General features: G+C 37.3%; 3 protein-coding genes and 1 pseudogene across 12 annotated transcripts; 3 read left to right on the top strand and 1 right to left on the bottom strand.

Annotated features, from left to right (window-relative positions):
• The first annotated feature begins 581 nt into the window (after positions 1 to 581).
• On the top strand, positions 582 to 5,232 carry RANBP6 (RAN binding protein 6). 3 transcript variants are annotated; one of them, XM_061425339.1, is made up of 2 exons: positions 582 to 774; positions 1,890 to 5,232. In XM_061425339.1, exons 1-2 carry the CDS (start codon positions 639 to 641, stop codon positions 1,958 to 1,960), a joined length of 207 nt encoding a protein of 68 aa, XP_061281323.1. In that variant the 5' UTR covers positions 582 to 638; the 3' UTR covers positions 1,961 to 5,232. The 3 variants fall into 3 exon arrangements, with proteins under 3 accessions (XP_061281323.1, XP_061281321.1, XP_061281322.1); XM_061425338.1 differs by having other exon boundaries at positions 585 to 833; XM_061425337.1 differs by having other exon boundaries at positions 584 to 5,232.
• A 1,567-nt stretch (positions 5,233 to 6,799) lies between these two features.
• Positions 6,800 to 116,329, top strand: BRD10 (bromodomain containing 10). Of its 5 annotated transcripts, none has more exons than XM_061425331.1 (8): positions 6,800 to 9,216; positions 40,950 to 41,150; positions 64,162 to 65,579; positions 75,475 to 75,554; positions 83,795 to 83,884; positions 103,688 to 103,803; positions 110,750 to 110,940; positions 112,061 to 116,329. In XM_061425331.1, the coding sequence occupies exons 1-8, from the start codon at positions 8,633 to 8,635 to the stop codon at positions 115,687 to 115,689; spliced, it is 6,309 nt and encodes a 2,102-aa protein (XP_061281315.1). In that variant the 5' UTR covers positions 6,800 to 8,632; the 3' UTR covers positions 115,690 to 116,329. The 5 variants fall into 5 exon arrangements, with proteins under 5 accessions (XP_061281315.1, XP_061281316.1, XP_061281317.1 ...); XM_061425334.1 differs by lacking the exon at positions 6,800 to 9,216 and adding an exon at positions 9,245 to 9,460; XM_061425335.1 differs by lacking the exon at positions 6,800 to 9,216 and adding an exon at positions 39,260 to 40,185.
• On the top strand, positions 41,157 to 57,916 carry LOC133252613 (heterogeneous nuclear ribonucleoprotein A1-like; annotated as a pseudogene).
• A 10,901-nt stretch (positions 116,330 to 127,230) lies between the features above and the next one.
• Positions 127,231 to 139,975, bottom strand: MLANA (melan-A). Of its 4 annotated transcripts, XM_061425343.1 has the most exons (6): positions 139,854 to 139,913; positions 139,574 to 139,695; positions 138,507 to 138,608; positions 135,076 to 135,172; positions 128,881 to 128,994; positions 127,231 to 127,564 (listed from the first exon to the last, which is right to left on the bottom strand). In XM_061425343.1, exons 3-6 carry the CDS (start codon positions 138,581 to 138,583, stop codon positions 127,496 to 127,498), a joined length of 357 nt encoding a protein of 118 aa, XP_061281327.1. In that variant the 5' UTR covers positions 138,584 to 138,608; positions 139,574 to 139,695; positions 139,854 to 139,913; the 3' UTR covers positions 127,231 to 127,495. The 4 variants fall into 4 exon arrangements, with proteins under 4 accessions (XP_061281327.1, XP_061281328.1, XP_061281326.1 ...); XM_061425344.1 differs by lacking the exon at positions 139,574 to 139,695 and having other exon boundaries at positions 135,076 to 135,118; positions 139,854 to 139,960; XM_061425342.1 differs by lacking the exon at positions 139,574 to 139,695 and having other exon boundaries at positions 139,854 to 139,960.
• Between the last annotated feature and the right edge of the window lie 4,204 nt (positions 139,976 to 144,179).

Raw genomic sequence — 144,179 nt, forward strand, 5'->3', positions numbered from 1 at the left:
CATGCAATACAATTCACCAATCTAAATTGTACAATTCAGTGGTTTGAGTATAATCACAGAGTTGTGCACCTATCTTCACTTATCAATTTTACATTTTCATCACCCAGAAAGAACTTCCCTGACAGCAGTTATTCTCTATTCTCCCTTCCCCTCAGCCATTGCCAAACACTAATCTACTTTCTGTATGGATTTTCCATTTAAGACCTTTCATATAAAGGGAATTATATAACATATAGCCTTTCGTGATTGTCTTCTTTCACTTAGCAGATTTTCAAGGCGTATGCTCTGTTTTAAAATTATCAGTTTAACAACCATAGATATAGTTTAGAAATAAAAGACGAAAAAACCCATAATCCCATTCTAATAGTCATTATCACACTTTTATTTTTTCCCCTCTGCAGGTGAATTTTCATTTTATTGGAAATCAGACGGAGAGCGATCCTCGCTCCCACCACGACCCCACGAGTCCCGCGCCACCAGACTTCCCGCCTCCCAAAGCCCGGACCAAGAGGAGCCATGGCAGGGGAGGAAGAAGCGGCCCCGCCCCGCCCCTCCGCGCCGGCGCCTCGCTGATGTCACTGCTCCGGGACGCAGACCCCCGCCTTTCTTCCCCGTCGCGGTTGCTTTGACAGAACGCGATGGCGGCGTCCGGGTCTGCTGGAGTACCGGCGACCGTGTCGGGAAAGCAAGAGTTTTACCAGCTTCTGAAGAACCTGATCAATCCAAGCTGTATGGTGCGGCGGCAGGCAGAGGAAATCTATGAAAATATCCCAGGTCTGGGTAAGACTACATTCCTCTTAGATGCCGTCAGAAATAGAAGAGCAGGTTATGAGGTGAGACAAATGGCTGCCGCCCTGCTACGACGGCTTTTGTCCTCTGGGTTTGAGGAAGTCTATCCAAATTTGCCTTCTGATGTTCAGAGGGACGTCAAGATTGAACTGATACTGGCTGTTAAGTTAGAAACACATGCTAGTATGAGGAAAAAACTTTGTGACATTTTTGCAGTCCTGGCCAGGAATTTGATAGATGAGGATGGCACTAACCACTGGCCTGAAGGTCTGAAGTTCCTTGTTGATTCAATCTACTCTAAAAATGTGGTTCTATGGGAAGTTGCACTTCACGTTTTCTGGCACTTTCCGGGGATTTTTGGGAACCAGGAGCGGCACGATTTGGATATCATCAAACGGTTGTTGGACCAGTGTATTCAAGATCAAGAACATCCAGCAATCAGGACATTATCTGCTAGAGCTGCAGCTGCATTTGTACTTGCTAATGAGAATAATATTGGTCTTTTCAAAGACTTTGCAGACTTGCTTCCTGGAATCTTACAGGCTGTGAATGATTCATGCTACCAGGATGATGATTCAGTGCTAGAATCCCTTGTCGAGATTGCAGATACTGTACCTAAATATTTGGGTCCTTATTTAGAAGACACTCTGCAACTGAGTCTAAAGTTATGTGGAGACTCTAGACTTAGTAATCTGCAACGCCAGCTGGCACTTGAAGTAATAGTGACCTTGTCTGAAACTGCCACCCCAATGTTGAAAAAACATACAAATATTATTGCACAGGCAGTTCCTCATATATTAGCAATGATGGTTGATCTACAAGATGACGAGGACTGGGTAAATGCTGATGAAATGGAAGAAGATGATTTTGACAGCAATGCAGTTGCTGCTGAGAGTGCATTAGACAGACTGGCTTGTGGGCTTGGTGGAAAACTTGTTTTACCAATGACTAAGGAGCATATCATGCAGATGCTGCAGAGCCCTGACTGGAAATACCGACATGCTGGATTAATGGCCTTATCTGCTATTGGAGAAGGATGCCATCAGCAAATGGAATCAATTTTAGATGAAACAGTTAACTCTGTTTTGCTTTTTCTTCAGGATCCTCATCCAAGGGTGAGGGCTGCAGCCTGTACTACACTTGGACAGATGGCTACAGATTTTGCACCTAACTTCCAAAAGAAATTCCATGAAACTGTGATTGCAGCTCTCTTGCGTACTATGGAAAATCAAGGTAATCAGCGTGTACAGTCACATGCAGCTTCTGCGCTTATTATTTTTATTGAAGACTGCCCCAAATCATTGCTGGTTCTATATTTGGATAGTATGTTAAGAAATCTACATTCCATCTTGGTGATTAAACTTCAAGAGTTGATTCGCAATGGAACTAAGTTGGCCTTAGAACAGCTTGTGACAACCATTGCCTCAGTTGCAGATACAATAGAAGAAAAATTTGTACCATACTATGATATATTTATGCCCTCACTAAAGCATACTGTTGAGCTTGCTGTTCAAAAGGAACTCAAACTTCTGAAAGGAAAGACTATTGAATGCATTAGCCATGTTGGTCTTGCTGTTGGTAAGGAAAAATTTATGCAAGATGCATCAAATGTGATGCAGTTATTGTTGAAGACGCAATCAGACTTAAATAATATGGAAGATGATGACCCTCAGACCTCTTACATGGTTTCAGCATGGGCTAGAATGTGTAAAATTCTTGGAAGTGATTTTCAACAGTACCTTCCACTGGTTATTGAGCCTCTTATTAAGACTGCTTCAGCTAAACCTGACGTTGCTCTCTTAGACACACAAGATGTGGAGAATATGAGTGATGATGATGGATGGCAATTTGTAAATCTTGGAGACCAGCAAAGTTTTGGAATTAAAACTTCAGGACTTGAAGCAAAAGCAACTGCTTGCCAGATGTTGGTTTATTATGCTAAGGAGTTAAGAGAAGGATTTATGGACTATACAGAACAAGTTGTAAAACTGATGGTTCCTTTACTGAAATTTTATTTCCATGACAATGTTCGAGTGGCAGCTGCAGAGTCCTTGCCTTTTCTCCTGGAATGTGCAAGAATTCGGGGGCCAGAGTATCTTGCACAGATGTGGCAATTCATATGTGATCCCTTAATCAAGGCTATTGGGACCGAACCCGATACAGATGTACTCTCAGAAATAATGAATTCTTTTGCAAAATCCATTGAAGTAATGGGAGATGGGTGCCTTAATGATGAACACTTGGAAGAACTGGGAGAAATACTGAAAGCAAAACTTGAAGGGCACTTTAAAAACCAAGAACTAAGACAGGTTAAAAGACAGGAAGAAAACTATGATCAACAGGTTGAAATGTCTCTGCAAGATGAGGATGAATGTGATGTTTATATTCTGACCAAAGTATCAGATATTTTGCACTCATTATTTAGTACTTACAAGGAAAAGATTTTACCGTGGTTTGAACAGCTACTTCCATTAATTGTAAATCTAATTTGTTCTAATAGGCCATGGCCAGACAGACAGTGGGGATTGTGCATATTTGATGATATCATAGAGCACTGCAGTCCAACCTCATTTAAATATGTTGAATATTTTCGGTGGCCAATGCTACTAAATATGCGAGACAACAACCCTGAAGTCAGGCAAGCTGCTGCTTATGGCCTGGGTGTTATGGCACAGTTTGGTGGAGATGATTATCGTTCTTTATGTTCAGAAGCTGTTCCGCTGCTGGTGAAAGTTATTAAGTGTGCAAATTCCAAAACCAAAAAAAATGTCATTGCTACAGAGAACTGTATCTCAGCAGTAGGGAAGATTTTGAGGTTTAAGCCTAACTGTGTAAACGTAGATGAAGTTCTTCCACACTGGTTGTCATGGCTTCCACTGCATGAGGATAAAGAGGAAGCTATTCAGACTTTGAGTTTTCTCTGTGACTTAATTGAAAGTAACCACCCAGTTGTACTTGGTCCAAATAATTCCAATCTCCCAAAAATAATTAGTATAATTGCAGAAGGAAAAATTAATGAGACTATTAACTATGAAGATCCTTGTGCCAAACGCCTAGCTAATGTTGTACGTCAGGTACAGACTTCTGAAGAATTATGGTTGGAATGCATTTCCCATCTTGATGATGAGCAGCAGGAAGCCTTACAGGAATTGCTAAATTTTGCTTGAAGCACTTTAATATTACTTGAATATCATCCCCCATAAAAGTAACTCCAAATAAGTGTTGTGAGTGGATTCCATTATGATTGAGAGAGCTGTTCTCTCCCTGCTAAGCAGTTTATATTCCTTCCCAGTGTTTCTCCATGATTAGTCAGTGTTATAGCCTCTGTTTACCTTGCATGTTTTATCAAACACAGACCTTGGTGATAACCTGTGCTTCTGTTGTCTTAAAATGTTTGTCACCTTTCTTCTATTTGATGTGAAGTATGTATATTGTTGCTATTTGTCTAAATTCCTGATGCTGGGCAAGCAGTGTGCTTGGTGTCAGGGTGTCCTGCTGCCTAACACAAGATGTTAAAGAGTGCACAAAGATGGGATAGAAGAACTTCCAGGACAAACTCTTTGGAATTGTGAGTGAAGAATATAGTGGCAGGCTTATTTCTCCTTTATGATACTCCTAGTTTTCATAGTAATGGGAGGATGCTGGTATTGGAAAAGAGTTTTGAGATACTGCAGTGGATGTGGGGAGTTTTCTCCATAATACATAATAACTTTTTAATAATGTCCTCCTGAGGCTGAGACATATCCATATTCTAGTTCCCAAGGTGTCCAGCTGATAGTTAAGAGAACTTTAAAATCTTAGCCAGATCAGTCTGTCTTTTTTAACTTATCCAGGACTCTTAAGGACCACAGTTATTGTAAAGGGTATCCTGGTACATCTAACATTGGTAGCATATAACATACTGTAATACAGTATTTGACAAAGAGTAAATGATTATTTGTGGGAGTCAATCACTGTTACGTGTTTGAGCAGAATATTGCATTGTGTATGTATGCCATTTTTCCCTGCAAAGCAGTTCAATAAGAGAAGCCCTGATTGAAAATGGGGCTTAAATAGATGTGTTTTGAAGAAACTCTTAGTTGTTTAGTAGCATTAAAGAGAATTCAATTGTGATCGTGAAAGGGAAGCAAAATTAGTCTTTAAACATGAAAAAGAAAACAGCTTTGAGATGACCAGTCATTTAGCAGTAAGTGTGGATTCTAAGAAAGCAGTTCTGTAAGTTTGGGGTTACTTATATTAATTACAATGTTGGTCTTTAATCTCAGGCTTTTTGTAGGGTAGAAAAAGAAGCTTTCTACTCAGCAAATTATTGATCCAAAATTTAAGAACAAATACATCTGTAATGGATTTCCTGGGGCTGTTATGAGTACTGTGTATGTAAAGCATTTAATGAGTATTTAAGACCTAGCAAGTGCTTAATAAATGGTAGCTGTTACTGCTGTTGGTGTTTGTACCTCTTCTGTGTTCTTTTTTATGGTCTGGAATTCCTTTTATATTAAAATCTCCCTGTTTCCCCTCCTACCAGTTGACCAGGCCATCTAGGCCACTGTGGACAGAAATACGAAATTGAGATTTTAAATATGCAATTCCTATACATTCCCTGTAGTTACTTATTGTTAATGAAGCGAAAAAAAGAAAAGGACATTGGTTGGGGTATGGTCATAATTTTAATAAGATTAAATTTAAAAGTATAGATGAATAAATAGAAAAAACCCACCACAAAGTATTAATAGAGGTTTTCTATGGATGGTGGGATTGAAAGGCAGTTTTTCTTCTCATTTATCTGTATTTTTTAAAAGTTCAAGGACCTGATTCTACTTTCATAATAGTTACGATCAAAGTTAATTGGCCTCTCAGTGACACGTGGCTAAGTTTCCTGCTACTCATCCAGGTGTCTTTATTAATATTCCTTATATAAGAAGCTTTTGGTAAACATTTCTACCAATTCCATATATTCTTGTGCATGAAAAATTGGAAAACTCGATGGACGTGAGTCTGAGTGAACTCTGGGAGTTGGTGATGGACAGGGAGGCCTGGCGTGCTGTGATTCATGGGGTCGCAAAGAGTCGGGCACGACTGAGACTGAACTGAACTGACCATATGACTTGGAATTAGGCACCTGGACAATTTTGAAGACAAACCTAGATTTGAATTTTGGCAAGCTGCTTTTTTAACCTGAACAGTTTTCCATCAGTGAAATAAGCATGCTGCTGCTGCTAAGTCGCTTCAGTTGTGTCCGACTCTGTAAGACCCCATAGACGGCAGCCCACTAGGCTCCCCCATCCCTGGGATTCTCCAGGCAAGAATACTGGAGTGGGTTGCCATTTCCTTCTCCAGTGCATGAAAGTAAAAAGTGAAAGTGAAGTAGCTCAGTCGTGTCCAACTCTTCACATAAGGCCTAGCTAATTGTGAGAATTAAAGAAGGTTATGAATATAAAGTGATCAGTGGCACAGGGTTCAATAAATGTAAGCTAATATTATCTGAGAGTCATGAAATATGGTTGGTGGCTAAAGAAAAGGAGTTGATATCTGATGGGATGGGTCCAGATTCTTGGGCTTTCTCAAAGGAAATGAAAGATGTCCAGTTAGACACTTTGATTGCCAGTCCCTGAAGTAAGACTGGTCTGCCTTTGTTCCTGATTTAAGGTACATCTGTAGACCTGAGTTCGATTCCTTGGTTGGGAAGAAGGGAAAGGCTACCCACTCCAGTATTCTGGCCTGGAGAATTCCATGGACTGTATAGTCCATGGGGTCCCAAAGAGTCCACACGGCTAAGCAACTTTCACTCATGGGCTCTAAGGAGAGAGAATGCTGTAAATAACTAATAAATGACAAATGTCTGATGAGGTAAGAGGAGATCTAGATAAACTAGATGATGGGTGTGTGTTTGTGTGTGGGGGGGGGTTGTCAATACCCTAAAACCTTAAAAGTGTCCCCATTTAACTCTTACCTAAGACTATCTAACATACTAGACGGTCCCCCCCCCACCCCGCAAAAAACAAAAAGAAAAAGCTTTTTAGTTTCGAATTTTATCAGTGCTTTAAAAGTCCACATTGATTGGAAGTAAAACAGTCTTAAGAGTCAATATATCCCAATCACTTTGTTACACATCTTTACTTTTAAAATGCTTACTTTCTGAAATTTTGATTTTGTATTCAAGTAATTTGATGTTTCAAGCAAGAGCGTCCTGTGTAAGCAGAAAAAGGAATATGTGCATCTTTGAAAAAGAACGTGAGAAAATAGTAATATCTGCATTAAGGAACCGTTAGTTACTTTCTACTCATTTTTTAAGCAATATGTCAACTAATGGAATGATAAGCTCACTTCTTAACACATTCCCTAAACAGTAATTTTAAAATGTGGTGAGATTGAAAGGTCATGCTAACGACTGTTTAATGCCGAAGTTTAGATTTGAAATATTTGAAGACTTAAGTCCCAAGGACTTTAAAATGAGGTTCCATTCCCTTCCATTACTCTTCTTAGCAGATGTCAAAAATTGAGAAGGTGGGGATGTCTTTTCACTTTAACGGAAAACATGGGATTAACTTCCAAAATAGGAACTGATGTTAAGACGGGGACAGGAGTTTTAGAAATTCGAGTTCTATACATCATCTCTTTTTCTTTTGCATGTGAACATATGTTCCAATTGGTCGAGTCCTTGAACCTTTCTAAACTTTACAAATTCCAATTCTACGTTGAAAAACCAGCAGTCACGGGGATGGAGGGTGTTGAGTGTGCAAAGGAAAATTTTTTACAATAGGATAGGATTTACATTCTATGTCTACTTCACTTATGTCTACTTTCACTTTCCATCAACGAAAGTTGTCTAGCAAGCGCCTGCAGGATTAATTTTAGCTTTTATCGCTAAGAGGGGTCTAGCGGAACAAATATCTTCTTAGCACAGCCCACTTCTAAAACCCTTTCAGCCTCCCACTCAGGAGGTGGCGAGCAAAGCCCAGCTGCTGCTTTGCGTCTCTCTTCACTCCGCCCCTTCCAGTTGGCTACAAGCTGATGACATCATTGCTCCGCGCAACCTACCAGGCCTCAGGGCCTGAAGCTGAGACGAAGTCCCGGCTTTCACGTAGCGGTACGTGAAGTGGGGGTGGTAGTGTTCTACTACGCATGCTCACCGTCGACGGCGACGGTGCCCCTTTCTTTGCTACTTTCCACAGCTCGCCCCAACCTGGAGAGCCGGGGCGGGGGGGGGGGGGGGGGACGCTAAGTGCCCTCCCCCTTTTCTCCCGGCCCCTCCTCTTCCCCCCGCCCAGTAGGGCTTCTAACTGACAGTTGTCGCCAGGCCCCGTCCGCGCGCCGCCTCCTCCTGCCTGGGTCCCCCGCAGGTAGAGAGGGGCGGGAGGGAGTGTGAGGGAGAGGAGGAGGAGCCCGACCCGCGGCGGCCCAGCGTTTCGGCGCCCTCCGGGGAGGCTAGAGAAGAAGCCCACTTTTCTCCTCGCCCCCTCCCTGCCTTCAAGCCGGCCCGGGAGGGGGTGGGGCGCGGAGGCCAAACCAGGCCTGGCGGGTTAAGAGCGGCCGGGCGGGGCGCGGAGGGGTGAGGCAGGCTAGGGCCGTGCGCGCGCGCCGCCGCCGGGGGGAGGGGAGAGGAGGGCACCTAGGCTCTCCTCTTCTCTCCCCCCTCCCCCGCGCCCCATGTAATCCCGCCCCGCGGGCGGCAAGCTCGAGACCCCCGCGCGCACCGAGCCGAGCCAGCGGCTGAGAAGAGCGAGGCCCGATGCGGCTGAGGCTGCGCGGCGCCCCTGAGCCCTGAGGAAGCGGTCCGCGTTCACGCGTGCCCCGGCGCCTCGAGCGGCCGCTGCACACCGCCCAAGCTGGGCCTGCCGGAGGCATGAGCGTGCCCGGGAAGCCGGGGGAGATGAAGCCGGCCGGAGAAGAGGAGCGGCCGCCACCGGCGGCCGAGGAAGAGGACGACGACGAGTTGGTGGCAGCGGCGCCGGCCTTACGGCCGGCCCGAAGGAGTGCCTCCTTGAGGGAGGACGCGGACGACGACGAAGAGGAGGAGGAGATGGTGGTCGGGGGCGGTGGCTGCAAGGAGCAGGAGCTGACCTACGAGCTGCAGCAGGGCTACCGCATCCTGGGCGAGTTCCTGCAGGAGAAGCACCGAGGCCTCACCGCCCCATTCCTCCAGCCCTTGGGGGGCGTTGCCACCAGGGAAGAGGAGGCGGCCGAGGGGCCGCGCGGCGGAGGCCGGGGCAGTCGCGCCCTCCCGCAGCAGCCCGGTCAGGGCATGTGTCTGCTGAAGATGGAGGAGAAGTTCGCCAGCGGCCAGTACGGGGGCATCACCGAGTTCGTGGCGGACTTCAGGTTGATGCTGGAGACGTGCTACCGCCAGCATGGAGTGGATCACTGGATCTCCAAACAGGGCCAGAAGCTGGAGATGATGCTGGAGCAGAAGTTGGCGCTTCTTTCTCGGTGAGTGAGCCCAGTTCCCGGCGGGACTGACGGACTGACACAAACACACCCTCGCACGTGTCCGAGGATGGGTTGGGCCAGGGGCCGGGGGGCGTCGCTGATAGGTGCTGAGTCAGAACCCCGGGAGGAGGAGCAGTGCTGGGCGGGGGCCCGCAGGGGTGTGGAGGGTGTCGGCCGAAAGAACCCCACGCCCAGACGGAAAAGAACCCGAGGAGAGAGCCGAGAACCGAGCGCTGAAGAGCAGGTAAAGTTTGTGGAAGTAAAGTGAAAAGGTGCCCGTAGGAAGAATTATAGGAGTAGGGAGAGGAAAAGTTTTAGTGGGATGGAAGATGGCCTTGCAACTTTCATTAGACAGTTTTGGCAAGAAACTTTTAAACGTTTTTGGAATGAAATATCATTAGAAATTTATGTTGGCTCGTGTAAAAGGTGGTTTCAAACTTAAGGTTATATCGTTTTACTACTCAGCTCGGTCATCGGAGTGTATAGTGTTATTAAATGGTTAACAGTTACTGTGGCATATTCTTGATATTTTCTCTCAGCTTCATCTGAGAGGACTGAATTTTTGTATCAGCACAAATATTTTAATAAGCTTAGGATGTTGGTGTTTATTCTCCCAGAAGTCATAGGGAGGTCAGGTGGCTCGACGCTCTCGGTGCACTCTAGGTGGGAGGGTGAGTGGGTTGTGTGTATGCTCTCGGTACACTCTAGGTGGGTGGGTGTGCTCAGTCGTGTCCGACTCTTTTCGACCCCATTGACTGTACCGCGCCGGGTCCTCTGTCCATGGGCATTCTCCAGGCAAGAATACTAGAGTGGGTTGCCATGCCCTCCTCACAATTATTTTTCCATTGTAAGAAGTGATAATGTAACACAGGAGGCTACCAAAATAAACATATTAATTTATAATTCTGTGATTGATAGGAGCCAATTGAATTTCTCTAGCGGAAATTCGTCAGGAATAAAAAAGTAATTGAAAGTTGTTGGAAATTGTGGTTGAAGTGATCCAGTTGTTTGACCCTTTACTAGTGAAAGTGAACTTGCAAGTCACTCTACCTTTTTGGCCTCAGTTTCCTCATCTATAAAATGAGGATAATGACAGTACCTAATTAATGGGGTTGCTGTTTCTTAAATGCATTAATAAATGTAAAGTCGAATGTGCCAGTCCCATATAGTTAGCTCAAGATAAGTTTTAACCATTATAATGCTAGTAGTGGTAGTTGAATAAAATGAATGTTCTCATATCTGAAACTGGGACGTGTGCGAGTGCTTTTATCCAAAAGCTCCTGAAAAGTTGTGTTAACTTTTCTGTCCTTGATTTATAATTGTAATTTTAAAATAATCTAATCTGTCTCTGGCTTCCAATTATACTGTTTTCGAGGCTACCAGTGACTTCTTTCACTGAAAACAATGGTTAACTTAGTGCTTGACTCATTAGGGCGGCTCTGTTTAAACTAAGGAACCTCTTCTTGAATCTTTTCTTAACACTGAATTATTTGGTAATAGAATAATTCACAAATTTGTATATTACTTTTTATACTTTATTTAGTGGCATTTTATTTGTGTGATGTGTTTGTTACCCTTGTCTTCACAGTGTTTTATAGTTATGACTCACATGAGAAACAGTCCATTCACATTATTTTTAAGTAGTAAAATATATTCCAAGTTGATGTCACAAGATTTTAGATATTGAGGAAGCCATAGAGCTTATCTAGTTCAAGCATCTAGTTTTACAGATTAGAAACAGGGATTTAGAATGAGGCTGGATAATGACTGCATGAAAAGTGCTTAGAAGTTGCAAATAGGTTTGAATACAGGTGTTTTCAGAACCATTGTGCATGTAAGTCCTGCAAAATAGCAGGGAGACCATTTCTCTTTCACATAAAGGTTAATTTCTGAATGTTTTGAATCATTCCTAATGACTAAAGTTCAAAATACTGTATTACCATATAATCTAATAGCATCCATACAGAAAACACTCTTTTGTTTATAAACATAGTAATGTATTTCTGACATTCTTAGTCCAGGAGAGAGAAAATTCTTGCAGTTTAGTAGTAAATAGTAATATGATGATCTCAAAGAGATAATTAAGGCTTTTTGAGTCGCTCACTTTTTTTGTATTTGATATGTACAAACATTTTGTAAATAATAGGTTCGACAAACCACATTTGTAGATCTAGGAAATCATTTCTTTTTCTGTACTAGGCTAAAATCTAAGTCATTACTAAATAAATGCTTTGAGTGGGCACCACTTCAAGAAAAGCGTAGATTATAACTGTTAGGTATGCAGTTAGGATATATAGATGTTCCAGAACAATATAGACTGTCCACATGAGTCTGATTTTCAGCAAATAGATGATTCAGATACCTTATTTCTAAATAAGTGGTATATCATATTTTAATAATAAAAAACACTTAGATATTAAATTTGTTTTCTTTTGTCTTCTCATATGTATTTGTAAGATACTGAATTAACCCTTATTTTCGAATTTAAGTAGAATTTTACAGCTGCTTCATATATTACTGAACAAGAAATGAGGTACATCAGATAGAGAGGGTGTCACATTATTGCAGAGCAGTCCAGTGGCATGTACCTTGGGCAGATTGTATAACTTGAATCTCAGTGTTTTCATCTGTTCTTTGAAAGTATTGCTTGCACAAATGTGTATCTGTCAGAACTAGACATTCAGATATCAAAAGAGAGGTTTTCTACTCTTTTAAGTGGTATATAGTTGAGTAGGGGAAAAGACACTTAAAAAGATTGATGATTCTACAATATAATGGAGTTAAAAGGTATAGAGAAGTTTATACTTGAACTGTTTCTTAAAGAAGTTGAAGATTGCTTCTGGATTTTCTTAGAGGGAATGTTTAAGAGAGACATTCCAGAATATTGAACTACAGTGAATGCAAGGCATGGGATAGCAAGGTGTTTCTGGGAACTACAGGTACTTCCTATGGCTACAGTATGGTCTCCAGGGTAGTGTCCGCTTTTCAGCAGGTATGCAGGATGATCAACTGGGGAGAAGGAAGAAAATATTACAACTTTAGTATATTTTATTTTTATTTTATCCTGTTAACATTTCTAAGTTTTTTGGTTTGCGTCTTGTGTTTATGATAACACTACATCTGTATAATCTACAAATGACATTTTATCATATGTAATTTTATTAGTAATATATAACAATCTGTTTTATATATATAATATTTGTGATAGAACTGCGACTAAGACTAGCATATCTAGTCTCACAGTTACATATTTTAAAAAGGATCTCATTCATGTATTTGAGGCAACTGAGGGCTTCCCAGGTGGCGCTAGTGGTAAAGAACCCACCTGCCAGTGCAGGAGACGCCAGAGATATGGTTCAGTCCCTGGGCTGGGAAGATCCTCTGGAGTAGGAAATGGCAACCCACTCCAGTGTTCTTGCCTGAAAAATCCAATGGATAGAGGAGCCTGGTGGGCTATAGTCCATGTGGTCACAGAGAGTCAGACTTAACTGAACACGCCCACATACCCAGGAGGGAAATAGCAATTAGCATTAAGGAATAGGGAGAAAATCATCTAATAAGTGGAAAGGAATAGAAAATACTTAATAGAAGTTATGCCTAATAAGAATTTTTGCCTCTTCTGAATTTTAAATTATATTTTTGAATGCTTTTAAATTTAAAAATATTTTTGAAAGCTTTAAGAATATTGCTATGTAGTTTTAATAAGTTGTAATTACAGAATAGGCATCACCCGTGACCCCAACAGAGCTGAACTTGAAGTTTTAGTTTTTGCCGTTTAAAATAATATTTTGGTGAAAATAAGCTTGAACATGATTTATCTTTGTTGATTTCTGAGTTAAGTTGCTGTTAAAGAGAGGTACATATAATGGGTTATTTAAAAAAAAAAAGGCTTTCTTAACTATAGGTAAAGATTACTTAGTTTTGTAATTGCTTTTTAGTTGGACATGAAAATACAAAAGCATCATTATGAAGCCTCAGAAATTTAAAAACAGAGGTTTCCAAGTACAAGTAGTAATTGAACTACATATGGATTTTGTACCTTGATTTTAATCTCCTTCTTAGTTAAATTAGAAATTTGTTGGCTTGCTTATTCTCAACTAAGATCAAAACCTAGAAATTAACTGGGGATTTTAACAAGGTGTTTCTTATTCTCTAGTAGTTCAACTCCCAGTGGAATGTGTAATTCTGTCTTTTTTTTGTAAGTCTTTAAAAATTGAGTACCTTTGCTAATAGAAGCTGGATTTACTTCTTGTTCAGAATTATAGAATGTTAGTGCTTGATACACCATGTAATTCTATTTATTATAGTTGCCATTATTTAAAAAAAAGTGCTATTCAAGAAGATTCAGAAAATGTTTTAAGTGCAGTGATGAAAGGACGGAGGAAGGATTTCAACTAACAAAACATTTTTTGAGCTTCTGCTTTGTTCTGTGACTTAAGGGACGGTTCTTGGCCCAAGAGGTTTACATACACAGTTATGGTAAAGGGTTAAAATATGTTAAAACTGATTTTCAGACTTGATGCATTGTCAAAACACCTGGAAGTCATGGCACTGTTTACAGTGCATCCTGAGATATCAATATATTTAGTTGTATGATTTTTTGCTAGGGGATAAAAAAGGTTTAAAATAAATTATGGAAAGAAACCCTTAATGATGAGATTCTGCCTAGCTCCTCAGATTTTTCTCCCTACAAACTGGGAAAACAATCATTTTTGGATTTTTGGTGGTATATGTTGGTTTTGATGCAGTTGAAAATCTGCATCTAACTTGACCCTGAAACATAAAGAAAAAAAAAAAACTAACTTGACCCTGCATAGACCCTCCATATATTTTATTGTTGTTCTGTTGCTCAGTCATATCTGACTCTTTGGGACCCTATGGATTGCAGCATGCCAGGCTTCCCTGTCCTTCACCATCTTCCAAAGTTTGCTCAAACTGATGTTCATTGAGCCGATGATGCCACGCAACCATCTCTTCCTCTGTCATCCCCTTTTCCTCCTGCCCTCAATCTTTCTCAGCATCAGGGTCTTTTCCAATGAGTTGGCTCTTCTCATCAGGTGGCTATAGTATTGGAGCTTCAGCTTCAGCATCAGTCCTTCCAATGAGTATTCAGGGTTGATTTCCTTTAGGATTGATTGGTTTGATCTCCTTGCAGTCCAAGGGATTCTCAGGAGTCTTCTCCAACATCACATTTCAAATGCATGTACTTGGTTCCTCCCTATCCGGGGTTCTGAATCTGCAGATTCAACCAGCTGAATCCAACTGAGGACCGTGTAGTGCTGTAGTATTTACTGTTGAAAAAGATCTGTGTTTAAGTGGACTCAAGCAGTTAAAACATCTCTTGTTCAAGGATTAACTATATATTCTAAGGGTGCATTCTTTGAGGACTACTGTGATTAGCTTTATTACAGAGTTTTATGAAAGTACAGAGGAGGGATCAACTACTCGAAGGAGGTGGGAAAGCTGGGATTGAAAAAAAATACTTCATTAGATTTTGTTTTAGAGGTCATAATTTTGAAAGGTGAGTAGACTATTGATAGGTGAAGTTTAAGAGTTCATGAAACAATTATTTGACCTATCCTATGATGGGTAGTTTGTGAAGCTCTGTGATTACAATGATAAACATGACTTTATCCCTAACTTCAAGGTGGTAAGTAAACAAACAATTACATGTATGGAGGCAGGAGAGGGCATATTGCAGAGGAGTGGTTTATATCCAGTGGTTGGTTAGAATGATGAGATCCTGTAGTGGCAGATAAATCTAGAAAGATAAGCTGGGACTAATTATGGAGGATTAGTTCCAAAAGACCCTGATGCTGGGAAAGATTGATGGCAAAAGGAGAAGGGGATGACAGAGGGTGAGATGGTTAGATAGTATCACCGACTCAATGGGCAAGAATTTGAGCAAACTCAGGGAAATAGTGAAGGACAGGGAAGCCTGATGTGCTGCAGTCCATGGGGTCACAAAGAGTCAGACACCACTTAGCGACTGAACAACAGCAACAGTAATTACGGAGGACCTTGATTGCTTGCTAAGGAATTTATAATGTAGGCAGTGTGGATTCATCACAATTTTTAGCTAAGGGAGTGACATGATTGTACTACTATTTTGAGGTTTGAGGGCTAAAATGGAAGAAGAGAGAATGAAGGAAACCTATTAAAAGGCTCTTGAGTTAATACCATCAAAAAATAATAAGCAGTAGAAATAAATAGGCGGATAAAGCTATAAGAGAAGTAAATTCTGTAAGTAAAAGTAGCACAGTAGCAAGCTACTGGATGTGGGTATGATGGAGAGGATGATGTCCAAAATATGAATACATTTGAGCCCAAGTGATGGTGATGCTGAGGGAATGTGAAAGGAGGCATGCATTTGAAGATACGCAGCTGAGAATTATTAGAAGGCTGAATATGGAGCTCAGCAGAGTGACTGGTGCTAGATTAGAGGTGTTTAATTAGGAATTAACCTGCAAAAGGAGAATGGTTGAAGAAATGGGAGGGAAGGCCCAGGATAGAGTCTAGTAAAAATACAAGGGGATCCAAGACAGAACCTTGTGTAAGGATTTGTCTTCAATTTGGAAAGATGAGAAAAACATGATTAAAGTGTGTATAATGTATATTAAAAGTTGAAATGCTTAATTGAGAAAAGGCAGTTAATGAAGCTGAAAAGAGTTTATTCTGGAGTAAATAAGGGCTTCCCTGGTGTCTCAGTGGTAAAGAATCTGCCTGCCAATGCAAGGTAACACAAGTTTAGTCCCTGGTCCAGGAAGATCTCACATGCCATGAAGCAGCTAATAAGCCTGTGCACCAAAAAGAAAAAAAAAAATTGTGGAATAAATAAGAAGTATAGTTGGAATATAGTAAAGTTACAGCTTTAGTATTTTAGGAGATTTTGTTCCATTTGAAAATGATTTAGATCCAATACAGTAAAAAAAAAATGCCCTAATAGACTGTAAGGTGTTTTGCCTCAAAGTTTGTTTCTCATTGTATTTGTGCCCTTGTAATTATTTTTATTTCTAAGAAAAAAAATTAGAGCAAGGAAAAGAAATCATGTTTTTGGAGAGAAGATTATGTTCTTTTTGTTTTTGTGTTTTAGCTCTCAAATGATCTCTAGATTGTTTCCACAAGAGTAGAGAACAAATAATAGCTGTTTTCGTTTCCAGGGAGCTTCCACAATAATATGAATCTTTAAAATGTATTTTAAATTACTTGAAGAGGTTGTTCTTCTTTTTTAATGGGAAGCACTAATAAACCCCAGTGGTGGTATTATCTGATAACCAAGCCCTTTGTTACATCATCTTCCACTTGGGACCAGTGAATGTTCCACAATTAATTGTGCTTAAAATCAAGATATTAAATATATACACTTTGGAAAAAAAAGAATTATGAAAACCAATTAAGTGTTATTCATTTTACTTTTAAAATTTTCTATATGTCAGATTTTCTGTTTTACAGTTAATAAAAGATTATATTTAAAGTAAATTAGAATCTACAACTTTGAAAAAGAATTGGGTTAAAAATATGTATTATCAAAGTTGTAAGACAGTACAGTCATGTTAGATGCTGTAACTGGGTGGTGTAACTGTGGGTGATTAATTTTCCCGTCCACTTTGTACTTTTTTTTTTTTTTTTTACAATATATGCATGCATGCTAAGTTGCTTCAGTTCAGTTCAGTTCAGTTGCTCAGTCGTGTCGGACTCTGACCCCATGAATCGCAGCACGCCAGGCCTCCCTGTCCATCACCAACTCCCAGAGTTCACCCAAACCCATGTCCATCGAGCCGGTGTTGCCATCCAGCCATCTCATCCTCTGTTGTCCCCTTCTCCTCCTGCCCTCAGTCTTTCCCAGCATCAGGGTCTTTTCAAATGAGTCAGCTCTTCGCATCAGGTGGCCAAAGTATTGGAGTTTCAGCTTCAGCGTCAGTCCTTCCAATGAACACCCAGGACTGATCTTCTTTAGGATGGACTGGTTGGATCTCCTTGCAGTCCAAGGGGCTCTCAAGAGTCTTCTCCAACACCACAGTTCAAAAGCATCAATTCTTCGGCGCTCAGCTTTCTTTATAGTTCAACTCTCACATCCATACATAACCACTGGAAAAACCATAGCCTTGACTAGATGTCCCTTTGTTGGCAAAATAATGTCTCTGCTTTTTAGTATGCTGTCTAGGTTGGTCATAACTTTCCTTCCAAGGAGTAAGCGTCTTTTAATTTCATGGCTGCAAATGATGAATGTACCTTCAGACAAAAATAACTCTTCTGATAGCTTGTTTTATATCTCTGCAATGGTAGTATATCTGGAAATTCAGGCTTGTTCATTTCTCTCTAGGAATCCCTCTAAAAGAGAAAAAAAGATGAGAATACAGATTGAGATAAACTAGTTTAAGGTAAAACTATTTACCTCTTGTTCTACTTTGTACTACTTTACAAATATTGCTCGTTTGTGGAAATTTAAGCCTTCTAAGTTAGAATCAGTGAAAAAATCTTTGCCAAGATAAAATTGCAGAAAGTATTTGAACTGACTATTTAGCACATGAAGTGTTTTGGAGAGCTTCTCTTTCCAAAACACATCCCCCTTTTTCCTTCAGATATGTCTCATCTGCTAGACATAAGGTTTCTTTCAAATGGTAACATGCCGGTTTATAATTACTACAGTTTAAGTTTGCAAAAGCTTTAAAGGTAAATAGTTTTGTTTCAGTTCTACAAAAGGCTAGTTTATACTAGCCTAGTACATTGACTTTTATGGTAATGATGTATGTATATTTTCAGTTTTTTAAGGTTGAGATTAGAAAGGAAATCTCTCTTACAAAATGTGCATGCAGGTAGAATATTGGAATTACTTTCCCTGCAGCATTTCATGCTTTATGTTCTTAAACTTTTCAATTTCAGTGGTAGCTTACTTAACAAATGCAGTAAGGTACACCAAGATTCTGCTAAATATATAATTCCTAGTGAATTCAGGGTCTGTTTTTGTGTCTTCATAAAATAAGAACAAATCCACTTCATTTGGCACTGAGGAAAGAGATCATCTCAAAAACTTTAATATAAGTTTATAGGAGCGTTTCCCCATAGACATAAATGTGGACTGTTTCCATGTTTGCCCATGAGCCCAATTTTTAACATATGAGTTACTAAAATTGGAAGATAAAAATAAAATATAATCAGTAAACAAAATAGAACGTATAAAACATATTTCATATCTATCTTCAAATACTTGTGCTTGAGGAAAAGCAGTTTTAAATTTGACTCTTCCCACAGATAAGCTCATTTTCTGTCTCCCTCACTTTCTACTCTGTTGCTACCTTATATGCAAATTTTCCCTCTGTCTGGTCAGTCTCTATCCTTTCTTAACCTTCTGTCTTCTTTCATAGCATTTATTGCAACATAATATATAATATGATTTAATTATATATCTTTTTTCTCCTGTCTCACTAGAGTATAAACTCTATGCAGGCAGGGACTTTTTCTGCTTGGCTTGTTGCTATTGACTTCTATAAATGTTGGTTAAAAATTAAGTAGTAGGTAGCTATAAGTTGTACCGGTCATTTTAAAAGGTTTTGGGGCTGTGCCTCTCAGAGTGTTTCCTAAATAACCAGCATTTGAATTGTGTTAAAGGCAGAGACCTTGGCCCCAGAATAGCATACTTAAATATGTTAACCCAATATCTCAGGGTGGGGATAAGGAAGCTCCATTTTTAATAAACTCCTAAATGATTTTTATGCAAAATAAAGTTCCAGGACTGATACTTCAGGATATAGTAACAGTGTTTCATGATTGATTTCACCTCAGAATTTAAAATTTCTTTCATTGAGGTATTTTTTTTTAATTACTGTTTTTACACTTGTCAACCTTTAGGCAGAATGAAGGGAAGGTAGGAGAGAATTAAGAAGCAGATTTCATGTAGTCATGTGTTCCTGTGAAATACATACAGCTTGAAGAAATGGTAACAAATGAGGGATAGTGTTGGGGAAGGGGTGGGGACACATGATCCTAGGTGTTTGCATTTCTGTTCCTTTGAAAAAGAATGGAGAGACATTGAAAGTCACATGTTTATCATAGAATGTTACACAGAGCAGTCTCTAATTTAGAATTAAAATACTCTGAGTAATTCCTATTACATGGGGCTAATGTATTAAATAGTACCAGAATTTTTAAAAGCCTGAAATTAAAGATCCAAGATTCTATTCCTGTCACTTTTATGCATTTAAACCTATGTGTATGATCTTACATCATAAATCAGCTGTGGATAATGTATTCTTTATGTTTCTTACTTGATTTTGGGGAGCAGTGAAAAGAGATCTAGATTAGCTCTCATAGCTTTGCTCTGCACTATATCAGGCAAAGTAATGTAATAGTTGACCTCATAGTCTTTTGTTTTTTAATTTTGTATTTTTCTTCTATAGTTCAGTTTGAGTTCCAAGCCTTTATAATATTTAAAAATTAGAGTTCTAAACCATCCCTACCCCATATTGTATGCAAAAGTGTGTGTGGTAGTGTGGACTGGTGCCTACATTTTATCTAGGAAGAGGGTACAAAACTTTTTATTAGGTCAGCAGAGGAGCACAGACCCAAAATAAGTTAAAAACTGTAATTTTAAGACACAGAATTAACAAACATTCAATAAGTTATGATGATGTTTGGTTAAAGTAGAGAAAATTCCAATTAAATGAAGGAAGAATTAGGCTTTTAACAGAAATAACAGAATTTGAATAGTACCTGAAGTTAGTGTTACATTATGCCTGTGTTTATACTCTTTGGTGTTTAGAGAGACTTGTTTATTAAGTAGTAGTTTTGCTTTGCATTAAATTAAGAGGAAAAATGTTTTAGAAATAGCCCCCTTGGTATTCTAGAACTCTGAAAGAGTTAATATATGACTTACTGCACTGAAGATATCTTAACTTTGGGAGTAAACTGAGTTTAATTCTGGTTTTGCCACCGACACTTGTGTTGAACTAGACATTGACTTTTTCTGGAATTCAATTTCCAGTTGTTGCCATTAACTTCATCAAATTCAGAGCAATTTCAAAACATCAGGAGTGTCTTCTTTTCTACTTCTCTTTCTTCTATGTCTACTGAAAGCCTAATTATTATCTGAGGCTCAGCTCCGATTTTACCTCTTCTATGAAGTCTGATACATAATTGTTTTTTTCACTGCATTCCATGATTCTTCGCTTTGCATTTGGTTATAGCACTTAAAAATTCAATGGTAGTTATGGGTCTGTCTATATTGTGATATTAATTGTTTGGTAATTCTTCAGTTAATGAAATAAATGAGCTTATCAAAATCAAATAAATACTCAGTTATATCGAGTCAGAATTGCTGCTTTTTAAAAAATATTCAGCAAAATTGTTATCTCCTAAGGAGAATTGCACAATTTCTTCTGCCTTTGTTTCAGCTAGGTATATTCCTCTGTTCTTAACCCACTTTTTGTATTCATATGATTTGTATTGAAGTTTTTGAATATCATGATATTGAAGCTGTCTGTTTGCCCCCCGCCTCCAAGTTTAAGATTTTCTGATGCTTTTGTATTTCTAGAAACCAGTTCTTCAAGGGCAGAGAAACTCAGCATATATTAATTAAGTTGAATTCAGATACCATATCCTCTCTTAAAGGATGGATACAATAAATAAAAGCATAATAGAAGGTAGTGTATGGTTAATGTAGAAAGATGGGTAATGTTCCTTATAATCAAAATATATTTACAATGCTTATTATTTGATCGGCAGTGTAGAGGGGTTCAAGATGAAAATGGAAAGACAGAAGCTAATAAACTAAGTTGATGTGGAGGTCATTCCAGGCAACAAGAATAGCATTCTCAAAAGTTCAGAGGCAGCAAAGTCACTGTATGTAGTTAGGGAATGGTCAGTAGTTTAGTTTGGCTAGAGTGCTAGTTATATATAGAGAAGTAATGACAGCTGTGACTGGAAGGGCCAGATTATGGAGCCAGATCTTAAAGGGTCTAATATGCTGTGCTAATAGAGAGTTTGATATTCCTTGTTAGTGAGTTATTAAGTTAAAAGCTTTTAAGCTAGAGAATTACAAGAGACATATAGATGGGATGAATTAGAAGAGAAAACTAACATCAGTTTGATGTTTTCCCATCCCTTAATTTTAAGCTTAGTTAATAGATTTTAATTTTGCATTTGACTTTGCTTCTTTTAGCAGATTTGGTGAAGGATTAAATAGAAATGTATCCGTTTACATTACATAAAAGGATTTTTTATTAAGCAAAAATCTTAGAATAATGCTAGAAAGAAGAGACAATATTTTCTTTTGCTAAATAACTTGGATAATGTGCCATGTTTAAATATCTAAATACTTTAAGTTGGACTTAGTTTTGTTTCTATAAGTGGATAATTTCAATCTTCCAGTTCTCAGGGGAAAAAAACTATATTAAATACAGAATTTTGCCTATTTAAATTACTATATCTTCCAGGTTGTTTTCTACAACTTTGTTTACCAGTAACCAAAAAAAATAAATAGGACAAATATAATTATTACATTGCAAGTACAATATCAGCTGCTACTGCTACTGCTGCTAAGTCGCTTCAGTAGTGTCCAACTCTGTGCGACCCCATAGATGGCAGCCCACCAGGCTCCCCGTCCCTAGGATTCTCCAGGCAAGAGTACTGGAGTGGGGTGCCATCGCCTTCTCCGACAATATCAGCTAGTTATGCTTAATTTGTTAGCTTAATTTTTATAGACCCAAACCTATATTTGTAACTCATAGGTACTTATTAGAACATAATCTTAAACATTAAACAAGCTAAATAAAAGGTTTTTAGAAAAAAATTAATTATGTTAAATAAGACATTATTTCATGGTGAGCCAAAGAGCACTGAACAAGTATGAGAACCATTAATACCCTCCGGTTTATCTGAATCCCTGATAATGATACAACTGCCTGTACATTAGTAAGTTCCTCTACTTACTAATTCCATGGTAGGGAATTTGGTTGGTAGTGAAATTGAAATTAACTGTTATTTCTAAAGTTTTTTTTTGTTTTTTTTTTTTTTTTGTCACCAGGGTTTTATTTTATTAAGTTGCTGTTTACAACAGGTCCCCTGGTCACCCAGTGTCACCGGTGTGTTGCTATTTTATTTATTTATTTATTTTTTTTATTTCTTTTTTTCTTTTTTTTCCCCATCCTGAACCCTCCTCCCTCCTCCCTCCCCATACCATCCCTCTGGGTCGTCCTTGGCAAGTGTGTAAATGATAGGATAACTGAGATCTATTTTTAATTTTTTCAGTTCATTTCAATCACTCAGTCATATCCGACTCTTTGCAGTCCCATGGACTGCAGCATGCCAGGCCTACCTGTCTATGACCAAGTCCCGGAGTTTACTCAGACTCATGTCCATTGAGTCAGTGATGCTGTCCAACCATCTCATCCTCTGTTGTCCCCTTCTCCCACTTTCAATCTTTCCCAGCATCAGGGTCTTTTCCAATGAATCAGTTCTTGGCATTAGGTAGCCAAAGTATTGGAGTTTCAGCTTACCATCAGTCCTTCCAATAATATTCAGGACTGATTTCCTTTAGGATGGACTGGTTGGATGTCCTTGCACTCCAACGGACTCTCAAGTGAATCCAACACCACAATTCAAAAGCATGAATTCTTCGGCGTGCTTCTTTCTTTATAGTCCAACTCTCACATCCATACATGACTATTGGAAAAACCTTAGCTTTGAATAGATGGATCTTTGTTGGCAAAGTAATGTCTCTGCTTTTTAATATGCTATCTAAGTTGGTCATAACTTTTTTTTCAAGGAGCAAGTGTCTTTTGATTTCATGGCTGCAGTCACCATCTATAGTGATTTTGGAACCCCCCAAAATAAAGTTTGTCACTGTTTCCATTGTTTCCCCATCTGTTTGCCATGAAGTGATGGGACCAGATGCATGATCTTAGTTTTCTGAATGTTGAGTTTTAAGCCAACTTTTTCACTCTCTTCTTTCACTTTTATTAACAGGCTCTTAGTTCTTCTTCGCTTTCTGCCATAAGGGTGGTGTCATCTGCATATCTGAGGTTATTGATATTTCTCTCGGAAATCTTGATTCCAGCTTGTGCTTCATCCAGCCTGGCATTTCACATGATGTATTCCGCATGTAAGTTAAGTAAGCAGAGTGACAATATACAGCCTTGACATACTCCTTCCCTGATTTGGAACCAGTCTGTTGTTCCATGTCCAGTTCTAATTGTTGCTTCCTGACCTACATACAGATTTCTCAGCAGGCAGGTCAGGTGGTCTGGTATTCCCATCTCTTTCACAATTTTCCACAGTTAGTTGTGATCCACACAATCAAAGGCTTTGGTGTAGTCAAATAAAGCAGAAGTAGATGTTCTTCTGAAACTCTCTTGCTTTTCCACGATCCAGCAAATGTTGGCAGTTTGATCTCTGGTTCGTCTGCCTTTTCAAAATCCAGCTTGAACATCTGGAAGTTCACCGTTCACGTACCTTTGAAGCCTGGCTTGGAGAATTTTGAGCATTACTTTGTTAGCTTGTGAGATGAGTGTAATTGTGCGACAGTTCGAACGTTGTTTGGTATTGCCTTTCTTTGGGATTGGAATGGAAACTGACCTTTTCCAGTCCTATGGCTACTGCTGAGTTTTCCAAATTTGCCGGCATATTGAATGCAGCACTTTCACAGAATCATCTTTTAGGATTTGAAATAGCTCAACTGGAATTCCATCACCTCCACTGGCTTTGTTCGTAGTGATGCTTCCTAAGACCCACTTGACTTCGCATTCCAGGATATCTGGCTCTAGGTGAGTGATCACACTATCTTGATTATCTGGGTCATGAAGATCTTTTTTGTATAGTTCTGTGTTTTCTTGCCACCTCCTCTTAATATCTTCTGCTTCTGGTAGGTCCATATCATTTCTGTCCTTTATTGAGCCCATCTTTACATGAAATGTTCCCTTAGTATCTCTAATTTTCTTGAAGAGATCTCTAGTCTTTCCCATTCTATTGTTTTCCTCTATTTCTTTGAATTGATCACCGAGGAAGGCTTTCTTATCTCTTCTTGCTATTCTTTGAACTCTGCATTCAGATGGATATATGTTTTCTTTTCTCCTTTGCCTTTAGCTTCTCTTCTTTTCACAGCTATTTGTAAGGCCTCCTCAGACAACCATTTTGCCTTTTTGCACTTCTTTTTCTTGGGGATGGTCTTGATCCTTACCTCCTGTACAATGTCACAAACCTCCGTCCATAGTTCTTCAGGCACTCTATCAGATCTAAGCCCTTGAATCTATTTGTCACTTCCACTGTATAATTGTAAGGGATTTGATTTAGGTCATACCTGAATGGTCTAGTGGTTTTCCTTACTTTCTTCAATTTAAGTCTGAATGTGGCAATAAGGAGTTGATGATCTGATCTACAATCAGCTCATGGTCTTGTTTTTGTTGACCGTATAGAGCTCCTCCATCTTTGGCTGCAAAGAATATAATTAATCTGATTTTGATACTATCTGGTGATGTCCATGTATAGCGTCTTCTCTTGCATTGTTGGAAGAGGGTGTTTGCTATGACTAGTGCATTCTCTTGGCAAAACTCTGTTAGCCTTTGACCTGCTTCGTTTTGTACTCCAAGGCCAAATTTGCCTGTTACTCCAGGTATTTCTTGGCTTCCTACTTTTGCATTCCAGTCCCCTATAATGAAAAGGACATCTTTTTGGGGTGTTAGTTCTAAAAGGTCTTGTAGGTCTTCATAGAACCGTTCAACTTCAGCTTCAACATTACTGGTCGGGGCATAGACTCGGATTACTGTGATATTTGCCTTGGAAACAAACAGAGATCGTTCTGTCATTTTTGAGATTGCATCCAAGTCCTGCATTTTGGACTCTTTTGTTGACTGTGATGGCTACTCCATTTCTTCTCAGGGATTCTTGCCCACAGTAGTAGATACAATGGTCATCTGAGTTAAATTCACCCATTTCAGTTCATTTTAGTTCGCTGATTCCTAAAATGTTGATGTTCACTCTTGCCAGCTCCTGTTTGACCACTTCCAGTTTGCCTTAATCTATGGACCTAACATTTCAGGTTCCTATGCAATATTGCTCTTTACAGCATCAGACTTTACTTCCATCACCAGTCATATCCTCAACTGGATGGTGTTTTTGCTTTGGCTCTGTCTCTTCATTCTTTCTGGAGTTATTTCTCCACTCATCTCCAGTAGCATATTGGGCACCTACTGACCTGGGGAGTTCATCTTTCAGTGAACTCTCTTTTTGCCTTTTCATACTGTTCATGGGGTTCTCAAGGCAAGACTACTGAAATGGTTTGCCCTTCTCCAATGGACCACGTTTTGTCAGAACTCACCACCATGACCTGTCCGTCTTGGGTGGCCCTACACAATATGGCTCATAGTTTCATTGAGTTAGACAAAACTGTGGTCCATGTGATCAAATTGGTTAGTTTTCTGTGATTGTGATTTTTCAGTCTGCCTGCCCTCTGATGGAGAAGGATAAGAGGTTATGGAAGCTTCCTGATGGGAAAAACTGACTAAGGGGGAATCTGGTCTTGTTCTGATGGGCGGGGCCAGGCTCAGTAAATCTTTAATTCAATTTTCTGTGAATGGGTGGGGCTATTATTTACCTGGGGCCAAACTATGGTGTGGGCTTCTCTGGTGGCTCAGCCCCTTCCAAAGTGGCTCAGAAGGTAAAGCATCTGCCTGCAATGCAGGAGACCCGGGTTTGATACCTGGGTCAGGAAGATCCCCTGGAGAAAGAAATGGCAACCCACTCCAGTACTCTTGCGTGGAAAATTCCATGGATGGAGAAGCCTGGTCGGCTACAGTCCATGGATTGGCAAAAAGTTGGACTCGACTGAGCGACTTCACTTTACTTCAAACTATGGTAAAGGAAATAAAGATAATGGTGACCTCCTTCAAAAGGTCCCATGCACCCACTGCTACACTCAGTGCCTCCAACTCTGCAGCAGACCACCACCAAATTAGCATGTAAATCCTTTTTTACAAATAGTTAACATTTATCCATTCTTTCTATATGCTGATTATAATACTTTGCTAAGCACTCTGTATGCTCTTTGAAGAAGACTGGAAACACATGGAAAATTGTTAAAAAAATAAATACAAAATCACCTATCCCATCAGATATCACTTGTTAGTCTTCTTTATCTCATCTGTATATGTATCATTTACTCACACACAAAATGTTAGTACAAAATTTTAATTTACCATATGTAGTTTATGTATTTTGCCATATATTCTGCTTATCACTTACTAGATTTTATTTTGTTATTTGATTGTTATGTGTGTATATTGTTGCATGTCAGATTATAGGATAGCAACAGTAGGACCTTTTCATTTAGCAATGGTTTTGTTTTGCTTTGTTTTGTTTGACTCTGTAGTTTTTTCTTCTAAGGTTATTTTTTCATCATGTGGATTAGCCATCTTGTGCTTTGTCTGCTGAAGCTAAGTCGCTTCAGTCATGTCTGACTCTGTGCGACCCCATAGACGGCAGCCCACCAGGCTCCCCCGTCCCTGGGATTCTCCAGGCAAGAACACTGGAGTGGGTTGCCATTTCCTTCTCCAGTGCATGAAAGGGAAAAGTGAAAGTGAAGTTGCTCAGTCGTGTCCGACTCATAGCGACCCCATGGACTGCAGCCTACCAGGCTCCTCCGTCCATGGGATTTTCCAGGCAAGAGTACTGGAGTGGGGTGCCATCGCCTTCTCCGTATGCTTTGTTTGGCTACCAACAAAAAAAATGCAGACTGCTTTTCACTAAAAATTAGCATAACTTATTAAGAAATAGGCTGAAGCCATCAGTGATGGCATGATGAATTTGTGAAATTTATAATAAGAATATATATTAAAACTTTTTAAATGTTTTCAGTCACACAAGTTAGTTCCTAATGTTTTCATTACTGTATAGCTATACTTTTAAACAATATGTGTGATTAATTTGCCAGTTTACAACAAGGAGTAGAGCAAACTGCCTTGGCTGCATTATGCCAGTAATGCCACTCTGTTTGAAAGGCTTTATCTATATTAAATTATTAATCCCCACAACTCTTGAAGTAATTAATGATTTACATAATGTATTTTACAAATGAAGAAATGAGACACAGGAAAATTAGTTTACCCAAACTAATTAGTGGCAGAACCTGGATTTGAATCTCTTTAGCTCCAGAGCCCAGGTGCTTAATCACAATGCTTGCTGCTTAGGATCTAGAGCTGTAGAGATTGAGAGAAAGAAGCCTTTCTACCTGGAAGAGAAACTGAGAGAATAGGATCATAAGAGATTTCAGGGTGGAGGGAGCATTTAGATACTTGTGGTGAGATTGACAGTATGTGTTTGCAGTATAAATTATTAAAAACTATGCATATAAAGTGTAACTACTGTGATAATCTAAAGGAAATAGTATAACTGATGTACACTGACTTTGCTTAACAATTCAGTAGTGTTTGTTTTGTCAGTAGTTTATTAATTTAAAAAATAATATATACATCTTGGTGGCAAAAAATTAAATGGTAGGAGAAGTATTACAGTAAAAATATCTCCTCTTCATTTGCCTGGTCCCCTACTAAAATAGGTTAATACCATCACTAGTTTCTTGTATTCATTTGGATGTCTCAGGGTTTTTTTTTTCTGTTTGTATGAAGTTTTACCATTTTTTTCTTATTGAGGTATAAATTGATTTATAATATTAGTTTCAGGTGTACAACATACTGATTGAAAATTTTTATATGTTATATTCATTTAAAGCTATTATAAAATATAAGCTATATTTCCTATGTTGTACAGTATATCCTTGCAGCTTATTTATTTTATACCTAGTAGTTGGCATCTATTTAATCCCCTACCCCTGTGATTGCCTCTCCCTACTTCCCTGTCTCCACTGGTAAATATTAGTTTGTTTTCTATATCTGTGAGTCTGCTTTTGTTTGTTTTATTCATTTGTTTTATTTTTTAGATTCCACATATAAGTGATATCACACAGTATTTGTCTTTCTCTGTGTGACTTATTTCACTAAGCATAATACCCTTCAGGTCCATCTGTGTTGTTGCACATGGTGAAATTTATTCTTTTTTATGGCTCAGTAGTATTCTGTTGTATATATTTTATACACATACACACAAACCACATGTTTTTTAATCCACTCATCTGTTGATGTTCTCTTAGGTTGCTGTCATATTTTGGCAATTGTAAATAATGCTACTATGAACGTTGAGATGTATCTTTTTAAATTAGTGTTTTCATTTTCTTTGAATATATACCCAGGAGTGGAATTGCTGGATCATGTGGTTGTTCTATTTTTAGTCTTTTGAGGACTCTCCATACTTGTGCCAATTGACATTCCCACCAACAGTAGGTAAGGGTTCCCTTTTCTCAGTATCCTTGCCAGTATTTGTTATTTATGGTCTTTTTGATAATAGCCATTGTGACAGGTATAAGATGATATCTCATTGTGATTTTGATTTCCATTTCTGATTAGCAATGTTGAACATCTTTTCATGTGCCTGTTGGTCATCTGTATGTGTTATTTGAAAAAATGTCTTATCAGGGCTTCCACCCATTTTTAAATTAGTATTGGTATTTTAATACTGAGCTGTATGAGCTGTTTGTACATTTTGTCTTTTTTGTTTTGTTTTGTTTGTATATTTTGGAGAGTAATATCTTGCTATTTGCATTGTTTGCAAATATTTTTTCCCAGTGTAGGTTGTCTTTTCACTTTATTGGTGGTTGTCTTTGTTGTGCAAAAGCTTTTAGTTTAGTGAGACATCGTTTTTAAGTTTTTGTTTTTGTTTCCTTTGCTTTAGAAAAGGAAATATTGCTATAGGAAAGGAAATATTTAAAAAAACATTACTATGAATTATGTCAGAGAGTGCTCTTATGTTTTCTTGTGGTAGTTTTATGGTTTTCCATCTTACGTTTAGTTTTTTAGTCCACTTTGAGTTTACTTTTGTATATAGTATAAGAGAATAATCTAATTTCATTATTTTACTCCATTTGTTGAAGAGACTCCCTTTCTCCATTACATATTCTTGCCTCCTTTGTAACAGATTAATTACCATGGGGGGGCGGGTTGTATTCTATTCTATTGCATTTGTCTGTGTGTCTACTTTTATGCTAGTATTGTACTGTTTTCATTATTGTAGCTTTGTAGTAAAGTCAGGAAACCTGATACCTCCATCTGTCTTCTCTTCTCAAGATTGCTTTGTCTCTTCAGTGTCTTTTGTGTTTCCATACAAGTTTTCAAATTCTTTATTCTAGTTCTGTGAAAAATACTATTGGTATTTTGATAGGGATTGCATTGACTCTGTAGATTTTCTCAGGTAGAATAGTTATTTTAACAATATTAATTCTTCCATTCACTGAACATGGAGTATCTTTCCATCTGTTTATCATTTTTAGTTTCTTTCATTAGTCTTATAATGTACACTGTACCAAGTACAGATCTTTTATTTCCTTAGATTTATTCCTAGATATTTTTCCTAGATATTTTATTCTTTTTGCTTTGATGGTAAATGGGATTTTTAAAAAATTTCTCTTTCTGATAGTTAATTGTTCATGTATGGAAACTTAACAGATTCCTGTATATTAATTTTGTATTCTGCAGCTTTACTGAATTCATTGATAAGCTTTAGTAGTTTTTTGGTGGTATTTGTACAATTTTATACGTATAGTATCATGTCATATGCTAACAGTGACAGTTTTACTTCTTCCTTTCCAATTTTGATTTCTTTTCATTTTCTGGTTGCTGTGATAAGGATTTCCAATACTATGTTGAATAAAAGTTAGCCATTCCAAATTTTAGCATGTTCAAAACTGAACTTTAGGAACTTCTCTGGTGATCCAATAGCTAAGAATCTGTGCTCCCAGTGCAGGGGGTCTGGGTTCAATCCCTGGTCAGGGAACTAGATCCTGCATGCAGAAAGTAAAAAGGATCCTGAATGCCATAGTGAAGATCAAAGATCCTGAGTGCCACAGCTGAGACCGGGCACAGCCAAATAAATAAAGTATTGAAAAAAAAAAAAAAAACACTTAGCTTTAGGTTTGTTTTTTTCTTCTAAGCCTATTCTTGCCTTCTGAGCAAATGATTCCACTGTCTGTCTGTGAAGTTGCTCTGACCAAAAAACTAGCTCCTTTTATTGATTCTTCCTTTTCACTTATTTCTCATTTTAAGTATGTCAACAATTCCTGAGTTTTCTTCCTCTGAAGTATATTTTAAATCTTGCCCATTTCTCTTCACTGTCTCCCATTAAGTACAAACTATTATTTCTTGACTGGAATACTGCTATAGTTTGCTGATTTGTTTTTCCTGCTTCTGCTTTTTTCTCTTAGAGTTCATTTTCTACTCAGCAGCCAGGGTAGACCTAAAAAAAAAAAAAATGTGCATTGGGAAGTCAGTACCTTGCATCAGGTTCTTCATTGGCACTGAGGCTATAGTGAGGAGTTTGGCTTACTGTTCTTTGTATATCTGCCAAGCCATTTCTCACCTCACCTCACCTTTATAAAACTTGCTCTTTCTTTTACCTAGAACATTCTTATCCCCAAAGTTTTCTTCGGTTTTTTGGTTTGCTTTTTTTGTTTGTTTTAATCATGGCTGGCGGCTCCTGTCATTTCCTTGGAGAAATCATTCTTGACTGTCTTTCACAGAACTTATACTATCTTATAGTTAGGACTTATATGTATCTATTTGTTTACTCACTTTTTGTGTATCTTTTTACTAACATGTAAGCTCAGCAAGGAGGAATTTTGCCTGTAAGTGTTGATGCCAGCACCTAACTCAGTATCTGTGAGAACTTAGTATTGAAAAAAGAAATAAATAAATGAGTCTGATCAAGCATTGAGGTTGAAGTTGAGCTTTATTTTTTATCTCACATCCACTTATTTGTCACAGCATTATTTTTTTCCATTGCTTTGATATACCATTTTGTAATATTAATATATTTAAATATTTGGATCTACTTTTGAACTCTTTTCACTGTACTGTTGGTATGTTTTAACTCTTCATCTTTTGGCATTAAAATTCTTTATTACTGTGACTTTTAAAATCCATTTTAATATCTAATCAGATGAGTCCTCTGTCAAATGATTTTTTCTTAGTTCTCCAGAAATGAAATTTTTATATTCTTAATTTTACATAAGGTACTTTTTATATTTTTTTATAGTATTGTGGAATCAGCATTTGAACCACTCATTTTTTAGTCACTTGGCAGAAGAAATAAGTGAGAGATGGAGAGATTAGCTAAGATGACAGAATAGAAAGACCCCAAGCTCACCTCATCTCACAAGCACACCAAAATCATAACTATTTGCAGAATAGCCATCAATGAAAAAGACCGGAACCACAGTGAGATGGAGTTGAATGATTATTGTCAAAGATAGAGAAGTCTACAAGGAGGGAGAGATTTGGCTTGGGTTTTGAAGAAACAAGCTTACCAGATGTTGAGGGGAAGAAAGAACAGAGAAACTGGTGCAGAGGTGCAATACCAAGCAGCATATATGAATGGAAAAATCCAAGAGAGCAGTTAAGTACCTGTAAGACAAAGACCATTGTCTTCTGAATCCCCAGCTCCCAAAGCACAGCCTGGGACCCAGTAGTGTTCAATAAATGTTTATGGAGTAAATGAGAGACAGTACAGCTACAGAGTCCTGTAGCACATGCTAAACCTTGCAAAACCCAGAGGGCAGGGTAAAACAACTGAAGATTTTTTAAATCAGAAGAAAAATAAAATTCAGAAATGAAAGATTTAAATATTTGTCTTTAGTTATGTGACCCAGTGGAGGTGTTAGCTAACCCTCTGGTAATCGTTCTGCAAAATATATGTGTATCAAATCAATATATCATACACCTTAAACTTACAGAGTGGTTTATGTCAGTTATATCTCCATAAAGGAGGGGAAATAAAATGCTCATTTTTGCATTAAAAGTATATGAGAGAACAATAGGAATTACTAGTTTGTGGGGAGTAAGAATGATATTCTTCTCATTCTTGAAATGAACAATAGAGAAGTTGGTATCATTACTTATTTTCTATAAACACCATGATATCCACTTTCTACATCTTCCTAATTTAAGTCTTCAGCTCTTGTCAGGGTCCTACATCTCTTTTTTATGATCTGTTATTTCAGGTAGGTAGAGGCAAGACTCATCCTAGCTTTCCCAGCTTTCTTCTTTGTGTCTTTGTCTCATCTGAAAGTATTCTGAATGTACAGTATCCCACTTTAAATCCTCATCAATACTTGGCAGATATTTAGAGGAGTTAGCCAAGAATAGGAAGCCAAAGTATCTGTCTGCCCACTTTGCAGACTTGTCACAGATTTAGTGTTTTCTAGGGAAAATGACATAACCAGTCTCTGAAAGATAGTGACCTAGGGAGCCCTCTGTTCTACCTGTACTGAGAACTCCTGACCGCTTCTGTGTGATAAGGAATAGCTGTAAAGTTAGTAAAATGTTCAACAGGGCAGCCTTAACTTACGGAAAATGCATATCAGAGCTATCAAGGTTGGTAAGGCACTTCCCAGTATTTTTCATATGTAAATAAAAACTTGACATTTACCTTTGTGCCTTCCTAAAATTAGAAAGGCAAAATCAAGAAACGGAAATTTATTCTAAGCAAAATGATTGGTTTTCAGTAGTGGTCTTTGGGGGAGGGGTGTTATTGTCAATTTTTTTGATGCCCGCTTCAGGTATGAGCAAAAATTCTCAGATATTTTTTAACTTACAAAGTTATTTCTAATTATTCCCTTATTGAAGTTGCCCTCTTGAATTTTACTGATGAATGTCTTCTTGCTTAATCCTTGGCTTTTACTTAGTACTTTCTCCATCTACCTGGAGGATTAAGTAGTTTAGATCACTTGATATTAAAATTTTTCTCTTTGTTGGTTATTGTGCTATTTCTTGTCTTAAGAATAGCTTATCTTTTGAATCTGCCTCTTCTTTTGCTATGTTTTTCTTTATAATTATGGATGATCCCTAATGTTACGCTTCTAGATCATGTCTCCCTATATTTGTTCCTTTGTGGAGAGATTGTTTTTTATGACTTTATTGCTAAGACTTCCACATCTATATCTTCGGCCTTTCCTTTTGTTTTAGTTTCCCTATTTCTGTCCATAGAACTTTCACAGCTGGTTGTGTAACTGTTATGTGAAAATGTTAAAAACTAAATGTGTTTCTAACCAGGTCTTCCCAGATTTCCTGTTTTTCTTTTCAACTCTCACTTTTTTTCCCCCGTGGTGTCACCATTGTTTCAACCTGATTATATGCAAACTGTCAGCTTGTCCTTGCTGAATCCCTGTTGCTCAGTAAATATTTTGAATGAGTGAATTTGAATACTATGAATGAATATTTTTCTTGTTAATTAGTATTGCTTCTCCACTCTTGCCTATCTATCTAAAACTATTCTTTCTGCAAAGTGCAGGTTAAAGTCGACAGAAGAGTGTTGGATGGTATAGAGAAGTTGAGTGAATAACAAATGAAAAATTATCATTTGAATTACATAAGTAGGAGGTCATTTGGGAAGAGGAATTTCAGTGGAGTAGGTGTAGGCAAATGATAGTTTGAAATGTGAAAAGTGAAATGGACCAAGAGTTTAGATGTGGTACTTCTTGAGGGGAATGGTTTGTATTTAATAAAAACTTGCACATGTTTATATGCTAAAGGCAACTAGCATGGACAGGCTGAAAATGCAGGAAATAATTAACGAAATACAAATTCTGAAAACCTGCTGCTGGATTAGTTTTTCGTAAGCACTTTTTTCACTGCAACTTAAAATTCAGATAAATTTTGTTTGGATTCAGATAATTTTTATTTTTTGAGAAACAGAAAGTTAATGGAACTCTTTCTTTAAAACTACCATTTTCTCTGTGGAATAAGTAGTAAGCAAAGTCAGCTACTATGTGATAATGGATAGTGAGGTGAAGCTTTTGAATAATGGTGACATTTGAAGTTGCTGTAATGGAGAACCGAAGAGGGAGTTGACTTCCTTCAAAGAAGTCATCTTAGGTGAGTCCAGTTTAGGTTACAGTTAGACAGTGGACTACAAAGTGGTGATTTTTTTTTTTTTTTTTTTCCTACCATCCTTAGAAGGAGAAGGAAATGGCAACCCACTCCAGTTTGCTTGCCTGGAGAATCCCAGGGACAGAGGAGCCTAGTGGGCTGCCGTCTATGGGGTTACACAGAGTTGGACACCACTGAAGCGACTTAGCAGCAGCAGCAGCAGCAGTCCTTAGTAGTGAAGGTATAGGAGTGAAGGACCTTTCAGCTGAGATGCAAGAGAGAGATAGGGTGCCTGAGACAGAAAGATACATTGGTCAAGGGAGATGAGATAAAAGAAGAGGTGAATCATGGGACTTCCCTGGCAGTCCAGTAGTTAAGACTCTGCACTTCCACTGCAAGGAGTACAGGTTCTATCACTGGGGAGCTACGATCTCGCATGCTGCAGTGTGTGGCCAAAACAAAAACATGAAAAAGAGAGGTTTAGTCATATATGATGGATCAGTGGATCCCAACTAGTTATCTACATGAGGCTGAACTGTATTAGAGTAAATAGAGCAAATAAAGAACTCAAACAAGGAACTGGAAGGTTGGATAAAGAGGAGTTAAAAATGCACAGGGAATAAGAGTAACAACTGAGAATAGAAGAACAACGGAGAATAGAAAGTAAAGAAGATCAATTAGGAAACAGATTTAACAGTCTGTGAGAAATGTGTGTGTGTGTGGATGAAGATTTCTTTGTTCTGAAAACTGGGGTATCAGATATATACCTGCAATGAGAGAAGTGGTCTCCAAATTTTTATGGTCTGGGTCCTCAAGCAGAAAAAGTTTCCAAGTTTCCAATATATATCCCAATTGTATGCATATTTATTTATAAATTATATATGGATTCGACTGTACAGTTGTGCTGTATATATTGTAAAACATTATATATAACACATTAAACTAGATAATTGAAATAAGAGATTAAGCATATTTTATTTTTAAAAAAAATAACAATATGAAGTTATTTTGGGTAGGATGTTTTGATATTTCATTAGTTTTAAAAAATCTTGTTGTAATCCTTGACTCTAGAACTATTTGAAAGGTTTGTTTTAAGAGTATTGGATGGTATAGAGAAGTTGAGTGAATAAGAAATGAAAAATTATCATTTGAATTACATAAGTAGGAGGTCATTTGGGAAGAGGAATTTCAGTGGAGTAGGTGTAGGCAAATGATAGTTTGAAATGTGAAAAGTGAAATGGGGTTCTTTTTGTACTTGATTTCAAAGACTGTTGTAGTTTGGAGTGGGTAGCCTATCCCTTCTCCAGGGGATCTTCTAGACCCAGGAATCGAACCAGGGTCTCCCACATTACAGGCAGATTCTTTACCAACTGAGCTATCAAGGAAGCTCATTTCAGAGTTCATAAAGATACACAAATACAGATGGAAAAAGTGCATGACAGGCTGGGCTAACTGCATAATGATGCTTATCTATCAGACAGGCAAAAGGTTTTGTTCAAATCCACCAAAAAAAGTTCTGCCTTCCCTAATATCGGTCAGTTGCTCTTGAAAACCAGTACTAAACTGATGTGCTGGATAGTCTTCATTCAGTTCAGTTCAGTTCAGTTGCTCAGTCGTGTCCGACTCTTTGCAACCCCATGAACTGGAGCACACCAGGCCTCCCTGTCCATCACCAACTCGAGGAGTTTACCCAAACCCATGTCCATTGAGTCGGTGATGCCATCCAACCATCTCATCCTCTGTCGTCCCCTTCTCCTCCTGCCCTCAATCTTTCCCAGCATCAGGGTCTTTTCAAATGAGTCAGCTCTTCGCACCAGGTGGCCAAAGTATTGGAGTTTCAGCTTCAACGTCAGCCCTACCAATGAACACCCAGGACTGATCTCCTTGCAGTCCAAGGGACTCTCAAGAGTCTTTTCCAACACCACAATTCAAAAGCATCAATTCTTCGGCACTCAGCTTTCTTCATAGTCCAACTCTCACATCCATACATGACCACTGGAAAAACCATAGCCTTGACTAGACGGACCTTCGTTGGGAAAGTAATGTCTCTGCTTTTTAATATACCGTCTAGATTGGTCATAACTTTCCTTCCAAGGAGTAAGCTTCTTTTAATTTCCTGGCTGCAGTCACCATCTGCAGTGATTTTGGAGCCCAGAAAAATAAAGTCTGACACTGTTTCCACTGTTTCCCCATCTATTTGCCATGAAGTGATGGGACCAGATGCCATGATCTTCGTTTTCTGAATGTTGAGCTTTAAGCCAACTTTTTCACTCTCCTCTTTTCACTTTCTTCTTTAGTTCTTCTTCACTGTCTGCCATAAGGGTGGTGTTATCTGCATATCTGAGGTTATTGATATTTCTCCCAGCAATCTTGATTCCAGTTTGTGCTTCATCCAGCCCAGTGTTTCTCATAATGTACTCTGCATATAAGTTAAATAAGTAGAGTGACAGTATACAGCCTTGACGTACTCCTTTTCCTATTTGGAACCAGTCTGTTGTTCCATGTCCAGTTCTAACTGTTGCTTCCTGACCTGCATACATTAGCCCCCTTCAAATCTAGTCTCTACCCTTGTTCACTATGCTTTGTGTCCTGGGAGGCTGATCTCTAAGGACTCCTTCAATTTGTCTGCCTTGTTCTCTGGTTTCTGATTGGATTCAGTGAATTGGAGGCACTGACAGAGAGACAGAAATATTTATCTAACAGCTTCTTTTTTGCTGTGTTGCAGGTTGTCAGTAGCTGTACATCATCATGTGTAGCTCTCTCCTACAATGGCAGCTTCTTGGTTCCAGTAACTACTCTCTCCCCTCCCTATTGAGTCTAGAGTGATAAAATGCTCTATGGCTGGTCCACGAGTGCTTCTCCATCCCTTCCTAGTTTCCCTGAAGCTTAGTTGCACATTTGTAAATAGATTCTTCATTAAACATCACCTCCTTTTGAGTATTCTCTCTTCCTTGTCAGGACCCTGAGGGCTGTATTACATTTAAAATTTTTTAAGTAAATGGGTTTAAAAGAAGTTGAAACTCTTCATTGAGAATATTTTTAAGCAGATTAGATGATTCTGTTTCCAACTTTTAAGTATACAGATAAAAATTTTATAGGTGTCACTTTTACATTGTTTTAGTAACATAAAGTCGTGTAATAGTGGAAACCTTTCCAAATATCTGTATTTAGTAGAGGGTCAGTGTTAGTCCATATGTTAACATTAAGTAAAACTTAATGTCAGCCCGTTTCCATCTTAATATTTATTTTAGTAATTTTAAACAAAATTGCACCTCTGAATTCCGATATTTGGGATGTATCAACACCACAGAAAAGACCTTTCACGCTTTGTGAGTGGGCAAAAAAGGATAACTATAAAAGTCAATGAATCAACTATAATTGTTGCTTAGCTTTTATTTACAGTTAGCAGTCTTATTTTCAAACTACTGCCAGACTGATTTCATAGAATAATTTTCCTAGTAGGAAGGAAAAAGCTTCAATTTTAGAAAAGGGGAGTTATTTTTTGTGTAACTTGAAGGTTGATTAATTATCTGACAGTTCTTATTTGTAAGACTTATTTGTGAGACTTATTTTCATCTTATTTTATTGCCTTTTATTCTCTGATGAATGAAAATGAAAACTACTAGTTAGTAAGAGATGTTTGATCAAGATTCTTTTACTGTGAACAACAGAATAGATGACTGGAATTTTTCAACTCTATGTGTGTAAATTTAAAATAAAATATAGTTCGGCTTGTATCCTTTCAAATGCCATGTATATATAGTATTTGAGGCTCTGAAGGTAATGGCCATTAACAAAACAAAGTCCTTATCCTCCTGGAGCTTTCATTCTGGTAAGAAGATGAATAATTACCAAGTAAATAGATAATTATATCATGTAGTATATGATGAGTAGCATGAAGAAAAAAAAACTGGAGTAAGGGAATAGAGAATGACAGGGAATCTGTTGCTGGTTGTGGTGGTCAAGAAAGCCCTCTAAGATATGGTAACATTTTAATAGAGATTTGAATGAAGTGATAATGCCTAGCCATACAAATATCTAAGGGGAAAGTGCCTTACAGGAGAGAGATCCAGTGCATAGCAAATGTTGGTGTGACTGAGAATCATAAGGAGACATTTGTGACCAGAACACAAAAAGCTAAAGGCAGAGTCATAGAAGATAGTGTCTGCAGAGGTAAATGAGAACCATATCATACTAGCTCTCGTAGGTCATCGAAACTTAGTGTTGTATTTTAAGTATAACTGGAAGGCTTTAGAGGAGACAGAGCAGGGCATTGACTTAATCTAATTACCTTTTTAAAAGGATTACTTGGTTTGTTGCCTAAAGGATAGACTGTAGAGAAATCTGAGTAGAAGCCAGGAGATTGTCACAAAGAGACTGCAATAATCTATGTAAGAGTTTGAACACGTACACAAACACATACTACTAGATGCCATATGTATGTTTACATATGCATATACTTGTATATAATTCCTTTGGGTTAAAAAAATATGTTTTGTCCAGAAACTGCTTTTTTATATTCAGCAATGTAGTAAGGACATCTTTTATAGTGAGTACATACAGATTTACCTATTGCTGTTAATAGATGATGATATTGTGTGGTGTGATGTGCGTGCTCAGTCATTTCCGACTTTTTGTGACCCCATGGACTGTAGTCTACCAGGCTCCTCTGTCCATGAAATTTTCCAGGCAAGAATACTGGAGTGGGTTGCCATTTCCTTCTCCAGTGTGATGTACGTGACTTTATTTGATCTCTTACTGGAAGATGTTTGTTTCCACATTGTTCTTTTTGAATAACAAACAATATTTTGTGTGTGTATTATTGCTCACAGTAGTGGATATATGTCTGTAGGCCAAATTCCTAGAAGCATGATTGGTCAAAGGATATGTGCACATTAAATCTTAATAATTATTACCGAAGTGACGTCCGAGAAGGCTGTGACAGTTTTACATACCCACTCACGTTGGATAAGAATTTTTTCCTTAGACCCTTTTATCTTTACGTATTGATACAAGACAAACAGTTTTCTTTGTATTTGAATTATGAATGATAAATATAAAAGCTTATAAATTCTTATTTCTGATGAGTATAAAGGATATTAATTTCTCTTTGTTCTGAGAAAATAATGTTTAAAAAGTAATTTGAAACTTCATCGTCTCTACTTAAATGACTGAAGTTAAAGGGTAAAATTTAGTTTCTGACTTGTTTACATGACAGTTTAAGCATATGACTTAATGTTTCTCTTAACTCTTCTCCCCCATGCTCCATGCCCTGTGACTTCTGACGTGTCTTCATGTTTTAGTGTAATATTGTCCATGAATGTCCTTTTCCATTAGTATTGATAAGGAGATAAATAAAATTATAGAACTAGTCAGTCTATCAGTGTGAACACTCTACTAAAATGAACCCGGATATACCCATTCAGTATCTGTTATTACCAGTTTATTTTCCTTGGGCCCACATTCCTTACTCCCAGCCCAATTAACTATTATACAGATGTATGCTGTTGAGCTTAAAAGATCACAGCCTGAAATAGTATGGATAGATTAGCTCAAGTTCTTTAGCAACACTGGAAAACCAATTTAAAAGTTTATGCCCTGCCAAAAGCTGAATTAATTAAAATGTTATCTCCTGATAGTAAACAAAACATGTAACGGTGCCACAGTAGACCTTTGCAGACATGCTATTCAAGGGCCCTAAATGGCCTGAGAATAAGACAAAAGTTATTCTAACTTAGAGTAATAAACCACTGTGAATATAGTTCAAGATGTACAGGAGTTTATTTCATGACATAAAATCTTGTTTTGGTGATCCTTTAGCTTATTTTGTATTAAAGAAAGCTGTGCCTGTAGGATAGTAGGGAAATACAACTACAGAGTCAACTTCTATTCTAATTGATATACATTCCTTTCCAGCATAATGAATGCTTGGTTTTAAGATTGATTTGATTTTACCATTGTAGAAACAACCTGTACAAAGCTTTCAGAGGCTCTGGCATGTTTTGCAAAGGTACAACAGCAGTTATTTTCCCTAATGCTTTTCACAATTAACTCATAAATTCAGAAGTCAGTTTTTGGTCTAGGCTTAAAAATTCATAAGATTAATGTTTCTTTAGTGTAAATAGTTTTTATTCAATTATGGGTAATTAATCAAACTGCTGAGAAACTTTTTCATCATTATCTTTAAGCGTTAGGTTAGTATTGTATTACTAAATATAGGGTAAGGGAGATATTTATGGTGATGTTGAAGAAGAACTCTAGATTAAGTTCTTTATATAGTTTAGTCAGAAAGTTTCTAAATTTACAATTATATATCATAATGCTTACCACTTAATATTTATATATTATAATGCTTCATTTGTTTATAATTACTTCAACATGTTTATGTATCATAAATTTTCTCTCCCAAAACGTTTTTTATTATATACTTTCCCATACCAATGATAAGTAGTATGAAATCTATAAAGAGATGTAAACGTGTGCTACATTTAATTTTACAAATTTTTTTCATTAAAGAGATCTTTAATTCTTAATTTAGTGCTTCAGTTTTATATTTTTTAATGTAGGGAAGACACTATCACTTAGACTGATTTTATGACATGAGTAAGGAAAATTAGAAATTATGTAGCAAGGATAAAAATCTGAAACATAGCTAAGCACGGTTTAACTAAGTTTTATGTAGTTAGCAAAAAGGATTCTTCTTAAGATGCTGGTTGAGGGGGTTTATTGCTTACCCAGAAGATTTGACCTGTGAATGACTTATTCTTCTCCAAGGCACTTGAGAGAAAAGACAACGATAGCAGTTACATCTAGAGGCTATTATGGATTGGAGGATGAGAAGGGAACTGCATGTACTTCAACAAGGCGTCGGTCAACACCACGAAGTTTGGCAGGCTTGACAAGTGGAGTTTTTGAATCTGTAATGGTTCAAGTTTTGAGACAGGAAGAACAGCTGAGAGCAAAAGAAGAAAAAAGGTAAATGTTAAAAAAAAAAACACACAAAAACAGTTAAGTTTCATGTTGTTTAAATTTTTAAGAACTACATTTCAGAGAGTAGCTGTGTAACTTTTGTGTGCCCATATCAAATTTCTGGGCCCATTTTAGTAGTGTTTCCAAAATGCATTCTCACCTAAATATGAGTTAATACTGAAATATCAAAATGGAATTTGTTTCAAAGTACAATTTTAAACCCAATTATTTAAAAACTATACAAAAATAATTTTTATGAAAGATTTCAGGTTGCTTTCTATACTTCTGGAAGTAGTCTCAATTGAATTATAAATTTTAAATGAGAAGAATTTTGAATAGATTTGTAGAACTTTAGAAGCACAGACCTTTAACATTTAAAATTAGGAGAACCTCTGGAGATAATGTAGTTCAAAATGACATATAAGTTCACTTATGCCAGTTCCTTCACTGGTATTAATTTCCTGGATAACTATGCTTACTCTGGACTCATCAGGAAAGAATGTTGTGCTCAATTAGTATTAACTTTTAGGGTCAGGGAGTACAGAGATTGATGACCTATCTATAAGGTTTTTTTAAATAGCAAGAGAGTAGGGCCCAGAGAGGTAAGTGATTACTCAGAAAAGACTGATAATTTTTATATTAAATCATATCTCAAACTATATTAGCAATTGCTGATATAATAGAGAACTACTAATGCTAGTCAAAGTCAATTTATAATATATTGTTACTCCTCTTGTAATAATTTAGCTTGCTTTGTAGGATTAAAATACAACCTGAGGCTTTCTGTACCACCATACTTTTTAATAATAGTGGTTAGTTGAGAACCCACAGTGTCCTCAAAAAAAAAAAATAAATAAATAAAATAAATAAAACCCACTTCTTTTCCTTGTATAGAGCCTCATAAAACTACTCCTGCTATAGAAAAGGGGGTTGTATGGAAGGGGCTAAAGATTAATCTGACAGTAGTATGTAATAGATTAATGTAGAGAGAAATTGAAGAAAAGGAAGGCTTATAGGAAGAAGGCTGTAGGAGTCTAGTGCTCCACTACTGATGACCAGAAATAGGAAGAAGGTTAAATTGTTCTTGAAACAATCAGCAGGACTTAGTACCGTCCTTGATATAGGAGGAACATAGGAAGAGACAAAGAGGAGTCTGGAGATAGTTGTAATAGTAGCAATAAGAAAATAAAAAAGAATAGTTAACGTTTATTGTGCAGGGCTATTTGCCAGGTTCAGACTGAATTGACTTAGCAGCAGCAGCAGCTCTAAGTACCTCATATGTATTCAGTATTTGTCCTGAGGCAGATAGACGAGTAACTTGCCCAAAGTCAGGCAGTTTTTGAATGGTGAATTTAAGATTTGAACCAGAGCATTGTGGTTATAGTTTGTACTCCTGAGAAGTATGCTGTCCCTGTGACCTAAAAATGATGGAACCATCAAAGAAAATAAAAGAACTTGAGTCAGTGGTGTGGAGACAGATCTGTGAACTGTAGTCTTTAATAAGTTGTTTGAAGTGATGAGGGAAACATTTAAGCAAGTAAGTAGGAATGGCTAGTAAGAATCTGGAAATATGAGAATCCTTTTCTTTTCTCCAGTTTTATATATGTATGTGTGTGTCCTGTGCGTAACATCAAATAAACATGGGTGAATTAAGACATGGGGGGAAAACCCTCCTTTAAATGTGTAGTAACTATGATAATTTAATATGAATTAAGCTTGCTCTTTGGGTAAAGCATTAACCTTTTCTTTTTTAACTAGGGATATTTTAAGCATGGAACAAAGAATAAAATCAAAGGCCTTGGTACCCCCTACTCAGCAGTTTTTAAAACTGTTCTAAGTTTTGTTATTTATTATTCATAAGTTCGGAGAAGGCAATGGCACCCCACTCCAGTACTCTTGCTTGGAAAATCCCATGGACGGAGGAGCCTGTTAGGCTGCAATCCATGGGGTTGCTAAGAGTCAGACATGACTGAGCGACTTCACTTTCACTTTTCACTTTCATGCATTGGAGAAGGAAATGGCAGCCCACTCCAGTGTTCTTGCCTGGGGAATCCCAGGGACGGGGGAGCCTGGTGGGCTGCCGTCTCTGGGGTCGCACAGAGTCGGACACGACTGAAGTGACTTAGCATTCATAAGTTACTTTTGCATCTTTGCTAAAAATCAGATGAACATATATTTGTGAGTTTTTCTGGACTTTCTGTTCTTTACCATCTATAAGTCCATCTTTAAGTTATGTTGACTTGATGACTGTGGCTTTATAATAAGCTTTGAAATTTGGTAGTGTGAATATTCCAACTTTGTGTTTTGTTTTGTTTTTCCCCCTAAAATTTTTAGGCTATACTGGGATCTTCGCATTTCTGTGTAATTTTAGAATCATACTGGAAATCCTACCAAACAAAAAACACCTGAGGGAATTTTGATTGAGAGTGCATGGAAGTTTTGCTAATCTTTTTTAATGTAGTGTCTAATCCAGGGAACTTTTTTATTTCAGAGTTTGTATTTTTTCAGCTCCAGAAGTTAATTTGTTTTTTTAATATCTTCATTTCTTATTATGTTCCTTTTAATGTCCTTTTCTGCTAGCTCCATCATCTTTGTCTTTGCTAAGCCAATTGACCAATTTTCTCCTTGTTGTAAGTAACATTTTTCTGCTTCTTGACATGTCCAGTAATTTTTTATTAGAAATTGTATGTTGTGAATGTTACCTTGCTGAGTATTTAGATTTGTATTTACCTTCTTAAAAGAGGACTGAGCTTTGTTCTTCCAGGGAGTTAAGTTCCTTGTGGATCAGTTTGATAATCCTTTCAACTCCAGGTTTTAAGCTCTTATAAGATGGGTCTAGAATAACCTTCATTCCACTTCAGCCCTGCTGCTGCTGCTGCTACTGCTGCTGAGTCGATTCAGTCGTGTCCGACTCTGTGCTACCCCATAGATGGCAGCCCACCAGGCTCCCCCGTCCCTGGGATTCTCCAGGCAAAAACACTGGAGTGGGTTGCCATTTCCTTCTGCAATGCATGAAAGTGAAAAGTGAAAGTGAAGTCACTCAGTCACGTCTGACTCTTAACGACCACATGGACTGCAGCCTACCAGGCTCCTCTGTCCATGGGATTTTCCAGGCAAGAGTACTGGAGTGGGGTGCCATTGCCTTCTCCGAAGTTACATTGAAAGAAAGTGAAAGTGAAGTCACTCAGTCGTGTCTGACTCTCTGCGACCCCATGGACTGTAGCCTATCACGCTTCTCTGTGCATGGGATTTTCCAGGCAAGAGTGCTGGAGTGGATTGCCATTTCCTACTAAGATGTAATGAGCTTTCCTAGTGGCTCAGCAGTAAAGAATCCTCGTTCTGTTAAGGAGACCCTGGAGACAAAGGTTTGGTTCCTGAGTCTGAAGGATCCCATGGAGGAGGAAATGGCAATCCATTCCAGTATTATTTCTGTAAAAATCCCATGAACAGAGGAGCCTGGAAGGCTACAGTCCATAGGGTCGCAAAGAGTTCGACACGACTGAGCAACTAAGCACATGCTAAGACCTGACCTCTCTGGAGTCTCCACCAAATGCCCCCAAGTGATGACTGAGAACTCCACACTTCCTCTGGTCTCCCTATTGTGTCTATGAACTTGATCTTACAATTTTCTAGTCATTCTTGTCCTACTTTGTACCCTTGTATAGATTTCTGAAGCTCTTTTCTGCATAGCTTCCTTGTTTTTAGAATTATCTCACAATTTCTAGGTGCCTTACTCCCCTAATGCTGATTTTCATCTCAACTCAACTCCACTGGACCATTTGGGTTTCTGCTGTCTCTGCTCATGGTCTGGAAATTAATTGCTTTTAGTTAAGAGGTCAGTCAATTGTAGGGATCACCTCATTTATTTCATTTCTTGGGGATGACAGTCTTGTACTATTTGATATTCAATGTCTAAAAACATTTGTTTTGTGCATTTTATTCAATTTGTAATTGTTTACAGAGTGAGGGTAAGATTGATTCAGTTACTGCATCATGACCAGGAAAAGGAGGTCATTTCTGAGCATTTTTTATGTATATATTAATAGATAATATATAGCATTGTTTTGTATGTCTTTAACCTTTATAGAGAATCTCTATACAGTCAACAAAAACAAGACCAGGAGCCGACTGTGGCTCAGATCATGAACTCCTTATTGCCAAATTCAGACTTAAATTGAAGAAAGTAGGGAAAACCATTAGGCCATTCAGGTATGACCTAAATCAAATCCCTTATACAGTGGAAGTGAGAGATAGATTTAAGGGCCTAGATCTGATAGATAGAGTGCCTGATGAACTATGGAATGAGGTTTGTGACATTGTACAGGAGACAGGGATCAAGACCATCCACATGGAAAAGAAATGCAAAAAAGCAAAATGGCTGTCTGAGGAGGCCTTACAAATAGTTGTGAAAAGAAGAGAAGCAAGAAGCAAAGGAGAAAAGGAAAGTTATAAACATCTGAATACAGAGTTCCAAAGAATAGCAAGAAGAGATAAGAAAACCTTCCTCAGAGATCAGTGTAAAGAAATAGAGGAAACAACAGATGGGAAAGACTAGAGATCTCTTCAAGAAAATTAGAGATACCAAGGGAACATTTCATGCAAAGATGGGCTCGATAAAGGACAGAAATGGTATGGACCTAACAGAAGCAGAAGATATTAAGAAGAGGTGGTAAGAATACACAGAACTGTACAAAAAAGATCTTCACGGCCCAGATAATCATGATGGTGTGATCACTGACCTAGAGCCAGACATCCTGGAATGTGAAGTCAAGTGGGCCTTAGAAAGCATCACTATGAACAAAGCTAGTGGAGGTGTTGGAATTCTAGTTGAGCTATTCCAAATCCTGAAAGATGATGCTGTGAAAGTGCTGCACTCAATATGCCAGCAAATCTGGAAAACTCAGCAGTGGTCACAGGACTGGAAAAGGTCAGTTTTCATTCCAATCCCAAAGAAAGGCAATGCCAAAGAATGCTCAAACTACCGCACAATTGCACTCATCTCATATGCTAGTAAAGTAATGCTCAAAATTCTCCAAGCCAGGCTTCAGCAATATGTGAACTTCCAGATGTTCAAGCTGGTTTTAGAAAAGGCAGAGGAACCAGAGATCAAATTGCCAACATCCGCTGGATCATGGAAAAAGCAAGAGAGTTCCAGAAAAACATCTATTTCTGCTTTATTGACTATGCCAAAGCCTTTGACTGTGTGGATCACAATAAACTGGAAAATTCTGAAAGAGATGGGAATACCAGACCACCTGACCTGCCTGCTGAGAAATCTGTACGCAACCTGCAACAGTTAGAACTGGACGTGGAACAACAGACTGGTTCCAAATAGGAAAAGGAGTACGTCAAGGCTGTATATTGTCACCCTGTTTATTTAACTTATATGCAGAGTACATCATGAGAAACACTGGGCTGGAAGAAGCGCAAGCTGGAATCAAGATTGCCAGGAGAACTATCAATAACCTCAGATATGCAGATGACACCACCCTTATGGCAGAAAGTGAAGAGGAACTAAAAAGCCTCTTGAAAGTGAAAGAGGACAGGGAAAAGTTGGCTTAAAGCTCAACATTCAGAAAACGAAGATCATGGCATCTGGTCCCATCACTTCATGGGAAATAGATGGGGAAACAATGGAAACGGTGTCAGACTTTATTTTGGGGGGCTCCAAAATCACTGCAGATGGTGACTGCAGCCATGAAATTAAAGGACGCTTACTCCTTGGAAGGAAAGTTATGACCAACCTAGATAGCATATTGAAAAGCAGAGACATTACTTTGCCAACAAAGGTCCATCTAGTCAAGGCTATGGTTTCTCCTGTGGTCGTGTATGGATGTGAGAGTTGGACTGTGAAGAAAGCTGAGCGCCGAAGAATTGATGCTTTTGAAGTGTGGTGTTGGAGAAGGCTCTTAAGAGTCCCTTGGACTGCAAGGAGATCCAACCAGTCCATTCTGAAGGAGCTCAGCCCTGGGATTTCTTTGGAAGGAATGATGCTAAAGCTGAAACTCCAGTACTTTGGCCACCTCATGCAAAGAGCTGACTCATTGGAAAAGACTCTGATGCTGGGAGGGATTAGGGGCAGGAGGAGAAGGGGACGACAGAGGATGAGATGGCTGGATGGCATCACTGACTCAATGGACGTGAGTCTGGGTGAACTCTGGGAGTTGGTGATCGACAAGGAGGCCTGGCGTGCAGTGATTCATGGGGTCGCAAAGAGTTGGACACGACTGAGCGACTGAACTGACTGAACCTTTATATAAATGGCAGTCTTCTGTTTTCAGTCAACATTATGTGTCTTGAGATTTAGCTGTCTTGAATTATTTCATTGTATTTTATTTCCAGTGCTTGTGTATAATATTCCATTATTTGACTGTATTACAGTTTAGTCATTTACCTGATAAGATACACATTTTGAATTAGTTCTAGAGTTGCATTATTATAGAATGCTACAGTACACATTCATGTACTTGTCTTATTTAAGGATGAGGATATGGATAGATAGATCTGTGGGTGTGTATCCATTCTACTTTATTTTTAATTTTATTTTTCTTCTTTATGTTTGACTCACTCAACCTGTTTTCCTAACTCTCCCCATTCTCTTCTGGCAACCACCAATCTGTTCTCTCTCTTTTTTCTTTTTTTTTTTTTCAGACTCTACATACAAGAGAGATCATACAGTTTTATCATTCACTGTCTGACTTTTTTTTCACTTAGCGTAATGTCCTCAAAATCCATCCATGCTGTCAGAAGTGGTAATATTTCCTTCTGTTTTGCTAGCTATATAGTATTCCATTGTGTATGAATACCACAATTTCTTTATCCATTCATCCATTGATGGATATTTAGGTTGTTTTTATATCTCGTCTGTTGTGTATAATGCTGCAGTAAATATGGGGATGCATATATCTTTTCAAGTTAATGTTTTCATTTTCTTCAGATAAATGCTCAGAGGTGGAATTGCTGGATTATATTGTAGTTTTATTTTTAATTTTAGGGGGAACTTCCATACTGTTTTTCATAGTGGTTGCACCAGTTTATATTACCATCAACAGTGCTCAAAGGTTCCCTTGTATCCACATCCTAACCAATGATTTGTTATTTTCTGTGTTTTTGATAATGGTCATTCTGACAGGTATGAGATGATATCTCATTGTGGTTTTCATTTGCATTTCCCTGATGATTAATGATGTTGATCATTTTCTCATGTATCTGTAGACCCTCTGTGTCTTTGGAAAAATGTACATTCAGATCTGTCCATTTTTTAATCAAATTGTTTTCTACTATTGGATTGTATAAATTTTTTAATATATTTTGGATTTTAACCTCTTACCAGATACATGATTTGCAGATATTTTCTCCTATTAATAGCTTGCCTTTTCATTTTGTTGATGGCTTCCTTTGCTGTAGAGAGCTTTTTATAGTATGATGTAGTCAAACTTAGTTACTTTTTTCTTTTCTTGCTTTTGCTTTTGTTGTCAGATCCAAAAATCTTTACCAAGACCTACGTCAAGGAGCTTACTGACTCTTTTTCTTCCAGGAGTTCTGTAGTATAAGATCTTACATTCAAGTCTTTAATCCATTTGAATTCATTTTTGTGTATGTTGTAATATAGTGGTCAAATTTCATCCTTTTACATGTAGCTGTCCAGTTTCCCCAACACCATTTATTGAAAGGATTGTGATTTCCATACTGTATATTCTGTCTCCTTTGTCGTAAAGTAGTTGATATATATATATATGGGTTTATTTCTGGGCTGTCTGTTCTTATCCATTGATCTGTGAGTCTGTCTTTATGCCAGTAACTAACTTTCTTGATTACTATAGCTTTGTAACATCACTTGAAGTCAGGGAGCATGATGCGTCCAGCTTTGTTTGGTCTTTCACCTTCTAGGTACTTCATTCTTTTTCATTCAATTCTATATTCATTCTGCCTTTAATCTTATGGTCATGGCAAGTTGTTTAGTGCTTTAAAGAGTGTTGCTACACTAATAACTACAGTAATATGTTCTTAAAGTTGTTGTAAGGAAGTTATATTGATAAAGTAGTTACCATCATATTAGTTTTATATAAAGTAATTAATTATGACAATAAAGTATCTTATGTATATTTAAAGAATAAATTTAATATACCTATTTTCCTTCCCAAGAACACATGAATATTTAAACTTTTTAACTCTAGACACTCCCCCTCAGTCTTAAGTGCCATCATTGTTCAATATTGTAGTTCTTTCTGATTCTTAACTGCCCAACTGTTGCCACAGCTCTAGTTTTTAATCTAAGATTTTCTCCTTTCTCATGTTATACTTTCTTCATAAGTGATTTCATTCATTCCCATACCACCTATATATAGAAGACTTATAGATAGATGTCTCTCGCCCAAACTTCTCTTTTGAAGCCTAATTGCATACTTAATATATTCTCTGGATATAATATCTATCAGTGACGATATCAGTGTATCTCATCTTCAGGAAATAGGTGGCACATTCAAAATGGGATAATTCAAAGAGGGTTTATTTCCAAAGAAGTTGGAATATAGCTGAACATTAAGACGTGAAGCTGAGATACATTCGTTAGGTTACTCCTTTCTGCCCATCAGATCAGATCAGATCAGTCGCTCAGTCGTGTCCGACTCTTTGCGACCCCATGAATCGCAGCACCCCAGGCCTCCCTGTCCATCACCAACTCCCGGAGTTCACTCAGACTCATGTCCATGGAGTCAGTGATGCCATCCAGCCATCTCATCCTCTGTTGTCCCCTTCTCCTTTTGCCCCCAATCCCTCCCAGCATCAGAGTCTTTTCCAATGAGTCAACTCTTCGCATGAGGTTTCTGCCCATGGATGCTGTCAATAAGCGTCTTAGAAGGCTCCCCACTCCACTGCTGTCATGTCTAAGTCAGAGTCTCCCAAAGAGCCCAAACAGCTGTGGCAGCTCTTCATCAGAGCACTGAGCTTTGAAACAACCAATGAGAGTCTGAGAAGCCATTCTGAGTAATGGAAAACGCTCACAGACTGTGGTAATGACGGATCCAGACACCAAGCACTCCAGAGGCTTCAGGTTTGTCACCTATGCCTATGAAGGAGGTGGATGCAGCCATGAGTGTGAGGTCACACAGGGTGGTTGGAAGAATTGTGGAAGCAAAGAGGGCCATTTCAAGAGAAGATTCTCAAATACCCGGTGCCCTCTTAACTGTAAAAAAAGTTTTTATTGATGACCTTAATGACACTGAAGAACATCACCTGAGAGATTATTTTGAACAGTATGGGAAATTTGAAGTGATTGAAATCATGACTGACTGAAGCAGTGGCAAGAAGAGAGGCTTTGCTTTTGTAACCTTTGATGACCATAACTCCATAGACAAGATTGTCATTCAGAAATACCACACCGTGAATGGCCACAACTGTGAAGTAAGAAAAGCTCTAAGTAAGAGGTAGCTAGTGCTTCATCCACCAAAGAGGTTGAAGTAGTTCTGGAAACTTCGGTGGTGGTTGTGAAGGTGGTTTTGGTGGGAACAACTTTGGTCGTGGAAGAAGCTTTAGTGGTTGAAGTGGCTTTGGTGGCAGCCGTGGTGGTGGATATCGTGGCTGTGAGAATGGCTATAATGGATTTGGTAATGATGGAAGCGGTTTTGGAGATGGTGGAAGCTACAATGATTTTGGCAGTTGCGGCAATCAGTCTTCAAATTTTGGGCCCACAAAAGGTGGAAACTTTGGAGGCAGAAGTTCTGTCCCCTATGGCAGTAGAGGCCAGTACTTCACCAAACCATGAAACCAAGGTCACTTTGGTGGTTCCAGTAGTAGCAGTAGCTATGGCAGTGGTGGAATGTTTTAATTTCTGGCAGGAAACAAAACTTAGCAGGAGAGGAGAGCCAAAAAAGTGACAGGGAAACTACAGCTTACAACAGATCTGTGAACTCAGCCAAGCACAGTGGTGTCGGGAGCCGCGTTAGGCATTACTGACAAAATGGAGGCACGGTCCCAGCCCCCTCTCCTCATTCCGCAGGCACGGACCTGGGATGAAGGAGTTAGCTCTTGTGATTCTGACTTGTTTCTTCCTTTCTTCCGTTGAGTTGGCTGGAAAGAATGTTTTAAGGTGTTTATTGTTCTTGAGAGAAGCCTGAGAAAGCACAAAGCCTTCTACAGTTGTGCCCAGAAAATAATCTATAAAGTAACCATTGACATTTGTTCAAGGATTTTTGCAAAGAATGTCTCAGGACTTGCACATAGGCCACAGTTTGAGGCCATGGGAAAGATTGTTATCTGAGACCTGTTTGTGAGGGAAATGTTTATGGCAAAAGAAGTTTGCTGAGTTTAGGGTTTAGGAATAATTAAGAATAGTTAGAAACCTTTTTAAGGGATAGTGAGCTTAGGATACTAGGGGCAAGGATTTAGAAAGATAAGAAATAAACCGAGGAATGTGGTATTCAGCCCAGGGATAAGCATGAGTTACAATGTAATCACAAGTGAACATGATTGTGAGAGAATTGCTGAAGCAGGAACCCTGTTTGAAGGGCAACTGAGACAATAATCTGGGTGAGGGGGAACTGAAAATGTCAAACCTCTGACCTAATGCTTTTGAAAAAGTATAAAAGAGAACCTGATGCTTGAAATAAACATGTAGTCCCGTACCTCAAGTCAGAGGCTACATCATTTCCCACCGACACTGCTCATCCCTTCAGGGCCTAGCTACTACAAAGAAGACATGTTTTAGACAATGCAGCTTGAGGACTGTACTTGTGATTAATTGTAAAACAGGTAATTTTAATTTCTGTTCTGTGGAAAGTGTAAAGCATTCCAACAAAGTGTTTTAATGTAGTTTGTTGTTGTTGTTGTTTTGCACCCATGCTGTTGATTGCTAAAATGTAATAGTCTGATCATGACTCTGAATAAATGTCTTAAAAAAAAAAAAAAAAAGACATAAGGCTGTTAGTAAACAAGGGGGATTAGTTACTGGTACCCCAGAGAGGAGTATAAAGAAGAGACTACTGAGATGATACCTTCTGTTGAAGGACACAGCTCCCCCAACAAAACTTTTAAGTCCATTTATAAAAGTTTTATTCCACTTACATGAACTTAATATACATGTTCTTAACAGTTATGCTTATGTTGTTCATGAAAATTTAACAGGACATTAAACAGAGCTAGTCATCATCTCAAGTTATTTCCCTGTTATTGTTTGTATAGCACATGCGGATTAGGCAAATACCAAAAACTTCACAAAGAGGAGGCCAAGGGAATAAATACTCTACCCTACTTTCCTATCTTGCCAGGACTGTCTTGACTAAACCTAAGGAAAGCTAGCGGATGAGGTTGCCTACTGATACAGATAAAACTATACAGTAGAGAGTAGATCTGGAGGCAAACAAAAGATATTTGCCATAGATCTCTTCAAAATGATTACACCAAAAATTAATTATGAAAGCCTAGTGCTTACTCCTAGAACTTGATCTCACTGTAGTGCTCCCTATCTTTGTGAATGGCACCACCATCTGTTAGATTATTTAAATTAGAAATCTGAGATTCATATTTAAGTTAGAAATCTGAGATTCATACAGGACATCTTCCTTTCCCTTATACACAAATCAAAATTCAATCCCAAATATTGATGTTTTATTTCCTAAATCTCTCTTTAATCTGCTTCCCTCTATCTTCTCTGTCTCCATCCGGTTCCTTAATCTCTCACTTAGACAACTATAATCTTCTCTTAATTAGTGAAACTGTGTCCATGCTTACCCTCATTCTATTCTGTTTTTCACATTAAAGGTAGGATTTTGTTGTTCAGTAGGTAAGTTGTATCCAACTCTTTGCGACCCGATAGACTGCAGCATGCCTGGCTTCCCTGTCCTTTACTGTCTCCAGAATTTGCTCAGATTCATGTCTAAAAAGTAGAATGAACTTTTCCCAATGCAGATTTGATCACGCCTTCTTTCCTGTTCCCATTACTTTTTACCTCCTCAAAACAAAACAGGTACACACAAGAACTTTAATGGCTTAATATAGTTTATAAGACCCTGCTTTCAGCTTTTGGCCTCATCTTGTCTCTCTAACCCCATTGTACACCCTTTATCCCACATTCTTGCTATCCTTGCCACTCCAGCTTCCCTTTTCTCTCTTCTGTGCCAAGAGATTGTTAACTTTATGTGCATCCAAATTTAGAGTTTACATAAAAACTTGTGAAATCTATCAAGAATAGTTAGACCTTTTATTTTAACCTTTGTTTTCTAACATAAGCATGATTTTCTTTTATAGTTGAAAATGCAGTAAGTATTAAAATTCATAAAGTGCCACCTAACTAGTGGGATAAGCAGAGTCTTTTGTTTTTGTTATTTTTTTAACGTCTTTTGGACCTTTCCCAAGATTTTTTGGTGGGAAAAAAAGGAAGGAAAATATGATATATCTTCAGAAGGAAAATATGACATTTCATCAGCAACATATAATGTGATACATAGGAGTGCTAAGCAAAGCCTGCCTCCCTGTGTATAATTTTTCTGCCGGCTATCATGATTTTATCAATCTGTCAATTCTGTCAATCTAATTATCCTGTCGAGAGTTAGTCAGAGACTAGCTGAGAATATGGCTACTGAAAAATTTGGTCTGAAAGGGACTTTGGAAACATCATAAAGAAGGGTCAGATTGGAAGACAGGGAAGGTTGCAGAGATCATATGGCTACTGTAGTTGTGCTTAAAACCTGGGTGTAGCTTTCTCTTTTTTATTGTTTTTTGATTAAAACTTCTGGTATAAGAAGTGGGAAAATAATGTTCTCCTCCTGTTCATTAGCTTTAGACAACTTTTTATTCGATATATTGGAAATTCAAGTTGGCAGCAAGCTGAATAATTCTATTTCATATTATGGTAATATGGCGATACTTGAGTTAACTGACAGGTATCTAATAATTTTTAGGTGATCATCTGGGCAGACACAGACCTAAAAGTAAACTATTTTAAAAAATCTTTTAAGTCCAACAGTTAGGTCTCTGATTTGTGATCTATTTCAGTTAAAAGAAGGGAGTCCTTACTCTGTATTTTATTTTTATACAGTAGGTAGTTTCCCTTGCTTGTACAGTATAGGCTATAAATACCATGGTTTCTTATTCAGATTACAAAAATCCCGACATTCCTATACTATTATCTTTATTTACCTAGATGCATTGGAAACCAATACAAAGGGGATGGCAGATGATATGTATTTAACAGAGAGAAATAAACATTGAGTAAGGGTTGGTGATGGACAGGAAAGGCTGGTGTGCTGCAGTCCATGGGGTAGCAAAGAGTCGGACATGACTGAGCAACTGAACTGAACTGAGGGGTTGGTAGTCTGGCCTTCTCCAGGTAAATGCTAATAGGGTAGCAGCCAGTCTTGGAGCTGATTAATGTAGGGAGGCACTGTTAAGATTTAGAAGACAGGAGCACTATAAGTCAAAGAGGAAAATGGAATGAAAGGGCTGATTAATGTGTAGTTGCTGGAATAGTCTTTAAGATACTCATGACCACTGCATTTTGTTAATAATGATGACATTGAATCATTAAGGAAAGGTTAAACTATATTTTGTGTTCCTTGTTTATTAAGCCGGAATGTATGTAATACATTTTAGATAACTGTTTTTAAAAAATAAAATTGTTAAAATTGAAAGCTAGCTTTCCTCAAGTAAATTTCAGTTAATCCAAAATATGACAGTATTAGGTATCAGTTTTAATCAAATAATAGCCATGTTAAAAATATTGTACCACTGCACCATTCTTTTCTTTGCAAAATGATTTGGATTTCCAAAAGTAGTGTGCATGTAAGTTGTATAAACTTATTGGTATTTTATTGATCTGGAAATTGCTAAAGTTAAAAGTAAAAATGTTTTTTACATTTCTGTGATTTAGAAATTATGACTTACATTTGATTTATTTTCAAATTCTTAATAACCTAAAGTAACAATGACTTAATGAAGTAGACATTTGTCATTTGTGACCACCCACATTTTTGAATAGTTGCCCTACATTTTGGTAATTTCCCATGTTACAAGCCCTAACTTCACAAAGCAGTTCAGCTCAGTTCAGTCGCTCGGTTGTGTCCAACTCTGCGACCCTATGGACTATAGCACACCAGGCTTCCCTGTCTGTCACCAACTCCCAGAGCTTGCTTAAACTCATGTCCATCGAGTTGGTGATGTCATCCGGCCATCTCATCCTCTGTCATCCCCTTCTCCTCCTGCCTTCCTGACTTTGCAAAGCAGTTGCCAGGAAATCTGTATTCTCATACCCACTCACAACTAAGGTAAGGAGGTCCATGACCAGTCATACTCTTCTCACTTGAAATTGCTTGGGACCAACATGAGGTGGCAGTCTTAGGCAAGAAGTTTATCTTTTGACAAAGGTGGTGGTGGGAGCTTCTAGTTGTTCTAGGTTCCTAGTATGAGAAGTACCAAATAATAGTGGCAGTCTAATTTTTCCTGGAGAAGTTGTCAAAGTGCAGTTGCAGTTCATATCTGTTAAGTTTGGTTCGTAACAACAAACCCTTAACAGAGCTTAATTCCTTTTCTACTTAGCTGGAAGAGATTTTGTTTATAGTTAAGTAAAAAGCTTGACTAAACAATATCAATGATTGCTTTTCCTAAAATATAATATTTTATATTGAAAATGTAAATGAATGTCTTGCTTTCCTTTTTCATTCAACTAGCTTAAACATTGTGTTATAATGGTTTTTCAGTTAATGGATTATTTTGCATTACAGCTTCTGTATATGTTTCTTACTAGATTGTAAAGTGTGCGGCCCATACTTTCACCTCTCTGTATTCTTATACATGATAGGCATTAGATAAAATTTATAAAACTATTAAAGTTAGGATACTTTAAAACATATAATAACTTCTTTGTAAAGCTATTTACTCATGAATGATGTTCCTGCCAAGTTATTTATGACCAAAATAACCTAAGGCACAGCTTCTATTAGTATTTTACATAGTAACGGATTAATGTTCTCTAAGCCAGTAAAGAACAATCAAGAACTTGTCCAGGAAAAAAAAAATTTTGTTCATTTTGTAGTGTTTACTTTTACTTACAGTTTTACTGAGAAATGATTGATATATATCACTGTGTAAGTTTAAAATATACAGCATGATGGTTTGATTTACGTAAATGATTACCAAAGTAGATTTAATTATATTGATCATCTCATATGGATATAATGAAAAGATGAAAATTCTCCTTGTGATGAGAACTATTAGGATCTACTCTCTTTAACTTTCCTTTTTCCCATTAGTGAATGTGGTTTTTATAAGTATCCTCAGGCAGTCTTATAGCATCACCCAAATACTGAAGGCTTAATTTTTTGAGCTAACATTTTAGAAACATGTAGCGCTGTTATCTGATTTTAGTATAATACCTCAGAACAATTTTTTAAATTGAGAATAACTTTGAAAGCTGTTTTTTTTTTAATCTGTCCTTGTGAGCACACTGGTTTGCTTCAGCATTTTTTAATAGAGTGTTTTTTAAATGTGTTTAATTTTTTTTTCATTGGCAGATTATAGATATTGACTCTAGAGGTCTTTGGCAAGCTCCCATTCCATATGTACCACCCTGCTGAGGACAGGATGGAGACTCACAGTTCTAGTTCTAAAGGATTATTCCACATTTCGCTGGCCTGTACCAGACCAGACTTTCTCTTCCTCCTACCTCTTCAGTACTCATGGTTTGAATTTAGAATCCATCATTGTCTCCTGAAAGGTTTAGTTTGTAGGGAACGTAAGCATGAGTAGCAGCCCTTAAATAACTTCAGGCAATGTCCATATTTGGCTGCATCATAACACAACTATGTCACGGCCTTTCCAGTTACCTGATCCTGCAGAATGCATGAATTATTGCCTAAATTTTCTTCTTCCCAGAGTAAGCCAGTTGGTGCTAACTTTAACCTACCAATGGCAGACTATTTATATTGCTGGTTCTTGCACTAATACACTATGTAAGCCTAAGGAAATTATCTCATTGTCCTTCTATGTCCTTAATGTCCCCATCTGTAAGTTGAATAGTGTCTGAAATTGCCATATCTCTAGCCTTTATTGGCCAAAGGTTGCTAACACTGTTTTAGACAAAAACAAGTCCATAAAAGTGTTTTGGTCTGTTCCAACTCCTCGTTTCATTTTCTTCCCTGAGTACTAGTTATTACTTTTTCACCTGTACAAAAACAGAGCATAATTAATTGTGACATGGTTGACCAAAATCAGTTTCAGTGCCAAGTATGCTAAATGCACTTTTTGATGGTTGATATTCGAACAGATTCAATTTCCTATACCAAACCTTTAAACTCTTGAGTTACATTTCATGAGAAATAAATTGAAAACCTTTTTTTTAGTTAACAGAACATTGAATAAATGATTACTCTTCTCAGTATATATTAACTGTAGAGAAATTCAGTTTCATGTTAAGATACAAAATATACATAAATCTACCATGGTAAGATATACAGTATCTATAAATCTTTTTCATTTTGGCTCTTTTATAGCTCCTGGCTAATATTCTTTAGCTTTTAAAAAGTTGATTTATGAAATTTTTTTTTTTATTTCATTGGCTGTATAGTTTAAAAGTCACATAGTACTACTGAGGCTTTTAATGAAAGATAGCAACCCTTACTTCAGCTCATCTTCAAATTCATGACTCAGAAACATCTACCTTTAACTTTTGGGGTAATTTTTCTAGTAATTATTTCCATATTTCTTAATATATGCTTATGTTGGCTATTAATAGTTCTTGATTTTTTAGCTTGGCATTATCTGTTGACATCCATCTGTGGAAGTGAAGATTTATTTCACTTATAAGTATTTCTGTTTATTTGCAAGTTACATGCTCTTTTTCTGTTAATATGGATCTTTTCTGCCTCATCTGTCTTATGTATTATTGATTAATAATTCAGCTCTATCTCATTTTTTACCCCAAACTAGACATTGTTGTTACTGTTTTTTGTAATAATGTTTATTTACCCATATGGTTCACAGTTGATTTGTTCTTCAATCCTTCTTTCATCTTAGAACTTCTATGATCATCTTTTTCCTGAAGTATATACTATAGAAGTATTTTCTCTGTATCTTTAAATTTAGATAGTTTCTGTTACTGTCTTCAAGTTCACTAATCTTTTCTTCTGCTATGTCTAATTTGCCATTAGTCCCATTCAGTATATTTTCATCTCAGACATTGTAGTTTTCATCTCTAAAAGTTTAACTTGAATCTGTTTTATATCTTCCATGTCACTACTTAATTTTTCATGTCTCTACTTTTTGACTATATGGATTACAGTTTCAGTTACTACTTTAATGACCTTATTTGCTAATCCTACCATTTGTCTCATTTATGGGTCTATTTTGATTGATCATTTATCTCATTATGGATCATGTGTTTCTACTTTGTTTTATGCCTAGTACTTTTGGTTTGGATGCCAAACATTGTGAGTTTTATCTTGGAGGGTGCCAGATATGTTTATATTTCTATAGGTCTTCTAGAGCTTTTTTTCTGAAATGCGGGTAATTATTTTGAAACAATTTGGTCATTTTGGATCTTTTATGATTTGTTACTTGAGTCCAGAGCAATGCTCCGTCTAGGGCTAATTGTTCTCCTTTGAATTTTGAATTTTTCCAGTGTGGCTTGTGGGAATAAACACTTTATTTTCTAATCTTTTGGGTATTTTTCCCTCACCTAGTTTTGGGTTATTACCTTACATGCATACACTAGTTATTGCTCTGAAGTTGAGGAGGACTCTGTAAAAATTTATGCAGCTCTTTCTTCTTGAGTTTTATCTCTTGTAGACTCTGCTGCCTTGGTGTCTCTGGACTCTTGGCTTCTCATCTTGTGGAGTCTGCTAGACTCTTATCTGGATTTCCCTTCCTGCATCATGGCCTGAAAATTCTCTGAAACTGACAAACTGCAGTAGTTTTTGGTCTCACCTTCTGTTTCCCATCTCTCTGAGATCACTGTCCTTTGCTTGATACTTAAATTCTTACAAACCATTGTTTTGTGTATTTTGTCAGGATTTTTATGATTGGTTCAAGTAGGAAAGTAAATTTGACTCCTTGTTATCTCGTCAGGTGGAAACAAGACATTTTAGAAGTTTTTACTTTAGAATGAGTTCTGATTTTTATCTAAATGAAAATAACTTTAATTTATCCTTATCCATGAATGAGTTAGTTTTGCATTTATTTTGTTGCTATTGAGAAATCTCTCAAATCTTTTTATCATTTTTGTATATGTAATCTGTTTTTTCTTCTCTTCTGACTGCTTGCAAGATTTTTTTTTTCCTTTGATGTTTTATTGTTTTATTATGGTATGCCCAAGGGTGGTTCTCTTAATTTATTTTCTAGGGCCTTTTGAATTGGGGATTTATGTCCTTCATTATTTCTAGGAAATTCTTAGCCATTATCTCTTTGAATTTTGCTGTCATTACCACACTACTACCCCATTTCTGTATTCTTATTTTCTAGCACTCCAGTTGATGGTTAGACTTTTATTTTTGAGTTTTATTTTTGTGTTTGTATTTTCTTATTTTTAGAAGTTCCTTTTTAAAACAAATCTTTCTGAATCATTCTGATAAATTCTTATTACTCATTATTTTTAATTCCCACTTTTACTTCTTTAACATGCCCTTTTTATATTTTGTTTCATTAACCGAAATTTTTGAGTTGAATTCTTGTGAAGGCTTTAGGACCCCAATTTTTCTATGTAGAGAAGATTTTGAAGTGTGTAGTTTCTTCAATAAATACAGGTTTATTCAGATTTTTATTCTTGTGTCGGTTTTGTTAATTTGTGTTCTTCAAAAAACTTGCCTATTCATTAAAATTGTCTCTTGGCATAAAATTTCTTATAATAAACATTGTATTGTCTATATCTGTAGAATCTATAGGATTAAATTATAGAATCTATAAACTCATTTTCATCATTTTCATTTCTGGTATTGGTTTTTGTGTGTATGTTTTGTTTTCCTCATCAGTTTTATCAGGCATTTGTTAATTTTAATAACATTTTTGAAGAACAAACATTTGAATTTAATTATTTTTCTATTTGTTTTATATCTCATTAATTTCTGCTATTTCCTTTCAACTTTGGGACTTTGATTTGCTCTTCTTTTTCTAGTTTTTTTCTTTTCTTTTAATGAATATGAATATTTTATTTTCAACTTTCCTTCTTTTCTAGATATACATTCTTATTTATATATGCCCTTCCAAGTACTGCTTTAGTTAACATGCATACCACCAGTTTTCATTGCTATATGGTTTTCCTTCCATATTTCTGGTTCTACTAATTTGTATGTTTAAAGTTTGTTACTTTAGTCCCTACCTTCAACTTTCACATGCCTCCTTAACTTATTAAAGCCTAATCAGTATTTTTACCATCTTCCTGTTTAATACAAGGACCTTGAAACACTATTAAATTTAATCATCTCTCACACAGCTTATTTGCTATTGTTATAATAAATTTTAATTTTATCTTGTCTTCTTTTTAAACTCCACAAAGCGCTTTTATCATTATTTTATGCCCTATCTATATAGATTAACCTATATAGTTCCAATTTCTCACTCTTTTCTCATCTCTAATCATCAGTCTAGTATCACTGACCTTTCTTCCACTTGAGGTAAATCCTTTAGCATTTCCTTTGGCTGAGGTTCTGTTCATCACAAATATGACATTTTTGTTTGAAAATATCTTTGTTTTTGTCTTCATTTTTGAAAGATACTTTTGCTGTGAATGGAAATTTACATTGATAGTTATTTTTTAAGTACATTAAAGATATTCCATTGTCTTCTGGCTTCCATGATTTCTGTTGAATTAGCTGTAAACCTTTTAAGTTCTTAGTTTCCATATTTACTCATTTTCTTCAGTTCTTTTTAATACTACCTTGCCATTTTAAAATAATCTCCTCTTTACCCATGTTTTCAGTTTCTTTTCACCAGACCTATTTTCCACCTCCTAAAATTCCCGTATCTGTAGTTTTTTTAGAAGTCATACTTTTTTTCCTGAGCCTCACAATAGCTTCTTTCCTTTTATATTTTGGGGTTTTGTTTTGTTTTGTTTTGTTTTAACTCGTTCCTTGTCATTGTATCCGTGTGGGAGTTCCTTAAGATCCAGTTACAAAGTGCATTGCCTTAGAGATTTAATTTTTTTCTGTTCAAGTCATGAGACTACATTTTGACATGAAACTACGTTAAACTTTTCTGAGCACCCAGGAAATGTGAATGTCGGCAATAAATCCACATTAGTCAGCTTACAGTTATAAATTCTTAGAAGAGATTTTTTTTTTTTCCATCCACCACTCCTGTTGTGAAGACAGTTTTCCTTTCAGGCCTTTAGTTGGGGCCAGAAAAAGGGACTGTTATTGCTAGTACACCTTTCTGCTAATACTGTGGGCTTTTGGAATCTCACCTTTGTACTAGGGAGGCCAAATTCTACCATCCCACCACCACCCCCATTCAATGAAAAACTGAAACTCCTCAAAACCATAAGCACTTTTGAAAAAAAAATTTTTTTTGCTAAAATGTCTAACATTGTTTGGATATTTAGATGTAATTAAATACTTAAATGCCAAATCACACATTTTATATGTTTCTCTATTAACTTCTTTAATGAACCAGACTACTTGATAAGATAATTTATTCTATCAGTAATAGCAAGGTAGTTATGGTGTGACCTCTCAGCCAGAAATATAAAAGTAGGCTTTTTCGATAAAATTAGAAGTCCCAATACTGCTAAAATGGTGTTCTTACTGTGTTTTAACAGATTATAATATGATAGTACAGAGAAATAGCCAATGTCAGACATTATACCTCAGTGTTCATTTAGAGTTTATGAATTAGTCACATCTTTATATATCTATTCTAGAGGAAGAGTTCAGTCTTGAAAATTCAGAAATAAGAGAAGTTATTACATTTTCCCCCCTTTGTTGTCATATTCTAATGTCTCTCCTAAAACCTTATATGCTTCAATTTTTTAATACAGATTTAGTATATCATACACAATAGAATTTACAAATTTAAACATAAAATTCTTTTTTTTTTGTATATTCACAGAGTTGTACACCCATCACTGCAGTCAATTTTAGAACATTTCGTCACCTAAGACAGAAAGACTATTAAGATACTTTCCATTTCCCACACCTTTTCAATCCTAGGAAACCTCTGATCTTCTTTCTGTCTCCGTACATTTCGGGACATTTTATATACGTGGAATTATACAATATGTGATATTTTGTGGGTGACTTTTTTCACATAGCATTATGTTTCAGAGTTCATCCATATTGTAACATGTATCAGCACTGTATATTTTTTATTGCCAAATAATATTACATTGTATAGATATGCCACTTCTTAATAATCCGTTGGACAGTTGATGGACATTTCATGTTTCTACTCTTTGGCCATTTTCAGTATTTCTACTATGATCATTCATGTACAGGTTTTTGATATTTTCATTTCTCTTGGACATGTACCAAGGAGTAGGATTCCTGGGTCACATGTTTAACTTTCTGAGGAACTGTTAGACTGCCTTCCAAAGCATCTGTACCCTTTACAGTGTATGAAGTTTCCAGTTTCTCCACATTTCTCACCAATAATTGTTATTATCTCTTTTAAAATAATCATCTTAGTAGGCATGAATTGGTATCCTATTTTGGTTTTTGATTTACATTTCTTGAATGCATAATGATGTTGAGCATCTTTTTATTTGCTTATGTCTTCGTTGGAGAAATTATCCTTTGTCTATTTTTAGTTGGGCTATTTTATCCTTTTTTATTATTATATGTGTTCTTTCATTTTCTAGATACAGATCTCTTACTAGATACATGATTTTGAAAAAATTTTCTCCCATCTGTCGTTGTCTTTTCACTTGATGATGTCCTTTAAAAGCACAAAAAGCTTTAGTTTTGATGATGTCCACTTCATCATTTTTCCTTTTGTCACTGTGCTTTTGGTGCCATATCTAAAAACACATTGCCTAATGCAAAATCACAAGACTTCTTTCTTTTTATCTAGTTTAATTTTTTATTTAAGAAAATTTAAAGCAGTGCCCATAAAGAAACAATATTTTTGTTTTTACAGTTTCAACATGAGGAAATTTTTAAGGGGAAAAGAACACTCATCATCTCACTGACCTAGGAACCATCTATGTTTGGAATATTGTCATTTCCTTATTTAGTATGTGCATATATTATTGATACTGTTTGTTAAGTGCTGTGTTCTGATATTTTTTGTGTTTATAGATGTTATTCCTAATTTTAATTTAAAGGCTGTATAACATAGCCAGCTTATTTTCCAGCTATGTAATACAACTTCTTTATAGTTCTTTTTTCTTATATAGAACTCCAGTTAACACTTACAGACATGTAACTTTTTCTTCTATTGAATTATCTTCCTCATATAACTTTTTAGGCATAGAATTATGGGATTAAAGGATGTAAACCTCTTTATAGCTCTTATATGACATCATATTGCTTCTAGAAAACATTAAACTGTGCTTTTGTTTGCTGCTAAGTCACTTCAGTTGTGTCCGACTCTATGCGACCCCATAGATGGCAGCCCACCAGGGTCTGCCATCCCTGGGATTCTCCAGGCAAGAATGCTGGAGCAGGTTGCCATTTCCTTCTCCAATGCAGGAAAGTGAAAAGTAAAAGTGAAGTCTCTCAGTCGTGTCTGACTCTTAGTGACCCCATGGACTGCAGCCTACCAGGCTCCTCCGTCCATGGGATTTTCCAGATAAGAGTACTGGAGTACTGGAGTGTTTTGTTTAGTAAACATTTAAAACTTTTTTCCATTTATTTTTAAGTTGATGGACTTGTGATTTGAATTTTACTTTTGAGCGGCAATGTCAGTGATAATCCTCCATCCATAAAACTTAGTATCAAGTTGTATATTTATTTCATCTGATAAAAAAAAGAAAAAATAGCAGTACATCTAAACTGGAGAGCCTTGTTGTCTGAAGATAAATATGACATACTTAAAATTCAGTATTTTATGGTATTCTCTATTTAAAATAGTAATAATATAATTTGTTAAATTTTTTTAGGCTTCGGGAGCAGGAAAGAAAAGAAGCAGAAGAAGCTAGTCAAAAGGAAATAGAAGAATGGGAAAGAAAACTTCTAGCTCAAGCAGCTCCAACTTGTATGGAGACCATGTGGGAAATTCCAGCTATTGGGCATTTCCTTTGTTTGGCCCAGCAAATTTTAAATTTGCCAGAAATAGTCTTTTACGAATTGGAACGTTGTCTTCTGATGCCTCAATGTAATGCTTTTCTATCTAAAATAATGACTTCTCTATTAAGTCCTCCCCATCGCAGACCTACCTTACATCGAAGACCTACTTTGCCTTATAGGACCTGGGAAGCAGCACTGAGACAGAAAGTGCAGCAGTGGTACACGGCTGTAGGGCAGACAGAAAATCCTGACAACTGTGCTGAAAAACTTGGGTTGTGTCCTCAGTTTTTTAAAGTTCTTGGAGAAGTTAATCCATTGGAAGAAAAACCTTTTCATGAGCTACCTTTCTACCAAAAAGTATGGATACTTAAGGGTCTTTGTGACTTTGTGTATGAAACACAAAAGGAAGTTCAAGATGCTGTACTTGGTCAACCTATTCATGAATGCAGGGAAGTTATTCTTGGTTATGATTATTTGGAGAATGCTTATGTACATTTTCCACAGTTCTGTGGTGCAGATGTACGGATTTACAAACAAAGACCTTTTCAGGCCCCAGAATTTCCAATTCCACCCATTAAAATACAAAGAGTACCTCGGATTAAACTGGAGAAATTGAAGTGTGACTATGTTAGTGCAAGTAATGGAGAGCATAGGTGTAGTAGAGAAGGCCTGCCCTCTGCCTTCAGGAAAGAGCAGGAAATTAATTTTGATCCAACCTGCTGCCCTGCTAAAATGAACTTAGATAATCATGACATCTCTGTTGAAACGGAAGTGAACTCTAACTGTGAAATTAGAATTCGCAGGCCCTGTGAAATGAATATAACTGATTGTTGTAAAGAAAATTTAGAGAAACCAGGAAGTCCAGGGGAGGTTACTAGCTTTGGAGAGCCTCTCAGTCCAGGTGAAATAAGGTTTATAGAAAATCAGGAAAAATATGGTGAAGCTTCCAGAGTAAAGCCTGAACCCAGTCCGTTAAAAGAAAATGCTCTGAAATCTTGCCAGATACATGTAAATGGAAGCCACAGTGATCATCCAGACATTAACTGCCACAAAGTTGTAAGGGATATTCTATTAGAACAGTCACTGCAGAGCCACAAGAAACTCAAACTAACTAAAATGAGGGCAAAAAAGAAGAAAAAGAAAAAAAAGAAATTGAAAGATATTTTGAATGAAAACTTACAGAGAAAGCGCGAAAGTCTTCATTCCCTTGCATTCAAGTCTTATAAACCTGAGATCCAGAATAAGTTACTGATCATCAAAAAGAAAGCAAAACACAAGAAGCACAAATCTGGTAAGCTGACACAAATGGGCAACGATTACATTTTAGCATACTTCAAGTAGTTCTTTCAATTAGGCATCATGGAAGGCTCTGATTGACATAATGAAATATATTGTGTGTGTGTGTGTGTGTGTGTGTGTGAATGTCAAGTTTTATATTAGTCCCCATAATTAAAACCCAGAGCAGAAGAGGTTTTACATATTAGCAACAACAAAATACCAATGTAATACATTTGAATTTAATTCTCAGTTGAAAATCTTTGAACATTCTCTGGATCAGTTTCTCCATAAGTGATCCTTGCCATCCTTTTTAAGAAGTGTTTTTTCCCCAGCTTAAGGGCAGTTCTGTGCAATGGACAAAGCACTGATATCAGGAGCTATCATTCCTAGAACAAAAAGTTCATAGCAACTAGCTTCTTAAACCAAGGCAAGTTAGATTATCTTTCTGGGTCCTAGTTTTTTCCCATATTATATATATTTAGCACTCTGAAAAGTTCTCTTAGTATATATTTTCATATCCAGAAAAAAATGTCTATAAGGAAAAAATTACATCAACTTAGTAACTTACGATGAGCTTCCCTGGTGGCTCAGATGCTAAAGCATCTGCCTGCAATGCTGGAGATCCAGGTTCAATTTCTGGGTCAGGAAGAGTCCCTGGAGAAGGAAATGGCAGCCCACTCCAGTACTCTTGCCTGTGAAATTCCATGGACAGAGGAGCCTGGTAGGCTACAGTCCATGGGGTTGCAAAGAGTCAGACACGACTGAGCGACTACTTTACTTTAATAACTTATGAAGCTTATTTGTTTTAAGAATTTGTAAGTTTGTCTTACACCAAATTTAAGTACTCACTCTATTTGTCACAAGCCTGTTTGAATGTTAACAACAAGAAAATCTTATGAATAAAGTTTTCAGTGAGTGATTGCACTGCATTTTAAATTACTCAGGTGCTTTTGCTTTTCCTGTTGTTTGCCATTTAATCAATTTCTGTCTCAGTTACCAATAGGATAGATGAGATAAAAGCTTCATTTAATTAACCCTAAGAAAATGTTGCTGGGTTGGGAGAAGCTTGAATGTTTTACTGAAACAGGTTGTGGTTTATCATCATTTGTGGGTTTCAGTTTTTTACTCTTTCCCTCAGTAACAAAGATAATTAAGATTTGACAATAACTTAATGAGTTGGCAAATGAGGGAAGTGAACTTTATTTAGTTGATATAGTTGTTGTTATACCTTAGTTGTTTAAAATCTTTAAATATAATTAAATATTTTAAAATGTGTATGTAATATATAATTGATAAAGAAATAGTATAAAATTTACTATCAAGAACAGGCTTAATTTGTTGAACTAAAAATTGCAGAGTGATCCACAATGATCTATATGATAAAAAGGTACAGTTTTTTTTTTAAGGTAACTTTCAGTCATAAATCCATTAAATTTTATAAGCAATCCATTAGGCTATATAAATTTATTTTGACTGATTTGCCAAGTTCTCTTTGAAATGTTAGCCTCTAAAATAGTAAGTAATATTTTTAAATTTAAAAACTTTTTTCAGTTCTAAAGTATATAGTTTTATTAATACCATTGTTACCTAAAACCTTTTAAGTGTTCATTTATGACCTACGATTCAGGTGTTCAAATGTAATTATGACTTATTTATGATGGTTTATAGAATAGATATTGATGTAGCTCCTATACAGACTACCAGTTGCAGAAGAAAAACATTAGCTCCTAAGGATTGATTTAAAAGGAGTTTATATTGTAAACACACAAAGTGTTGCTACATTTTTTAAATGAAAGTTCAGAGTGTGTGTAGGTCAGATATAAAATTTGTGGGAGTTGCATGTCCCATTCTAGACAAGTATATGAAAAAAAACTCGAAACCAAATTCAGTGAGTACTTGTGCATGCTCTCAGAGCCTGTTGTTGGGAAGAAAAGGCTTGCAGCATGAAGTAGAAGAAAATAATGCACTTGCCTATACACTTTCTCTTTTTTTCTTCAGAGCAAATTTTAGAAAGTCAGTTTTCAATGACAAAAATACTAGGATCTGGCTAATACAGTTTTCCTCTTCCTTGTTAGTACTGAGTAAGCATAGACCAATTATTTTTCTTCATTGGACACTAAACTTCTTACTGTCATAACAGCATTACATAAAATGATATAACAACAAAACATTTGTTTTATATCATTCTGTATACTTGTCTTTCTGAGACTTTGCCCTGAGCTTTTTTTTTTTTTATTAAATATGTGACATTGGGGCCTTTTATAGTTGGTTTTGGGCATATCCTAATCCAGTGTTTTCTTTCTTACTCTTTTTAAAAGTGAGCCTCATGGTCATAGGTTTGGGAACTATTCCTCTTATAGATTCACATTTTGCATTAATACAGGTCCACAATGCAGCTTATAAAACTTTGTACCAGATATTTCAGAAATTTTCAGATTTTAGAAGGGTATACGGATGCATGTAATGTTTATTAAATAACATCCCCAGTGGACCTTAGGGCAACCCCTGTAATCAAATGTATAATTTCTACAGGAAAATGTATGGATAGTCTAAATGAGATGAAGACTATAAAGAACCTCATAACACTTTATCATGTTTTGATATAAGCTGTTTTTAAAATTTTAGTTTTCAGAAACTTTTGGACTTCAGAATTACACATATATGATTCTAAGCTGGTGTATTAAGGACTCCAGAAAATCTTGAAGAAAACTGTTTAGTTTTGTTTAACCTAGTATTTTTCAAGTTTACTTGAATACAGAACTTTTTTTCAAGTAATAATATTCTGTAGAACAGCAGTTTTTGGCACCAGGGAAGACACTTTTTCCATGGACAAGGGTGGGAGTAGCTGGGGAGGGTGATGGGTCACGTGGTAATGGGGAGGGGGGCGGGCAGTGGCAGAGGAAGCTTTGCTCACTTGCCACTCTCTGTACAGCCCAGTTCCTACCAAGCCGAGACCCAGTACCCGTCCCTGCATCGGTTCCAATCTGAGGCCCAGGGGTTGGGGACCCTTGGTGTAGAATATGTTTTGGGATAAGCTGTGTCATCCATGGCTGATTTATGAATCTCTACTTAGGGTGGGCTAAATGTGGTTGGTCTGGATTTATGTAGTCAACCTGGTCCATTTTCTGTTGATTACACATACCTGAAATTTTGGAATCTTCAGTTCAGTAAAACCTTCTTATTGTAATGGCAGATGATTTTTAGTAGAAGGCACAAAGACAAATTGGGTGAAAATGATTTGCTAATTTTAGTGCACTGAGGCAGTTTTGTGACCCATAAACATTTTAGTCTATTTTCAGAATTAAACTTTTCTTTCTGCTTTTTTAAAATATAATTTTGTTTTTAATTTGTTTATGTATGGCTGCGCTGGGTCTTTATTGTTGTGCAGGCTTTTCTCTAGTTGCAGCAAGCGGAGGCTACTCTATAGTGGCAGTGCACTGATTTCTCATTGCACTGGCTTCTCTAGTTACAGAGTACAGGCTCTAGGGCACATGGGCTCAATAGTTGGGGTGCACAGGCTTAGTTGCTCCGCAATATGTGGAATCTTCCCAGACCAGGGATTGAACCTGTGTCTCCTCCACTGGCAGGTGGATTGTTTACCAACTGAGCCATCAGGGAAGCCCTCTTTCTGCCTTGTAAATTTTGAATTTATTTTCAGTTATTTAAACCTGTTCCTTATTCTTAGAAACATTATAGAATATAAAAACATTGTCATTTTCCCAATTATGCATACTTACAGCACCAGATACTTCTCCTTCATAATACTTATTTATAAAATTTATTCTTAATAGTTGCATTTATTTCTAGGTTATTTTGATGCTTGTCTCCCCTCATTTCTATAACATCCTTGAGAATAGAAGGATTATTTTTGGTTTTGCTCCCTAATACTTAGCACAATAACTAACACATTGTGTAGGAATCTATTGAATGAATAAATTAACACACATAATATGATTCTCCAAGATATATTAGTAACTAAGATTTACCATTTAACATGTATTTTTTTATTCTTTCAAAGCATTTTTATTTTTGAGTAGGATTATACTATACATACCATTTTGCAGTCTGCTTTTTTGCCCACATGACAGTTTACCGAACATTTTTGTGCAATAAATAGATCTCTGTACCATCATTTTAAATGAGTGCCTAGGATTCTGTTATGTGTATTGTGTAGTTCATTTAATTAGCTTCCTTAATGGACATTTCAGTTGTTTTCAGTAACATACTGTTGTAGATTGTATAGAGCAAATATAGTTGACTGAAATGAGTTATAAATTTTAAAAATGAGAGGATTTTTTATAAAACCTGAAAAAATAAACAGAAATGATTCACAGTACACTGACTGTTACGAAAAAGCTTGTGGTATTTTTAAGTTATTTATTTCAACCCATTTGGTTTGGAAGGTTTTTTCCCTACTTACAGGGTCATTATTTTCAACCAAATCATTTTGTGTAGTTCATCTAAACCAATTAAAATAAACAGGACAAGTGTTATAAGTGAAGAAATTAAGATTCAAATTAGTAAATAGCCTCATTTAATAATTGTTAAGTATACAGTAAAGACCATACAATCAAAGGTCAGAGAGGATAAATCAATGTTTTCTATAGTATGATTTTATAGAGGATGAAGGACTTTGAAGAATAAGGGGGATTGGGTAGATGAAAGTGGTTAATAAGTGATCAAAACCATGGAGGTGTAAATAAGCAAAGTTTCACTGAGAAAAAGTAGAGTAATTAGAGAAGAACTTAAGGAAAAAGTTGAAAGTTGACGATTTAGAAGCCGTTTGAATGATGGAAATATGCTATTTGGGGATGATCTCTTTCTGGGTTTGTGGTGCTGTTTTAGATAATTGAACCAGGAATGCAGTCTGGGAAATGAGGTTGAAATAAAATGTATCAAATGTATAAAAAGTAATGAGCTGGTTATAGGGAATGACTGAGAAAGTAATGTAATCTACAATATTTGATTATATTGTATAATCAAATAAACCCAGGCCCGTATTTTTGAAACAGTTGTATAATTCTATGTTAATATTACTATAGATATGTGTCTTTATGGAGAAAATTCTTACAGAACCAATTCAAGATGCCAAGATACAGAAGTGAAAGAATTGATTATATTCCATGGCCTTTTATTTTAATGCCTTCTACTTCCCCCACCCCCAAAAACCCAATACTCTTACAATGATTACTGTGTACCAGGCACTATTCTAAGCCTTTTAAGTCTCATCTAAGTCTTACAATAAATAAATAAAAGTAAAATGCCAACTTAAAAAGAATATATTAGCCAACATATGGACATTTAGTAAATAAAAATCATATTTAGACTTTCTATGACTTTACAGTCTAACAGGCTCTTACCAGAATTGCTGATAATACAAATGCCCTTGGGTTTCCAGTTTTAACAGTGATCAGTGTCTTAGTAGTGATCAGTGTCTTAGTATTCATTCACATCAGGATCCCTAAAATGAAAGTACTGAGATAGAAGTATGTGTGTTGAATAGTTTTTAAACATGAGAATGCTGAATCTAGGAGCATTGAAGTGGAAGTCTTAGTAGTTCAAGGAGCCAAGGAGTGAATACAGGCAGGGATACCAGGTGAAGGTAAAAATGAAGAATGAGATGGAGGAAAGAGTTGGATTGGGAATGATAGTCACCTTAATTTTTCTGATGAAGTGTATCTCCTTATTCTTGATGACTACAATTCTATGCCTACGTTATAGTGTAAATCTGTATTTTTAATTCTATCTTTCCCTGTTAAGTTAGGCTTCCTTCTAGAGCTGATCTAAGCATAATTTTTAAAAACTTCATTAGGTTGTGCTTATATCATTAGTTAGGAAGCCATATTTAGGTTTCCTTTTCCATTTTGAGGTGCATGTTGATACTTTTTGCCATGTCTATGTTTTAGGCTCAGGAACTGTGTTGAAATTCTTTGTATGTTTTAAATTGACTTTTGACAGTTATATTTTATGAGACCAGGTGACTTAGGGCAATGGGTGTAAAACTCTGGGTATGATCAAGTAAGCCCCCTGGGGTGGGGGGAGTATGTAACTTGCCCTCTATATAGCTTGTTGTTTTTTAGTCGTTTCCAGCTCTGTGACCCTATGGACTGTGTAGCCTGCCAGCTTCTCTGTCCATTGGTTTCCCAGGCAGGAATACTGGAGTAGGTTGCCCTGGAGCAAAAACAGATTACCAAATAAAGGCTGTGTGGTTTTATAGTATTCCATTCTCCATTTTAAAAGCAATAGTTAATGAACAGTAACAGTTAATTTTTATTGATGAATACAGGAAACTTTGTTTTATTTTATTTTTTTATTATTATTTTTTTTTACTTTACAATATTGTATTGGTTTTGCCATACATCAATATGCATCCACCACAGGTGTACACGTGTTCCCCATCCTGAACCCCCTTCCCACCTCCCTCCCCATACCATCCCTCTGGGTCATCCCAATGCACCAGCCCCAAGCTTCCTGTATCCTGCATCAAGCCTGGACTGGCGATTCATTTCTTATATGATATTATACCTGTTTTAATGCCATTGTTCCACTGAGGACAAAGATATTAAGTAATAGTGAATATGCAAATCTTATAACCCTAATTAAAGGAATGTTCTGAAACCAGTCAAATACAAATTACTTCCCTGCAGAAAGTCTGAAAAAATGCAGTATTTTACCATAAAAAGAGCACAGCTTTGAAGTGAGACATATCTAGTACAAATAGGTGCTTCAGTGCATATTAGTTATAAGTTCTCTGTTAATTTATTTACCTGATTATAGCCTGTTTATTTCTCTGTGAAAAATGAGCTAATACTTATCTGGCTGTAGTTTCACAAAAATTAATGGAATAGCAAATGCGTGGTACCTAGCATGGTGCCTGGCACATGGTAGGAATCAATAAATGGTAACTATGATTTTTAAGAGGTTAGAATTACATAATGGAAAGAGCATGAACTTTGGAGTTAAGAGTCCCTGGCTGTGGGGATTACTTATTATAGTGTAACACTTAAGTAAGTTAAGAACCTTTTGATCTTCATTTATCCCACATTAAAATGGAGGTTTTGCCTACCTTGGAAGGTTTCTTTGAGAATTAACTGAGATAATTTATGTATCACCTTACTAAGTGTCTGACACATAGTAAGCACTCAATAAATGTTAGTTTCCTTACTACCATTCCTAGGTCATGTTGTGACACTCTTTGGTAAATTGTGTAAATTATTTAAATTCTTTGTCTGTGTTTTCCTCATTATAAAATGGACTCAGAATTGTAAACAGTTACCTGCCTTCCTTTTCCTACCCCCAGACTGAACATTCCTGATGAAGAGTAGGATTCTTATATTTAAGGATCTTAACTTGTATACAAAATGAATAATGGGATTTTTGTTGTCAGTAATTCCCAATCTAGTAAGGAAGAGAAACATGTAAACAGATAATTGTAACACTGTATAGTGTTACATTAATTGATAAATGTACAAAGTTGAAGAATTAAAATGAAGGAGTAAGTTAATAAAATAAATTGAAGGTTAAAAAAAATTAACATTTTGTTTAAACTCTTACCACAACGTATCTAAGGCAGATGAGAACCACTAATGATGTGTTGATGGTTTACCCTGTGCCTAATAGTAGTCTAAGCTCTTAGCATACTTTAACTTGTATAATTCTCACAGAGTTGGTAATATTATTATCCCTGTTTTGTGAAGCTGCACAAGGAAATAAAATAATTTGCTCAAGGTCTTGCAGCTTGTAAGTGGTTAGAGCTGAAATTCCAATCCAGGTAGGTAGTTCCAAAACTCCCAATACTACTTCCAGTTTCTTAATAACATTTAAGTTATCTAAATGACATGATGAAAGGAGGTACCCAGTAACCACCTCAGCTGCTTAATTTATTCAAATAGAGTGGTTGTTAGAGTTAATTGAGAATTTATTACCTAAGTTTAGTGTCTCTGTGGCAATAATATCAGATTGATTGGAAATATCAAAAACGTCCTCTGTTGTGCTTACAAATTAGTAAACACAAAATCAAATTATTTTTAAAAAGCTAGTTAGAGGCGTTCTGAGGGGTGGGGAATAGGAATGAGGAAGGATTTCATTTCCTTCAAACTGTCCTAAGTCAGCAAGCAATTAAATCTTTTCCTGTAAACTTTCAGTAACAGTAAAGGTAGCATGTCTCAGAGGAGAGATATTTTGGTGTTCAGATTCATCAGTCCACTTGAGAGTTACCTATTGCACCCAGTTTAGAAGTCAGTTATTAGCTGTGTTATATAGTATGATAGTGCTCAGTCATATCCAGCTCTTTGTGGTCCCCATGGACCTGCCAGGCTCCTCTGTCCATAGGATTTTCAAGGCAAGAATACTGGAGTGGATTACCATTTCCCCCTCCACGGGATCTTCTGGACCCAGGGATTGGACCCAGGGATTGAACCCATGTCCCTTCCATCTCCTGCACTGGCAGGTGGATTCTTTAGTAGTAGCACCACCTGGGAATCACTTCTCGGATATTGCTAAAGCAGCCCACCCATATACCTATTTTTGTATAAATTTAGTTCTAATATTTGTACTGTGTGAGCACATAAGCAAATAAGAATAATGAGAAAATAAAATATATGTTAGGTTCTTAAATTTAATTAAAAGCAAAAGTCAGTAGCAGGTTGTTACCTATTAGAACAAAACACTAAAACCCTTGTGAATCTCAGCAGTTGAAAATTTGCAGTAGTTCAAGTGTGGTATACTTGGGTTCTATTGAGTCAGTTAGAAATGATTCAAATTATAGTTCTGTGATCTGATTTTACAAATACAAAAGAAAATACAACTATATTGTAAACTAGAATGTACTTATGACTTGAATAAAATGCTGCGATCAGATTGATTGTTTTCATGCAAAATCATCATACCTATTAAAATATTTAGAAAAGAACAATAGAGATTATTGTATAGCAGTTTTCTCTTTTGAAAAAATAGTAGTTTTTAAACTGATTTTAGCATACAAATGATTGTGAGCTAAAATTAACTTTAATTTTTTATTCCCTTACATTGTAAACTTTTGGAGGGCAGGGTTTCCATTTTATAATTCTTTGTTGTCCCCATAAATTGTACTGTATCTGGTGTTTGTTAAGTAAATAATTTATTAATTGATTTTGCCAATTATAAATGGGGAAAAACATTTACTTTAATATGTTCCTTACTAAAATAAGATAAAGGCTGTATGTATGCATGTATTTCTTTAGTCTGTGTAAATACATATTATAGATTATATGTACTTTATGCTATAAACTGAAATTCTTTAAGAATATGGATTTATTTTTCCCTGTGGTTTCTGATTGCGCAAATGATGAGGTGCACTTTAAAGGGAAATGTTTACCTTGTTTTAAAACTGGTTATTGAATACTGCCAACAGCAGCCCATTAGGGGAGTGCAGAGCTAAAGAGATAGAAGGAAAATCTTGTTTCCTAAGCTACTGAGAGGATTTTCACATTAGGTTGAATAAAGACCATAGTCTTCAGAGTATAGTTCTGTACAAGTTCCTGACTACAGAAGTCGTTGTTAAAGGTAAGGTTTTTTTTTCCCCTTATGTAACCTCATTTTAAGTTGTGAGTTATATTTTAACTAAGCAGTAGTAATATGACTTTTTATTTTCCAAATCTTATTGTAATAAATTCTGGTACCGTGCAACACATTAGAGATTATAATAGTTTGGCTGTTAAGAAAACACCATTTGTTAATATGTCTGTTATGGGTAGTTATAGTTTGATGTTTGCTTTTGCTGGGGCTTGTTTTGATTCATCATTTTTATTTGACTCACTAGAAGCCATCTGTTAGTTATAATTTAACTTTCAAGGTTCTATGTAATTTGCTTTTTGTTAATGAAATGCTATAAACAGCATTATGAAGCTTTTCTCTTTTAATCTTGAAAGGAAAAAAATCCATATCTAAAAAAGCAATCACAAAGAAGAGGAAAACTGTCACAAAGTCACCTACTGTACCAGAATTTCAGGTAAATGTTTGAATTTTGTCTCAAAGTTTTTCAGTTTAATTTTTTATATCTGTGTTTATGTTGTTCCTCAAGAGACTGGCCAAATTCTGCCATAACACACAATACTTCAATGAAATATTTCCAACTATGACTTTTTCCCTGCAAGTGCAGACATAGCAATGATTTAATCTGCTAGTATTTCAGAAATTTTTACCTCTCTTTTTGTCTTGATATTAAAAAAATCTGTGGTTTTTTTATGCTATGCTATCTTATAGAAGTGGTTTAATAGAAATATGTTAAACTGTTAAGTACAGTATAGCGTACAGTGTATGTGTGTGTATATACATATATACACACACACACACACATAAATATAAATGTGTAAATGAAAGTCTTCCAAGAACAAACTCTAGTTTGTACATGCTAATATTGCCTAGATAATCTATTTTAATTTATTTGGGCACTGTAGAAATGATAGATTTATTAACTTAAAAAACAGGGTTTTTTTTTTTAACACAGCTATATATGAACTTCAGAGAGAATATTAACTGAATGTTTTTTAAACATTTCTGCAAAAAGAAAAAAAGTACTTTTATGTTTTGCTGTGTGATTATGTCAAGAGTTTTCTGTTTGAAGCTGATACTGGAATAAGCAGAGAAGTTTACCTTAATTAAATAATATTTTTATTTTCTACTTTATAAAAGATGAGTTTTCTACAACAAATGACTCTCTAAAAATTTTCTTGTAGTAGTGTGTCCTATCTATTTCTGGTTGGTTTAGATTATAAAACTAACAATTCCAAAAAATATAAGTGATGTTAAAATGAATTTCTGTGAGTGTAACAAAGAAGAAAATGAAAGAGTAATAACCGTGAAAATACTGATAATATGTAATATGAGTTTAACAATTACGTATATCCAAAAATGTAGACACATCCTTTTTTTTTTTAAGTAAAATTTCTATTTTAGAAGTGTTTTTTTTAGTGGAAGTTAATAACTGGTCAAATTTAATACTTTTAAATGAACAATAAAGAAAATAGATATGTTTTTCTCTTAGTATTTTAGAATATTTTTAATGACATCCTTAGGATGAATAATTTCTACAGAATCCTTTTATATAAAGTAACCCTGGTTCCAGCATATTCAGTAAAAAGAAAAAAAAAGTATTTACTGTTTATTTAGAGACCTTTCTACCGTTGCTTGTGCGCCTTATTTAATGCTACAATAGTATATGGTTATTCATTCTTCCACTGATTTCGTGCTTCTCCCACTTATTTTTTTTCCTTAATACCTCAAAGTATTTATCCTGGGAATATGAATCTCAAGACAAATCTGGTCCATTGTTGATATTTGCCTTCATCCCTATATTAAATGGATGATTTTTACATGTAGTAAGTAACACTGCATAAAATATTTTTTTTAATTGAAGGTGATACTCATTAGTGAGGCATGAAAATTAATTTAGTATATTACATGGCCAGAATTTCTTTTTTAAGCTAACACAGTTAAAATAGAAATTTTAAGAGTGTGTCAAATATAGTAAAGGTAATGTTATTTCATAAAACTTTGGTTTCCATTGTGTGTGTTTACTGACATGCAGTGTAAAATGTATTTTTGACCATGAGTTCTGGGCAAAAAAGTATGAAAAACACTGTCTTAAGTGATGCTTTTAGTTAGTTACTGACCATTTGCTTACCACTCAGAAACTGAAGGTCAAAAGTACATGTTTTGCTGAATTGAACTGTTTAAAATAAACAACATCCTCTTCCTGGCTCTTAAGGTTTTCTGGAAAGAGGGCAGGGCTGTGTGTTGGTGGTGGGTGGGGCTGGGGATGGGGAATAGACTTATGAGAACAGGTGTTCTTATTCCTAATTTATAATTTAAATACCATGGTAGTATTGAGAAAGAAAATTGACAGCCATCTTCCAAGAAATAGGTCATTTGCTTCAAATAAGCAAAGAATAGGAGATAATATTAGTCACTAGTAAACTTTGTTGTTACATGCAGAACTTATAGTTTTGCCTTTCAGAATAATTCTGTGATAGTTTCTTTAACTATTTGATTTAATTATTTAATTATTCTTCCCACATGTAAGAAAACTGATTATTATAAAACAAAGAAGTGAATTTATTTCTTTCTCAAAAAGCTCTAACAATATGACATTTAGTACTTCAGAAACATGTCCAGGGATTAAATTGCATAAAGTTTTGTTTTTTTTTTTTTAAGGTTCTGGTGAATTGAAAAAGTAAATCCTGTCTTTGACCTCAACTACTTTTTAATTTGATAGTTGTTGATTTTTTTTTAGCTAGATGAAATGTGTAAGCCTGTTTGCTTCAGGAAGAATCCATGTTTATTCATATAAACAAGTGATACCTATACCTCAGGACAAGACATAATCATCCCACTCCTATTTAAAGTATACACTGTAAACAGTCAAAGGCCTGTTGTATTTATATTTGTGTGTATATTATAATGAGACTGACCATATCTGTACCAGTTTTTCCTAGGTGTTATATCAGTGGTTCTCAAATGTTCAATGGCATAAAAAGAAACTTATACTTTTACTAAAAATGAAAAATCCTGGATTTCATCCTGTAATGGTCCATCCTTGGTTCAGAGGATCTAGATAGATATTAGTAATCTGGATAGTACTTAAGCATATGGATTCTGGAACCAGGCTACTTGGGTTAGAATGCCATCTTAGCACTAACTCTGTAACTTACTTAACTGCTCAAAGCTTCTAATTCCTTATATGTACAATGGAGTAATAATAATAATAGTTCCCACCTCATAAGGTTGTTGTCAGGATTAAGTGATAGAACTTAATGTTTTATTATCTTATTTTTTAAATAAGCATGTCAGATGCTTCAGACAGTACTGTATGAGTAGGAAAATCAATTAATTATTGGTTAAAGAGCATCTATTACTGACCTTTACCACTTTACCCAGCAACTTAAGAGCTTGGATTAAGTCTCAGATTTGGTCACATTTCATCATTAAGCCTACAAGTATTTGAAAAGTAAAAAACCAAGTAGTAGTATTTGCATCATTATATTAGAGGGAAAACCTGTGCTTAGCCCTCCTTACTATAGTGCTATCAGGAGTTATACATTTGGCATATAGGGGAAGTTGCCATGTTTTTACTTAGCAATAGTTTCAAAAAGTCAGGAAATATTTTTAGTCATCAGCACTTGTTGGTGATTTAAGCTTTTGTGTCAGATTTAACAATTTTACTGATTACTTTGTTAAATTGACTGGACTATTTTTTTGTTTTTCTATATCAGTTTTGTAGTACAAGGAAGACTGTTAGATTGAAAAGTGAATATTTATTTTCTTAATAAAGTTAACTTTTACCAAGAATATTAATATGTTTAATATTTGAAAGAGAAGCCTAATATTATGTGAATTTTCTTTTTGTGCACAGTTATAACAGAGTCATAGAAAGTATTCCTAAAACATAGTTTGTCAAGTCTCAATAAAATACAGTTTTAAAATTAAGAGACTTAGGTACCATGACTCTGCTTTTTATTGGTAACCTACATATTCCATGTCATGTGTGCTTGCTCCTATTCCATGTGTGTGATTTATTCTAAAGGCTTCTTTGCAGAGAAAATCCAGAATCCAGGTGTTGACTAAGATTTATATAGAAGTTTTTTTAGCATAACCATAAACTCAATGATCCTTAACATACCTCTGAAAAAAACACTGTTGCTCCATTTAAGCAATGGAGAAACTAAGGGATATGAAATAAAGTACTATCCTCAATGTGACAATTTGGGATCAAAATTAAAATTAGAATTTAACTGCCTCACAGAGTTAAGGACCTTTTGATTATATTGTTATTTTGAATTGCTGCCTCTTAAAATGAGTATTTTCAGCTTCAGCTTTTTATTTCACTTTTAACATCATGGACTTTTACTTCCCCCTGAAATTTTTTTCTGTTTTTATATATTGTACCTTGAGAGAAACACCAGTTTTTACTCATATAGTGGTATAAAAATGTTTTGATTTATTAATCAGACTTGTCATGTTGCTCATGATATCTTTATTTGCAGGTTTTGAAGTAGTCATTATTTCTGAATGATCATAAGAAGTGAAAGGAATGTTCTGTCCTAATAATTTTAACAGATGTCAATATAATTTTAGTTTAAATATAATATAGATTTTGAATTTACACCATGCATTTAGTCTTTTGCTTATAACTTTATAATAAATTATTGGAATGTTTTATTAGAATGGTAGTGAACATGACCCATTTTATTTGGACCTATTCATTTTGACTTCTCTGCATTTCCCTTTGCTTTTTAATGTAATTTACCATATTGTTTTACTTTTGTATGCTATCTTACTTACGTTCTTTTTGGAACAAATAAAGTAAATATCTCTCAAACCTATTGAATTTATACCTGAAGGACATAATATGTAGCTTAAAATAGTGATTTACTTTGTAATTTTTCTGAGATGTGATTATGGAATTCTTTTGATCTCTACAGGACCTCCCCTTCTCCACCATATACACTTATTTCTATAGACTATATACACACATATCTGCTTCTTGAGTTGGAGAGAGGGCCTTTTAATACTTAAATTTAATAGATATGAAAGCTTAGATATAAATTAATTCCTAAAACTATAACATGGTGCTCAGTCATTCAGTCCTGTCTGACTCTTTGCGACCCCATGGACCGTAGCCCACCAGGCTCCTCTGTCCATGGGATTTTACCGACAGTGCTGAAGTGGGTTGCCATTCCCTTCTCCAGGGGATCTTCCCCACCCAGGAATAGTACCTGCATCTCTTACGGCTCCTGCACTGGCAGGCGAATTCTTTACCGCTGGCGCCACCTGTGAAGCTCAAAACTATAATACACGTTCAAATTATTGTTAGATTTTTTTTTTTTAATTTGTTTTATTTTGCTTAGAGAGAACCCTTAAAGAATATGATGTAAGAGGAAGAGGAGTCCTAGGTTCCATGGTATTCCTTTATGAATGTGTCATCTTTGGTCACTTAATGTCTGTTAAACTAGCTTGTGTGTGAATTGGAGATACCCCTCTTTAGCCTTGGCCAAGGTTTGGACCAAATTACTTTTTTTTTTTCTTTTGGTCCCTTTCAGCTGTAAAATTTATGATTTTGTGACTGTCACGAGTTGCACCAAGTGAAAGATTAATTTGAAGGAGAGTTTAACAACCTTGAAGAGGTTCTTCCTGGGAGAGAAAACTCTTCTTGTTAACCTTCTGCAGTATGACTGAAAACCTTCTCTTTGACTGTTGGCAGTGTGTCCTGACTATAATCCAAGCTGCTGTGGAGCTTTCTTTCACCTTTGCAGGCACTAAGCCCTAGATTTTTTTTTCCCCCCAAATTTAAGGTAATGAGAAGGAGGTCTTAATAAGGTGTTTTTGCTTTGTTCAAAAAAATTTATGTTCTCCTTATTAAAGTAAACTTTTTTTATTGGATTTATTTTATTTTTAAAAGCATCATTTGAAATTAAGCTGAGTTTAAAGCCCACACACGCACAAAAAAGGCCACACACACACAGACCTTACTTTGTAAAGAATGTATAAATGACAGAATTGACATAAATATTTTTCCCTTAAAATATAACCTCAAAATGATAATTATGACATAAATAATTATTTTTCCCTCAAAATATAACCTCAAAATGATAAGTAACAAATTTAGAATAATGTTCCCATACAAGAATTTTCTAATAACTTGACTCTATATTTGGAGTATATGTATTACATATTACATATATATGTAGAGGGAGGTATATATTAGTATTTAAAGAGTATAAATTGTGAGGTAGGTATTAAGTCACTTCAAGATAAGTTCAAAGTAAATATTGCTAAAAATATTTAACCCTCAAATTCAGTAAAATTTATGTTTGAATCATGGCATTTAAGGAATGTTTGTGCATTAACATTGAACATTGTGCTTTTAATTCAGTATCCCATCCCCTATTTGAAGATAAATCTTTTTAAATTTTGTACTCATTTAGCTCCATACTACCAAATGTTTCTGTGACCATGCAGATTTGTAATTCATAATCATTTAGTACATAATTGCCCAAAAATGTGAGATTTGCAGCCCATACCTTGGAACTTGTTACAAATGTAGAATCCTAGGTCCCACTTCAGACCTACTAAATCAAAAGCCTCATTTTAACAAGATTCCCAAGTGACTCTTATGTGCATTGAAGTTTGAGAAGCACTGATTTAATACAGCTTGCTAACTAGGAAAGTATTTTTTTAATATATAGCTCTTAAGGTATAGAAATAATTCCTAGTTTGACTTCAAAACTATGTTGTTTCCTTAAATGAAATATAAATATTTTCTGATCTCATGACTAATTGCTAATTAAAAGATATTAAATTTTTTAGGATGTGTTCAGGTATAGGGGTATATATTTTCATTGTTACTGTAAGTTTCTACAAAGTACAAAGAAAATGTACCTTTACTCCATGTATAATGAGACAGCTAAATGCAAGTGAAAATTGCTCTGAGCTTTGCCGTATGTACAAATGAGCATGTCATTAACCTAGTACACCAAGTTCAGTGAAAGGGGTGTAACCATTTGAAAGTTCCATGGCAAATTTGACATGGTAGTCATAATAGCAGTTTATACAAGTTTAGTTCCCATTGAGCACTTACTAGAAACCTGGTGTAGGGCTAACATGGTTCTGAGGCTTTATTGATATGATAGAAGTTGAAGACATTATCTAGTTCTAAAGGCACTTATGTAATTAGCCACTTTACATCAGCATTTCTTCCATAATTGTAGATTTAGCAAAGGCAAATGTGTATAATGTGTCAGCAGCAATATCCTACTATTTAGTTGTTTTACTGGTGTTTTCTACTCTGAAATTGTTAATTTGGGTTGCCTAAATACATGTTTTCCCTGCTTTGTCAGTTCTGTGAGTTTGAAATTATGTAGATGTTTCTAATCATTGTTAATACTAAGTATAATTTATATTACCTGTGATAATTCTTTCTTAGTCTATTCAGTTGAACCGTATTGTCTTTTTTGTAGATCAAAGGCATATCAGCGTTTCATATGGTTCAACTTAAAGTGTGGAGGCTCCTAGTCTCCCATTTTTGTCACATAGTTGTCACTAGGAATGATCTTGTTGTAGTCCTCTTTTGCTTTGTGTTTTTGTTCATTTTCTTTTAAAAGAAAATATGCCTTTTAGGAAAACAGTGCCCTTACCAGAAATTAATGAATTTTAAAAACATGAAACTAATAAAAAATTAATGATGAATTAATAGCTTTATAAGTATAGTATTTTTTCATTTATACAGTATTACACATTATAAGACTTTCATTAAATCTAAAACTTTTCCCCTGTATGTGATTGCAGTTCTGTTTTAGAAATCTTCTATTTCTTTTTCACGACAGATTTTTTAAAATATAAGCTTAAATTATTTTAGAAAACAAGTTGAATATTATCAAACTGATTGAAACATTCAGTATAATTTTACAAGATCTAAAATGTAGTTACTAATATTTTTGTTATGTTGCCAATGCTTCACTGTTTAAATATTTAGCAGTTAAGCCAAACTTGTTTGATTATTAATTAATAACTAAAGACCAATTGTTTTGACCATTTGCCAATATTACCAAAGCGAAATAAGGTGAACCACGCAGTTATGAAAGGCAATAGATGCTATCTTTGGATCTGGTTTTATTAAAGACTACTAAGATCATATAAAGAATGTATACTTAATTTCATTAACTTCTTTCAATATATTCATATAGTTGGAGCCCCTCTTTATTAGCAGTCCCAACAGCAATGATACAATTTGTTATATAGTTAGCAACCAAAGCAAAAGTAAAACAATAGTTCTCCAGGGGTGCATTTATTCACCTGCTCAGAGACTGCTTGATGAAACATTTCATAAAGGTGATCCAGTAACTTGTGAAATCTAGGGTGAGTTTCCAGATCTTTGTCATTCTGGGATGAAAGTTAAGAATGTTTAAAAAAAAAAAAAAAAAAAAACCTGGATTATAAAACAAACTGAAAGATGGGGATGTGGGATGAAACCACCAGTGTTGAAATTTCAGCTAATTTTATACTAAGCCTGAAGTTCATACATCATAACAAGTAAATATCTTTTAAAATATCAACTGTGGAGCTTTCTTTGCATTTTACTGTTACAAAGACAAATAATTGTGAATTCAATGTGTGTTAAAACAACTTCTGTTACCACATTTTGGGTGTTTTATATTATGTGTTATCAAGCTGTGTTTTTGTGTTTTATTTTAGCTTATTTGCACTAATCTTGATGAACTCAGGGAATTAATCACAAAAATCGAGAATGAACTCAAAGATCTGGAAAACAATAGAAAAAAATCGGTAGGTGTTGATCCAAAAGTTCTATCTATTATTGTCAGCATTAAAATTTATTCCTGCTTTTTCTAAAGCCTTTTTAAATCTTGTTGTCCTGAATTACATATAAATTTGCTTGAAAAATAGAAAGATGTTTCTTTTATTTTTCCTATGTGGTCTAGTTTTCACTTTTAGTAGACAAACATGGTGCTGGGGCAAGTAAATTAATTTTGTTTGCCTGGTTTCTATCAGGTTTAGTTTTATGTATTTCCCAATATACTGGTTGGTTGTTTTCTGACTGGTAGTTTTGGGGTAGTGCTTGCCTTACAGATATTCTTAATTAATAATTATATGCATTTAATGGATTAGCTCTGACGTAAATAACATGTAAATTATTTAATCTTGCCCCAGATGTTTTTGATCCATGCTTAACAGTATATCTTAAGAACCTTTAGCATCTAAAGGTCTTCTTTTAACTTTCACTATATTAAATTCACAATTAACCTTTACCTTCGCTTTTAACTGTTTTTGAGAGAATAGAGTATAAAGGGCTTTATTTTTATTCACCCAGCACTTGGTAAAACACTCAATTATGTTATTTGTTAAATCAGTAATACCCATTTAACTGACACTTATAGTTCTATTATATCATAGATTTGAAACACAAACACCAATAAATAAATGGAGAAGGCTTTAAGCATTGAAAAAAAAAATCAGTCACTATTTTTAAAAATCTCTTTATTTTATGCCTCAGGAATGTCATGAAACCACATTTAGGAATTTGTTCAGAACCTGTTAATCTAGAATTGTGTATGATAATAAGGTTAGAGGTACAGCAAGCTTCATTCATATCAGCAGATTTGTAATACTCATTTTATATGTTGTTCAGAAAGGACATATTGGTAGCACTCTGAAGGAAGGAAATTAAAGTACTCTGAGATCATTTAATACAGAGGTAAAACAGCCTTAAGCATTTCAGAAGTATCCCACATGATACCCCTGAGACTATTGGCTATAATCTAAGAGATAAGATAAGGACAGCTATCAAATGCATTAAGAAAGCATCATGTTCAATACATTTTTGTGTACAATATATAATCTGAGAATGCAGAAAACTTATTTTAGGATTATTTCCATTAAAAATGGTTTAGATCATTATAAGACTGTGAGAGGTTATCTGTTTTGTTTTGCTTTGTTTTGTTTTGAATACGTCAGCAGTCTCTTGGTGTGGAATGAACCCTACATGTTTTAAAACAACCTCTGTGATATATTTCTCAAACTATATTAAAATATTTTTTCCTCAACCAGTATTTTTTAATGTATTTTGTGTGTATGTTTTTAAAGGAGTGATTCTATTATTTAATAGGAAAAAAAAATTTTGATCAGGATATTTAAAGTTTTTTTTTTGCAGAAGCCATTTATTTTTAGTGACTTGTCCATACTTCATGACTCTAAACAGAATTCTGTTAAGTAAATTTGTTATTTTTTATTAGCTTCAGTTAAACAATAACATTCATCTTAATTTGTTCTCATATTATAAATTAGGATTTTGTTTTTAATGGATAGTTTAAAGCATAATAGGCTTATGTGCTTACTTATGTAGTGTAAGACAAAAAGACTTTTGCAAGCATCCTAGAGTTTTTTTATAAGCCATCCACCTCATTTCCATTGGTAGTATAAGGGATTAGCATATTGCCTTCCTTCACAGAAGTAATTATAAGAGTAAAAGAAAATATAAATTACAAATATTTGACTCTATAATACTTAGGGGTATGTTTATCAGAAAATTTTAGGTTATATATAGGTTTTAATTGTTTAGGTTTTGTGTCTCTAAATTTTTGACACGTCCATAACCCTTGGTATTTGCATATTAGTTTTAAAATATGTTTTCTGCTCTTTAAGAAATAGAAATTGTTTGAACTTTACTTTTTGGGAATAATTGAGATTATCTGTATACAGGCTACTTGCCCTAAAATAAACTGACTAAAAAATTGTTTTCATGAATACTTATCTTAATCAATAAAATGGGCAGAAATAAAGGAATAGTAAAAGTTTGCATCTCAGTGTCATTCCTTATTTTTTACAAAAGCTGATACTGAGTATGATAAGCTTTATTGAACTTTATGTTGGTATTGAATACTCGTTTGTCATCATTTGGGAGTAGGGTTTCCACTTAACTGAATTTTCTAGAAAACCTAAACATTCAGTACTAAAATCCTTACTTTAATCATTTAATGAAAAAGATTTCCCTGCCTCCTGGTACTATACTGAGCATAATTGAACCCTTTTCTTGATAACTCAGGGATTATTATGAATATCCATAATTGTACTGATCCCCTAAAAATCTATTGATGTCAGTAACTCTTATTAAACATTCACAGATAGGCCTTTAGGTTATATGTTTTGAAGGTTTTTGTTTGTTTGCTTGCTTTTGTTCTGTCTCTTCATTGTCAGTCTGTCATTTCTTGTGTGTGTCCATTTACTTGCCCTAATTGATGGTTGCAGAGCAAGTAGCCATATTGTCAAAATTGGGCTCATGGTAAGAACTGGAGAGATTTTATTAATAATGAAATGTATGAACTTGGTGGTAGTGATAACCATTTTGTTTATCCTTGCATAGTGAGCTTCCTTCACCATTGCCAGACAAATGAAGTTATTAGTATTGTTCTTCATAAGAGGATATCACTGTGAAAAATAATGTCAAAACAACTCTATTGTTCATCAACTTTCATATCCATAATAATGGCTTCAAAAACAAAGAAGATATATATTCCATATAAACTTTTGGTTGTCATAAATGTTGTTACTAAAGATAGAAATTACATATGTGGTAGAGGGTTTTAACATGGATTCATTTAAACACCTGGTTGTTTTGGGAAGCTTCTCTATAGGGCATTTCAAGATGTTTTTCTTACCAAAGCAACAAGGAAGAATTACCCCATTTCCTCATCCAGGTCAATGTTCCATTAAAAAAGCTTTATTAATCTCTTGGAGGTTTTGCCATTAAACTGCTCATTGTACTGGAAGAGTTAGTCTTTTAAAATCTGGATTGTTTACTCATTATTGCAGGACAGTTAATTCTACTTATGATTTATAGTGTGAAGAGAGAAATAAATGATTTAAGTTTCTTGAGTTTACTTTAGTTCACTTGATCCCATTACTTCATTTAAAGGCTTATTCAAAGAGGGATCAATGTCCTTTATATCTTCCAGTGCCATACAAATTACCTACCTGAGTTTTGTTTAAAGTGAGACATCTGACAGAGATAAATAGAATTATATAGTTTGACAAAATCCTTTAATTTTTGTCTGTCTCATTATTATTTAGATCATAGGGGGTTTTTTTAGTGCTCTAAAGACATCGTGATATTTTATTGTTTTTATCTTTGTGGGTTTCATCGAGATAAAAGTTGTACTTTGGAAATTTATTAGTTTTCCAGAAAGATAGTTTTACACCTAAGATATTGATAAATTTTCCTGATCCTATTATATTTGAAATTTGTTAAACATTTTTGCTGTATAAATAATCAAACTTGATAGATTTTCATAAGACTAATACAGAAATGGTTATTATATTTCTTAATTTTTCAAGTGACCCTAATCTCTCATATTTGCATAACTTCCTTATGTTTTATAGTATTGTTTAGATCTTAAAAGAGTTTTCAGTCTTTTTGATAATGAAAAGTCAGTGTAGAGATGGGATATATGGAAAAGTGAACATTTGGCAGAAAACAAAAAGATAAAAGAAACCTTGTCTGGACTATGACATGATAAATGATAGTTGTCAATATAGATAAACTAAAATTTAAAATATAATACCATATCTTTCTAATACACCTTTTAGCAGTTAATCACTTCAGCACTGAGCAGGTTTTAAGACTTCAGATATTTCCAGATTTCATATTCAGTATGTAATAAAAGCTATAAAACTGTCTGTACTCTTTGGTCCTGTAGTCGTAGTTAGTATTTAACTTTTATCCTCCCATATTTGCACACTACTCCCCTATCCCCCCAAAAGTAATTTACATGATATTATGTTCAGTATCTCTCTCATAGTAAAGAGAGCAATAATATTAACTGGTATGTCATAAGGCTGGTAAAATAAAATATTTGTAGATCATTGTTACTATATGGAAGTATTTGTGAAATTGTTAACTTTTAAAAACATCCAAAAATATATACACAATAATTACAGTATGTCAAAAAGCATAGTTTTTTTGTAAGACATGTTTTAAGAGAATTAGGAAGAAATTGCAAGTCATGAATAAAATTAATCTTTACCATGTTCTTGAAATAATTTAAATTCATAATAATAGGACTTCTCTTGCTTAACCAAAGGCTGTGCATTAACTAGATCAAACATTAGAGAAATCAGAAGCTTAGATCAAAGATGATTACACCCTAGTTTTTGTCAGAGTTTTGTAAAAGCCAGTGGTTATCAATGAGGAATGATTTTGCACCCCTACTATGAGACTTCGGCAATGTCTTAAGATATATTTGATTGACATAGTTGAAGAGGTGGTACTGACACTTAATGGATAGAGGCCAGTAGTGCTACTAAAAATATTCTACATTGTATAATCTTATAATGCACATGATAGCCCCCCACAACAAAGGATTATCTGGCCTCAAGTATCAGTCATGCAGAGATTGCAGTAATATCTAAATTACCCTTAAATAAGTTTTTGATGATTATATCATTATGTATCTTATTTTCTTATTCTAGATCTTTTGATAAAGGTTAACAAAACTGAAAAAACTCTCAGCTGTGGGGGGGAAGATGCTTTGCCGTTAAATAGTCACATTTAAAGCTTTCAAAAAATTAAAATAACCTTTTGGAAACCCTGTATAATAAATAAGTTCCTTTACCTGTCATATTCTAGTCTTATTCATTAGGCACATACTTCCTCAATAAGTACTTCCTCAATGAGTATGTGGTCTGTGTACTGTACATAACACCAAGGAACTTGGTAATGATATTCAGAGGCTGAAAGTCTTTATCCTCAAGTAATTCACTTTAGAGCTTAAGCTTTTTCTCCCCAATCCTGAGGATAAATCTTTAATCAGGATTGGTTGGGCTGACTCCTGTCCTTTTATAAAAGACTTGATCTTTGATTTTCAAGCTATTTAAATTCAGGAGTCACTACTTCTAGACACTTGCTTCACTCACTTAATGACATGTTTATATATTATTTGGGAGTAAGGGTGGAAAGGTAGATAACATATGGACTTTATGAAGAATCAAATATTAACTGACATACTCAAAATAATAGTAAGGAAAGAGAACTAGATGACGGGAAACATGAACCAGAACAATAGCTGGCTAGTAAGACAAAGCTTCAATTGACTGTAGTCACCAAATTATCTGAGAATGCATTATCTTCATTTGTCTATGGTAGGTCTCACTTTGGGGCTTTTTTTTTTTTTTTTTTTGACATTTAATAACTACTCTGCTCAACTGAGAACTGGATATTAACTCCTATAATAGTGCTCACTGTTTCCACTTACTGGAATTTGATGTAGTCTGTATCCCAGCAGGGAAACTTTCTTAAAAGTAATATTTGAACCTGTTTTCTCCCAATGAAAGTTCCAATTAAAAAGGGAAAGTGTTTTATATTTTTTACATCAGCCAGAGAAATAATACTGCATGTTCTCAGCATGGAGTGAACTTCAAGGAAGAATTGAACTAGGTGACAGATCCTTCTATAGGTAGAGCTTCATAGTGCAGCTTTTATAATTTGCTTTAAACTCTTTTGAATTACATATCATACACACGTACTCAAATATAAGTAAGTTTAAATGCCAAATATTTTTCAAAGCCCCAAGTAAATTTTTATTATTTTCTATTTATCTATTTCTATTTAACTCTACTGCCTTTCACTGACAAGAGTTCTGACAAATTGAATTTAAATCCATAAGGTGCTTGAGACCAAAAATGAACTTTGTATCATTCTGTTTATTTATATTACAGAAGAAATCAAAATCTTTGGAAAGCTCCCAAAATGTAAAGATATAATAGTTTAATACCTTTTGTGGATTAGGGAAGAATATCATCCAAACAATAGAGAAGATTCAGTTCAGTTCAGTCGCTCAGTCGTGTCCAACTCAATAAAACTTCCCTACCATTTTATTATACTCTATAGATACGAAGGTAAAAGTGATGCATTATGTATTAAAGGAAAATTAATCTAGATCTACCAAAGAATAAAAAAGAGTCTAAATAGAAGACAGAGTCCACATATGGATCTCTAGCACTTTAAAATAGGAAAAAAAAAATATATATATATATATATATCCTTGTATGGAACCAGTTTCTTTTAATGAAGATATGATGCTAACTAGTTGTAGCAAGTGCTTTTAATTAGGACAAAAGTATTTTAAGACAGATTTAGTTGCATGAAATACTGATAGACAATTTAAGAAACAAAAAAGACTTCAGGGTCCAAAACTAACAGTAATCAATAACCACTTAATATAGGAATATAGGTTATAGCCCTGTAAACCCTAGCATCACTGCTTTAAAATATGAAACAATGGCTTGTTCATAATGATGAACAAGTCAGTAAGAGTTAAATTATATTCATTGTGTGTTCAGAAAATCTGGAAGACATGTATTTTAGGAATGTTTATCAATTTTTAAAAATCTTTTCAGCTAAGTAGAAAATCTCAGCTTAGAAATTTACTTCTGTGGTTTGAGTACTTATTGTGGACCTGCTGTGTGCTGGGTATTGTAATGGAGCCTGAGAAAGTAAAAATAAGTAGAATACTGACCCTACTTTTAGTATATCCCCAGTCATAGTTTCATTTACATGGAACTTTTTATGCTCTGGTGTTACCAGTGTAGCATTACTTAGTGATTCAGATTGTGCTGTGAATTGCTTGAGAACCCACCTTTCTGATAACAGGTGTAGATTTGATAAAATGTTATTAACCTCTTTGCTACCACCAGTTTACTAAAAAGGGTCAGATTCAGATACTACTCAGTAGTTAATTTCTAGTCCAGGATTTTTTCTTCTTTATGAATGGAAGTGGTTACATACCATCAGTTATATCCATATTGTTAGATTTTCTTCCCCAGTAATAATGACTACTGGGAATGTGATCTGTTCACAGTCTCTACAAAGTCAAATGACACTGAAATTTCCAGTATTATCACTGATATAGTTGTTGATCATCATGCTTTCTAGTTAAATGCTCATTTAGAAATACAATGGAAACATTGTACGTGCTGTGCAGTGTTGGATATCTTTATGCTTTTGTTTCCTATTGAATTAGTATTAAGAGAAGGTGGGTAAGAGTACCTAAAGAGAAAACATTAGTATATGATAGAATAGTTCATATTAAGACCTCTGGTAGTGTTAAAATACTTTTTTTAACTTCTTCCATACTAATATTCAAACACTTCACTATATTGTCTAACTAGTACTTTTTCAAGAGACTGTATACCACCAAGATGAATGTGGTATTTTACCCCCAAAACTGTGAATATGCAGGAATATATTAATATAGTGGTAGTTTCTTTAGGTGAGGAATAAGAAAAAAAAGTAAATACGTGTTACTTTTTCATTTACTATTACTTAGATTAAGGAGAATGTGAAATAATTAAATTATTAAAATGCTTAATTCCAGTTAACTTGTGCTATGTTTTTATCCATTTCCATTAAATTATTCTAACTTTGGATACTCCTAATGTTTTTAAATAAGACATCTTTATATATAAATCCATTTGACTTTTCTAAAAGCTATTTGAATTTTCTTGGAAAAGCATGATGTATTATTATATAATCCCTTTCCACCATATGATTTATGTCTGTGACAAGAACCAAGCCTATAACAAAAAATGCTTTTGTTTTATGATCCCTGTTTCTGTGCTCCAGCAACATGTATAAATAGAAGCATGTAGAAAGAGAGCATTGATGCCTTTTTCATATACATTATGTTTTTGTACTCTTCTTTTTAATAAAAATTATATTTTTATCATCACAATAATACCATTTCAATTTAAAAATATTCTTTATGTATTTATATATGATAATCTTTTTCTGCATACAACAGTTGATACCAGTTTTGTTTAGAAATTGGTGTAAGAAAATCTAAAAGTAACAGAATGAATTGTATAAATCAGTTACTTTCACCTAATATTCAGAGTGTCTAAACTTATTAAATGTGCAAAAGATCCATAATGATGAGACATTTAATAAATCTAGAATTTATTTGTTTTCCTCTTTTCTTCCTTCTAGATGTTCAGTGTCCCCAGCATCAGTAGATTGCCAATTCCCTCTCCTCGCAACACCCCAGCCAGTATTATTGCTGGTCTGTCATACCCATCCCAGATTACTGCAGCAGAATGGAGTTTTTCTTTAGTTGTAAGGTAAGTTTCCCTCCCCACTCATTTCACACAAACAGACTTAGCTTTCCATTTTACAATATTGTGTAGTTTTGTAAGTTTTTTCAGAGTATCTTTCTCTTGTAGTTCCTTAGGTTATTAACATATCACATTATAAAGCTTATAAAACTGCATAATATAATAAAGCACTTATCTTGTGACCATAGACAAACTCCTTGTTGTAGTAATCCCTATCAGGTTATAAAAGCTTTAGTATTTGACAGTTGAGCCATCTCATGGAAAGGGAGCTGGCAATCTACAGCTGCTGTGGACATTGGATGAGAAAATATTGAAAGGTAAGCCTCAAATTTAGATCATACTGTGTACTTTTGGTTCCATGGTGTGAGCTTGAATTCATACTTCATGTTAAACTTTATAGTAAATTTATTTAAAAAAGATATATCACTCTTCTTTTTAAAGTGACCATCAGTAAATATTTGGATTATTAAGTTCATGTAACACATTGGGATTATTTTAGAAACATTTTTTATTCCTGAAAATAGAATTCTGATTATTAGAAATAGTTCATTTATCTCCATATTGACGTACCTGTTTATAAAGGTCAGGACTAAACTTATATATGTAAAGCTTATAAAATGTATTTTTTATTATAGAAACAGTTATAACACTGTTCCACAAATAACCATTTACTCCTTAATCTTTCTACCTACCATCTTTTTTTTTTTCTGTTCTTTTTTTTTTTTTTTTAGTTGGAGGCTAATTACTTTACGAATTGTGGTGGGTTTTGCGATACATTCATATGAATCAGCCATGGGTGTACATGTGTTCCCCATCCTGAACCTCCCTCCCACCTCCCTCCCCATCCCATCCCTCTGGGTCATCCCAGTGCACCAGCCCTGAGCACCCTGTCTCATGTATCTAACCTGGACTGGCGATCTGTTTCACATATGATAATATACATGTTTCAGTGCTATTCTCTCAAATCATCCCACCCTCGCCTTCTCCCACAGAGTCCAAAAATCTGTTCTTTACATCTGTGTCTCTTCGCTGTCTTGCATATAGGGTCATCGTTACCATCTTTCTAAATTCCATATATATGCGTTAATATACTGTATTGGTGTTTTTCTTTCTGACTGACTTCTCTCTGTATAATAGGCTCGAGTTTCATCCACCTCATTAGAACTGATTCAAATGCATTCTTTCTAATGGCTGAGTAACATTCCATTGTGTATATGTACCACAGCTTTCTTATCCATTCATCTGCTGATGGACATCTAGGTTGCTTCCATGTCCTGGCTATTATAAACAGTGTTGCGATGAACATTGAGGTACATGTGTCTCTTTCAATTCTGGTTTCCTCGGTGTGTATGCCCAGCAGTAGGATTGCTGGGTTGTATGGCAGTTCTATTTCCAGTTTTTTTTAAGGAATCTCCACACTGTTCTCCATAGTGGCTGTACTCGTTTGCATTCTCACCAAAGGTTTAAGAGGGTTTCTTTTTCTCTGTACCCTCTCCAGCGTTTATTGTTTGTAGACTTTTTGATAGCAGCCATTCTGACCTGAGTGAGATAGTACCTCATAGTGGTTTTGATTTGCATTTCTCTGATAATAAGTGATGTTGAGCATCTTTTCATGTGTTTGTTAGCCATCTGTATGTCTTCTTTGGAGAAATGTCTGTTTAGTTCTTTGGCCCATTTTTTGATTGGGTTGCTTAATTTTCTGGAATTGAGCTGCAAGAGTTGCTTGTGTATTTTTGAGATTAACTCTTTGTCAGTACTTCATTAGCTATTATTTTCTCCCATTCTGAGGCTGTCTTTTCACCTTGCTTATAGTTTCCTTCGTTGTGGAAAAGCTTGTAAGTTTAATTAGGTCCCATTTGTTTATTTTTGCTTTTATTTCCATTACTCTGAGAGGCGGGTCATAGAGGATCCTGCTATGATTTACATCAGAGAGTGTTTTGCCTGTTTTCCACTAGGAGTTTTAAATAGTTTCTGGTCTTACATTTAGATCTTTAATCCATTTTGAGTTTATTTTTGTGTATGCTGTTAGAAAGTGTTCTCAGTTCAGTTCAGGTCAGTTGCTCAGAAGTATTGGAGTTTCAGCTTCAACATCAGTCCTACCAATGTGTTAACACCCAGGACGGATTTCCTCCAGGATGGATTGGTTGGATCTCTTTGCAGTCCAAGGGACTCTCAAGAGTCTTCTCCAACACCACAAAAAATATCAAATCTTTGGCACTCAGCTTTCTTTATAGTCCAACTCTCACATCCATACATGACCACTGGAAAAACCATAGCCTAGACTAGACTGACCTTTGTTGACAGAGTAATGTCTCTGCTTTTTAATATGCTGTATAAGTTGGTCATAACTTTCCTTCCAGGAGTAAGCATCTTTTAATTTCCTGGCTGCAATCACCATCTGCAGTGATTTTGGCGCCCATAAAAATAAAGTCTGACACTGTTTCCACTGTTTCCCCATCTATTTGCCATGAAGTGATGGAACCGGATGCCATGATCTTCATTTTCCGAATGTTGAGCTTTAAGCCAACTTTTTCACTCTCCTCTTTTCACTTTCTTCTTTAGTTCTTCTTTGCTCTCTGCCATAAGGGTGGTGTTATCTGCATATCTGAGGTTATTGATATTTCTCCTGGCAATCTTGATTTCAGCTTGTGCTTCATCCAGCCCAGCGTTTCTCATGATGTACTCTGCGTATAAGTTAAATAAGCAGGGTGACAATATACAGCCTTGACATATTCCTTTTCCTATTTGAAACCAGTCTGTTGTTCCATGTCCAGTTCTAACTGTTGCTTCTTGACCTGCATACAAGTTTCTCAAGAGGCAGGTCAGGTGGTCTGGTATTCCCATCTCTTTCAGAATTTTCCACAGTTTATTGTGATCCACATAGTCAAAGGCTTTGGCATAGTCAAAAAAGCAGAAATAGATGTTTTTCTGGAACTGTCTTGCTTTTTCGATGATTCAACGGATGTGGGCAATTTAATCTCTGGTTCCTCTGCCTTTTCTAAAACCAGCTTGAACATCTGGAAGTTCACGGTTCATGTATTGCTGAAGCCTAGGTTGGAGAATTTTAAGCATTACTATACTAGCATATGAGATGAGTGCAGTTGTGCAGTAATTTGAGCATTCTTTGGCATTGCCTTTCTTTGGGGTTGGATTGAAAACTGACCTTTTCCAGTCCTGTGGCCACTGCTGAGTTTTCCAAATTTGCTGTCATATTGGGTGCGGAACTTTCACAGCATCATCTTTCAGGATTTGGAATAGCTCAACTGGAATTCCATCACCTCCACTAGCTTTGTTAATAGTGATGCTTTCTAAGGCCCACTTGACTGCACATTTCAGGATGTCTGGCTCTAGGTGAGTGATCACACCATTGTGATTATCTGGGCCACGAAGATCTTTTTTGTACAGTTCTTCTGTGTATTCTTGCCACCTCTTCTTAATATCTTCTGCGTCTGTTAGGTCCCTACCATTTCTGTCCTTTATCAAGCCCATCTTTGCCTGAAATGTTCTCTTAATATCTCTAATTTTCTTGAAGAAATCTCTAGTCTTTCCCTTTCTATTGTTTTCCTCTATTTCTTTGCATTGATCCCTGAGGAAGGCTTTCTTATCTCTCCTTGCTATTCTTTGGAACTCTGGATTCAGATGCTTATATCTTTCCTTTTCTCCTTTGCTTTTCGCTTCTCTTCTTTTCACAGCTATTTGTAAGGCCTCCCCAGACAGCCATTTTGCTTTTTTGCATTTCTTTTTCTTGGGGATGGTCTTGATTCCTGTCTCCTGTACAATGTCACGAACCTCATTCCATAATTCATCAGGCACTCTGTCTATCAGATCTAGTGTCTTAAATCTATTTCTCACTTCCACTGTATAATCATAAGGGATTTGATTTAGGTCATACCTGAATGGTCTAGTGGTTTTCTCCACTTTCTTCAATTTCAGTCTGAATCTGGCAATAAGGAGTTAATGATCTGAGCCACAGTCAGCTCCCAGTCTTGTTTTTGCTGACTGTATAGTGCTTCTCCATCTTTGGCTGCAAAGAATATAATCAGTCTGATTTCAGTACTGACCATCTGGTGATATCCATGTGTAGAGTCTTCTCTTGTGTTGTTGGAAGAGGGCGTTTGCTATGACCAGTGCATTCTCTTGGCAGAACTCTTATTAGCCTTTGCCCTGCTTTATTCCGTACTCCAAGGCCAAATTTGCCTGTTACTCCAGGTGTTTCTTGACTTCCTGCTTTTGCATTCCAGCCCCCTATAATGAAAAGGACATCTTTTTTGGATGTTAGTTCTAAAAAGTGTTCTAGTTTCATTCTTTTACAAGTGGTTGACCAGTTTTCCCAGCACCACTTGTTAAAAAGAGTGTCTTTTCTCCATTGTATATACTTGCCTCATTTGTCAAAGATAAGGTGTCTATAGGTGCGTGGATTTATCTCTGGGCTTTCTATTTTGTTCCATTGATCTATGTTTCTGTCTTTGTGCCAGTACCATACTGTCCTGATGACTGTAGCTTTGTAATATAGCCTGAAGTCAGGCAGGCTGATTGCTCCAGTTCCATTCTTCTTTCTCAAGATTGTTTTGACTATTTGACGTTTTTTGTATGTCCATACAAATTGTGAAATTATTTGTTCTAGTTCTCTGAAAAATACCGTTGGTAGCTTGATAGGGGTTACATTGGATCTATAGATTTCTTTGGGTAGTATACTCATTTTCACTATGTTGATTCTTCTGATCCATGAACATGGTATATTTATCTATTTGTGTCATCTTTGATTTCTTTCATCAGTGTTTTATAGTTTTCTATATGTAAGTCTTTTGTTTCTTTAGATAGTAGATTCATTCCTAAGTATTTTATTCTTTTAGATGTTGCTATGGTGAATGGAATTGTTTCTTTAATTTCTCTTTCTGTTTTCTCATTGTTAGTGTATAGGAATGCAAGGGATTTCTGTGTTAATTTTATATCCTGCAACTTTACTATATTCATTGATTAGCTCTAGTAATTTTCTGGTGGAGTCTTTAGGGTTTTCTATGTAGAGAATCATGTCATCTGCAAACAGTAGGAGTTTTACTTCTTCTTTTCCAATTTCGATTCATTTCTTTTTCTTCTCTGATTGCTATGGCTAAAACTTCCAAAACTATGTTGAATAGTAGTGGTGAAACTGGGCATCCTTGTCTTGTTCCTGACTTTAGGGGAAATGCTTTCAATTTTTCACCTTTGAGGATAATGTTTGCGATGAATTTATGATATGTAGCTTTTATTATGTCAGAGAAGGCAATGGCACCCCACTCCAGTACTCTTGCCTGGAAAATCCCATGGATGGAGGAGCCTGGAAGGCTGCAGTCCATGGGGTCGCTGAGGGTCGGACATGACTGAGCAACTTCCCTTTCACTTTTCACTTTCATGCATTGGAGAAGGAAATGGCAACCCACTCCAGTGTTCTTGCCTGGAGAATCCCAGGGACGGGGGAGCCTGGTGGGCTGCCGTCTACGGGGTCGCACAGAGTTGGACACGACTGAAGTGACTTAGCAGTAGCAGTGTGTTGAGGTATGTTCCTTCTATGCCTGCCTTCTGGAGGGTTTTTATCATAAATGGATGTTGAATTTTGTCAAAGGCTTTCTGTGTATCTATTGAGATAATCATATGGTTTTTATCTTTCAATTTGTTAATGTGATGTGTCACATTGATTGATTTGCGAATATTGACGAACCCTGCATCCCTGGGATAAAGCCCACTTGGTCATGATGTTGATCTTTTTAATATGTTGTTGGATTCTGTTTGCTAGAATTTTGTTAAGGATGTTTGCATCCATGTTCATCAGTGATCCTGACCTGAAGTTTTCTTTTTTCGTGGCATCTTTTTCAGGCTTTGGTATTAGGGTGATGGTGGCCTCATAGAATGAGTTTGGTAGTTTACCTTCCTCTGCAATTTTCTGGAAGAGTTTGAGTAGGATAGATGTTAGCTCATCTCTAAATTTTTGTCTACCTACCATCTTTATCTTTTATTCTCTATTGATCAGTGCAGATGAAGATTGTAAGAGCCTTTCTGATTTTCATTGTAGCCATATTGTCATGTATTTGGAGATGGGGAGCTTGCTGTTTTCCTTGTTTTTTAATTCACTTTTAAACTTTAGATCACCATAGTTTTAAGTATTATTTTAATTAATGTAAATTTTAGAGATTTTAATATTTGCATCACAGAAATATGTAAATATAGGAATTACACAATACAGTCTGTTCTTTAGGGACTGTCTGTATGTAAGCCATGAGAAGTGGCTTTGTGCAGTGGAAAGAAAATGGATTTTAGCATTCAGGAGATCTAAAGTTCTAAAGTCTCTCCCACCTACAAGTACTTCTCTGTTTACCTTAAACATTTTCCATCTGTAAAATTATGTCTGCCAAGTTCCCCTTTAGCTTTAAAAATTTCATCCTAGAATCATGATAGTTTTTCCTTTATCTGTGTATATAAAGTTGGTCAGTCATAAAAGCTATTGCTAACTTTCAGTTAATCTGATTGGAAGTTCAGGAAATACTTATTTAATTTTAAATGGATTTTTATTTTATATTAGATCTAAGTTAAGTCAGATTATTACCATTTGGCTAACTTTATTTAAAAATTCATAAGTTCTCTACATTAGTTTCATTGTATACTGTGATACTCTTGAGATCAGCACTGGGTAGAAAAGAACACACTATTTTAAATCCATTTGGGTTATATTGACCAAAGAAGATAATAAATGAAACAAGCAGTGTGAGTTTCTCTTTTACTGTCAAATGATTAAAGTACACTACTGCATCAAACACCAGTCCCAGAGTAGTGAGTCTGAATTTTTTTTTTAAACATGTCCCACCTTTTGATCGATAACACACATACCCCATGGCAGGTATAGGGATGCCCTTTTGTTGAGGTCATTATATCCTTTATGTGTATCTTCTCTAGTCAAACATTTTATCAGCCTTTACTTTCTGTAATTTGTGTTATGGAAATAATAAACTTTTTTTGAAATACAGAGTGATTAAATAGGCATTTTCAAATATAAATTAGGAGCCACACCATCACTACCCCAAGTTGCAAATATTTAGACTAAAGAAAGGGAAGAAGGCCAAAAAAACATATATAAAATTAAAAGACCTTAGACATTTACAAACAGGTCAGTGGGTGAAACAGAGTTATATGAAAGTTAGAAGTCTGTTCTCTGATGAATTTATATGACCCCTTCCCTGTGTGCTGTTAGTTCAGTCATATATTTTCTGGGCATTAGATTAATTAAAATTTAGTAACCAAAATAAAATCAAAAGGTGAAGTCTTCCTAATATGTTTCAAATTCTTTCCTATAAAAATTAATATTGTAATTTAGTCAAAACGGAAACAGAGCTGATAAATGTCTTGAAATAGTATCCAGTTACACAGTCTCCACTTCATGTGCCTCAACTACCTAGTCCTAAACGTCCTGCAATTCTGTTAGTTCTGTATTCCCTGCTCCACCACCACTATGCGAACTTATACAGCAACCATACTGCCTAGGTTAACTCAAATCTGTCATTCTTCTTCATATTAACTTCCAGTTAATAACTGGGGGAAGGCATGGCTGTCCACTCCAGTATTCTTGCCTAGAGAATCTCATGGACAAGAGGATCCTGGTGGGCTCTACAGTTCATAGGGTCGCAAAGAATCTGACACAACTGATGTGACTTAGCTTGCATGCACAATAAGGAATTCAGCATGCTGGCACCCCCTAGTCTTTTAACACTTTTCCATTTAATTATACCAGGAAGAGCATATTCTCCCCAGCTTCATTCCTTATATCTTTCCTCTTTCTGCTCTCCTTAGCTTCAGTTCAGTTTAGTTCAGTTGCTCAGTCGTGTCTGACTCTTTGTGACCCCATGGGCTTAAGGACGACAGGCCTCTGTGTCCATCACCACTTCGGGTAGCTTTCTCAAACTAATGTCCATCAAGTTGGTGATGCCATCCAACCATCTCCTCCTCTGCCATCCCCTTCTCCTCCTGCTTTCAATCTTTCCCAGCATCAGGGTCTTTTCCACTGAGTCAATTCTTCGAATCAGGTGGCCAAAGTATTGGAGTTTCAGCTTCAGTATCAGTCCTTCCAATGAATATTCAGGACTGATTTCCTTTAGAACTAACTGACTTGATCTCCTTGCAGTCCAAGCGACTCTCAAGAGTCCTCTCCAGCATGACAGTTCAAAAGCATAAATTCTTCGGCACTTAGCTTTCTTTATGGTCCAACTCTCACACCAACTCTCACATCCATACATGACTACTGGAAAAACCATAGCTTTGACTAGACAGACCTTTGTTAGCAAAGGAATGTCTCTGCTTTTTAAAATGCTGTCTAGGTTGGTCATAGCTTTTCTTCCAAGGAGCAAGCATCTTTTAATTTCACAGCTGCAGTCACCATCTGCAGTGATTTTGGAGCCCAAAAGAATAGTCTCTCACTGTTTCCACTGTTTCCCCCTCTGTTTGCCATGAAGTAATGGGACCAAATGCTATGATCTTAGTTTTCTGAATGTTGAGTTTTAAGCCAACTTTTTCATTCTCCTCTTTCATTTTCATCAAGAGGCTCTTTAGTTCCTCTTCGCTTTCTGCCATAAGGGTGAGTGTTTTCTGTGTATCTAAGGTTATTGATATTTCTCCCAGCAATCTTGATTCCAGCATGTGCTTCATCCAGCCTGGCATTTTGTATGATGTACTCTGCATTTAAGTTAAATAAGCAGGGTGAGATATACACCCTTGAGGTACTCCTTTCCCAATTTGGAACCAGTCTGTTGTTCCATGTCCTATTCTAACTCTTGCTTCTTGACCTGTATACAGATTTATCAGGAGTCAGGTTAGGTTGTCTGGTATTCCCATCTCTTGAAGAATTTTCCACCATTTGTTGTGATCCACACAGTCAAAGGCTTTGGCATAGTTAATAAAGCAGAAGTAGATGTTTTTCTGGAGCTCTCTTGCTTTTTCAATGATTCAGCGGATGTTGGCAATTTGATCTCTGGTTCCTCTGCCTTTTCTAAATCTAGGTTGAACATCTGGAAGTTCACAGTTCATGTAGTGTTGAAGCCTGGCTTGGAGAATTTTGAGCATTACTTTGCTAGCGTGTGAGATGAGTGCAATTGTGCAGTAGTTTGAACATTCTTTGGCATTGCCTTTCTTTGGGATTGGAATGAAAACTGACCTTTTCCAGTCCTGTGGCCACTGCTGAGTTTTCCAAATTTGCTGGCATATTGAGTGCAGCACTTTAACAGCATCATCTTCCTGGTGGCTCAGCTGGTTAAGAGTCTTCCTGCAGTGCAGGAGACCTGGGTTCAATCCCTGGGTTGGAAGATCCCCTGGAGAAGGGAACAGCTACCCTCTCCAGTATTCTGGCCTGTATAATTCCATGGACTGTATAGTCCATAGGGTAGCAAAGAGTTGGACATGACTGAGCGACTTTCCCTCTTTAGCTTAGGAAAAGTTTATTGCCACAGTCACCATTTCATTTTTGAACCAAATAAAAGTTGAGATGTAGAAAAAGGAATGTTGTTAATACGCCTTGTTAAAGGGAAAAGTCTTCTCCATCTACCTATTTTCTATTTTTTATTGAAACAAAATCTTACCTCATTCCAAAAAGGATTTAGGGTGACTATCATCTGCCTTTTCATCTTCTTCAGATAGCTTTCCATAGGTTAAAAGTATTTTTTTGCTAAGTTTTATTGTTCATAGTCTAGTTTTACTTTCATGGGTTACAATGAGTGCTTTCCTTTGAGAAAAATAACTTGAGGTATAACTTGTTGTTAGTTGGGTCCTTTTAGAAAGCTTTTGACAAGATGTCTGTTCAGGTTAGTATATGAAATAAAAATTAACTTTTCTTGAAATTTTTTCACATATAATAATTTGTTATGCTGCTAAGAAGACACAAATAAAGTTGGGAATTTTATGCACAGATTAGTATATCCTTTACTCTGCAGCTGCTAAGTCACTTCGGTTGTGTCCGACTCTGTGCGACCCCATAGACAGCAGCCCACCAGGCTTCCCCATCCCTGGGATTCTCCAAGCAAGAACACTGGAGTAGGTTGCCATTTCCTTCTCCAATACATGAAAGTAAAAAGTGAAAGTGAAGTCGTTCAGTCATGTCCAAATCCTAGCGACCCCATGGACTGCAGCCTACCAGGCTCCTCTGTCCATGGGATTTTCTAGGCAAGAGTACTGGAGTGGGGTGCCATTGCCTTCTCCTATGCTCTACTCTAGGGAGTGGTTATTTTTCTGCCTTAATATTCTGCCTGTATACAAATGTGACTCAGAGTTCCTGTGGGATGAAATCTAGTTTCATGCAGGTTGAATGCGATCTGTAACATTTACTTGTATGTTTTTGTTATAAACGAAGTAAAATGAGTGGACTGTGTGGTATGTAAATTATATTTCAAAGCTGTTTACCAAATAAAAATTACAACATGGTTATATAACAGTAAATGATAATAGTGATAGTGGTGGTGGTGATGTTGATAGATGTGGAGCAGTAGCTTACCTAAAGATATAACTTCTATAATCTTATTGTTCCTATGGTATGCAAATAATTTTATGGGTACGGTGAAATATATCTTTACTAGAGATTTTTATAACCTGTGTCAGACTGAATTTATGTGATACAGTTTTTAAGAGGTAGTAATATAGTTAGTTCTAGAACTTGGACTACACCAACAGGCAGATCTGGGTTTAAGTCAGAGAACCTTTAAACAAGTCATTTAATCTCGCTGACCCTTAGTTTCATCTTTTGTTAAGTAAGACTAAAAATGCACACACCTTAGAAGGTTTTTGTAACTGCTGTTTCGTGTACACACTCATGCTCACTCAATCTTTCTCTCCCTGTCTCTTTCTCTCCATGTATGAATGAAATACTTAGGATAATACTTAGCAAATGGCGGGGTTGGGGGGGCGGGTGTCAAGTTATTATCCCTTAGTATAGCATAAAAATAATCGAAATGGTGACCACTTGTTTGCTTTTCTGTGCTGAAAACATTTGTAAATAAAATAATTGTAAAATTTCCTAAGGAAGTTTGTTAAGAGGACTGCTTTTGGACATGATAACAATTTGGATTTTTCTCCGCCCCCCCCCCCCAGCCTTTTGGAAATATTACAGAAATGAGCCATATAATTTACATAATTATATGAATGTTTGTATCTTTATATGCATTTTTGTGATTTATTGAATATTTATAATTGACCCAATTAAAAGCTTTAGAAAACTTTTTATGTCCTGGTTTGATTCAATGGGTTTTAGATTTCTCCTGTATAGTTGAAAATCTTTAAAGTATATCAAAGAAGATTTATTATAGGATATTTTTCTCCTTTCTGCAACCTTCTGAAGAAGAGATATGTACTTATTTGATGGGTATCGGCATTTTGTTTTGTTTTTTACTCAGAAAATAAGTCTTGATGTTGACTTTTAGATTAAATCTAAAGGATTTACTTTTCAAATTGTGTTTTTAGGGCAAATGGTATCATCGGAGGCAAGCTGTAAAAGAATTGCATAGTACATTGATACGTCTTTTAAACGAATTGCTGCCATGGGAACCAAAGTTAATGAAAGCTTTTCAAAGAAACAGGTAAATCAAGCTTTATTATCTGTTTCACTTAGTTTAACACTCATACTTTATGATTATGGAAGATGTCCTGGAATTAGTAGTATCCCATTGATTTGTAGTTCAGATATCTTTGAGCCTGTGTGCAAGGCACTTCCTAAGTCCTGACAAGGTAATGTTAATTAAACAAAACCCCTACTGTGTGGTTTATATTTTTTTCCCCCCAGTTTTTTTCATTGTGGTAAAATGCACAAATAAAATTCACCGTCTTAACTAGTTTTAAGTGTATGGTTCAGTGGTATATTTAATACCAGTTTTTTTAACATTCATAATGTTGTGTTTCTCTTAGCCCATCCATCTCCAGAACTCTTCATCTTGTGAAACTGAAACTCTGTACCTTCCTTCCCCCATCCCCTAGCAACCACCATTGTACTTTCTGTGTCTTTAATTTTGACTACTCTAAGTTCAGTTCAGTCACTCAGTCGTGTCCGACTCTTTGCGACCCCATGAATTGCAGCACGCCAGGCTTCCCTGTCCATCACCAACTCCCAGAGTACACTCAAACTCACGTCCATCGAGTCGGTGATGCCATCCAATCACCTCATCTTTTGTCGTCCCCTTCTCTTCGTACCCCCAACCCCTCCCAGCATCAGAGTCTTTTCCAGTGAGTCAACTCTTCACATGAGGTGGCCAAAGTACTGGAGTTTCAGCTTTAGCATCATTCCTTCCAAAGAAATCCCAGGGCTGATCTCCTTCAGAATGGACTGGTTGGATGTCCTTGTAGTCCAAGGGACTCTCAAGAGTCTTCTCCAACACCACAGTTCAAAAGCATCAATTCTTCGGTGCTCAGCTTTCTTCACAGTCCAACTCTCACATCCATACATGACTACTGGAAAAACCATAGCCTTGACTAGATGGACCTTTGTTGGCAAAGTAATGTCTCTGCTTTTGAATATGCTATCTAGGTTGGTCATAACTTTCCTTCCAAGGAGTAAGCATCTTTTACTTTCATGGCTGTAATCACCATTTGCAGTGATTTTGGAGCCCAAAAAAATAAAGTCTGACACTGTTTCCACTGTTTCCCCATCTATTTGCCATGAAGTGATGGGACCAGATGCCATGATCTTCGTTTTCTGAATGTTGAGCTTTAAGTCAATTTAAACTTCACTCTCCTCTTTCACTCTCATCAAGAGGCTTTTTAATTCCTCTTCACTTTCTGCCATAAGGGTGGTGTCATCTGCAGGTATGACCTAAATCAAATCCCTTATGATTATACAGTGGAAGTGAGAAATAGATTTAAGGGACTAGATCTGATGAACTATGGACGGAGGTTCATGACATTGTACAGGAGACAGGGATCAAGACCATCCCTGTGGAAAAGAAATACAAAAAAGCAAAATGGCTGTCTGGGGAGGCCTTACAAATAGCTATGAAAAGAAGAGAAGTGAAAAGCAAAGGAGAAAAGGAAAGATATAAACATCTGAATGCAGAGTTCCAAAGAATAGCAAGAAGAGGCAAGAAAGCCTTCCTCAGCAATCAATGCAAAGAAATAGAGGAAAACAACAGAATGGGAAAGACTAGAGATCTCTTCAAGAAAATCAGAGATACCAAGGGAACATTTCATGCAAAGATGGGCTCGATAAAGGACAGAAATGGTATGGACCTAACAGAAGCAGAAGATATTAAGAAGAGATGGCAAGAATACACAGAAGAACTGTAGAAAAAAGATCTTCACAACCAAGATAATCACGGTGGTGTGATCACTGACCTAGAGCCAGACATCCTGGAATGTGAAGTCAAGTGGGCCTTAGAAAGCATCACTCTAAGTACATCATATAATATAAAATATTTGTCTTTTCGCGACTGTCTTTATTTCACTTAGCATAGTGTTTTCAAGGTTCATCTATGTTGTAGAGTTTACTTCCTTTTAAAGACTGAATTAAAAAAAAAAGACTCATTTGAAAAGACCCTGATGCTGGGAAAGATTGAAGGCGGGAGGAGAAGGGGACAAAAGAGGATGAGATGGTTGGATGGCATCACCGACTCAATGGACATGAGTTTGAGTAAACTCCAGGAGTTGGTAATGGACAGGGATGCCTGGCAAGCTGCAGTCCATGGGGTCGCAAATAGTTGGACACGACTGAACAACTGAACTAAATATTGCATTTTATGCATATACCACATTTTACTTATTCATTCATCTGTAATGGGCATTTGGGAGGCTTTTCATGTTTTAGTTATTATGAATAATGCTGCTGTGAACATGGGTGTACAAATATCTAAGACCATGCTTTCAAGTGTTGGGGATGTATACCTAGAAGTGGACTATGGTAATTCTACTTTTAATTTCTTTTTAAATGAAACAAAGATGAATATTTTAAATGATAGAAGGTGCATTTCACAAAGAAGATAGACCTCATAAACCTGATTTTTTGTGGAACTATCATATTGTTTTCTATACTGTCTGTACAATTCTACATTCCCATCATAAATGTACAAGAATTCCAGTTTCTCCACATCCTCACCAGCATTTGTTATTTTCTTTTTTTTTAATAGCCATCCTAATGAGTATAATGTGGTATATCACTGTAGTTTGGATTTCCACTTCCCTAATAATTAGTGAAATTAAGTACATTTGTTAAGTGCTTATTGGCAATTTATGTGTCTTTGGAGAAATGTCTAGAGATTTTGTTGTTGTTATTGATTGAATCTCCTTACTAGTTATGTCTATTCAGACAAACTCAAATGCCAGATACGATAAGTGCTGTGAAGAAAAATGAAGCTGGTTAAAGGGAATAAGATATACTTATTTTGCATATAAATTACAATATGTAAAATAGATAGGTAGTGGAAAGTTGCTGCATGACGTGGGGAACTCAAATCAGGTGCTCTGTGACAACTAGAGGGGTGGGATGAGGTGACAACTAGAGGGAGGGACGTTCACGAGGGAAGGAACTTACGTATACCTATGGCTGATTCATGTTAATGTAAGGCAGAGGCCAACACAATATTGTAAAGCAATTATCCTATAATTAAAATGTTTTACATGTATTTTATTCAAGTATAGTTGATTTACAATGTTGTGTTGATTTCTGCTACACAGCAAAGTGACTCATCTATATACTGTATTCTTTTTCATCTTTTTCATAATGGTTTATCACAGGATATTGAATATAGTTCACTGTGCTATATAGGAAAAAAAAAAAAAAGGACATGCTTGCTTTGGACTTCCCTGGTGGTCCAGTGGTTAAAAATCCGTCTGTCAATGTAGGGGACACAGGTTTGATCCCTGGTCCAGGAAGATTTCACTTGCTTTGGAGCAATGAAGCCCATGGGCCACAACTGTTGAAGCCACCACATTCTAGGGCCCATGTGTTGCAAGTACTGAAGCCTGCACACCCTAGAGCCCATGCTTCTCAATAAGAGAAGCCACTGCAATGAGAAGCCCGTGCATCACAAGTAGAGAGAAGCCCCCACTCACCGCAACTAGAGAAAGCCCAAGCGTGGCAACAAAATCCCAACACAGCCAAAAATAAATAAATACTTTTTAAAAAAGAAAGAAATGCTTGGTTTAGATGGGATAATGATTGCTTTTTTTACAGGATGTTGGGTAAAGTTTCCTTGATGAGTTGGTATTTGAAGAGACCTTAAGGAAATAGGGAAGAGAACCATGTGGATATCTAAGATGCAGAAACTCTAAGGTTGAAAGCATGTTTGACATTTGTAGGAAATGCAAAGGGGTGAGCATAAGGAGAGCTGAGTGAATGAGAAGGAAAGTGGTAAGAGTTGAGAGTCAGAGAAATACAGATAAAGGTAGCCAGATCATATCTTTTCCAGTGAGTCAGCTCTTCACATCAGGTGGCCAAAGTATTGCACCTTGAGCAAAAGCAGGGCATCAGAGGATGAGATGGTTAAATAGCATCACCAACTCAGTGGACATGAATTTGAGCAAACTCTGGGAGATAGTGGAGGACAGAGGAGCCTGGCATGCTACAGTCCATGGGTAGCAAAGAGTCGGAAATAATGACTGAACACCAACACAGCCAGACCATATAGGAATTTAAGGAGTTTGGCTTTTACTCTGAGACAAGAAGCCTTTGAAGGGTTTTAAACAGGAATTACATGATCTGACTTTTTTTAAAGTACTCCCTTCTGCCTACTTGGTTGAGATTAGAGTGGCACAAAGATACAGGCAGGAAATCAGTTACGCTTAGCAGTAGTCCAGGTGAAAAATGATAGTGGCTTGGACGACAGTAGTAGCAATGCAAACAGCAAAGAGTGGTTGAATTCTGGATATATCTTGAAAGTAAGATTGGTAGAATTTCCTTAAGACTTGCATATGGAGTGTCAGAAAAAAAAATGAGAAAAAGGTGGTGCCAATATTTTTATCTAAACAGCTAGAATAATGAAATTGCCAATAGTTGAGATAGAGGAAACAGAATTTTGGGGAGGGGATGGATTGAGGAGTTAGGATTTCAACATGTTAAGTTTGATATCCCTTTCAGCCATCTAATTGGAGATACTGAATAAGCAGTTTAGTATATGAGTTGCAATTCAAGGGAATAAGCAGAGTAAAGATATAAATTTGGGGGTTGTCAGGATATAGATTATACTTACGCTATGAGATAATAGAAATCACCTAGTATATGAGCACAGTTAAGAGACTGAACCCTGGGGCATTCCAGCATTTAGATGTGGTGGAGATGGTAGGACTCAGCAGAAGATACTGAGGAGGAATATTTAGCAAGATGGAGCATAACCAAGAGAAATAGTGATGTTTTAGAAACAGGTTAAAAAAAAAAGTCTCAAAAAGGAAACTGCTCATGATGAACTGAGGAAAATGAGGGTAAAAGTCTTAGTCTTTTGAAGAGAATGAGGGGTGAGGAATTGGAGTTTTTCTATAAAAGTAGAGCAGAGAAGTAGGGCAGTACCTGGAAGGACAAGTTGGAGTCAAGAGAGTGCTTTAGTTTTGTTTTTGTCCTTGTTTGTTTTTCTTCCTGGGAGAAATAACATGTTTGTATACTGGCGGAAATGATCAAATAGAGAGGCAGAAATGGATCAGACAATGGAAGGTACTTTGGAGATTCTTGACTAGTTGAGGGAGGATGCATAAGTTGGAGGGGTCAGCTTAGAGAATATGAGGGGGTTAGATGGAGAATATGAGTACAGATGAAGGTCTTAAGTTGCAGACAAGGTGTGAGCATATGAAAGTTCTTGTCTGATTGCTTCTTCCATTTTCTGTGAAATAAAGAGCAAAGTCTTTAGCCAAGGTGAGAAGAAGACTGAGAAGGGAGAAACTTTATACTACCCCCCTTTCAGTTCAGTTCAGTCGCATGAATCGCAGCACACCAGGCCTCCCTGTGCATCACCAACTCCCGGAGTTCACTCGGACTCACGTCCATTGAGTCAGTGATGCCATCCAGCCATCTCATCCTCTGTCGTCCCCTTCTCCTCCTGCCCCCAATCCCTCCCAGCAGCAGTCTTTTCCAATGAGTCAACTCTTCACATGAGGTGGCCAAAGTACTGGAGTTTCAGCTTCAGCATCATTCCCTCCAAAGAAATCCCAGGGCTGAGCTCCTTCAGAATGGACTGGTTGGATCTCCTTGCAGTCCAAGGGACTCTCAAGAGTCTTCTCCAACACCACAGTTCAAAAGCATCAATTCTTCGGCAATCAGCTTTCTTCACAGTCCAACTCTCACATCCATACATGACCACAGGAAAAACGATAGCCTTCACTAGACGGACCTTTGTTGGCAAAGTAATGTCTCTGCTTTTGAATATGCTGTCTAGGTTGGTTATAACTTTCCTTCCAAGGAGTAAGCGTCTTTTAATTTCATGGCTGCAGTCACCATCTGCAGTGATTTTGGAGCCCCAAAAAATAAAGTCTGACACTGTTTCCACTGTTTACCTATCTATTTCCCATGAAGTGATGGGACCAGATGCCAAAAGGAAATTAAATTTAGTTATCCTTTGATAATCCAGTCTATTATCTTATAGCTCTCATCTGCTCTGTAAAACCCTTAAGCAATCATTGAAACGTAAATACATTGAGAGTAATTATTAACTAACATTTGTTAAATATTTATGTGCCACACATAACTATGAGATAAGTATCTTTGTACACATTAGTAAACTGATGCTTAGAAAGTTTAAGGAACTTGTCTGAAGTCTTACAACTGCTTAGTGACAGAGGTGAGATTTAAACTCCGGTATGCACAGATAGGGATTTGTAGCAAAAGTAAATTGGAGAATGTATGTTCAGATTTTTTTAAACAAACAAAATAAACAAAGATTAAAATAGAATAGAGAAACTCAACTGAAAGCAAATGAATAATAAAGGATTTTTAAAATACCATGCAATCACTTGGAAATGTTTCTATCTCTTGTAGTTTCATAGAAACATAAGTACTGTTTTTATGTGAAAAGGATCACTTTCCAGCTTTGTTTTCCTATACTTAATTAAAAAAAAAAATTCTAGTGAGACCCAAGGTTTAGATAGGATTGCTTTCAGTATTAAATGAAGGATTATTTTTGTTTGTTACTCTTTGTAGGAGTCAAAAATAATAAATATTGTTTCTTAGAATTTTTTGATTAACGCTTTTAAGTGGCCTTTTAAACAGTATTATAATCAATTTTAAGACTATCTCAAGTCTATTTCTGTCAGTGTAGCTAGAGAAAAAAGTTAATCTTTTTCACATTTTCACATTTAATAGGTCTCCCAGTAGGCTTTAAAATGACAGTGGGTGGTATGTGCAAATACTTTACAGATACAATCTTTAAGTTTCCTATGCCTACATCTTGTGTTGTGTCTTCTTGAACAATCATCATTGGCATCTTACACACACTTGATTAAAATATAGGTTTAGTGACTTAATTGAAAATACTGAAATAAATCGTTTGAAATATTGAGTTACTTTAGCTTCCAAGAGATTAACACATACGTATTTTTATGCTGAATATTTTATTTCAGGAGTCGCCTAAAGAAAGACTACGATGATTTTAGAAGACAGCCTGATCATGATAAATTTGCTAGAGAACTGTGGACTAGTGAAGAAGGTGAAGGAGATCCTGGAAGAGAAACCCCTAAAGTAGAAATCAGTAGCAAGTCTGTAGACACCACAGAACCTCTAGATATCCTGGAGAAGGATCATTTTGATTTAGGTGGGCATTCAAACTTTCTTTACATCAACACTACAAGCACAAAGAGAAATTTTAGTATCTTTTGTGGAGATAGAAGATAGTCTGGTTAATGAGGTTTATTGACTGGGGAAATCTATTATGTTTGAAGCTGTGCTAATGTCTTATTAAAGGTTCTTTGGAGTCATTATTACTGTTCTAGGAGTTTCTAGAACCAGTACCTGACTCCAAACTATAGGCAAGTTATTGCTCAGTACAGACCACACATCATTAATATACAATCCCTTTGAAATAGGTGTATCCTCTTCTTTTTATTGTTGTTATTTTTGAAACACTATATGTGATGTTGCTTAAATGGAACTTGGCAAGTCCCTAATAATTGTGAAGTGTTTTTTGTTTTTATTTTTTATGTTGATGACCTAATGTGACTAGAGTGGACACCTCATTCTTATAAGGAGGCTGGATAAGATTATCTTTAATTCCTTTCAATTTGTCAGATTATATTATTCTGTAAATCCAGTTAAATAACTTTCCTTAGTTATCTGATAGGTATGAAAATTTGTGCTTAGAAATGTATTAACCTATTACATTTCATGTCTTTGGTGAATTGAAAAGGTGTAACTTCTCATCAGCCCAATTTGACCAGATATGAACATAAATTTTTTACTGTAGGAATAATTGAGCAGCAGAAAAAAACTGAATGTTTTTTATTCTTCACAGTCTCTCTCTAAAAAAAAGAAAATAGGGAGAAGCGTCTCTCTTTGATATGAAGATTTCTCTGTCTAGAAGGAGAAAAGTAGACTAGTAGAGTACTAGTCTACTGTAAATTCTGAGCCCTAATTGCTGGCTTGAGTATCTCAAGTTGTAAAGTCCTTTTACACTTGTATTGGCAGCAGAATCTGACCAAACATAATTTTCTCATTAATAATATGTTGTTCTTGGGAATGGTTACAGTATGAGGATAACCATGTCAATGGTCTCCTTACCTTAATTTCCATCAGTGGTACTGAGACTTGAATCGCACTACAGTTTTTTTAATAAATCGCTGGATCAAAGATTGACTTTCTTTGTTTATAATTGATCTTATCATTGCTATTCAGTTGTTGTTTTATATAAACAAAATGCTTGTTTTTATCATTTTCAGATGATATGAAATTGTCAGAAATAGATTTTCCTATGGCCAGAAGTAAGTTGTTGAAAAAGGAATTGCCTTCTAAAGATGTACTGAAGACACTGCCTAAAACACTTAAACGACAGTCCAAGCAAATTAGTTACCTGGATGATAGCACAAAAGAGCTTTCCCCAAGGAAGAAAGCAAAGTTAAGCACAAATGAGACAGTGGTTGAGAATGCAGAAGGTGATGTGCAGATGGACTGTTTGAATGAATCAAAGCATACAGAGCCACTGTGTCCAGAGTCATTTGCCTCATTGGATTCAACACCAGTGTCTACTCTCCAGAAAGGGACCAAACCTATTCAGGCCTTGCTTGCAAAGAATATTGGGAACAAAGTGACCTTAACAAATCAACTGCCCCCTTCCACAGGTAGAAGTGCCCCTGCTGTGGAAAAGCCAGTTATATCTCCTCCAGAAGCAAGCCCCATAAAGCCAGCATTGACCTGCCACACCAGTACAAAAGGTCCTTTACAGATGGTATACAAAATGCCCTGTGGTCAGTGGTTGCCCTTAGATCTTCATAACAGCTCTGTAAAGATTCAGATGCAACCTATGCTAGATCCTAAATCAGGAGAAAAAATTATGCAACAGGTTCTCATTCTGCCTAAGAATTTTGTGATTCAGCACAAGGAAGGGAAAGCAGTTGCAAAAGAAATACCACCACTTCAACAAAAAGGTACAGAACAACATGGTTCATCTTTCCCACAGACAGCAAATGTAAACTCTTCTTTACCATCAGTTCTTGTCAACCCAACAGGAACTGTTTCTACCCAACTACCTAATACAGCTTTCAACAAGACAGTTACCCCTTTGTCAAATGTGAGTAGTGCTAGACCACAGTCTTTGACATCTGTAACCTCCATAAGTAATTTGTTAGCACCACCAGTTAAGACTAGCCAGAGTGAGGCAGGAAAAGTCAAGAACACAGTTTCAGCCGCCGCGTTCCCACAGCCCATTGCTTCACCCACCATTTCCTCAACAGTTCAGCCTCAGTTATCAGCAACAACACTAAATGGATCTACAAATTCCAGTAGTTCCCTCAACTGTTTTGCACAACAGACTGCTGATTCTTCTGAAGCAAAGCAAGAACTGAAAACTGTGTGTATAAGAGATTCACAGTCAATTCTTGTTAGGACACGAGGTGGAAACACTGGAGTTGTAAAAGTACAGACCAATCCAGATCAGAATTCACCCAACAGTTTATCTTCAAGTTCAGTTTTCACTATTGCTCCTCAGCTTCAGGCATTTCTGGTACCAAAATCAACAGCTTCATCATCATCTGCTTTTTCGTCAGTAGCTGGAACAACTGCTACATCTAGTCTCCCATCTTTTGGCCAAGCACTTACTTCTGTTTCCATTCCAGCTGGCTTTAATCCATCCACAGGCAAAAATCTTAAATTTACATTAAGCCAACCTTCCTGCAGTGGTAATTTGGGCCATATGATAGATAAAACTTCACCCATGCCCTCCTCTCCCTTAAAGTCCTCTGTTTCTTCTAGCCCTCTATTATCAACAGCAAATAGTTCGGTAAGTGTAATTAACGTATCAACAGGAAATTGTGGACAAACCAGTTCAAATGTTATTCGTACACCAGCTAAACATCAACAAGTAGATTATGTCACAAAAAGTTACCCTGTTACAAGATCAGAAGCAACAGCAAATGGAGATACTATCAGTGGGACTCCAGTGCAGAAACTTATGCTGGTGTCAGCTCCATCTGTTCTTTCTTCTGGCAGTGGAACTTCAATTAATGTGGCACCTGCACCAACATCTCCAGGTGTTTCTGCCCAGAAATTAGTTTTTATAAATGCTGCAATTCCCAGTGGCACTTCAACCCCAACTATTGTAGCAGAACCATTAAAACAAGCTCTTCCTTCTCCATTGAGTAAAACATATGTTAAGCCTCCAGAACAGCCCCAGATAGTACTAATTCCATCTACAGTGGGAACACCAATAAAAATAAATTCGCCAACTGTGTCTCAGATAAAAGATGTGAAAATTGGGCTAAACATAGGCCAAGCAATTGTTAATACTTCAGGCAGTGTGCCAGCTCTACCGTCAATTAACATACTGCAAAATGTAACCTCAAAAGGAGAAGAGAAAAGTAGCAAGGGCTATGTTTTACCATTGTCAACAAGTGGCAGTTCAATTCCAGTAAGCTCAAATTTTATGAGTCAAAATATTACTCCTGTTAATGAATCAGTGGTTTCTGCTTCAAGAACAGTAAACATGTTTTCAGGAACAGGAGCAAATGTATCTTTGGGTTCTGTTTCAGTGACCTCAACCTCTGCCTCAGTTGGGACACGACCTCCTGTTTTAGTCAGTGGAAATGATACCTCTTCAAGAATTATGCCTAGTTTGTCAAACAGACTTTGCACATCAAATCTCGGAAACACTGTGGCTATATCAACTGTGAAAACAGGACATCTTGCATCATCTGTTCTGATTTCAGCTACACAACCAACAGTGTCTCCGAAATGTCTAACATCAGCTTTGCAAATCCCTGTTACTGTTGCCTTGCCTACACCTGTGACTATATCCCCTAAAATAATCAATACAGTTGCACAAGCAGCAACAGTTCCAGGAACTACACGTTCTGTATCTCTTTCTAAAAGACAATCTCGGACTTCGGTCCAGTTTCAGTCACCGGGGGTTTCAACTACAGTGCCAACAAATATAAACACAAATAAACCTCAAACTGAATTGCCATCCCTTTCACCAAATCCAGGTAAAATAATTAACATTTCCAATTTTGCTTCTCTGCCAAACCAGCAAATGTCCCCTGCTTTCTTAAAATCGACCCCTAGTTACAGTTCTACTCCAGGTGTCACTGCCATTCACACTGCTACAGCACCATCAAATGTAACTAGTCTAATAGGGAGTCAGTTCAGTGAACCTTGTATTCAGCAAAAAATAGTCATCAACACCAGTACACCTTTGGCACCTGGTACTCAGATCATGATTAATGGAGCCCGGTTTATAGTTCCACCACAAGGTCTTGGAGCAGGCAGCCATGTTCTTCTTATATCTACTAATCCAAAATATGGACCTCCCTTAGTTCTTAATAGTGGCCAAGGTGCTCAGCCTACGCCAGTAGATAACCTGGCCCAGAAGATCACACTAGCATCAAATAATTCTTTAAGTGGGCAACCTGTAAAACATTGTCTAAAAAGCTCTACAAAAATTGTAAACTCTCTTGGGAATGTAAGTTCTCTATCCACAATACCTGCAGCACCACAAATCATAAACCCAACTGCTAAAGTTTCTGTTCCACCTCCTGTACCAACAGTGTCACTGACTTCAGTAATTAAGTCTCCTCCAGCAACTCTTTTGGCTAAGACATCTTTGGTTTCTGCCATTTGTTCTAGTAATCCTCCACTGCCAAGTAACACTTCAGTATTTCATTTGGACACGTCAGTCAAAAAATTACTGGTCAGCCCAGAAGGAGCCATTTTGAATACCATAAATACTCCAGCATCTAAGGTTTCTTCAGTCTCTCCATCACTCTCTCAAATTGTATCTGCCAGTCGAAATCCTGCCTCTGTCTTCCCTGCTTTTCAGTCATCTGGCTTAGAGAAGCCTGACACAGCTGCATCTTGAATTTAGACTAAACGAGCCAGTTTTTAAATAATGGGGCATTGTTTTGACTCCCATAAAAATTTTAACTGTTTATTATACTGTTGAAAACATACTATACATAGTTTGTGTGTGTGTTAATGTATCTTTTCATTAGCTTGCAACAAGGCTTTGATTTTCTTGGGGAGGAAAAAATCTGTTCCGTTTCACTCATTGATGTGAGTATGTTTTCAAAGGTTATTTGTTTAAAATAGACAGGATTTACCTGTCTATATGACATAAATTGAACAGTCAAGTTTGACTAGTTTGGAATAAGCTAGGGTTTTGCACACCTGCATCGACATGTTTCTTCTTGAATTTGGACTGTTGCAGCGTGTATCTCTGATACAATATTCTGTGTCTTTAGTGGAATAATATTTTTGTTTCTGTAAAAAAATATATATATATATTTATGCATTGTGAAAATGCAGTCCATTGTGTAAAATTGTACATATCCCTAAATCCTTAACAACCTGTACTAAACTATATGTACAAAGAACTATGCTGTCTTATTTATGTTTTGTTTACATAATGTATAGTTTTTTAAGTATTTTAGTAATTTTGGACCAGTGAACTGTTAGCATCAATGCAGAAGAATCTGCATGTAATAAACTGAGTTGCTGTATTTCCTTGTTTGAATACCATTTTTGAAGTGCGTTCTTGTTCTGTTGAAAGATAACATGATATAAAATGAGGACAGATATTTACAAAAAGGAATTTTAAGCTAGGAAATTTTAACCACAAACAGCATTTTTACAAGGCTTTACAATTTACAAACTTTGTTTCCACATATCTCATTTGACTTTCACAGTTAATCTTGAAATTTTAAATGGTGTGTCCTAGGTCACTCAGCTAGTGGATGGTATGTGCTGTGCTAAGTTGCTTCAATCATGTCCAACTCTTTGCGACCCCACGGACTTAAGACCTCCAGGCTCCTCTGTCCATGGAATTCTCCAGGCAGAAACACTGAGTGGGTTGTCATTTCCTTCTTCAAGTGGATGGTATATTCAGTATTTGAACCTAATGCTTTAAATCCTTTTTGCATAACTTTACATGACTTCTGCTTTAAAATTTCACTCTGGATTTCATTGTTTTAACTTTTTTTTCTTAATTCATCACCAAATTCTACATTGATCAAAGTAAGTAATCTTAAGCCAAATATGTTTTTTCAACTTTTTAAATAATTTTAGATTCAGAAGAAGTTGCAATGATAGTATGAGAAGTTTCACGTACCCTTCACCTAATTTCCCCCGATACATTTATTTTTACATTGAGGGGTTGGTTCATAGTGATTTTCCAAAATGATATTTAAAAACATGAATTTTTTTTAGTTTAGAATGATGAATGCAAGCACCTTTTCAAATTATTTATGAATACTCCCTCCTTTTTTGCAGATTTTTCAGTACAGAGCAGTTGCTTAAATTTCATGGTAAAGCAGTGTTTATGGGTCAGCTTACTCTTGGGTTTTAACGTTATGGTATTTCAGATTTGCCTTTACTTAAATAAAAGGTAGATTTTATACTTACTCAATGTTTGTATCCATTATCTTATTTGGGATAATGATTGCATACTTGTCCACATTCCATTTGTAGTGATATTATTAAACCTCATCACATGGAGTTAATAGTCCAAGGTTGAAGATGGTATGGAAGAGTAGGCCTGAAGACTTCTTTTGAAACTACACTGAAATTTATTAGTTATCAAAATGAAGAGGGCAGTGAGAATATTCCTGGAAAGTTGTTAAAGTCTTTCAAAAGCCTGTATTCATACTCTAAGGCAGTAACTTTGCTAATCATGTCTATGTTGTACTCTAGTCACCTTCCCCATTTCCTTGTCAGTTTAGAAACAGTGGTTGGATTTCAGGGAGAAGTGGGTGATATTTGAATACACTGCATTGATTTACCTACTCAACTTTTTAAATCTTTAAAACAGTTCATCTTTTGTCTGAGAAGAATTCTCTAGATCACTTCCAGAAACTACTTAGTTACTTATGACTCACTTTATTCCCAGTGAAGGCTCTCACTTATTAACCACTAATTCTTTTCTAACTCCTAAATCAAAATCCTAATATGACTATCAAAGCTCTGTGTGGTATGGTGAACCTTAAAGTCCCTCCTCCCTACTATCTTCAGTCTGTGCCTGCTTCACTCTCCAGCTTAATTTTAATTAACCCTCCTTGCTTTCTGTACTGTAGTTTTCTTTCAGTTCCCAGAAAGTTTAAGACTTCACGGACTTCCCAGATGTTCTCTTTGACTTAATGTTTCATTATATATGCTCTTATTATGTATTACATAACTCTCTCTCCTTATGCCAGCCAGCATCATGTTATTGCAGTCACTCAGATTGAGGTCATAGAGTGAGAAGTACATGGAACTCCTTCAAAGCTGTAATAAAATTATTTGTATGCAATTATTTACAGCCTGTCTTCCTTAAAAAGAGAGAGAGACCTCATTAGTCTTCATCATTGTCACCCCAGCAATTGGCACACAGTAGGTATTCAATATGCATTTGTTGAATGAATGAGGAATCTAGTTAGCTTATATTATTTAAGGTCTAGTTTACTTTTTAAAAAGTAATACCCCATTTTTACTAGAAATGTGACTAAATTAATGGATTTATATAATCAAAAAGTCAAATTTTTTTCCTCTGCCTCCAGTTTCGTAAGTCACATGGATTTCTGGGATCTTGGCCAAAGAGTGCAAAGTCAAATTCCCCAGTTCTTTGTGTTCAGGGTTATCATTTAGTATTCTTTAAAGGTCATCCTTTGAAGTGTCCATGTAAAGGAAGAAAAATCACCACAATGCTACCTGCAGGACTTCATGATCCTAGAAGGGTATGTTTCCACATTTAGTATAGAATTAATAAGCCATTTGGATGTCAGTATTCAGTATCACTTTAAATGCTAAGTTAAAACATGCTGAAATAACATTCCTTTCTCTCATGTATTTAGCTCTTTTCTCTCATTCCTTATGACTTTTCCTACCAAAAAATTTTCCTTTGTGATTTAGTATATATATAAAATACTAAGTGGCTGTTTAGATCTCTGTTTTCATTCCAAGGCTCTAATTTTATTGGTGTATTTAATATATAATTGACATCAATAGTTTTATGATCAAAGCAGTGATGGCTATAATATACGCTAAGATAAATGAAAATGTTTACAATCTAGTTTGTCATTGACTTAGAGTGAATCAAGATATAGTTAATATTAAAAGCTTGAGAAGATGGCAGGATCTGAAAGTGATCTAAAAAATATGGGGAGTTTAGTTATTAAAAATTATACTGTACTATAATACAGAAATGATATATAACTTACCTTCATTCCAGAAGTTGTTTTGCCATCACTTGAACCTGAAGCCTCATTATTGCTATTAGGCTGTCATCTGCCCCAGGTATTTTTCCTCATTTTGTCAAAAAGCATTTATATCTACCATGGTGCTTGATGCTTGGCTGTTTGTTTACTAACAAGAAAGCTGAAGGGGATGGTATGGTTCAGGTTCTTATAGTTTAACTTGGAGACAGACTCTGAAAATCTATAATTACATCTATAGTTAAAAATAATATATGAAGTGCTAGAGAGCCGAAACTATGTGTTTTCTTACGTATAATATCATTGTTTTGATGGGGGTGGTAAGTCTTCATTGAGGCATGCAGGCTCGTAGTTGCAGCATACAGGATCTCGTTCCCTGACCAGGGATTGAACCCAGGCCCTCTGTATTGGGAACACTGAGTCTTAACTATTGGACCACTAGGGAAGTCCCTTTAATATCATTCTTAATATATATAGTTATCAACATAAACTGAAGGCATAACTTTCAATGTAAAATCAAATCTGAAGAGTTGTATAAACTCATTCTACACATTTATTGAGAACCATATAATACAAAAGAGGCTGTAGTAACAACATAGATAAATTTCCATCCCTGTCCCACAAAAAGCAAAAGAATATAACAAGTTAAAAGTAAATGTCAGAGGAATAAAGAACTAAGAGTTTAGTAGGGAGCTGCCAGAGGTTTTATACACAAGGTGGTTGTATTGAGATAAAAGAGTATGTTTAGAATTCAGCCTGCAGAGACTCAAGTCACAGAAAATCACAAGGAAGTTAACAACACTACTGTATATTTGAAAGTGGGTAAGAGAGTAGATCTGAAAAGTTCTCACCACAAGAAGAAAAAATCGTAACTGTGTAGTGAATGTTAACTTGATGTGGTTATATGTCAATTGTACCTCAATTTTTAAAAAGGAAAAGCGCAAACAACATGGAACAGAACCTTTGGGTTTGAATAGAATAATATGGGTTAAGAGGATTAATGAAGAAGGATTAAAAATTAACTTGTGTTAAAGAGGACTGAAAAATACGCTGAAAGTAGTTAGGAAGCTAAGGAAGCTTTGAAAGCAAAAGTAACGTGAGTAAAGATAATTAAATTACAATTCATGATTGCTTGAGAATTAGGTGAGATAATGCCTGCCACATAGTAAATGTTAATAAATTTGGAAAACTCGGCAGCGGCCACAGGACTGGAAAAGTTCAGCTTTCATTCCAATCCCTAAGAGAGGCAATGTCAAAGAATGTTCTAACTACCGCACAATTGGACTCATCTTCACACGCCAGCAAAGTAATGCTAAAAATTCTCCAAGTTAGGTTCCAATAGTATGTGAACATGAACTTCCAGATGTTCAAGCTGTTTGAGAAAAGGCAGAGGAACCAGAGATCAAATTGCCAACATCCGTTGGATCATTGAAAAAGCAAGAGTTCCAGAAAAACATCTACTTCTGCTTTATTGACTATGCCAAAGACCTTGTGGATCAAAAAAAAAAAAAAAAAACTGTGGAAAATTCTTAAAGGGAATTGGGGAATTCAAGATGGAAATTGGGAATTCCAGACCACCTTACCTGGGATTACGAGGTATTCCCAGGGGAATACCAGCCTACCTTACCTGCCTCCTGAGAAATCTATGCGGGTCAAGAAGCAACAGTTAGAATTGGACATGGAACAGCAGACTGGTTCCAAATTGGGAAAGGAGTACATCAAGGCTGTATATTGTCACCCTGCTTATTTAACTTACATGCAGAGTACATCATTGCGAAATGCCGGACTGGATGAAGCTCAAGCTGGAATCAAGATTGCAGGGAAAAATATTAATAACCTCAGATACACAGATAACCACTCTTTTGGCAGAAAGCAAAGAACTAAAGAGTCTCGAAAGTGAAAGAGAATGAAAAACTTGGCTTAAAACTCAACATTCAAAAAAACTAAGATCATGGCACATTCAAAAAAACTAAGATCATCACTTCATGGCAAGTAGATGGGGAAACAATGACAGACTTTATTTTCTTGGGCTCCAAAATCACTGCAGATGATGACTGCAGCCATGAAATTAAAAGACACTTGCTCCTTGGAAGAAAAGCTATGACTAACCTAGACAGCATATTAAAAGGCAGAGATGTTACTTTGCCAACAAAAGTCCATATAGTCAAAGCTGTGATTTTTCTAGTAGTCATGTATGGATGTGAGAGTTGGACTCAAAAGAAAGCTGAGTGCCGAAGAATTCATGCTTTTTTTTTTTTTTTTAGAATTTTATTTTATTTTTAAACTTTACATAATTGTATTAATTTTGCCAAGTATCAAAATGAATCCGCCACAGGTATACATGTGTTCCCCATCCTGAACCCTCCTCCCCCCTCCCTCCCCACACCATCCCTCTGGGTCGTCCCAGTGCACTAGCCCCAAGCATCCAGTATCGTGCATTGAACCTGGACTGGCAACTCGTTTCTTACATGATATTTTACATGTTTCAATGTCATTCTCCCAAATCTTCCCACCCTCTCCCTCTCCCACAGAGTCCATAAGACTATTCTGTACATCAGTGTCTCTTTTGCTGTCTCGTACACCGGGTTATTGTTACCATCTTTCTAAATTCCATATATATGCGTTAGTATACTGTATTGATGTTTTTCCTTCTGGCTTACTTCACTCTGTATAAAGTGTGGTGTTGAAGAAGACTTGAGAGTCCTTTGGACTGCAAGAAGATCAAGCCAGTCAGTCCTAAAGGAAATCAGTCCTAAATATTCATTGAAAGGACTGATGCTGAAGCTGAAACTCCAATACTTTGGCCACCTGATGCAAAGAACTGACTCATTGGAAAAGACCCTGCTGCTTGGAAAGATTGAAGGCAGGAGAAGGAGATGGCAGAGGAGGAGATGGTTGGATGGCATCATGGACTCTACAGACATAAGTTTGAGCAAGCTCCAGGAGTTGGTGATGGACAGGGAAGCCTGGCATGCTGCAGTCCATGGGGTCGCAAAGAGTCAGACACAGCTGAGGGACAGCTGAGACAGAGGAAGACCAATTGACTACTAGGTGAGTTGACCAGATGATGTGAGGACCTGATACCTCCCAGTAATGGTATCAAAAGAGAGGTGAGGTTTAAAAGACATGGGAACTGTTCAGGGTGAGAGCTTAATCCTCCATCTTCCTTGGGGACCTGATGATTCAGAATCTCCTGATACTCTTCGACCTCTGTCCAGGGATACATGTGGAACAGTGTGGGAAACTTAGGAAAAGCTGGATTTAAACTGCTCCAGCCAATTTTTTGTTTTGATTATTTTATCTTCTTAGCTCAGTAACTGCCAGACAACTTTCTTTTTTTTTTTTAACTTTTTATTTTGTATTGAGTTATAACTGATTAACAATGTCGTAATAGTTTCAGGTGAACAGCAAAGCCATACAGAGCCGTATGTATCCATTCTCCCCCAACACCCTCCCATCCAGGCCCCACATAACAGTGAGCAGAGTTCCATTATATGTGGAATCTAAAATGATACAAATGAACTTACAAAATAGGAAGAGACTCACAGACTTAGAGAACGAACTTATGGTTGCTGGTGGGAGGGTTGGAGAGGGAAGGATAGTTGGGGAGTTTTGGATGGACTTGTACCTTCAGCTGCTAAACAACTTTTTTGAGCTTTTTTTCTCATGGAAGACAATCCAGCTTTGATAAAAGGAAGTGCTTTCCAGCTCTTTCTCAAGGCCATACTTTCTAGGGATCATCCTTCTGATGTATATGACTAATATTTTTGTGCACTTTGGGACATTTCTCAATTTATATGCAGTAAATTCTCTCCTTGATTATTTTCTGCAAATTTGTGTCACACGTTCTTAATTCTTAACATAGTTCAGACACTATTTGAAGTTTTAGCTGAAGTTTTTGGACCTCACTTTCAAACTGTTTTCAGACTGCAAAGACTTTGTCTACTTTGGAGAGCATTCATTTGAACTGTAAGTGATTTGTTCATTTAATTTTCTTCACTTTTTAAATAGTCATCGGTTTTTCTCCTTCAAACCTTTTTAAGGATACATTTGTCAGGGTCAGTGGATTCCTTCAAACTGACTTCTGATTGACAGTCCAGAGAGTTCTCAAGTTTCTGCCTTGCTCTTTATCTAATTTCAAGTTGCCATCAACCATGTAATCTCTAGAGAAATCTGGCAAACTTATTGTCTTTGGTGCAGTTTCAGAGATTTTAATGGGCCCTCTTTACCATGGAAAGCCTCTTTCCTTTGTGTTTTCAAGTTGCCAAGCATTTTTTCCTGTTCTTTTATTTTCCACTCTTTTCCTCCATCTTGGGATAGCAGTTTTAGGCTTTCTTTAAAATAAGTATTTTCAAACCATCCATGATTTCCTTTTGAAGTTGTTCTGTATCCTTCTGAAATGCTTTTAATATGTTCTGGGACAGTCACTTGAGATTAAGGGATTTTGATGCAACTTTTAAGTGACCTGGGTCTCCTGCATTGCAGGCAGATTCTTTACCACCTGAGCTACCAGGGAAGCCCTTAAGTGTCCTTAAAATCAAGCCATGGAATGAGAGTTTAGGGGGCTCACTTTTGTTCTTTTGGGAGAAGATCTACAATGTTCTCAAATGACAAGTGGACCTGTCCAGATATTTATAAGTACTACCAAACTCAGTGTTTGTAACTTCAGAGAACTGGTCTCTACTGGAGGTGACTTGAGCACTTCATTGGTTTGTGTAATCAGTCTGGTCTTCTCACTGACTAACTTGAGCTAAAAATCTTTTGGCTAGCTTTTTTTCATCTTTACAGTATCATCTCCTCAGGAAACCCATGGAGACTTGCACCTTATCTCAAAAATGAGAACAGCTTCTGAGGGCTGGTGCAGGGTGAGTGGATGAGGGAAGACCAGAACTGTCTAACTTTGCTCTGCTTACTGCACAAATAGTGATATTATCTGTCCAGTGCATTTGGATAAGTGGAAAACACTGAGGGGATCACCCATGAGCTCTGACTACTCTAATCTTAACCCAATTCTGCAGGAAGCCTCTGAGATCAAAGCAGCTCCATGCCATTGTGTATTCTCTGCCCATGAGCTGGACAGGCATAATGGTAGGGCACACTGCAGTAGAGGACTCATGCCCGCAGCCCAGGGTGAGGCTCATTCTCTTGAATTATAATTGCGTTCAACAGGGTGGAAGCCTAATCCTGGCTGCAGAGGTCACAGAGACCTCTCTCCCCTGGAGGCTTCTGGTTTGTGTTTGGTCAGTTCACATGGGCAGGGGCAGAGCCCTGAAGGTCCTCAAAAAGGTATTAAGTAACAGCCTTGGGTTTCAGTATCAAATTTGGCAATGTGTTAACAGTTCATGGATTTTCTTTGGGACCAATTTACCCCCATTTAATCAAAGCATTCCTAGATGGGGGAACCTTTCCTCCAGTAGTGACTCAGTGACCCAGGCTCCTCCCGTGTGACTCTGCTATCTTCAACTCATGGCTCCCAGAGTTGTCAGCTGATCTCCAATCCAGAGATTCATTTTCAAAAGTGTAGCTGCCTCTGTGAAGGAAGCAGTTTCTTCTTTTGTCTGGCATTTTCTATTCCTTTAAATGGAATTTCACTCTTCTAGCTTCTTTCTGGCAAACTCAGTGAAGCCTTGTCCATCGCCTGGAACACTACCTTGAAAAATGCTGTAAACAGAGCCTTTGTCCATGAGGAAAAGAGAGATCTCTCAGCAAATGATGGTCTGGGGATCTTGAAGGCGTCCAGGGCTCAAGCCATAGGTTCTTTATTATTATTATTATTATTCTTTGCCAAGTTGTGCAGGGTGTAGGTAATGGTAGTGGCCAATGAGTGGCAATGAAGTCTCTGCAGAAGATAGAACATCTGTGGGAAGGTGAGGGCAAGGGTGACTTTGGCCCAGAGTAGGGAGTGAGCAGCCAAAGAAGTTTGAGGAGGTCATGTGCACAGTGGGTAGGGGGATGGGGTTGGTGATCACTGAGCTAAGGTTTTCAGAGCCCAGTTGTGATAAAGAGGACATTTGAATAATAGGTTCCATAGGAGTTCTATGTCAGGGGGAGGCAGACCGTTAGAAGCTTGGGCACAGGGTTTGGACACCTGAGCAGGATAAGGAGGGTTCCAGTTAGGGAGCTGGTTGGTGGTAGTCCACAGCAAGATGTCAGGATCTGAGCAGACTGGACGGCATCTCCTGAGGGGGCGTGGAATGGCATGGCAGACTGATGGTAAAATGCTTACATACTAAGGTGATTAATGCAGTAAGTTGGTAATTTGAGATTAACAGAAGTCATTTTCCAACTAGCAGGAAAAATGAATTTGAAAACATGAAAAGAGTTTAGAATGAAAAAGGTTACAACTAAAGCTTTGTAGTTGATTTAGAATTGGAGTTATCAGTATGAACCCATGATTTTTTATATATATATATATAAAATATATGTAGTGTTGTAAATGTGCTCACTTTTTAATTGTTTGTTGTTGTTGTAAGAGTTCTTTATATAAACTACGTACAAGTCCCTTATCAGTTGTATCATTTGTAGATATTTTATCCCAGTGCTGTGTGTCTTCTCTTTCTTGATTGTTTTCATCATTTGAAGCACAATGCTTTTCATTTTGATGAATTCCATTTACCAACATCACTTGTGGCTTTCTGTCATATCTAAGAAACCATTACCAAATCTAACTTTGCAAAAATTTATTCTTCTTTTTCTCCTAAGAAAAATAAGAAGTCTTAACTAAAAAGTAGTCTCAACTCCTATACTTAGCTCTATGAATTTTTTTTAGCTAATATTTATAATGATATGAGATAGGGCTCCAACTTTATTTTTTTGTCAAAAAAATTTTTTTTATATTCCTACTGGGACTTTATTAATAGCAGGAAGATTGTTTATAGCAGGGGTGGAAGTAAGTCTCAGACCCCTACCCCTACCCTCAGTGACACACAATGATAAATAAGCAGTTGTGGTTGGGCACAGGGATACAAGTTCTTCTGTAGAAGTGGAGGACTGAGGCTCAAGACAGATGAGGATAGGAGCTAGCCAAATCCTAATTAAGTTTTCTTTCTCAGAATATATTTGTTTGAAAAGGGGAGAGAGGGTTTAAGTAGTTAGACTGGACAGAATCGGGAAAGATGGGATGTCTTTTAGCACTTTGAGGAATGATGTGTTTTTTTCAATGTGTGTACTAAATATCTTTACTCAGTGTCCCCCCCACCCCATGCAAGCTTGTCTTCAGTGGAAATGATGCAGTTTTGCCACACTGGCATTTCCACTGACATAAGAGGATGGTAGGTGGTTTACTGACTCAGCATTAGATACATAGTCACAGAATGAGAAAGTCATCTCTTTCTCTTACAAGCCTTCTAATTATGTCAGAAGATTTTCTCTGATTCTTGCTAATCTTCCTATTTAATAATGAGGGCAGGTCTCAAGTTGATGGCCTGCTGTGATCATCAGTATCTTTCTAGGTTCCAATGAAAGTAATTTGCTTTCATTATCTTCTTTTTTATCTTTATTCCCTACTTAGAAAAAGTGATACTGGTTTTCCATTTAGAGTGGTGATATAAGTTAAGCCAAAAAACTTTAAATGAGGTTGATCAGAAGAAAAACATTAGACAGATAATAATATGTAGATGTCATATACATTGCAATGTTGCTATACAAATAAAGACACCATTCCAGAATTTCTGATCCTTTATGATTTCTTCTATATGTTCTTTTGAGAGGAATTTGGGAGCCCAAAGGAGCTAAATTGCCTTTGGGACATTGAAACCAAGGTGTCAGCCAAACTAGAGTAGCTTTTATTTGTTTAAGTCCTTACACCACCTTTTGATTTAACAGGAAATCCTTGTCGTTAATTATCATAGCATTGAGCATTGAAGTGAAATGTAATTAGAACTGCATGAACTGTATTACTGAAAATACAGTATCTCTGCAGTGTGGTGTTATTGCACCATGGAACTGTAGAACACAAAGAGACATGACTGATTGCTGATCAGATGGATCTGACTGTAATTTGTTAGGTCATTCAGCTCTTGATCTTAAACCTGTAAAGGTATAATTTTGAGTACTCCATAACACAGACTAACCTGCAACTGAACATGTTAGAGTTCATGTTGGTCAAGAGGCTGCTTCTTCAAAAATCAGAATAGTAGTTAGTTTTTAGCCACATTTTAACTTAAAAAGAAATCCATTGGTCCCAGAACAGCACTTGAATGCTCTCCCTCAGAAAATAACATTGTAGATTTATTATTACTGGCACAGATAGTATCAATCCATTACAATGTTTATTGACAAAGTTTTTCCCATTTTAATGTTTCTTATCATTTCCTCAATCAGTTGCCCTACAAAGAATTTGACACTTAGCTTATTATTATTAATAGAGCTCATATACATTGTTTCTACAGCATTCTGAAGCATAACATTGCATATCCACATCAAATTTAAGCAAAAGCATGAGGGAAATCATTTCAGCACCTCTCAAGGCCTCGCTGGCTCTCATGGAGAATAAGGTGGTGGTGACTGTTCTGCAGACAGTTTCTCATAAGCGGGTGGAGCATTGGGAATCTGTGAGGATGAGAAAGGAGAGCATGGGCTTAACAACAACACACATGGTTCTCGAAGAGGGATTAAGTCAAAATAGTTAGCATCATGTTTATACTTTTGCTCTGGATTGAAACTTGTTCGCTTAACTGTCCATATCTAATTTCCACCCAGTGAGGTAGTTAATGTTAAATTACGCAAGTGTGTATGTTGAAGCATTTGGGCAGTGGTGGGGGGAGAAAAAAGGCTAAGTGGCTTCCCCAAAATCTCCTTGGATTATCTTTATCAGTAGAAGCCCCAAGCCCTAACTTACAAATTTTTCAGTCCTGTTACAGACACTGATCACACAATATCTTTACCACAAGCATAATTGCTGTGTCTAAAGGCTGTTGCTTCTATCAACAGAGCACAAATGTATCAGGCCCTCATTTGATTCCAACAACCTTAGGAATATTTCCATTGCTTTTATGTTACAGGTCAGGCAGCTGGGGCACAAGGAGGTTAAATCACTTGATGAATGTCTTACAACTGGCCAGTCATGGAGCTAAGAGTCAAATATAGGAATTTGGCTCTGGAGCCAGTGCTCTCAAAAGCTATAATTACTGCATCTATACCAGGACTGTCCAGTAGAAATAGAGTGTACCACATATGTGGTTTTAAAATTCCTAGTAGCTGCATGTTTAAAAATTAAGAGAAACAAGTAAAATTAATTTCACTAATATATTTTATTTAACCCCACTTTCATGTTGAAGTGAGATATTATCACTTCAACCTGTAGTCAGTATAAAACTCATTAGTGGATTTTTATGTTATTTTCTTTGTACTAAGTTGTTGAAATCTAGTACGTATTCCAGGATGTCTTAATTCAAAGTACTGCGTTTCAGGTTTTCAATAACCGCATGTGACTAGTGGCTACAGAGCAACTGTTGGACAGTGCAACTCTAAACAATTAATAATAGGTACTTTTTCCCTCTGTTAGTTATGTCTATGTTCAGGACCAAAGCAATTATACTAAAAAGCATGAGACAAAAGGACATTGTATCCAGAACCAAGTTCTTCCTTTGGGCCTTACATGTAGATGTTTCTTTATTGACCCAGGAAACTCTGGATATGAGAGGACACAATTTAGAAAACCTCTGTGAATTCCCTTGTTCTTAATCTTACTATTTACTTTTTATTATGGTAAAATATACCATATAAAATTTAACATTTTAACCATTTTTTAGTCAGTAGCATTAAATATATTCACATTGCCCTTGTTTTTTAAATGGCAATATTTTATTCATTAGAGTTAAAAGTAGGCATATACAGAAACACCAGGATGCAAGATCTCAACCTACCACAGGTTCACAATTGTTCTCTTGAAAAGGCAATTTGCTGTTCTGTTGACCAAGCCCCTCATGTGAATATCTTCCTGTTAGGGTACTTTGAGTACCAGCATGAATGTTTTTGTCCTGAAATGTGAATTCATGAAGGTCAATGGGTGAGAAAAAAATAATTGAGTCCATTAAAGAAAAAGAGAAGGAAGCTGACGTTTTAAGAATGAGTTTTAATCTTGGCCCTGCCACTTATCTTCAGTGTATCCTCAGGTAGGCACTTAATCGCTCTGAATTCCAGTGTTCTAATAAGTAATATGAAGATAATGTCACCTACCTTTCAGAACTAGGCTTCCCCAGTGGCTCAGTGGTAAAGAACCCACCTGCCAATGCAGATGTGGAGTCGAGAAGATCCCTTGGAGGAGGAAATGACAACCCACTCCAGTATTCTTCCCTGGAAAAATCCCATGGACAGAGGAGCCTGGCAGGCTACAGTCTATGGGGTCACAAAGAATAGGACATGACTGAGCACAACAAAACGCCTAATACAGTGCCTGACATCTATTAGTTAGTCAATGAATATTTTTGAAAGGAAGGAGAAGAAGAGTGAAATATAAAACTGGATCTCAGAGAATGATTACAAGAGCAGTAGATCAGAGCTAGGGAGGCAGGAGGTGGTTTCACAGTGAGGAGAAACATAGGAACAGCTTGATAGCAGGGACACTATTTCTGCCTTCCCCATAATGACACGGAGAAGGCAATGGCAACCCACTCCAGTACTCTTGCCTGGAGAGTCCCATGGACAGAGGAGCCTCGTACGCTGCAGTCCATGGCGTCGTGGGGAGTCAGACACAACTGAGCAACTTCACTTTCACTTTTCACTTTCATGCATTGGAGAAGGCAATGGCAACCCACTCCAGTACTCTACCCTGGAGAATCCCAGGGATGGCAGAGCCTCTCCACAGTAGTCATTCTCAAACTTTAGAATGCAGCAGTGTCACTTGGGGGACTTGTTAAACACAGATTGCTGGGCTCACACCCAGAATTTCTGACATAGTAGGTATAGGGTAAAGCCCTATAAATTTGCATTTCTGGCAAGTTCCCAAGTAATACTGATACTGCTGGTCCCGGGCTCTCTAGGCAATGCACTTCCTTATTGCCTGTGCCTGGCATGATCCTGCTACGATATGACCCTTAGAGGAAGGAGGAGGTCAGGTGGGGGCCATAGAAAAGGAGGGAGTATGTGTCCCTTCTAAAGGGACAAACCACTGCATAGCTGCCAAGTTTTGCCAGATCTTTTGATTTTTTTCAAAAAATAAACAAGAAATTAAGATTTTTATATAAAATGTTACTTTCAAATGTTTGCACCTAATTCCGTTTTTTTAAGTTACAGACCCAAACATTATCTGTGAACCAAATCCACCAGTAGGACATGAGCAGCTCTCTGGGGTCCTGGCTGAGGGGAACTGGAACAGGAAGGCCATGCCTGTTCAGTGCCTCCTCCGCAGTCTTATCTGTAGACTGTGGTTGATTATTGGCGTTACTGGGTTGAAAGAGAATGGCATCCATATGGGTCTCCCAGGAAGGAGAAGTGTTTGGATCATCAGTTGGATGAGACCAGACATGGTTGGGGCTGGTACCTATAGAGTCTGCCGGCTGTAAAGAAGTTTTCCTAAACTCTACTCTGAAATCATTATTGACACTACCTTTTGGAAGTATATAAGCACAGAGACCCCAATCTTGACGAGAGGATCCAAGGAGGTTCTGCTCCCCTCCACAGCTACCAGTGATATACCTCCAGTAAGGTGCTTAATGGGCTTCCTGCGTAGCTCAGCTGGTAAAGAATCTGCCTGCTATGCAGGAGACCCTGGATCGATCCCTGGGTTGGAAAGTTCCCATGGGGAAGGGATAGGCTACCCACTCCAGTATTCTTGGGCTTCCCTGGTGGCTCAGAGAGTAAAGAATCTGCCTGCAATGCAGGAGACCTGGGTTCCATTCCAGGTTGGGAAGATCCCCTGGAGGAGGGCATGGCAACCCATCCCAGTATTCTTGCCTGGAGAATCCCCATGGACAGAGGAGCCTGGCGGGCTACAGTCTTTGAGGCTGCAAAGACTCAGACATGATTGAGCAACTAAACACAGCATAGCACAGCACAAGGTGTGTTAATGTTAATGCATTCTCTCCCTTTACCTCGATTATTGGTTTTATTCCTTATTTTTTTAATTCTCACCTACCATAGGTTAGGAGCTTGATTCACTTCCCCAGTTCACTGCCAATTCTGTGTATTTGCATCAAACTTCAGTGTGTGTGTTCAAACAGGGTCCTGGGTCCCACCACCAGAGATGGTCCCAGACTCTACATTTTAGCAAGAACCCTAGGTTATTTGAGTGCAGGGGCCCCTGAGTGTACACTGAGAAACATGACACTGAAAGATGTGAGTGGAAACTGAGCTGTCAGGAGAGCTTTTGAATTTTTCCCCAAGAATAAGAAGTGTTATGTCCTAAACTTAGAAGTGAAAGAATAAAATTCATATATATGAAAGCCAACTTCCAATGCCTTATAAATCATTTTTCTGCAGAAACGCATTTCTGCAAAAAGCAGTCTTTCCTTTCAAAAGATGTTTTTCAGGTCTAAGAGGAATTGTTGGGCAAGGAAGAAATTTTAGGAGGCCTTACTTCCAACCAACCTTTCTACCATTCTGTGGTCAATGAAAGTGGAAAAATAAACATATTTCAAAGCTTAATAAAGGTTGCTTAAAAGTGGTACCTGAAGCTTGCATTAATCGTCATTTATCTTCTGTTATATAATGAAAACAGAATCACCAAAGAGAGACAGGGAGGTAATTATGTAATTAAATACAGTACTTAATGCACTACTTTACATAATTTTACCTACATTTCTTAGACTGCTGGTCCCCAACCTGGCTTTTCAGGAGATACGAAAGCTCAAAACAAGATTTTAATATTAATTTTAAAAATAAATGACTCCATTTTAAAACATTAGAAGGAATCAGAGAATTTAAACACAGTTTTTAAATCTCATAAAAATTCCAGAAACTCTGCAAGAGGACTGGAGGATGGCAGGTTGAACAGCCAGGCAAATGTTCAGTGTCGGAGGCCATGGCTCAGACTATCATTCTTCCATTGAACGCATTTAAGATAAGAGAGTGTTGAAGCAGAATAAGGGGGGAAAGGTTGCTTTTTTGTCTGGGTAGCATCAAGCTAGAAATTATGGACAGTCTTCCTTGCAGTCTAAGGGGCTCTCAAGAGTCTTCTCCAGCACCACAGTTCAAAACCATCAATTCTTCGGTGCTCAGCTTTCTTCACAGTCCAACTCTCACATCCATACATGACCACTGGAAAAACCATAGCCTTGACTAGATGGACCTTTGTTGGCAAAGTAATGTCTCTGCTTTTTAACATGCTGTCTAGGTTGGTCATAACTTTCCTTCCAAGGAGTAAGTGTCTTTTGATTTCATGGCTGCAGTCACCATCTGCAGTGATTTTGGAGCCCCCCAAAATAAAGTCTGACACTGTTTCCACTGTTCCCCATCTATTTGCCATGAAGTGATGGGACCAGATGCCATGATCTTAGTTTTCTGAATGTTGAGCTTTAAGCCAACTTTTTCACTCTCCAGTCCATCCTAAAGGAGATCAGTCCTGGGTGTTCATTGGAAGGACTGATGGTGAGGCTGAAACTCCAATACTTTGGCCGCCTCATGAGAAGAATTGACTCACTGTAAAGACCCTGATGCTGGGAGGGATTGGGAGCAGGGGGAGACGGGGACGACAGAGTATGAGATGGCTGGATGGCATCACCGACTTGATGGACATTGAGTTTGAGTGAACTCCGGGAGTTGGTGATGGACAGGGAGGCCTGGCCTGCTGTGATTCATGGGGTTGCAAAGAGTCGGACGTGACTAAGCAACTGAACTGAAGGAATGGACACGACTAAGCAACTGAACTGAAGGAATGGATACCAACATACTGAGTTTGTAGAGCTTTTATTCCTTGAACGACTAATCATTTTTTTTTTAATATGTAAACATAGAATTAATTTTTTTAATTATAGAAGAAAGCATATATTACATAAAAAGTGATATGCATCATGTATGTCATCTGTGTCCAGGTGTATAATAGAGCAAATGAGGCTCAGAGAAATGAAAATCTAAGGCCACCAGTAAGTCAACAGCAGAGCGAGACCAAATCCTTATGCCATACAATTGGCTGACTGCCATGTGCCAGGCATTGTGCTAGGCTCTGGAAGTAAAAGGGGAATAAAAATACTCTCTGCATCAGCTCCAAATGGGATGAAGAGAAGGTGTGGAAGAAGCAAAAAGTAACAAATTACAAGGCAATGTCATAACCCTGTTCTAGAGGTGCACATGAAGTGTATCAGTTCAGTTCAGTCGCTCAGTCGTGTCCGACTCTTTGCAACCCCATGAATTGCAGCACGCCAGGCCTCCCTGTCCATCACCAACTCCCAGAGTTCACTCAGACTCACATCCATCAAGTCAGTGATGCCATCCAGCCATCTCATCCTCTGTTGTCCCCTTCTCCTCCTGCCTCCAATCCCTCCCAGCATCAGGGTCTTTTCCAATGAGTCAACTCTTCACGGAGGTGGCCAAAGTACTGGAGTTTCAGCTTTAGCATCATTCCTTCCAAAGAAATCCCAGGGCTGATCTCCTTCAGAGTGGACTGGTTGGATCTCCTTGCAGTCCAAGGGACTCTCAAGAGTCTTCTCCAACACCACAGTTCAAAAGCATCAATTCTTCGGCACTCAGCTTTCTTCACGGTCCAACTCTCACATCCATACATGACTACTGGAAAAACCATAGCCTTGACTAGACGGACCTTTGTTGGTAAAGTAATGTCTCTGCTTTTGAATATGCTATCTAGGTTGGTCATAACTTTCCTTCCAAGGAGTAAGCGTATAGCAGAGAGCAAAGAGTTCTTTCCCTAACCTCTCAACCCAAGGCTTTGCTGTGGTTGGAGTCTTATTCAGACTCAAGAACTTCTCCTTCCCATAAATGCCACCACACTGGAGGGCTGCTGCTTGGTGACTGTGTCTCCCCACGTTCACCCTTTCATGATTTATATCTGGGACACTATGGCAAGATGGCCATTAGGAAAAGGGTCATATGGGATTTCCCAAGCTTTCCAGCAAGGAGAAGAATTTGAAGCTACCATTTTCACTTTCTCCTTCTCCTTCTCAGGAACTGCCAGGCTCTAGACTTCCACCCAGACCAGCCCTCCTCTCCATCACAGAACCACTTTCTCTGAATGAAGTGTTGCTAAATGAGGAAGGGGACTTTCCAACATCTTTTGTAAAGATAAGATTTTTCCCATTATATATCAACCTCAGAAGCTTTCAGATCTGTAATAAAGAGAGAGGAGAAAGAAAAATTGCAACTCTCCTTCTATCCTGTTGCTCACTGTGGAGAATGCCTTTGGATGCTTAAGTTCCAAACTGCTACCTGTCTTTGAAGCAAGGTTTCTGAAACCTGTAGTCTTCACAGGTTAGTGACTTTGTTGATGTTGCTTGTTTCTGAAGGATCCTGCTACCCCAAGACTGGACATTGTCATTTGTTAACTTCCTGCTCATATGGGTAAAGGAGCAAAAATCCTAATAAAACCACATCGAGCATCAGAGGAGGGAGGAGCCTGTTAAAAACCTGGCGGTGCTTTGTGCTGCTGAGGGGTGGACAGTTTCCTCACTGCACTGATGGCTACATGGGTCCTGGCTATGCTGGACTGCTAATAGAGTTAGAAGAACTTGGAATTCCCAGGAAACCTGGAAAGAAAGGGGTGAAGAGGTAGGATAAGAAGAATGGGCCACTAAGGGGAGTAACAGAGCCAGTGGGAATCCCCAGAAGGATTGGTAAGACCTGGAGTGTCTCATGTATTTCTGTTCAACTGTGCAAGAGGACCACGAAGCCTTCCTCCTTGCCCCCCAAACCATCAGCTACAAAGGCAGGCCCTCGAGTTTGCTGTGAGTGGAATCAGAAAGATGGACCAAGTTCCTGGTTGGGATTCATGCCTGGGCAGAGGCAAAGGAAGAGTTATAAGACGTAAAGTGTAGAGAAAGATGCATCAGAACCATGAATCAGTGCTGGAGGTGATCGTGAGACTGTCACTACACTCCCCAGAATTTCAGAGAAAGAAGGAGAAGAGAGGTCCTGGAACTGGAGAGACTCAGCAGTGGGAACACTTTACTGACCTTCAAGCTTCGGTATCCACTTCGTCGTCTGCAGTACCAGCAGCTGAGAAGTAGTAGAATTCCCAGAATCACTATCAGGATGCCAATCCCTGCAGCCCTGGCCCGAGAGACAGACAAGTCCACCTTGGTATGGAAACCTTGCTCCAGATTATGATGAAACCTGCGTCAGTCTTCTCTCTTCACAGGGGCTTTGTGATCAGAGCAGTATCTCCCAGTCCCCAAGGAGTATTCCACCCCACCCCACACCAGGCACCCGTGGGCGTCCAGCATGCATATACAGAGACAGAACCATCTCTAGGAGCCTCTCAGGTGTGTGTCCACGCAGCAGTGCTAAGTGCCATGGGCCCTAGCACCCAGGCTCCAAGTGCAACAGGTGCAGTGGCAGCTGACCCTTCTGTGGACTGAGTTATCTTTCCATCAGGGCTAGTTTAAAACATTTTCCCCAACTGTCAGTCCACAAAAAAGAAACAGAAATTAACTTTGACTTAATGCTGTAAGCTGGGTACCATGATAACCATTCTGTATTCATTAGATTATTTAATTCTCACAACAACCCTGCCAAGCACTATGGCGAGCACCCTGCTATTGGCTCTGTCACAACAATCCTCAGGGGTAGGTATGACATTCATTTCACATCTGACATCCCCAAGTCTTCAGGCTGGTAATATGCCCAAGGTTGCACAACCAGAGAGAAACAGAACCAGCATTCATAGCGACTGGCCTGAGGTACCCGGCCAGTGCCCTTTTGACCGCATCACCCCTTCCTGAAATGGAGCTGTTACAAGGGCATTCAGTGGGTTCTCGTGACTGAAGGCAGATGATTCCATTCCCAGCATGCCTGTGCTCTCATTCTACCTCCTAGGTCTGTGGTCACCCCCTCGGGCATCTCGACACACACAGAGCTCTGTTTGAACTCCTCACACCACAGTCACATTGTGCTCACACACAGGAAGTGAGAGCCAAAAATGCTGGGATGTGCCAGAAACACCATAAGAACCCATTGCCCAGCAGGGCAGGGCTCCTCAGATGTCACCCAAATACCTCCTGCAAGGGAGTTGCCTGAGATGCGTGTTAAAGTACAGATCCGGGGCCCCTGACCTCAAGACCTACTGAGTCAGCCTCTTGGGCAGCAGTGCCCAGGAAGCTGCATTTTCACGAGCTCCATAGGTGGCTTGTGCCACCTCAACTGAGAACTTCTCAACTGTGGTTTCACAGAGGTAGAGTCTGTTGAGTCATCATGTAAATCCTGAAAAGTATACTACCTAATACCACGTGCAGTTGCACCCCTCAAGAGTATTTTTTTGCTGTTGGGACTTTTTTCCAGAAGATCTCACCACCACATCCCATTTGACCATGCGGGGATATTAGAGAATCCCACTAGGGTCTTCTGAAGAAATACTCCAGCCTGAATTCCTCTTCAGTGCCTTTGACAGGTTCTCCATCTCTCTTGCCCCTGCTAGTTCACTCCAGTAAAGCAATTCAACAGTTCTCTCCCAAGACAGCAGGTTTGCAGGAGGTTCTGAGCAGATCACTTAAGAGACGGTCCAAACGATGCGGGGAGCGAGCTCCGCCCCTGGCAAAGGTCGTGAGGAAGGAGGCTCGGCATATGCAAAGGCGGGATCAAGCCTCAGGAGTCTCCCTGGAAATTCTCGAGCATCTACCCCCAAAACCAGAGTCTGCCTAGTTTCTGCTTTGTGCTTTCACCTACACCTCTGACTTTACGGGGGGCTGTCCCCCACTACTTCTCTCTGAAAAAAGAGTTAGCTTACAGCTCCAGTTAATAATTCCTGGGTGTGACAGTGTTTCAACCTACAAACTCCTTTGGAAGTCCTCTAGCCTGCCTGAATAGGTTTTTCCGGCCACATGTGATTGCTCAGAGCCTCCCAACTGTGAGGGGCATGAGATGTTCTAAACTGTCTAAATACAGATTCCTTTGAGCAGTTAAAAGGTTGATTAAAAATTGTATTGGTGAAGGGATTTTCACTTGTCAGGCCAATGTTTGCTGCTAAGTTTCCATATCCCTTACCTGCTGTGTCCCTGGCAGTGTATTGATTAATATAATTGGTGTAAGTAGTAGCTTTAATGTTTGTAACCTGGGGCCCTTGAGTTAATTCTTTTTCTTGTTATAGCCCACCACACCTTTGCTCTGTAGGAATGCAACTTTATCTAATGCTTTTTGGAGGCTGGCGCCTGACTTTAGAATCACCTTTAGAGAAAAATAAGTTTCTTAAAATGTTAACAGGCCTCCGGGCCAGAAGATGATGCAAATCACCTAAACTTTTGCATATGATAAGTTCGCAGGAAGAAAGCGTGGCTTGCTGCCTGACTCTACCCCTTCCCCCATTATCCTCTATGCATAACTTAAGGTATAAAAACTACTTTGGAAAATAAAGTGCGGGCCTTGTTCACCGAAACTTGGTCTCACCATGTCGTTCTTTCTCTTACCTTCTGGCTGAATTATTCAGCCTCTTTTCTCCACTGAATTTCCTCACTGAGCTATCCTTATTTCAGCCTCTTTTCTCCACTGAATTTCCTCACTGAGCTATCCTTATTCTATTACTCCTTATATAAGTTTATATAAGTTTAAATAAGCAGTTGTTTCCTGATCCTTGCCAACGCCGTCCCCGCTTCGAATTCCCTGGATCCACCGGGGCTGGACCCCGGCAATTCCTCATTTGTCCTATTGGAGTCTCCACTCAGAGAGGGGCCCCTCCACCACCACCACCCCTTGCTCACTCTCATCCTTGCAGAGTATGTCCTGTGGCTTATGTCCCCATCACAGCACTTATACCTGATGAAATTACTCCCATGCCTAACTGTCCCAGTAGGTTGTAAGATTTTTTTCAAAGGAGAGAATAGCATCTTGAGCTGGTGTATATTGCTTAGCACTTAGAAATGTTTAATCATGCAAATACTTATTTTAAAATAATTCATAATACAAAACACCTTTCTTTAGGGTAAAGCATTGATGCAAAGGTTATGACCACCCTCTTCACCTTGGACTCAGTCAACAGGTGGAGGGATGCACCTGCCCTTCAACCTCACTGTCCTTTGGCAACTTGCCTCTGTTCTATCTGCAAACCACCTCTGGGAGCCCAAGTGGAGTAGATAGGCAAGGCTTGAGGACAGAGGCATCATGCTCTCGGACAGAGGTTTTTCAGCCTGGGAACCCACAGCGAAGGCCTCATAGCCAAGAATGCAAACAAAAATGGCAAGATCCGGGTTTTTGCCTTCCCTCCCTCTTTGCCTTTTTGGTCTCAGAGAAACCTGAGACCTTTTGTAGGACCTCAGGGTCTCCTTCCCTCATTGCCAGGTTTATTTCTGGAGAAATAAACACTAGAGAGATTTACAGACAGACGTGCTGGTGGAAGCCAGAGGCTGTGTCAGCAAATGGCAAACTGTAACCCCGCTGGGTCTGGATTTGAACTTACTCTTCAGCCGTGACATAAGAGTGGCTGTGCCCTTTCCTGGGGGAACCATAGAAGAAGTGAGCCTCTTCTCTTGGCATCTTGTAGGGTCAGGCCACGGGACACCTAGCAGCAGGGGCACAGAGGTGTCATTTCATGCATCCAGAGTGTTCTTACCATCTCAAAAACACCCACAAAGACATTCTCGCTAGGTGACCAAAATTGACATCCAAACCCTCTGTTTTCTGTCTCTGCAAGGACTCGTACTTGTTTCTTTCCCAGATACCAAGTGGGAATTGCTCAGGTTTTTAACCCCTTTCTACCAACTGAAATTTAAGTTCAAAGAAGAAACTATAAACGAAAGGAAAAAACTTTCAAACTGAGTTGTGATTTGAGAGTTAATATGACTCTATACCATAAACTTGTAGAGAAACAAACAAGCATTTTAATTCATTGCTTACTTTCCTTGGCTCAAGACAGATTAATAAGAGGAGTTATTTCTCTCCAGAGGTATTATTTTATATCAATCCTTGGACAAATAAAAGGCTCTGATGATATAATGGGCATGTGCCTTAGCACAGCATCCTTCAAGCCCATTTTCCAACAAAGGAAACTGTCCCCCAAATATGAAATTTTAAACTATGATACAAACAAATAAAAAGCTCGTGAACTTCAGTGGTCATTATTAGAGTGTGCTTATTAAAAACCAACAATGATTTCTCTTCTCTCCTTGCTATTGTGTGTTTTTCATCCCTTTTACTGTTCTCGTGAATTGCATAGGTCTGATCCCCATGGAGTTATATTAATGAGCCCGTTTAAAACAGCTGAAGAGAAGTGGGAAAGGGGAGTGTAGAGTTCACCCCATGAACTCTTTCCTTGGGGAATTTCATGTGCCATTTGCACTTCCCAGTTGTAAAGAAGAAGTCACACTTGACCTTACTGATCATCTCAGGTGAATAATGTGGGGATGAACTCTGTTCAAAATGACAGACACACAACGAATTCTGCATTCAGTTGTTTTCTGTAAATCTATACCTCCAGTTTCAAGCCTTGGCAAACAGTGGCAGGACAGCAAATGTACTTCATCCTACCTGAGCCAAGAAAAGTGGTTCTTCAGAAGACTAGACACAGCTGTTCACGAGCCAGTTACAGCCTACGAATAACTGCTTTTCCTGGTTCTCTGCTTTGCTTCCGGGCAGTCTAGAGGTAGGACCTAGGAGGAGACTTTGTGAACCCTCAAAAGTCGGAGAATTGTGAATATTGAGGAGAATTCTGCCAACATCCAGGTATCAGGGAGGCTGGAGGAGTCCACTGGAATCTCCCAAACCCTGTTCTGTTCTGAAAGAGTGGGTGAAAAGGCATTGCTCTTACCTGCCTGCCTGGGACCAACTCCGTCTGCTGGCTGCCGTTTGTGTGAAGATTGCTTCTCTGGCTCTTAACCTTTTTAATTTTCTTTCCCCCCTGGTCTCGAGTCCCATGTTAATCACGAGTTTGGATTTCTGATGGGGTCATTTGTGATTGCTTAATTAGCGTGAAAGAAACCAACTTCATTCCTCTCCTCAAAAAGTCATGGCTCACTGTGACCTCTTTTTTCCCTTAATCCCAGGTTTCATCTTAGGGGAGTCATTAGTTTTAATGCTGATCCCTCATCTGTAGGATTGCCAGATAAAATATAGGCTTTCCAGTTACATTTGAATTTCAGACAAGCAATGAATAGATTTTAGTATAACTGTGTCCCATGACATTTTTAGTGCAAAAAATTATTTGCCATTTACTTGAAATTCAGTCGTAACGGGGCACCCTCTACCCACCCTCATCTTCACCTCAAAGTGTGGGTGAGCCTTTGGTCTCAGGCGTGAGGGTCATCTAGGAGCATGACCTCCTGATCAAGAAGAGGAATTAGAGGATCCCTGAAACTTCCTGAGCTAAGCTCCCAGGTTTTTTGTGACACCCTCAGAGATGACTGTCCCCTGGGAAGAATGGGTTTCTTGCATTGGCAAGGAGCAGAGAAAACTTCCTCTTTGAAGGTGGATATGACCTACCTAGAATTTAATTGAAACCAGGGCTAATTCAACCTACATAGCCTGCTCTGAGAGTCAAATGTGTACAGCCGAGAACTATTTCAGTGGGACAGAATTATCATTGCTCACAAGCTGTCTGTAACCATTGTAAACAAGCAAAAACTAAACAAAACACCCACCAGAATTAAGGAATGTGAAAGTTCTCATCAGCCAAGGACTTAGATTAAATGACCACTAAGGTTCCCCTTTACAGCTTCCCTGGTAGTTCAGACGGTAAAGAATTTGCCTGCAATGCAGGGGACCTGGGTTCCATCTCTGGGTTGGGAAGATCTCTTGGAGAATGGAATGGCAACCCACTCTAGTATTCTTGCCTGGAGAATTTCCATGGACAGAAGAGCCTGATGGGCTGCAGTCCATGGGGTTGCAAAGAGTTGGACATGACTGATCGACTAACATGACTACAACACGAGGTCCCCTTCCCCAGCTTGCAGATCTTACGGTTCTTTCCAGTTCCCATTGGACTGTCTTGTGTGAGGGCATTATCAGCACTGGATAATCATCAGTGGAAATGGCATGGGAGAAATGAAACAGCATGAGTGAGGTTGGTCTTCATTAGGTGAGATCCTTGTTCTCTCCTTTCTGAAAAGGAGAGAATATGCAAACAGATCTGAGTGACAAGAAGGAGTCAGCCATTCACAGATGGATGGAGAGTGTTTCATAGAGAAGAATCAGTGCAAAGGCCCCACAGCAGAGAAAGAATCAGACTTGGTCTGGACTCCCAGAACTGAGGCTGATTTAGGAGATTTCATAAGAAAATCAGGAAGGATACAAGCCTTTGGTGTCAAGGGATTTGAGGAGAGCAACTTTAACCTGAGGCTCAGGTTTATGCCCAATAACTCCCAGGAAGGCCTAGTGGTGGGTGCTAGTCTAGAAAGAAGGATACAGTTCTTTTATTTACTTTATTTTAAAAAAATTTTAATGTATACTTTATTTTTTAGAACAGCTTTAGATTTACAGAAGAATATGAAGATAATACATAGATATCCCATACCCAGTTCCCCTATTATTAATATCTTAAATTAGTTACAATAATGAACCAGTAACTAAAGCCATATCTCACTCAGATACCCTTAGTTTTTTACCTATGCCATTTTTCTGTTCTAGAATCCTACAAGACATGTTAACTAAAGGATGCAGTTCTGAGCCTAGAGACTGAAATGTGCTAAGTTGGACTCAACTAACGTGGCCCCCTGGATGATGAGCAGCCAGACCAGAAAGGAGGAAGGTACTAACCTGTATCTCTGGGCAAAGGGAAGCTCCTGGGTCTTGCTCAAGTCCCTCAGTGATGTGAGCTAATCCAGGGGCCCTGAGTGTGCCCGGGCACCGTTCCAGGGTGGAAAATGCAAGGCAGCTGGCATTGTCCGCTCCCCCAGAAGAGGCTCTGGGACCAGGCCCAGCTCACTGTGGATACTGTGACCTGTCTTGGCACTTCCCTTCCAGCTACTCTGCTTTTTGGAGCTCAGCAAGGGAGCCCTGATCAGATCTTACAGGGGCATATCTTTAGGTCTTTGAGTGGTTTTGCAGCCTCTGGAGTACCCAGTCCTGTTAGAGTGAAGCACCCAGGAAGAGCTAGGGTGGCTTCTTTAAATAAGTCACCAGGGACCCTCAGCCTCAAAATCCTACACATCCCGTTTCCTGAAAGTGCCCCCAGCAGTTCCCTTTGCCTCAGCCTCCTAGTCACTATCCTTGGACTGGCCTAGGCCCCAGGATCTGCCCCAGATCCAGTCCAGCCCAGCCCAGGCTCCACCTGCCCTCACCCTACCCCCACCCCCACTAGTGATTTCTCTTCTTCCCTGGTGTAACATCTACCCACCACCACCACCACCACAACCAACAGGCTCACAGTTGGGGCTCTAAAGTCCAAACTGCCTGCACTTCCTCTCTTCGGTCTGTGTGACCTTGGATAAATCATAAATCTCTTAGAACGTCATTGCATGCATCTAAAAAAAGAGAGTTATTAATAGTATCTACTCCCTAGATTGGTTGTAAAAGTTAAAGGAGATAGGCTTACCACCTGGTTGGCACAGACTGAGTTTAACAACTGTGTAAGCTATTACTACAAGGTTGCCATACCCACCACCCCTTTGGCCCAGTTCAGACCTGCCTTGAGTGTGGGCCTGACACTGCACTTCCTGTGCCCCAGACTCAGGATTAGAGTTTAGCACCTGGCCGGCCACTGACCTGTTCTCTGCTGCCACCTGGTGGGCCTTGGTCCCCTTGCACAGCAGGCCCCCACATGATGAAGCAGCTGGGAGACCGATTGCAGAGATGCTTCTTTGATCTTTTCAAAACTCTCTCATTCACAGTGCTCAGGAACCAGAGTCCTCTTCACTTCTCCTTCTTGGGGATTAGAACTTTCTTCAGTGCCCCACAAGACTGTGAGCTCTTGCTCTCTTACCACAGAAATGCTAGAATATTATGAAAGGCATTGTTGTAAATGGGAGTTGTTTGTGCTGCCCTTTTGTAGGAGAAGCTAAACAAACAGAACTTGCTTATCAGAAAGTGGAGAAGACAGGTAGACATCTCTGCGGTTATTGAAGCAGGCCACAGACAGTACTCTCTCCCTACCCCCGGTGGAGTCCTGGGACCCAGTCAGAATGGCCTTGAATCCCAGCTCCCATTATTACCTGTGTGACCTTCGGCAAGTTTCTTAAGCTCTCTGAGCTTCAGCAACCCCATCTACAAGATGGGAATTAATAATTATTACAGAATTGCTGTGAGATTTAAATGAGATAAAATACATAAAATAATCCAGTGCAATGCCTGGCAAATTATTAAAACTTGAGAAAGGCTGATGCCTCCAGGAATCTCCTGTGGATGTGCAAATAGCCTTAAGAGGGTGGGATAGCAGCATAAGCCTGTGAACTAATAATGCTCAGCTGTGGTCTGATAATTGCTCAGTGCTAATCAGTGAACAAGTTATACTGCCTGTGGTATAAAGGGCCATTGGTCGGAAGGGTGGAAGTGGCGGTGATGAGGTCCAGATGGGAGCAGAACGAAGGTGTATCTACACGGGGGCGCCTAACAGGACACCCACCCCCTCCCCACCCCGGCCCTTCTCCCTCGGGCACTCTAGAGCAAGAGTCAGCTTCTGCGGGTCTCAGGCTGGACTCTCACGAGGCTCCGTCAGTTCCTCAATCCAACAGGTAAGTTGTTCTGGGGAGAACTAGCGTCAGTCTGGAGGCTTGCACAGAAGCTGGTTGTGTGTGAGAACAAAGGCCCAGTTCCTGAGTCTGTTCAGGTGCAGAGAAAAGAGCATTAATAGATCAGAAATGGGATTTAATAATCCCATGGCCACTTGTGACCAGTCAGTATCAAGAGGGATGGGATTGCAGGACTGATTGGAATGATCTTTGGGGTGGAATGCTATGTTTACCACCATGTCAGATAATATTGGAGCCACCCCGGATTCCTGCCCAGGAAATAGCAGGGGTATGGGTTATTCTCGGGGACAGGAGGCACATGAGAAGTTTGTTAAAGGAAGGTGAGTTTCCTCTGAGTCTGGAAAGGTGAGCAGGGGGTCGCCAGATGTGAGATGGGGAGGGCGTTCTCAGTGCAGAGGATAAGTAAACGTTTTGCAAGTCACGACTTGGGAGCCAGGTTGGGAAGGTGACAT

This window comes from Bos javanicus, chromosome 8, assembly GCF_032452875.1.
Source record: "Bos javanicus breed banteng chromosome 8, ARS-OSU_banteng_1.0, whole genome shotgun sequence".
Classification (NCBI taxonomy): domain Eukaryota; kingdom Metazoa; phylum Chordata; class Mammalia; order Artiodactyla; family Bovidae; genus Bos; species Bos javanicus.

Excerpts from the sequence above, each read along its gene's own strand:
- MLANA (XM_061425341.1), bottom strand. The coding sequence starts at position 139,960 with ATGGGACTCGAGACCAGGGGGGAAAGAAAATTAAAAAGGTTAAGAGCC. Across the intron at positions 135,173-139,853 it reads AGTTGGTCCCAGGCAGGCAG|GGCTGCAGGGATTGGCATCC; the intron begins GTAAGAGCAATG and ends CTCTCGGGCCAG. Across the intron at positions 128,995-135,075 it reads GTGGATACCGAAGCTTGAAG|GACAAAAACATTCATGCTGG; the intron begins GTCAGTAAAGTG and ends TTCACATTTCAG.
- BRD10 (XM_061425331.1), top strand. The coding sequence starts at position 8,633 with ATGAGCGTGCCCGGGAAGCCGGGGGAGATGAAGCCGGCCGGAGAAGAG. Across the intron at positions 9,217-40,949 it reads AAGTTGGCGCTTCTTTCTCG|GCACTTGAGAGAAAAGACAA; the intron begins GTGAGTGAGCCC and ends TTCTTCTCCAAG. Across the intron at positions 110,941-112,060 it reads GAAGGATCATTTTGATTTAG|ATGATATGAAATTGTCAGAA; the intron begins GTGGGCATTCAA and ends TATCATTTTCAG.
- RANBP6 (XM_061425337.1), top strand. The coding sequence starts at position 639 with ATGGCGGCGTCCGGGTCTGCTGGAGTACCGGCGACCGTGTCGGGAAAG.